We start from the raw sequence: 142,190 nt of genomic DNA, 5'->3' as shown, positions 1-142,190 counted from the left end.
CTGTAGCAGAATCCTGATCAAAAGGGGGCAAATGCAGAAGAGATTTTAAATTCTCATGGACTCTAGACTTTCTGGAGCCATGGAGGGTGGATGAAGCCCTGATGATATTGCTGTGAGATAACCTTTAAACCTCAAACTAAAAATATCCCCTGAAGGCATCTTAAAACTGAACAATAGTTTAGCTTAACTAGTAAAAAAGATCTTCTTTGAGCATTATGCTGTTTTAAGAACTACCTGTATGGGATCAAATTGACAACAGCAACTCAAAAGATTGGATAGGAACCTTAGTGGGCAGTGAGTTTATGGTAGTGGGGGAGGAACAACTCACAAAAGGTGGGTGAGAATGGTTGCACAACTCAGAGAATATAATCAATGCCACTAAATTGTACATGTAGAAACTTAAACTGGTATATGTTTTGCTGTGTTTATTCTCAACAAAAACAACAAAATAAAATTTAGGAAAAAAACATGAACTGAGGAAAAAAAGTCTCAGTTGATATGAGTGTGAAAGACTAATAACAGCTTAAGATGCATTACAATTGCGCTTACTCTGCCTACAGAAAGTTTTTCTTTTCATTTTTTTTTCCTGTTGATGCATTTCAGACAGCTTTCCCTGAGCAAACAAAATGCACAATTTTATGTGACTTATTTTCGAGAGTCTGGGTCCCTTTCAGTAGTGACTGCTTGCCTTCCATGCAGGAGACCTGGGTTCCGCTCCCAGCCAGTGACCCTCACGTGCAGCCCCTACTCATCTACCAGTGGAGGCTTTTGTGTTGCTATGATGCTGAAAACATGTTTCAGTGGAGCTTCCAGACTAAGATGAACGAGGAGGAAAGCCTGACAGTCGACTTCGAACAGTGAAAGTCCTGTGTGGATCACACTGTGATCTGCGGTCAGTCATGGCGGTGGCGCAGGCCCGTGCCCCGTTTTGTTCCATTGTGCAGAAGGTCGCTGTGAGACGGGAGCTGACTGGGTGGCACCTAACGACAGCAACGTACTTGGATGCCAGGACTGCACATGAATTTTGGGCAAAGTTGCTGCCATTATGATTGGGTCTCTTAGAAACCACTGGAAAAAAAATTCCTTTTTAGAACATGATTTCACATTGATTACTAGCTCCTATTTAGCATACTAATTTGCTGTACTCAAAGACTTCCTGCTTTTTCTGCAAAGCTCAGGACAGGGAGATCTAATTGATTAGATGGTGAAGAAAAGTAAATTTCTTGAAGCCACGAGGGGAGAGAACCTTCAGGGACAGGTGAATGAATCAGCTCCCTGGTCAGCTTTCTTAGAGGCATTTTCACCGTTATTCCTCGCATGTCCTTCCAGAAAAGGCAGTGGGAGTATCTGCTGTTCTGTGGGACTAGCGGAGGCTTTGGAGTTAGACCTGGGTGGATATCAGCTTAGAGAAGCTTGAACAAGCGACTGTACCTCCTTCAGCCTCAGTTTATTCAGCTGTAAATGGAATAATAACAACCTTTCAGGCTTTTGTGAGGGTTTCTTGAGAGAATGTAATATACGTAAACAGTTCACATGGCAGTTGTTATTAATGATGAAATCAAACACAGAAAGTGGAATTGCATGTCTGAGAGCCAGCTACTCATGGGAGACAGAATTGTAAATTCAACGCGTGTCCTGTCTCCCAGCACATGGATGTTTCAAATAGCAGTGTGGTCTCTTTCTGATCCTGGAGGGGGCTCTGCATCTCCTGAGTCTCAGCTCTCCCACTGTTGGAATGTTTGAGGCTGTCGAGACTCTGCCTTCTATTGAGATAGAGGCCAGAAAGAAAAAGAAAGATATGGCTCTTTTTTTGTTGTTTTGTTTTGTACCTCAGGTGCAGGGATTGAGCCAATCCTAATCCTCAATTCACATTAGCAACATAGTTCAATGCGACACTCATTTCGTTTGTTCTTTCCGCCTTCATTTCTAGTTCCTATTCCTCTCCCCATAGTTATGGATAGGTATGTTTGTATGCATCCTTACATGTGTGTGTATCCTTTATCAACTAGACCATATATTGTGTGTTTATAATTTACACCAATGGCATTAATGCTATGAGTTCATTTTCTCTGCTCAGCACAGTTTTTTAGATGTATCCATATTCCTCTGTGCACAATGCTGTAATACTATTCTTTGCTTCTAACTTTTGCATAGTGATTCATAGTATATATTTGCTACTTTTTACTTATTCATTCAACGTTTTTCCTACAGTGATGGATACAACTCCTGGCTGCCACAAACCACGTCCTAGTATATATATATAAAAAAAGGCACCCTTATTAATCTCAGCTAGATTATCTCTGTAATATGATGCACCCTGGAATGGGGCTATAGGGACAAGGGTTTATGCACTTGATTTTACTACGTATAACCAGATTGCTTTCTAGAATGGCTGTCTGTTTACATTCTCACTAGCAGGGCCTCTTTCTACATCCCGGAAAACACCTTTATTCTTACGTTGTTGTTGTTAGGTGCCGTCAAGTCAATTCTGACTCATAGCGACCCTATGTACCATAGAATGAAACACTGCCCGGTCCTGCACCATGCTCACAACCATGGTTATGCTTCAGCCCATTGTTGCAGCCACTGTGTCAGTCCATCTCATTGAGGGTCTTCCTCTTTTCCACTGACCCTGTACTTTACCAGTTCTTACGTTATCCATGTTTTAATTTGCATTTCTTTGATTGACTACTGGTGAGTTGGAGCATTTGGATTCTCTTATGAAGACCCCCCAGAAACCCTGGTGGCATAGTGGTTAACTAAGTTTTTTGGTTTTGTATGAAGACCCCCCACGCCTCTGCCAGTTTGTCATACTGTGGGGGCTTGTGTGTTGCTGTGATCCTGGAAGACATGCCACTGGTATTCAAATACCAGCAGGGTCAACCATAGTGAACAGGTTTCAGCTGAGCTTCCAGACTAAGACAAACTAGGAGGAAGGACCTGGTGGTCTACTTCTGAGAAGAATTAGCCGCTGAAAACCTTACGAATAGCAGTGGGAACACTGTCTGATATGGTGCTGGAAGACGAGCCCCTCAGGTCAGAAGGCACTCAGAAGAGGAAGAGCTGCCTCCTCGAAATAGAGTTGACCTTAATGACATGGATGGAGTCAAGCTTTCGGGACCTTCATTTGCTGATGTGGCACAACTCAAAATGAGAAGAAATAGCTACAAACATCCATTAATAATCGGAACTTGGAATGTACGAAGTATGAATCTAGAAAATTGGAAATCGTCAAAAATGAAATGGAATGCACAAACATTGATATCCTAGGCATTAGTGAGCTGAAATGGACTGGTATCGGTCATTTTGAATCAGACAATCATATGGTCTACTATGTTGGGAGTGACACCTTGAAGAGGAATGCTGTTGCATTCATCATCAAAAGAACATTTCAAGATCTATCCTGAAGTACAACACCGTCAGTGATAGGATAATATCCTTACGCCTACAAGGAAGACCAGTTAATACGACTGTTATTCAAATTTATGCACCAACCACTGAGGACAAAGATGAAGAAATTGAAGATTTTTACAAACTTCTGCAGTCAGAAATTGATCAAACATCCAGTCAGGATGCATTGATAATTACTGGTGATCTGAATGTGAAAATTGGAGACAAAGAAGGATTGGTAGTTGGAAAATATGACCTTGGTGATACAAACAATGCCGGAGATCACATGATAGAATTTTGGAAGACCAACAGCTTCTTCACTGCAGATACCTTTTTTAACCAATATAAATGGCAACTCTACACATGGAACTCGCCAGATGGAATACACAGGAATCAAATTGACTACATCTGTGGAAAGAGACGATGGAAAAGCTCAATATCATCGGTCAGAACAAGGCCAGGGGCCAACTGTGGATCAGACCATCAATTACTCATATGCAAGTTCAAGTTGAAGCTGAAGAAAATTAGAACAAGTCCATGAGAGCCAAAGTACGACCTTGAGTATGTCCCACCTGAATTCAGAGACCATCTGAAGAATAGATTTGATGCGTTGAACACTAATGACCAAAGACCAGACGAGTTGTGGAATGACATCAAGGACATCATACATGAAGAAAGCAAGAGGAGTTCTGCAACCCAGAAGGCTTAGCTAACCTTTTGTTATGTTTCTAATGCTATGTATTACAGTCAGACGCTTATATTGATTCTCTGGAATTAAATAAAGCTTCTTTCATAGCCTTACATGTGATCAATTTTTATGAGTGATACATAGATTTTCAAAAAGTATATGTATTCTGAGCCCTGTAGGTATAAATTTCTCATTTATTAGGTCAAGTCATCAAACTACTGAATGTTTTGAATCTTTTTCTATCTTATAGGTGGAAAATATTCCGGCATAGTTTAATTTGCTTTTTTCTTATTATGAATGAGTTAGAGCATCTTTTCTGTGAACTCTCTCTATATCTTACTCAATTTTCAATTGGCATGTAGCATTTTTATTATATAGTAGGTCAGTTACCACTTTATGGTGTGATTTGCAAGTATTTTCTCCTGTTTTACTGTATGTCTTTTGATTTTATCGTGGTCCTTTTTTTGCCATGCAGAACTGATTTTTATGTTAACCAATTTACCAGTATCTTCTTTAGGGTTTCTGAGTTTTGATTCATAGTTAAAAGGCTCTCTCCACCCTGAGATAATTTTTAAAATTTCCCACAGTTTCTTCTGCTACTTTATTGGTTTCATTTTTTACATTAAAAATTTTTTTTTCATAAAAATCTAATTTTACCTCCATATGACCACCCTGACTCTAAGCACTATTTATCAACTATTCCATCTTTTCCCTCTTATTGGAAACATCACCTTTAACATATACCAAATTACCAAATGCATTTGGTACATTTATGGATTTTCTGTTCTGTTGCATTAATTTTTTTTGTCTATGTGCCAGTAGCATGCAGTGAAAGTTGTTGAAGCGCCGTAATGTATTTTAATATCTGATGGAGCCAGTAATCCCTCGTTACTGGTTTTTGCCCCCCCCTCAGAATTTTTTCTGGCTTTTATATGAAATTAGATCCATATGTTTATTTCCAAAATTTTTCCTGTTTGCATTTTTGTTGGAATTGTGTTAAATTTATAGGTTATCACAAAGAAAATTAAAATTTTTAGGATGTTGAGTTTTCCTAACAACAGGTGTAATATGTACTTTCATTTGAGTCTTTTTTAAATCCCCTAGGAGGATATTAAAATGTTATTCATCTAGATATTGAACATTTCTTGTTACGTTCATTCCTGGGTATTTTGCCTTTTATGTTGGTATTGTATATCTGCGTTGTTGGTTTTTTGTTTTGTTTTTTGGTTATACCTTCTGTTGGTAGACAGTTCTCCATCATTTTCCTACATTCTTCCACATCTTGTGAGCAGAGGCACTGACCGCCTTTGTTCCACACTCTTTTTAAGGATGTTTGTATAGGAAATACTGTTGGAAGACAAGAGATAGTATTTCCCTCTGGATCAAAGGGCGTGTAGGCTTACATTCTGTTATAAGAGACTCAGGTCTCCTAAGCTCAGGGTTCCTCTCCTGCAATGTAACCTGCTACATGTGTAGGTTCACCAGGTCCTCTTCGTGTCACACTGTTTGAGAATAAGGGCTCCGGGAACCAGTGCAAGAAAAATGATGATACCCTGGCTACTGCTACTGCTGTGCTTCTCTCTGACCTAGGAGCCTCGTGTCTTCTGCCAACATCTGTGAAACCGGGGCGGGTTAACCTTCTAGCTTGCATCTGGTGCAAAATCTCAGACCCTTCACATTTCTTGACATTAATTTGTATGTATGAAGACTACTTATTTCTGAAATTCACCGTTTTTAATCCATGCAGAACTGGGTTATCTTCTTTCTTTCTTTTTAAAACAGTTTCTCAACTTATTTCTTAAGATTTCTAAGTATATAATCATTTCCTGCAAATAATGAATATTTTATCTCCTCATATCAGATTTGTATGCCTCTAATTTTTGCAGAGCCCTGGTGGCACAGTGGTTAAGAGCTCAGCAGCTAACCAAAACGTTGGCAGTTCGAGTCCACCAGCCACCCCTTGGAAATCCCATGGGGCAGTTCTACTCTATTCTATAGGGTCACTATGAGTCGGAATGGACTCGATGACAATGGTTTTTTTTTTTTTTTTTGACTAATTGCATTAGCGGGCACAACAAGAAAACAGTTAAATAATATAGCAGAGAGACCACAGCACCACAGTCTGGACCCATTCACTTCTGTCCTCTCAGTAGGTGACTTACACCTGAGGGATCCTCTCTTCGTATCCTCTCTGGGCACAGCTCTCTTCTGAGAACTTTTCTCCATTAATTTAAATTGCCTCTTTATTGGGATATGAAGGAGGAAGAAGGCACACCTGGGCAAGGCAGACAGTTGCTACCTACTGTTATCCTCAACCCAGCAGAGATCCAGCCTCTCCCTGAGGCCCAGACATGGTGGCAGTGAACTAAGCCATAAAACATCCAGGGCAAAATGGTAGAGTGGAAGGGACAACTCAAAAGCTGCTCCCAACTCAGTCCCCTGTGGTGCCCTCCAGGTTGTTGCTTCTTCTATACAACCATGCACTGTGTCTCCAAGAGGTATTTGTGGTCTTTACAGTAGGTCTTCAGGTGTATATGCTTCCCTAACACATGTCATCTCACAGGAGTTGGCAGACCTTTTCTGGATAGAGCCAGGTAGTAAATATTTTAGGCTTTGCAGGCCATATGGTTTCTGTCACAACTACTCAGCCATGCCATTATAGCTCAAAAGAAGCTGTCAATACACAAATGAACGGGTGTAGCTGTATTCCGGGAAAACTTTATGTATAAAAATATGTCGTGGTAAGATTTGCCCCATGGGCCATAGGTTGCCGACCCCTGATCTATGGGGTTGCACTGTGTTGTGAGACAACAGTCTGCACTGGTTTGCCACGTTGATTTTTCTGATCATCATATCCCAAGCTGTTTTCTCTTTCTGTCCTAAGATATTATAGTTTAAAAAAAAATTTGAAACATTACTTTCTTTACCCTGAAACTTTCTGCCTGATACAGTTCCCTCTGGGGTCATGTTCCATAGTTACTTGTGGGTGATAGAGGTTAGAGGGAGGGTACCAGACAACCCCGTGCCTGACCTTGGTGCCTCACCCCTCATTATCCAACATTCACATATTCAGGCAACAGATCAACTGATTAGTGAGCGACCAAGCCTGATCTAGGAAGACAGAAGTACATTTTAGGAGAAGGAAGCATAGGTGGCTTGATAACAGAGAGGATGGTACAGTTTTAGAATGAAGACCAAAACACAATTGAAGAAGAATTTAGGCCAATGTCTCATTTTCTCCCACTCTGGTGGGAGAGGTTTAAAAAAAAAGTGAGACTTCCACAAATGAGGGCAGCCATAGGTGTGATGTGTGAGTTGAGCAGTATCTAGCTTTTCTATAAGATGGACTAGTAAGAATAAGGAAATGACTAAATGAAAGCTGCCCAAAGAGGATTCGTTCATTCAACAAAACCTGTATTAAGCTCTTCATGTGCCAGATATTATGCTGTTCCCTAAGGATTAAAATAAAGATTAATACACAAGGCTGGCGGTCAAGAAACTCACAAATAGGTAAGTAAACAGAAAATAATATGGTAAACTCTAAAACAAGATTTGTTATATTTCTCTTCATATTTGAATCTTCTTTTCTGTCCCTCTGTATAGCTTTATGGAAACCCTGGTGGCATAGTGGTTAAGAGCTACGGCAGCTAACCAAAAGGCTGGCAGTTCAGATCCACCAGGCACTCCTTAGAAGCTGTATGGGGCAGTTCTACTCTGTCATATAGGGTCTCTATGAGTTGGAATTGACTCAATGGCAATTTTTTTTTTTTTTTTTGGTATAGCTTTACAGTTTCCTTCCATAAATGTATAAGTGAACAAAGCTACCCTTACCCCCAATAGGTTAGACTGTTAAAACACTTTTAATTTCTGACAGCTGATTCTCAAATATGGAAATCATACCTGGTTTTGTACAGTCATGTCATAAGAAGGGGCTGAGCTTTAAGTAGGAAAAAGGAAAATAAACAGTAAGTTTAATTTAGGTTCAGATATGTACAAATTAACAAGTGAGTTCTAAACAATTATCATGTCTTATACTAGCTGTTTTAAGATTCTGAAAGTTTACATGTATAAAAACAGGACCTGTGAGATTAAACACATTTTTTGATAACAGACATGTGCTTATCTCCTGTCACTGGATGGCAGGAAGACTCTAAAGAGAAACCTTTCACTTTTAATAGAAGATAAATTCCTGTTAAATTTACTCTTGAGAGATCCCGTCTCATTAGTTAACAAATACATTGTTTGTTTGGTTCCTTGAGTTGTAATCTGTATCCTCTAACTTCTCTTATAAGCAGAGAAGGTATTTATAACCTAGTTTTTGGATAAAATACTTCTAGGTCCAGATAACTCGTTTTATAATTTCTTTATAATTAAAAGCTGATTCCCTTCTTAAAGTACATAGGTACTAGAATTTGTTTATCCATTCACTTGTTGATGGACATTTGGATAGTTTCTAATTTTGGACTATTATGAATAAAGCTGCCGTGAACATTTGTGTACAAGTCTTTTTGTGGAAAAGTGTTTTCATTTCTCTTACGTAAATATCTAGGAGTGTGATACATGCTACAACATGGTGAACCTTGAAAACATGCTAAGTGAGAGAAGCCAGACACAAAAGTCACGTATTGTTCCACCCCATTTATACAAAACGTCTAGAATAGATCCATCCATATAGAGATAGAAAGTAGATAAATGGTTGCCAGGACTAGGGGCGGGGAGGAAGCAGAACAGGAAGCAGGATGTTCAGGGTGAAGAAAAATTTCTGGGATTAGATAATGGTGATGATCGCACAACTTTACAAACACACTAAAAATCGAATCAACCTTTGAAAGGGTGAACTTTGTAGTACGTGAATTATATCACAATTAAAAAATTCTACAAGTGGGATTGCTACATCATTTGCTGAGCTATTTTCCAATGTGATACACCATTTTTTTAGTTTCACCAACGTATGAGTGTTCCATTTCTCCACATCCTTGACAAACTTGGTATTGGGTTTAATATTAACCATCACGGTAGTTTTTAAATTTGTATTTCCTTGATGACTAATGATGTTGAGCATCCTTTCATGTGCTTATTGGCCATCCATATATCTTCTTTTGTGAAGTCATTGTCCAAATCTTTTGCTCATTTTTTGTCTTGTTTTTGAGTTGTAATAGCTCTTTATATAGATTAGAGACATGTCCTTTATCATATATAGATGCTGCACATATTATCTCCTAGTTTATGGCTTCTACTTTCATTTTCTTAGTTGTGTTTTTTGAAGAGGAAAAGTTTCTAAATTTTGAGATGAAATCCACTTTTATCATTTTATTGTGCTGTTTCCTATCAAAGAAATCTTTGCCTACTCTAAATTCCAAAGGTTTTTTCCCCAGAAGTTTCATGATTTGGGGTTTTATATTGAGGTCCACGATCCATGTAGGCTTAGCGTGTGTGTGTGGTGTGTGTGTGTGTGAGTGTGAGGTAAAGGTCATGGTTCATTTTTGTCCACGTGCCTATCCTGTTGTTCAGCACCATTGTTGCTGAATTAAAGTCAGTTGGCTATATGTGAGTGGATCCACCCTTGGACTCACAATTAGGTCCACTGATGTACATGGCTGTCTGTATGCAATAACATACTATCTTGATTAATGTCTATAGTTAATATTATAGACAGCCTTGAAAGCAAGTAATATGAGTTCTCTGGTTCTTCTTTTTCAAAATTGTTTTGGCTAATCTGGCTCCTTTGCATTTCCACATAAGTTTTAGAAACAGCCTGTTGATTTCTAAAAAAAAGAAAAAAGAATTCTCTGGAATTTTTATAGTGATTGCCTGGAATCTATAGATATCAACTTGGTAGAACTATCATCATAACAATATTGAGATATTGAGTTTTATAATCCATGAATATGGAATAATTTCTTCATTTATTTCGGTCTTCTTTAATTTTTCTTGGTATCATTTTGTAGTTTTCATTATACAGGTCTTGTGTAAATTTCGTTAAATCTATCCATAAGTATTTCACTTTTAAATTTTATTGCTTTTAAATGCAACTTGTTAGTTTCTTCTAGATTGAAATACAGTTGATTTTTGTATATTTACCTTGTATCCTGCAATCTTTTTATTTCTGGTTGCTTTGTATGTTCTTTAGGATGATTAGCTTACATGATAATGCCACCAGCAAATAAAGATGACTTCTTCTGTTGTTCCCCAATCTGGGTGCATTTTTTCTCTTTTTTATGCTGTATTGTTCTGGCTAAGATTCTCAGTACAATGATGATTGAGAGTGGTAAGAACTAATATCATTGTATTCAGTCTCTAACCATTAAGTATGGTAGCCGAAGATTTTCTATGAATACCTTCCATAGGGTTGAGCATGTTGTCTTCTATTCCTAGTTTCTATTTCAAGCTTACGAATTATTTTCATGAACGGGTGTTGAATTTTGTCATATGCTTTTCCTGCATCCATTGAGATGACCATATAATTTTTCTGTTGCAGTTTTTTTTTTTTGATACGGTGAATTAGTTGATTGTCTTTATAATGTTAAACCAACCTTGCTTTCTAGGATATACAATTTTTAGATACTGTTGGGTTTAATTTCTTGATTTTTTGTTAAAAATATTTTTGTGGTTGTAGTTTTTCTTGTAAAGCCTTTAACAGGTTTTGGTGTCAGAGTAATATGGGAGTGATAAATTATTTGGGAAGCGTTCCCTCCTCCTCTGTGTTCTGAAAGAATTTGCACATCTTGCAAGCAGAGACACCGACTGCCTTTTGTTCCAGACCATCTCTTCGAAGACGTTTATGTAGTGAACAGCATTCTAAGATAGAGTTGGTGTCTGCATCTGCAGCATAGGGCAGCATAGTAAGCTGTATACTCCCCGTCCCACCAACCATGGATTTTGAAATGAGATTATTCTGGATTATCCATATATGGGTCCAATATAATCACAAAGATCCTTACAGGAAGAAAGCAGAAGGATCAGATTCAGAGAGAGAGTATGTAAGGTCAGAAGTAGATATCAGAGAGAAGATGCTACGCTGCTGGCTTTGAAGGTGGAGGAAGGGGCCGTGAGCAAAGGGCTGTGAGCAGCCTCTAGAAGCTAGAAAATACAAGGAAATGAATTCTTCCCTAGAGCCTCCAGAAGGTACGTGTGCCTACTGACACCTTGATTTTAGCCCAGTGAAACTGATTTTGCACTTCTGACCTCCAGAATTGTAACATAATAAATTCATGTTGTTTTAAGCCATGAAGTTTGTGGTAACTTGCTACAGCAGGAATACGAAACATATAGGCAGTTTTGCTTATACCCTTGGAAGAGAGACTTAGTGTTGCTTTCTAGAGCAAAGGGCCGCATGCTTACTGCCCACTATAATAAATATAGTGTCTCTTTGGAGAAAAGGGCAAGCATGCTCACAGCCCATCATAAAAGATTCCAGTTCTCTAAGCTCAGGGCTCCTCTCCTATAACACAACCCATTTTATGTTCAAGTATCACCTGTCCCTGTTAATGTGGCCTTGTGGGAATTAAGATTTGGGAAACTGGAACAAAAACTGCTGATAGTCTAGAAGTGTAATTGCTTTGAGTAACAAACAATAGTTTGTCTCTGACTCAGAAGTTTTGTATTTTTTACGCATATCCATGAAACTGTAGCAGGCTAACTTTTTAGCTTACATTTAGAGTAAAATCTCAGATCCTTCATAGTTCTTGAGTTTTTGTTAAGGATGATGGGATGCTGAAAGAGACATGGCTTTCTGGAAGAAGAAGGATGGGGCCTCATGGGCGTATCTGAGAGAAGACCATGAAATTAGTCATAAACATGATCACATTTTATCAACTAGGCAATACATGGTTCTGTTAATGAGGATAACTTAGGTTGTTGTAGGCTAAGATCCAGGAAGTAGGTTTGGAGACATCTGTCCAGACAGTGCCCTGGTTATTGTTAACTGTCCTCCAGGTGGGGGACATCCTGATCAATCTGGTGATCATTTTCAGGCCTGCCACATTGTAAGAACTAAGATTCACCCTTCGTGAGCACAGAGTTCTGCCCCTTTTCAGACAGTTACAGAGTTGCATACATACACTGGGCCCAAAAGGAGGAAAATTCATGACCACTGTGGGAATCTCTGGGTGGTGCAAATGGTTAATCTGGTCTGCTCCTAACTGAAAGGTTGGAGGTTCTAATCTACCCACACGTGCCTCAGAAGAAAGACCCGGTGTTCTACCCACTCCAAAAACCCACTGCTGTCGAGTCAATTCTGACTCTGGTGTTCTACTTCTGAAAAATCAGCCATTTAAGCCCTACAGTGCATGGTTCTATTCTGACGCACATGGGGTCATCATGAGTTGGAGTCAACTCAGTGGCAATTGGTGGGCAGAAACCAGGTAAATCACTGGAAATTTGGCTGGTTCGATTGGGAGATGAGGAGGTGCAGAACATAGCTTTTGTTAAGGAAGAATATCTCCTGCCGGGCCATCTTACAGCTCAACCCCTCTTGCAGTCTGTCATGCCAACATTATGAAGACAACAGTAAAAAGTCCCAGAGCTTTTTGCATTGGTTTCTGGCTGCTCTAAGGAAATTTTGCTCCTCTCAGGAAAATTTCCCTGACATAGACAAACTCCTAAGGGAAACTAAAGATGAGACTTTGACTAGTATTTGAGCTATTACAATGGTGATGAAAGTAACTCAGTAGAGAATGAAAAACTAACTCAATAGACAAATTCTTGTGGTCAGTCTTGCCACCTTAGCCCTAGCCCTTATGTTACAACTAAGCCTGTAGTATGCAAGCACTAGAGATGCTGTCGTGACAGTGGGCAGCAAATGCCCAGGATTAAGTTGGACTCCTTATAAAAATCACTACTGTGCAACTCAAGCCCAAGTAGGGTAAAAGGTGCAAGGCTTGCAGCCCCATGCAGAAGCGTGGTTGTACCTGCTGAGTCTAAGAGTTCCTAAAACTGAAATAGATGGTGTCAGTGATGACGACCTTGTCTCCCAACACAGGGCTTTGGGTGGATCAGAAATCCTGAGGATTTGTTTGGTTGAGTCATGAGATGTTTCTATGCCACTCAGAATCAAAAGTAAATACAGGACTTGTTTATTGGCATGGACCCACTCTCGCCCTCCAAATTACCTGATACTTCTCTTTCACCCTACCCCACCTCAGCTACTTCGAGAAAGACAATTTCCCTGTCCCCAAAGTAGATTGGTGGCCACTCACACTCACCCAAGTAGCGTGCTGTTGAAGAACAAAACTCTTCCTCTGTTAGGATAAAACGGAAATGAGTTTTACTGAGGAACAGAGCAATTGCAGTTGGGGAGCACGAAGCAAAAGTACAAAATTCTCCAAACTACAGAAAATGAGAAGGGCTTTTATATAGGCGTAATTTAGGGAAACAGTAACCATTGTTGTTGTCAGGTGCCGACGAGTAGATTCCAACTCATAACGACCCTATGCACAACAGAATGAAACTTTGTTCGGTCCTGTGACATCCTGACAATTGTTGCTATGCTTGAGCCCATCGCTGCAGACACTGTGTAAATCCATCTCGTTAAGGGTCTTCTTTTTTGCTAATCCTCTACCAAGCGTGATGTCCTTCTCCAGTTACTGATCCCTCTTTATAACATAGCCAAAGTATGTGAGACGTAGTTTTGCCATCCTTGCTTCTAAGGAGCATTCTGGTTGTACTTCCAAGACATATTTGTTCGTTCTTTTGGCAGTCCATGGTACATTTAATATTCTTCTCCAATACCACAGTTCAAAGGCGTCAATTCTTCCGTCTTCTTTATTCACTGTCGAACTTTCGCATGCATATGAGGTGATTCAAAACACCACGGCTTGAGTCAGGCGCACCGCAGTCCTCAAGGTGACATCTCTGCTTTTCAACACTTTAAAGACGTCTTTTGCAGCTGATTTGCCCAATGCAATGCATCTTTTGATTTCTTGACTGCTGCTACCCTGGGTGTTGATTGTGGATCCAAGTAAAATGAAATCCTTGACAACCTCTCTTTTCTCCGTTCATCATGATGTTGCTTATTGGTCCAGTTGTGAAGATTTTTGTTTTCTTTATGTTGAGGTGTAACCCATACTGAAGGCTGTGGTCTTTGATCTTCATCAGTAAGTGCTTCAAGTCCTGCTCACTTTCAGCAAGCAAGGTTGTGTCATCTGCATAACGCAGGTTGTTACGGAGTCTTCCTCCAATCCTGATGCCCCGTTCTTCTTCATATAGTCCAGCTTCTCGGATTATTTGCTCAGCATACAGAGTAATAGGTATGGTGAAAGGATACAACCCTGACACACACCTTTCCTGACTTTAAACCATGCAGTATCCCCTTGTTCTGTTTGCACGACTGCCTCTTGATCCATGTACAGATTCCTCATGAGCACAATTAATTGTTCTGGAATTTCCATTCTTCACAATGTTATCTATAATTTGTTATGATCCACACAGTCAAATGCCTTAGCATAGTCTAAATAAAACACAGGTAAACATCTTTCTGGTATTCTTTGTCTTCAGCCAGGATCCATCTGACATCAGCAATGATATCCCTCGTTCCACGTCCTCTTCTAAAGGTGGCTTGACTTTCTGGCAGTTCCCTGTCAATATACTGCTGCTGCCGCTTTTGGATGACCTTCAGCAAAATTTTGCTTGCATCTGATATTAATGATATTGTTTGATAATTTCCACATTCGGTTGATCACCTTTCTTGGGAATATGCATAAATATTGGATCTCTTTCAATCGGCTGGCCAGGTAGCTGTTTTCCAAACTTCTTGGCGTAGACAGGTGAGCACTTCCGGTGCTGCATCCGTTTGTTGAAACATCTCATTGGTATTCTGTCAATTCCCGGCTCTTTCTTTTTCACCAGTGCCTTCAGTGCAGCTTGGACTACTTCCTTCAGTACCATCGGTTTCTGATCATATAGTACCTCCTGAAATGGCAGAACGTCAGCCAATTCTTTTTGGTTTAGTGACTTTGTGTATTCCTTCCATCACCATTTGATGCTTTCTGTGTCGTTAAATATTTTCCCCATAGAACCCTTCAGTATTGCGACTCGAAACTTGAATTTTTTCTTTGGCTCTTTCAGCTTGAAAAATGCTAAGTGCATTCTTCCCTTTTGGTTTTCTATCTCCAGCTCTTTGAGCATGTCATCATAATACTTTATCTTCTTGAATGGCCCTTTGAAGTCTTCTGTTCAGCTCTTTTACTTCATTTTTTCCTTTTGCTTTAGCTACTTGATGTTCAAGAGCAAGTTTCAGAGTCTCTTCTGACATCCACTTAGGTCTTTTCTTTCTCCCTGCCTTTTTAAGGGCCTCATGCTTTCTTCATGTATGATGTCCTTGATGTCATTCCACAACTCGTCTGGTCTTCTGTCATTAGCATTCAATACATTAAATCTATTCTTGAGATGGTCTCTAAATTAGGTGGGATATACTCAAGTTTGTACTTTGACTCTCATGGACTTGTTCTAATTTTCTTCAACTTGGATATGAGTAACTGATAATCTGTTCTGTAGTAAGCCCTTGGCCTTGTTCTGACTGATGATATTGAGCTTTTCCATTGTCTCCACAGATGTAGTCTATTTGATTCCTGTCTATTCCATCTGGCAAGTTCCATGTTTATAGTCACTGTTTTATGTTGTTGAAAAAAGGTATTTGGAAGGAAGACGTCATTGGTCTTGCAAAATTCTGTCATGTGATCTCTGGGATCATTTCTATCACCAAGGCCATATTTTCCAACTACAAGTCCTCTGTCTTTGTTTCCAACTTTCGCATTCCAATCACCAGTAATTTATTAGTGCATCCTGATTGCAGGTTTGATCAATTTCAGACTGCAGATGTTGGTAAAAATCTTCAATTTCTTCATCTTTGGACTTAGTGTTTGGTGGGTAACTTTGAATAACAGTTGTATCGACTGGTCTTCCTTATATGCATATGGGTATTATCCTATCACTGACCATGTTGTACTTCAGGATAGATCTTGAAATGTTCTTTTGGATGATGAATGCAACGCATGCCTCTTCAAGTGGTCATTCCCAGCATAGTAGACCACGATTGTCCGATTCAAAATGGCCAATACCAGTCCATTTCAGCTCACTAATGCCTAGGATATAGATGTTCATGCATTCCATTTCATTTTTGACAATTTCCAATTTTCCTAGATACATACTTTGTACATTCCATGTTCTGATTATTAATAGATGTTTTACAGCTGTTTCTTCTCATTTTGAGTTGTGCCACATCAGGAAATGAAGGCCCCGGAAGCTTGACTCCATCCACGTCATTAAGGTTGACTCTATTTTGAGGAGGCAGCTCTTCCTCAGTTGTCTTTTGCGTGCCTTCCAACCTGAGGGGCTCATCTTCTGTATCAGTGTTCTGCTGCTATTCATAAGGTTTTCACTGGCTAATTCTTTTCAGAAGTAGACCACCGGGTCCTTCTTCCTAGTCTGTCTTAGTCTGGAAGCTCAGCTGAAACCTGTCCTCCATGGGTGACCCTGCTGGTATTTTAATACCGTGACATAGCTTCCAGCATCACAGCAACACACAAGCCCCCACAGTATCATATCGTTTAGTCTACAGGTATCCTGTAACCAGCCTGCGCAAGCATCTTGTGAAAATGTTTCCACTTATCTTTCAAGGGTAGCTTGCGCAAAAGCATTCATTTTTAGAACAGCCAGTTTTGCCCCCTCTCCTCCTTCCTTCAGAGACAGATCAGATTAACTTGTTACTATGAGTTCAGCCTGAATGTCTCTCAATCTACAGGTCTGCTAACACTGCAAAGTGTCAGGAAGAGACCCAAAATATCATGGCTCTGATGGATACAGTCACTGAAGTAACCATCTTACCTGGTGCCAGGGGAATAGTGAACTCCTGGATTCAGCTAGTAGGTTTTGGAAAGGGAAGAGAAGCAAACAAGACCTTGTAAGGGGGGCCCTGTGGGCCAGTTCGGTGTACTATTGTTGCTTCTACACCTGAATTTGTAGTAGGAATTGATGTGTTCTATGCTGTGCTTCCCTGTCAGAAAGAATTCTCCAAACTGGGAAGAGTTACATGTAGAAAAAAACTAGTTCCTTTGGGTCCCCACAATTCTAATGACTCCTTTGAGCTATACAGTTCCTTTATTGATTTGCTAAGTGTAGCCTATGGCGACAGTAATCCAAGAAGCTGGACTATATGAAGAACACTGCACTAGGATTGGAGGATTGACTCACTAACATCCTGTGATATGCAGATGACACAACCTTGCTTGCTGAAAGAGAAGAGGACTTGAAGCACTTACTAATGAAGATGAAAGACCACAGCCTTCAGTATGGATTACACTTCAACATAAACAAAAATCCTCACAACTAGACCAATAAGCAACATCATGATAAACAGAGTAAAATATTGAAGTTGTCGAGGATTTCATTTTACTTGGATCCATAATCAACACCCATGAAAGCAGCAGTCAAGAAATCAAAGGATGGATTGCATTGGGCAAATCTACTACAAAAGGCCTTTTTAAAGGGATAAAAAGCAAAGCTGTCACTTTAAGGACTAAGGTGTGCTTGAACCAAGCCATGGTGTTTTCAATTGCCTCATATGCATGTGAAAACTGGACAATAAGGGAGACCGAAAAAGAATTGATGCCTTTAAAATTATGGTGTTGGTGGAGAATATTGAATATACCGTGGACTGCCAGAAGAATGAACAAGTCTGTCTTGGAAGAAGTACAGACAGAGTGGTCCTTGGTAGCGAGGGTGGTGAGACTTTTGTCTGACATACTTTGGACATGTTATCAGGAGGGACCAATTCCTGGAGAATGGCGTCATGCTTGTTAAGGTAGAGAGTCAGTGAGAAAGAAGAAGACTGTCGATGAAATGGATTGACACAGTGGCTGCAACAATGGGCTCAAACATAGCAATGACTGTGAAGATGGTGCAGGACTGGGCATTGTTTCATTCTGTTGTACACAGGGTTCCTATGAGTCAGAACTGACACAACACCTAAAAACAACATGATTTTCTACATAGAAAATCCCAAGGTCTCTACAAAGAATACCACTTCGTCCACTCCCAAATGAAATAGGTTTAAAATCAAACAATACATGTACAGAATCTGTATGCTGAAAAGAACACTGTTGAAATAAAGCATGAAGACCTAAATAAATGGATAGATATACCATGTTCATGGATTGGAACACTCAACATCATAAACATTTTAATTCTCTCCAAAGTGATATAAATAACTGCCACTGAGTTGACTCTGACTCGTGATGACCTTATATACAACAGAACAAAACACCACCTGGTCCTGTGTCATCTTCACAAAGGCAGGCATATTCAAATCCATCATTTTGGCTGTTGTGTCAGTCTAGCTCACTGAAAGTCTCCCACACTCTCACTGGCCCTCCATTTCACCATACATGATGTTCTCCTTCAGCAATTCATCCATCTGGATGATCTGAGGTGGACAAGGTTCTGTTGTGATCCATAAAGTTTTCCTTGGTTAATTTTCAGAAGTAGGTTGTCAGGCCTTTCTTCGTAGGCTGCTTACTCTGGAAGCTCCACTGAAACCTGTCCAGCATTGGTGACTCTGCTGATTTTTGAAGTACTGGTGCCATAGCTTCCAGCATCACAGCAACACAGAAGTCACCACAGAGTGACAAATTGATGGCTGGTGGCCTCCAAATGATACAAAGGTTTAATATAATTCCTCTCAAAATCTAAGCAGGACTTTGGAAAAATATAGACAATCTGATCCAAAATTTATATGGAAAAGTGAAGGAACTAGAGTAGTTAAAACAATTTTGAAAAAGAAGAATAAAGTGGGAGGATTCACCACATAGCTATAGTAATGAAAACTGTGTAGCAATGGTGCAGGGACAGACACACACATCAATGGAACACAATAGAAAGCTCAGAAATACACCCACACAAGAAGGCCAAGTGATTTTTTAAAAAGGTGCAAAGTTAATGGAGAAATTTTTTCAACAAATAGTGCTAAAACAATTAGACATCCACAGGCAAAAAAACAAAAACTTCAAACTAATCCTTATGTAAGAAAAAATAATTCAAAATTACCATAGACTACGTAACTTTCACATTAAACTTAAAAACTGTGTGCATCCAAACACAAAAATAAAGCAAAAAATTTAAACTCGGCATAAAGAGCAATATTTTGGAATGCACATAACTGATACAGGATTTGTGTCCAAAATGTATTATAAACCATCAGTAAGAAAAAATTTATCCAATAGGGCCACACTCAGTGTCAGTGAGGCAAAGTGAGTCAGCTTTCTGTTTCCTCCTCCAGGGTGGTGTCAGTTGGGTTGAACTTCCACCCCTACTTAGCAGCAATGAGGTGGAACTAGGTAGTTTGAGGCAGTGCTTCCTCCCAATCAGCTCCCTGTCCTCTCCTGTCTTAGCAGGGACCAGTGGGGAACTGAACTTCCACCCCAACCCAGCAGAAACAAAGTGGCATTAGCCATCTGCTTTTTCTCCTCATCACCCATTCCCATGTCAACAGGGCTGAATAGAGTTGAACTTCCTCTCCCACCAACTGGAAACAAGGGGGGGGGGGTGTCAGTGCTCTGCTCCTGTGTGAGTGAAGTGAGTGAGGCCCAGCAGGAAGTTGAAAATCCACTCCACGTGGATCTTTGTGTTACATCTAAACAGGGTGAATGCTTGCAAAAAGGAAAGTAAAATAGGATCTAAACTTAAGAAAAACCAAACCCGCTGCCATCGAGTTGATTCCAACTCATAGCAACCATATAGGACAGGGCAGAATTGGCCCATAGAGTTTCCAAGGAGTGCTGGTGGATTCAAACTGCTGACCTTTTGGTTATCTGCCTTAGCACTTAACCACTACATCACCAGGGTTTCCAAAATAGGATCTAGAGCCTCATAAAATAACACCCAAAGTATCCAGGATAGAATAAAAAAAAATCACTCATCATTATCAAGAACCAGGAAAATCTCAAACTGGATGAGAAAAGACAATGAAGAGACACAAACCCAAAGATGACACAGATGCTGGAATTATCTGACAAGAATTTTAAAACAACCATCATAAATATGTTTCAGTGAACAATCATTAACACACTTGAAAAAAAATGAAAAAAGTCTCGGCAAGGAAACAGAAGATATAAAATGGAATTTTTAAAACTGAAAAATAACCAAAATACAAGACAATGGATGTGCCCAAGGGCAAAATGGACAGAGGGAAAAATTAGGGAACTGAAGACAGAACAAGAGAAATTGCCCAATATGAACAACAGAGAGAAAATGGACCAAAATAGATCCTCAGAAATCTAACACTGATATCACTGAAGTCCCACAAGGAAAGGAAAGGAGTATCTGAAAAAGTATTCAGAGAAATAATGGCTGAAAACTGCTCAAACTTGGCAAGACATAAATCTACAGATTCAAGAAGATGAACAAATCCCCAAAAAGATAAACCCAAATTCACGCCAAGACACATCATATTTGAACTTCAGAAAACAAAAGAAAAAATCTTAAGCTAGAGAGAAACAATGCGTTACCAATAGAACAACAACTCAAGTAATTTTGAATTCAAAACCTTCTCACCAGAAACCACGGAGGGCAGAAGGAAGGGATACATTTCTCAAGTACGGAAAGAACTGCCAACCCAGAATTCTACACCAAGCAGTGTGTGTGTGTGTGTAACTTGTTGCAATGACATCTATCCTCAAAGAATGCCTAAAGGAAGTCCTTCCAACAGAAAAGAAACAGTAAATGAAACTTGGAACATTAGGAATAAGGAGAGAACAACACAAAGAGTAAAAATATGGGTACATTTTAGACTATCATTCTCTTGTTCAGTTTCTTAAATTATGTTAGACAGCTGAAGCAAAAAATTCAGCACTATCTTGTGGTTCTTAATGCATTAAGACAATCACACTGTAAATGGACCTAAACAGAGGTAAAGTTTCAACTTAAACGTTGAAAAAAGTAAACTGCGTAAGTATTTATAATACCAAGAGCAACTACTGAAAAATCTATACAAAGAGATATATTTAAAAACTTTATAGATAAATCACCCCCACGTGTCTGTCAGTTTGTCATACTGTGGGGCTTGTGTGTCGCTGTAATGCTGGAAGCTGTGCCACCGGTATTCAGATACCAGAGGGTCACCCATGGAGGACAGGTTTCAGCTGAGCTTCTAGACTGAGACAGGCCAGGAAGAAGGAGCCGGAGGTCTACTTCTGAAAAAAAATTAGCCAGTGAAAATCTTACGAATAGCAGAATACCGTCTGCTGGATGATTAGCATCTCAGGTTGGAAGACACACAGAAGACTGGGGAAGAGCTGCCTCCTCAAAGTAGAGTCGACCATAATGACATGGATGAAGACTTTTGGGACCTCAATCTGCTGATGTAGCACGACTCGAAATGAGATGAAACAGCTGCAAACATCCATTAATAATCAGAACGTGGAATGTATGAAGTATGAGTCTAGAAAAACTGCAAATCATCAAACATGAAATGGAACACACTAACATCGATAGCCTAGGCATTGGTGAGCTGAAACGGACTGTTAGTGGTCATTTTGAATCAGACAATCATATGATCTGTTATGCTGGGAATGACAGATTGAAGCAGAATGACGTTGCATTCATTGTTCAAAAGAACATTTCAAGATCTATTCTGAAGTACAACACTGTCAGTGATAGGATAATATCCACACGTCTACAAGGAAGACCAGGTAATATGACAGTTATTCAAATTTATGCACCAAGCACTAAGGCCAAAGATGAAGAAATTGAAGACTTTTACCAACTTCTGCAGTCTGAAATTGATTAAACATGCAATCAGGATGCATTAATAATTACTGGTGATTGAAATGTGAAAGTCGGAAACAAAAAAGAAGGATCGGTAGTTGGAAAATATGGCCTTGGTGAAACGATGCCAGAGATCAAATGAAAGAATTTTGCAAGACCAACCACTTCTTCATTACAAATACCTTTTTTCAACAACATACATGGAGACTATACACGTGCACTTTGCCAGATGGAATACACACGAATCAGATAGACTAGATCTGTGGGAAGAGATGATGGGAAAGCTCTATCAGCAGTCAGAAGAAGCCCAAGGGCTGACTGCAGAACAGACCATCAGTTACTCATATGCAAGTTCAAGCTGTAACTGAAGAAAATTAGATCAAGTCCGTGAGTGCCAAAGTAAGACCTTGAGTATATCTCACCTGAATTTAGGGACAATCTCAAGAACAGATTTGACACATTGAACTTAATGACAGAAGACCAGACGAGTTGTGGAATGACATCAAGGACATCATACTTGAAGAAAGCAAGAGGTCCTTAAAGATAGGAAAGAAAAGACCAAAATGGATGTCAGAAGACACTCTGAAAGTTGCTCTTGAACAAATAGTAGCTGAAGTGAAAAGAAGAATTGAAGTAAAGGAACTGAAGATTTCAAAGGCTGCTCAAGAAGACAAAATAAAGTATAATGAAATGTGCAAAGACCTGGGGTTAGAAAACAAAAAGGGAAGTACACGCTCGGAATTTCTCAAGCTGAAAGAACTGAAGAAAAATTCAAGCCTCTAGTTGCAATATTGAAGGGTTCTAGTGGGATTCTAGCCCCTGAGGTTGGAAGACACTCAAAATACATCGTGGCTGCAACAATGGGCTCAAGCACAGCAACACTGTGAGGATGGCGAAGGACCAGGCATTGTTTCGTTCTGTTGTGCATAAGGTCGCTATGAGTCAGAACCGACTCGACGGCACCGACCAACAACAGGGGGAAAATACTAAACGACACGAAGCATCAAAAGAAGATGGAAGGAACACACACAGTCACTGTACCAAAAAGAACTAGTTGACAGCCGTTTCAAGAGACAGTATATGATCAAGAACCGATGGTACTGAAGAAAGAGGTCCAAGCTGCACCAAAGCTTTGGTGAAAAATAAGGCTCCAGGAGTTGACACAATGCCAATTGAGATGCTTCAGCAAATGGATACAGCACTGCAAGTGCTATGATGCTAAGAAATTTGGAAGACAGCTACCTGGCCAACTGACTGGAAGAGATCCATATCTGTACCCATTCCGAAGAAAGGTGATTCAACAGAATGCAGAATTATCAAACAATATCATTAATATTACACAAGTAAAATGTTGCTGAAGATCATTCAAAAGTGGTTACAGCAGTACATGAACAGGGAACTGCCAGAAATTCAAGCCAGATTCAGAAGAGGATGTGGAACAAGGGATATCATTGCTGATGTCAGTTGGATCTTGGCTGCAATCAGAGAGTACCAGAAAGATGTTTACTGTGTTTTATTGATTATGCAAAGGCATTTGACTGTGTGGATCCTAACAAATTATGGATAACATTGTGAAGAATGGGAATTCCCGAACACTTAATTGTGCTCATGAGGAACCTGTAGCTAGACCAAGAGGCAGTCGTTCTAACAGACGAAGGGGATACTGTGTGGTTAAAGTTAAGAAAGGTGCCCGTCAGGGTTTTAATCCTTTCACTGTACTTATTCAATCTTTATGCTGAGCTAATAATCTGAGAAGCTGGAATATATGAGGAATGGGGCATCAGGATTGGAGGAAGACTCGTTAACAACCTGCATTACACAGATGACACAGCCTTGCTTGCTGAAAGTGAAGAAGACTTGAAGTACTTACTGATGATGAACAGACTATAGCCTTCAATATGGATTACACCTCAACATAAAGCAAAAATCCTCACAACTGGACAAATAAGCAATGTCATGATAAAATGGAGAAAAAAACTGAAGTTGTCAAGGATTTCATTTTATTTGGACCCACAGTCAATACCCATGGAAGCACCACTCAAGAAATCAAATGACGCACTGCATTGGGCAAATCTGCTGCAAAAGTGTTAAAATGCAAATATGCCACTTTAAGGACTATGGTATGCCTGACCCAAGCCATGGTGTTTTCAATCGCCTCATGTGGATTTGAAAGCTGGACAATGAATAAGGAAAACCAAAGAAGAATCAATGCCTTTGAATTATAGCGTTGGCAAAGAATATTGAATGTACAATGGGCTGCCAGAAGATCGAACAAGTACAGCCAGAATGCTCGTTAGAAGCAAGCATGGCAAGACTTTAACTCACATTCTTTGGACATGTTATCAGGAGGGATCAGTCCCTGGAGAAAGACATCATGCTTGGTAGATGGTCAGTGAAAAAGAGCAAGACCCTCAACCAGATGGATTGACAAAGTGGCTGCAACTTTGGGCTCCAGCCTAACAGTGATTGTGAGAATGGTGCAGGACTGGGCAGTGTTTTGTTCTGCTGCACATACGGTTGCTATGAGTCAGAAGCGACCCAACACCACCTAACAACGAAAACATAGAAAAATCAAAATTCTAAAAAATGCTCATGTAACCCACAGGAAGGCATGAGAAGTGAAAAAAACGGGAACAAAAAAAACAGAGGCAACATAGAAAACAAATGACAAAATGGCAGAGGAATGCTCACAGAAGCTTTATTTGGAACATGCAAAAATCAGAAACAACCCAAATGTCTTTCAGTGGGTGAATGGTTAAAGCAACTGTGGTACATCTGTAACACGTAAAACTGCTCATAAATAAAAATAATAAATTACTGATACATGCAATAAGTATGATGGGTCCCAAGGGGATTACAGTGAATGAAAAAAGCCAGTTTCAAAAGGTTACATGCTGTATTAATTCCATTTATATGGCATTTTTGATATGACAAAATTATAGAGATGAAGACCAGATCAGTGGCTGTGAGGGGAGGAAAGGAGGATGGGAGCCACTATAAAGGGATAGCACAAGGGAACTTTGTGGTGATCAAACAGTTCTGTATCTTGATTGTGGTGATAGTTACACAAATCTACACAAGATAAAATTGTACAGAACTGTACACACACACAAGTGCATGTAAAATTGGTGAAATCTAAAGTCTGGGGATTGTGCAAATGTCACATTTGATACTGTACTATAGTTATGTACCACTGGAGGAAATTGGGTGTATTTCCATACTATTTCTGAAGCTTCCAATGAGTCTGTATTTCTAAATAAATATTTTTTAAGTCCCAATAGGAAAAAAAAAAGACAAAATATATGAATGGGCTATTCACAGAAAAGAAAATCTGAGTCACCATAAACATTTGGAAGCCCTGAATGTAAGATCTGTCGTACAAGAAGTGAGCGTTTCACACGTATCTGGCACAAATAAAATCACCAGCATCTAAATCCCCATTTAAGGAGCAAAAGAATCAAAGAAAGCTGTACTGAGAGTTATTGAAAGTGCTCTTGCTCTGATGCTGGGAACTATTCTTGGCTTGATAAATGAAAATGTTAATCAAATTTTATAGTATGTAAGAGCCTTTTTTCCCCTCAATCTGAAACAAACACAAAATGCTGGAGGTAGATTGTTCTTTCCAAATGGACAGTCGATTATTTCAACAATTTAATAATTTTGTTGTTTCTTCACTGCTTTCAGTGGAAAAGAACTTGTGTTTAAGACAAAATTATTTAAATATACAAAAATTGGCCTTAAACAAATGCTACATATTGTTGATTTCATTATCCCAACTAACGATGAGGAGAGGGTAACCAAACTATTCCCTTAAATCAGGCTTGGTTTGTGTATTAAAGAGAATTTTCTATAAACGTTAATATCTGATCAAGAATAAGAATCCATTATAAAGTTATTCTCATTGGCCCAGGTTTCCTCCACCAAAATTTTAGGGAAATTAGGAAAATACAGAAAGGCAAGAAAGAATACCCCAAACCCCCCCATAATTTTGGCAATCATAGGTGTGATTACTGTACTATTTGCTTTCTTTCTTTTATAAAGAAATATTACAGGTAAATATATCAACTCCCTCCAAATCTTTCCCACTTCCCAAAAGGCAACCAATGTCATACACACAGTCATGACCCATACACAGTCCTGTTCTGTGCACTTATACCATGTTTTATTGTGAATTTTGCTTTTTTTAATCTGAGTATTATATACTGTGATCCATCCATTCATGAATGTGAATTTTGAACCTTATATCTAAATACTGTCCAGTATTCTATCATAGGAATAATCACATAATATTGATCTATTCCTCTATTAAGAGAAATTTACATTATATCCAATTCAGGGCAAATACAAACCACACTCCAGTAAACACAGTGATATGTAGCTCTTTGTGCATATGCCTCCATGGCCCACACACAAAAATAGAATTTTTCCATGTTTATGTGTTTTTAAAGAAATCCTCTTACTTTATGGTAACAGGTGCATTCTATTTTCACCATAGTATTAGAATTTTGCTTTTTATATTCTGGTCTTCCATCTGTTTGTGTTTTATTTTTATATATAAGGTAGAGAGCTCATATGAATTTTCCATTTATTGGATAGACCATCCTCTCCCCTAATGGTTTTGATGTTATACACAAAATTCCTGTATCTCCTTGGATTTGTGTATGAATCCCTAATTTGCTTCCACTGATCAGTATTTAATTCATCAGAAACACACTGATGAAATGATCCAGCTTTAAGGTCTGTGATAATACCTGCTAGGGCATCTCTTCTCTGTTTGCTTTTTCCAGTTGGTTGCAGCTGTTTTTGATCCCCCATCTCCCCCTAATCAGCTTGTGAGGTTCCTTAAAATAAATTTTTTTTTTACAATGTCTTTTCAGACATAAAGTAATTTTTCTCTTTTCCAGTGGGGTGTTTTTGTGTGTGTGTGTGTGTGTGCCCTTCAACATGTTTTATAACTTTATATATAATTGTAATTCATTGTTGTATTTACTCTTACATCTTTCATATCAACACATTCTCTAACTCTTCCTCATATAAAGGCTACTTTCACAGTTCTTTTTTCCAATCTTCCTTTTCTTGCTTAATACACTGACTAGGAGCTCAAGTATTATGTTGACAAGTAGTCCCAACAGCAGATATTTTGTCTGATATTTAAATGAGAATGCTGATTAAATATTATCAATATGTAACATGTCTACTGCAGGTTTTTGATGACCAGCTTTTTCATTATAGTAACAATTTGTCTGCATGGTATGAATTGTTTTATAAATTTGTGACTTTTTCATAAGGCTTTCCTACATTCATAGTTTTATATTGTAGAACCAATTATGCAATGTACAATGAGGTGTTAATTCATTCTGAAAGCTTTTCCACATTTACAATATTCATAGGGTTGCTAAACAAACAAACTCAAACCCATTGCCACTGAGTTGATTCCAATTCATAGCAACCCTACAGGATAGGTCAGAATTGCCCCACAGGGCTTCCAAGGCATGGCTCCTGGATTCGAACTGCCAACCTTTTGGCTAGGAGCTGAGCTCTTAACCACTGCTCCACCAGGGCTCCATAGGGTTGCTAATGAATATGAATTCTCTGGTGTCTAACAAGGTGTGACTTTTGGCTGAAAGCCTTGCCACATTCATTACAATGATAAGGCTTCTCACCTGTATGTTTTCTCATATGTAGAGTCAGAGATGAGATTTGAGAGAAGGCTTTTCCACATTTACTACAGTCAAAGGGTTTCTCACCTGTATGACCTCGTATATGTATAGTAAGGGATGAGCTTTGGGAGAAGGCTTTTCCACATTTGTTACATTCATAGGGTTTCTCACCTGTATGACCTCTCATGTGCACAATAAGAGAAGTTCTTTGAGAGAAGGCTTTTCCACATTCATTACATACATAGGGCTTCTCACCTGTATGACTTCTCATATGTAAGTTAAGCAGTGAGCACTGGGAGAAGGCTTTCCCACATTTATCACATTCATAAGGCTTTTCCCCTGTGTGACTTCTCAGATGAAGAGTAAGGGATGCAATCTGAGAGAAGGCTTTCCCACATTTATTACAATCATAAGGTTTCTCTCCGGTGTGAACTTTCTGATGTGTAATAAAGTTTTGCTTTTGGCTGAAAGCTTTGCCACATTCATTACATCCATAGGGTTTTTCTCCAGAATGGATTTTCTCATGAGCAATGAGATTTGATTTCTGGCTAAAGGCTTTGCCACATTCCTTACATATATAGGGTTTTTCTCCAGTATGAATTCTGTGGTGTCTAACAAGATTTGACATTTGAATGAAAGCTTTCCCACATTCATTACATTCATAAGGTTTCTCTCTAGTATGAATTTTCTGGTGTGTAATAAAGTTTTTCTTGTGGCTGAAGGCTTTTCTACATTCCTTACATTCGTAGGGTTTCTCACCAGTATGACTTCTCATATGTACAGTAAGGGCGGAGCTTTGAGAGAAGGCTTTTCCACACTCATTACATTCATAGGGCTTCTCACCTGTGTGAATTCTCACATGTATAATAAGCATAGAAAACTGAGAGAAGGCTTTTCCACATTTATCACATTTATAAGGTTTTTCTCCTGTATGACTTCTCATATGAAGAGCAAGGGATGCAATTCGAGGGAAAGCTTTACCACATTCATTACAAGCATAAGGTTTCTCTCCTGTATGAACTTTCTGGTGTGCAAAGAGGCTTTGCTTCTGGCTGAATGATTTTCCACACTCATTACATTCATAAGGTTTCTCTCCAGTATGAATTTTTTCATGATCAATAAGATTTGATTTCTGGCTGAAGGATTTCCCACATTGCTTACATACATAAGGTTTTTCTCCAGTATGAATTCTCTGATGTCTAATGAGGTTTGACATTTTAATAAAAGCTTTCCTGCACTCACTACATTCATAACACTGCTCCCTACTGTGAATTTTATCATGTTTAATGAGTTTTTCCTTGTTGCTGAAGGCTTTTCTACATTTATTACATTCATAGGGTTTATCTCCAGTATGAATTCTCAGGTGTCTGATGAGGTCCAACGTCTGACTGAAGCCTTTTCCACAATGATTACACTTAAAAGGGGTTACTACGAGGTGGGATGAGCTATTGCAAAATGATTTTACAGGATCATTATATTCAGAATGTGCTTTTGTTATATAGTTTCTCTCATTATTATGACAGTTTAAATTATGTTCTGGATACTTTCCAAATAAGTCATATTCATAGAGGCTGTGTCTGGAGGGAACAAAGTCTGAATTCAGAGGAAATGTAATTGAAAATTTCTTATGGCATTCATGGACTTTTTTCTCTGTCACTGCTTTCTTGTCACTGTTATCTTCAACTTGCCTCAAAATTATGTCCTGGTTTTTCTGATGCTCATCAATTCCCCATACTTCTCCTAAAATAGATTGCAAATAAATATCACTTGTGAATTGTTCCAATATAATATCAAGAAAATTTAAAAAATAACACTGCTACTGGGATTTATATTTGGTTTTAGGCTTGCTGTTGTTATAAGGCACCCTGGTGGCGCAGTGGTTAAGCGCTTGGCTCCTAACCAAAAGGTCAGTGTCTCGAGCCCACCAGCCCCTCCGCAGAAGATGTGGCAATGAGTTTTGGGTTTCAGTTGTTGCTGTGTGCCATCGCGTCGATTCCACATCATAACGACCCTATAGTAGAACTGCCCCGTAGAGTTTCCTAGGCTTTAATCTTTATTGGAGCAGATCACCAGGTCTTTTCAACCACAGAGCCACTGGTGGGGTCTAACCACAAACTTCAGTTATCAGCCGAGTGCTTAAGCTTTGCACTACCAGGGCTCTTTACATCTGAGGCCTACTCTCTCATTATTAAACAAATGAGATATGAGCAGAAGCAGATGTTTATGAATGTTTTGTTTTTAAACAGAATCCAAAAGAAGACATAAACTGGTAGGTAAGTAACAAGGAGAATACAAAATGCACAAATAAAATAAGAAGAAATAATGATAGAGAAAAAAAAACAGGAAATTAAAAGAATCATAAGAGACCATTTTGCAAGACTGTACTGAAATACATTTTTATAAACTGCTTAACATGAATAATTTTCTGGAAAATGTAAATTACCAAAATTGACTCTAGAAGATATTAAAAAAAAACTATGTAGATCAATTTCCATGAAAGAAATAAATCTGAAAAAAAAAAGAAGCCCTAAACAAAATAAAAAGAATAGCACCAGGCCCACAGAGATTCACATGGGGATTCTAAAAACGCTTTAAGGGACAACTACAATGCCGTGGAAAATGCTCCAAAAGAAAAAAGGAGGATTATCCTTGATTTTCTTCATGTAAAACATGCACAATATTAATACCGAAACCTGACAAAGACACACCAAAAAAGTAAACAAATTTCATTTATAAATACCACTGCAAAATTTTTTGTATAAAATATAAAAATGATCTAGAAGCACATCAAATATAAAATATAACTTAGATTTTTTTCAAGACTATAAATATGGCTCAGTATTAGAAAATCTGTAAGGTTTCTGACGCTCATCAATTACCATACTTCTCCTAAAACAGACTGCAAATAAATATCACATGAATTTTTCCGATAAAATATCAAGAAAATTTCAAAAATACTACTACAATAAATATAAAAAAAAATAGTGAAAACTCAAGTGATCATTTCCATAGGTCTTGAAAAGGTATTTGATAAAACTCAGTATCTATTTTACATAAAACCATTCATAAAATAGGAATAGACAGACATTGATTTAACTGGAGAAAAAGTATAGTACAACTCAATTATCTGCATCGTGCTTAATGGGGAAAACACAAAATCATTCACATAAAAGTCAGGAATATGAAAAAAGATGAAGCATGTCAACAATATTGCTGTACTGAATAGTGCAATTAAATAAGAGGAAGAAATCAGAGGTATAAAAATTTGTCAAGTAAAGGTAAAATTAACACTGTTAACAATAAAATTATTTACCTGTAAAATTGTCACCTGAAAAATTATTGTAAAGGGCAATAAATTCAGTAAATTCATTACATACAAGTTAATATACAGCTTTGATAGTGTTCATATATATACAAACAAAAACAATTTAGGAACTATAATGGAAGACTGCATTTACAATGGTAACAAAAATATGAATCTAGGAATAAATTTAATTAAAAAAGTCCAAAAGCTATAAGAAAACTTTAAAATGCTCAGACACACACAGATCTGAACAAATGGAAAAGTGTATCACATTCTTAGAAAAGAAGATTTAACAACATAAAGGTGACAATTATCCACAAGTTAACCTATTAAAGTGGCTTCAATAAAACTGTTTAAAATGTCCCAAAGAAAAATTCTAACAGGGGTTGCCATGCAAGAGGAGAAACATGAAACTGTGTCATTATTAAGAAATATGTAAACATAATTCGCCCATACACATAAAACAGAAAAAATCATATGACAATCATAGGTAAGAAGAGATTGCTACTTTAACTACATGAACATTAAAAAAAGGCAAGGTGACAAAAAATACTTCCAAGAGGAATAATCAATTGAAAAAAAAAAAAAAAACTGGAAAAACATGTGATGGGTAAGCGCTTTATCTGGCACCTTAGTATATTAAGACTGTGAATAAATAAAGAATTCAACATAAAAAGGATACAAACTGTTTGTAAAAAATATAGATTTTAAACACATGAAAAGATGCTCACTTTTACTCATAATAAAGGAAATAAAAGCTCAAACTGCAGTAAGTCAGCATTTTTCCCCTACCAGATTAGCAAAGATTTTTTAAAAATGCTAATAGAATATATTGGTAGAAATTTTTGTTAGAAATATAAATTGTTGAAATCTCCTTGGAGGGCAAAAAAGACTTCACAATATCTATCAAGCTGAAAATACACATATCCTTTGGCCTAGCAATTCCAATTCTAAATCTACTAAATACATGTATGTATATGTGTGTATGTATGCATAAATATATGTGTGTCTACACATACATTATATTCACATCACACACACATATGTACACACACATATGTATATATACACATGTGCTGACTTTCAAACTTTCCTTGAAGTAAAAGGAGGGCGGCCATTACTGAAGTATGAGAGCAAACACTAAAAATGCAGTGAGACACGTGGCTGTGGGTATAAAGTACAATGCTAAGACATTTGAAATGGGAGAAGAGGAAGTACAAAGCAAAGGACTACAAACATCAATGGGTTTATCTGAACAACTACAAATTCGTGAATGTATGACGGCACAATCAAAGGATCCTACGTAAAATGGTGGACAGAGACTAAAGATGCTAATAATTGTAAGAATGATTATCAAAGTAGGTCTAGAAATGAATAAGGAAAAGCTTGTACCTAGCATACAGGTAAGATGGCCAACCAGTCCTCTAAGTTCTGAGGAAAGAAGTTAAGAATGGTTATCTAGAAATGACATCTTAGGTTTCTAAAAAATGCACAACTGTCACTACAAAAACATATGGTCTTTAGAAAAATATCTTTGAAGGACATTTCAGAGGATCAGTCACTCACTGATTAACCATTAAAGGGCCCTGGCCCCTCCTCACCTGTCTGGTTCTCTCTCACTGACCTGGACAGTGTCTCCTTAACACTTCTTTCTCCACTACCCACGGTTCTTCTTCCTGCTCCAACTTGAAAATCACATCGGGTTTGGTGAATGGACACCCTGTCAAAGGGAAGCGACATAAGATTTGGGCATAAATACTGGAAACAAAGAATTGAGGCTGGCCCAAGGGAAATCAGGCTTTCTGAAGGATGAGAAAAGTGTGGCTGCTGAGGATGCTGTCCCCTAAAACATAACCAAGGATGACCTTTCTCTTTGAAGGCCGTAGCATGCACATTCATGAGAGCAGACATTCCAAGGCCAAACCCAAGTTAACATGTATGTGTCCCACACATTTCAGAAATATTGGGAAAGAAAAGGTACTTTATTTCCAGAATTTGAGTTCTGCAGGAAACTACCCTTACCCACTGTGATTAAGTTGTTATAGTTTTCTAGCATCACATTTCGGTACAGGTTCCTCTGAGCAGGATCCAGTTGCTGCCACTCCTCCTGGGTGAAGTCAATAGCCACATCTCTGAAGGTCACTGTTCCCTGTAACAACACACTCCCACTCAATCTGAAGTCATTCAGCTTAGGTGATACAGACAAAACATACTGAACCTTGTACTGACAGTACTAAGAGATAAGAAGTTATTAAAAACAAAAACTTTAACTAGTTATGTTATTTTGTAAGAGAAAAAACATCACGTTAGCAACATCCTGTCAGTTTATGTTCATTCGCTGATTAATAAGCATATTGATTTCGCACCATGGGTTAAAGGTGGTCTTGGGCACCAGTTTATACTGAGTGTGAAAGAAATGGAAAAGGAAAACTTTAGTCAAGTTAAGTGGTTTGGGACCTCACTAGATGCCTGTAATTCACTGAGGCTGGAAAAAAATGAAAGTGGGATTTGGATGGAAACAGAAACAGAGAAAGAATGATATAGAAAATTTGAGGTATGGCAGAGCATCCAAATGGAGCTATGCATTGATCTGGAAACTGGACACACGTTCACGAGATCAGGAGAGCTCTAGAATGGAAATGGGGATTTATTGGTCATCGGCCTCATACAGTATCTGCAGCCAGGAAAACAGGATCTGATTGTTCAAAGAGCTCACATAGACTCAAAAGAGGGCCACTGACAAAATCTTAGACACCAACAAACAAAGAAAAAAGACTTTCTGATAATTTTTTTTTATGAACAAAACTAGAATTAGAACCAGAACTATGAGAAAGCAGTATCAAGAAAGCTACGAGTAAGTTTCAGAAATAAAATGCTGGTGAAAGATTTCTTGAAAGCAATGTGATGTGAATATAGAAATCTAATTCACCCTTCCCAGTTAAGAACTGAAATGCCCCTAAAAATATGAACATAAGAAAAAAATCTTCAACAGCACTAAAAATAAATGGACTGTCCATATTCCCTACCCTTTGAGGAATTTCTATGAGAGATGGAGTGCGATAGATGGAAATCACCAGGAGCCAATTCACAATGTTTCTAAGAATTTATTTCTAGGCCTTAAAAGGACATTATTGATATGAACATCTTCCAACACTAAGGGTTGAGAGTAGACCGTGGGACTGATAAGAAATCCTCACTTAGAACCTTTTCCTGCTGAAGATGAAGGCCTTTGAAATAAACAGGCTCAAATAACCAAAGGGAAATTGTCAGGGCAAGGAACTGCTGAAATCAAGGGGATTGTTGGAACTTCCCCTTAAATGAAAGACCAAAATAAACTTGGACAAAGCACTTGGTAAGGAAGTAGGGCTGAAGATAAAACATGAGTGGAAAGATGGCCTTAGTGTAACCGTTTCACTAACCACAGAGAACGACATGAGCACATAAGATGGTGCACATCTTGTTGGTACTGCCTCAGCCCAGGACTTCTCATAAAATTGTATTTTTCTCAGGAAATTGGATCCCTAAACTAGTAAATAACTTCAAACACCAATGGCACAGATTTTGCAAGCAAATCTTAATTGCACCCAGCTCCAGAGTGAGGGAATTCACCCACTCTTGCCACTCTATTCAACATCATTCTAAAGGCCTAGTTAGAGCAATTAGGCTAAAATATAAAGGGAATCTGAATCAGGAAGGAGAAAGTAAAACAGTCCCTTTTCACAGATGCCATGATCCTATACATAGAAAAACCCAAAGAATCCACAAGAAAGTTTTTAGAACAATTCAGCAAGGTGCTAGGGTACAAGGTCAACACACAAAAATCACTCAGGTTTCTATATATCAGCAATGAGCAAGCAGAAAAGGAAATTCATGAAACATTGCCATTTATAAGAGCATCTAAAAGAATAAAGTACCTATATATAAATCTAACTAGGAAGGTGAAAGAGTTGTAAACACAAAACTATAAAACATTGTTGCTGTTGTTGTTGTTAGGTGCCACTGAGTCGGTTCCAACTCATAGTGACCCTAAGCACAACAGAACGAAACACTGCCTGGTCCTGAGCCATCCTTACAATCGTTATTACGCTTGCGCTCCTTGTTGTAGCCACTGTGTCACTCCACCTCGTTGAGGGTCCTCCCCTTTTCCGCTGACCCTGTACTCTGCCAAGCATGATGTCCTTCTCCAGGGACTGACCCCTCCTGACAGCATGTCCAAAGTATGTAAGAAGCAGTCTCACCATCCTTGCTTCTGAAGAGCATTCTGGTTGTACTTCTTTCAAGACAGATTTGTTCATTCTTTTGGCAGTCCATGGTGTATTCAATACTCTTCACCAACACCACAATTCAAAGGCGTCAATTCTTCTTCTGTCTTCCTTATTCACTGTCCAGCTTTCACATGCATCTGATGTGATTGAAAATACCATGGCTTGGGTCAGGAGCACCTTAGTCTCCAAGGTGCCACCTTTGCTCTTCAACACTTTAAAAGGGTCCTTTGCAGCAGATTTACCCGATGCAACGCATCTTTTGATTTCTTGACTGCTGCTTCCATGGGTGTTGATTGTGGATCGAAGTAAAATGAAATCCTTCACAACTTCAGTCTGCTCATTGGTCCAGTTGTGAGGATTTTTGTTTTCTTTATGTTGAGGTGCAATCCATACTGAAGGCTGTGGTCTTTGATCTTCATTGGTAAGTGCTTCAAGTCCTCTGCACTTTCCGCAAGCAAGGTTGTGTCATCTGCATAACTCAGGTTGTTAATGAGTGTTCCTCCAATCCTGATGCCTCATTCTTCATTATATAGTCCAGCTTCTTGGATTATTTACTCAGCATACAGATTAAATACGTACAGTGAAAGAATACAACCCTGATGCATGCCTTTCCTGACTTTAAACCAATCAGTATCCCCTTGTTCTGTCCAAACAACTGCCTCTTGATCTATGTAAAGGTTCCTCATGAGCACAATTAAGTGTTCTGGAATTCCCATTCTTCACAATGTTACCCATAATTTGTTATGATCCACACAGTCGAATTCTTTGCATAGTCAGTAAAACACAGATAAACATCCTTCTGGTATTCTCTGCTTTCAGCCAGGATCCATCTGACATCAGCAATGATATCCCTGGTTCCACGTCCTCTTCTGAAACCTGCCTGAATTTCTGGCCGTTCCGTGTCAATATGCTGCTGCAGCCATTTTTGAATGAACTTCAGCAAAATTTTGCTTGGATGTGATATTAATGATATTGTTCTATAATTTCCACATTTGGTTGGATCACCTTTCTTGGAATAGGCATAAATATGGATCTCTTCCAGTCACCTGGCCAGGAAGCTGTCTTCCATATTTCTTGGCATAGACAAGTGAGCAAGCACCTCCAGCACTGCATCTGTTTGTTGAAACATCTCAATTGATATTCCATCAATTCCTGGAGCCTTGTTTTTCGCCAATGCCTTCAGAGCAGCTTGATCATATGCCACCTCTTGAAATGGCTGAATATCAACTAATTCTCTTTGGTATAGTGACTCTGTGTATTCCTTCCATCTTCTTTTGATGCTTCCTGTGTCATTTAATATTTTCCCCATAGAATCCTTCACTATTGCAACTCGAGGCTTGAATATTTTCTTCAGTTCTTTCAGCCTCAGAAACACCGAGCATGTTCTTCCCTTTTCGTTTTACATCTCCAGCTCTTTGCATACGTCATTATAATACTTTACTTTGTCTTCTCGAGACGCCCTTTGAAATCTTCCATTCAGTTCTTTTACTTCATCAGTTCTTCCTTTTGCTTTAGCTGCTCAACGTTCAAGAGCATGTTTCAGAGTCTCCTCTGACATCCATCTTGCTCTTTTCTTTCTTTCCTGTCTTTTCAATGACCTGTTGCTTTCTTCATGGATGATGTCCTTGATGTCATTCCACAGCTCATCTGGTCTTCGGTCACTAGTGTTCAATGTGTCAAATCTATTCTTCAGATGGTCTCTAAATTCAGGTGGGATGTACCCAAGGTCATATTTTGGCTCTTGTGGACTTGCTCTGATATTCTTCAGTTTCAGCTTGAACTTGCATATGAGCAATCGATGATCTGTTCCACAGTTGGCCCTTGGCCTTGTTCTGGACTGATGATATTGAGCTTTTCCATCATCTCCACAGATGTAGTCAATTTGACTTCTGTGTGTTCCATCTGGTGAGGTCCATGAGTATAGTCACCGTTCATGCTGGTGAAAGAAGGTATTTGCAATGAAGAAGTTGTTCGTCTTGCAAAATTCTATCATTCGATCTCCGGCATTGTTTCTATCACCAAGGCCATATTTTCCAACTACTGATCCTTCTTCTTTGTTTCCAACTTTTGTATTCCAATCGCCAGTAATTATCAATGCATCTTGATTGCATGTTCGATCAATTTCAGACTGCAGCAGCTGATAAAAATCTTCTATTTCTTCATCTTTGGCCCTAGTGGTTGGTGCGTAAATTTGAATAATAGTCGTATTAACTGGTCTTCCTTGTAGGCATATGGATATTATCCTATCACTGAAAGCGCTGTACTTCAGATCTTGAAACTTTTTTTTGACGATGAACGCGACACCATTCCTCTTCAAGATGTTATTCCCAGCACAGTAGACTATATGATTGTCCGATTCAAAATCGCCAATGCCAGTCCATTTTGGCTCACTAATGCCTAGGATATCGATGTTTATGTGTTCCATTTCATTTTTGATGATTTCCAATTTTCCTAGATTCATACATCATACATTCTAGGTTCCGATTATTAATGGATGTTTGCAGCTGTTTCTTTTCATTTTGAGTCCCGCCACATCAGCAAATGAAGGTCCCGAAAGCTTTACTCCATCCACATCATTAAGGTCGACTCTACTTTGAGGAAGCAGGTCTTCCCTAGTCATCTTTTGAGTGCTTTCCAACCTGGGGGGGGCTTATCTTCCAGCACTATGAGACAATGTTCCACTGCTATTCATAAGGTTTTCACTGGCTAATGCTTTTCAGAAGTAGATTGCCAGGTCCTTCTTCCTGGTCTTAGTCTGGAAGCTCAGCTGAAACCTGTCCTCCATGGGTGACCCTGCTGGTATCTGAATACTGGTGGCATAGCTTCCAGCATCATGTAAGCCTGCACAGTATGACAAACTGACAGACATGGGGGATAAAACTTTTTTTTAGTAATCTTTTTAAATAAAACATTACTCTAAGAAATTAAACAAGGCCTAAATAAATGGAAGAACGTTCTGTGTTCATGGACTGGAAGGCTTAATACAGTTAAGATGTCAGTGCTACCCAAAGCAATCTATAAATTCAACACAATCTCTAGCAAATTTCCAACAGCCCTCTTTACAGAAATAGAAAAGCCAATCCTCAAACTTATGTGGAAGGGTGAGGGACCTTAAGTAGCTAAAGAAATCTTGATGAAGAAGAATAACGTGGGAAAACTCACACTTCCTGATTTCAAAACATACCGTAAAGCCACAGTAATGAAAACAGCCTCGTACAGGTTTAATAACAGACATACGGACTAACGGAACAGAACCACAAGTCCAGAAATAAATTTATACATCTCTGTTTGGTGAACTGATTTTGAACAAGGGTGCTAAGTCCATTCAATGGGGGAGAAAGAATCTCTTCAATAACAGTGCTGGAAAGACTGAATATCTACACGCAGAAAAATGCATCAGTATCTATACCTTGTACTATATGCAAAAACCAATGAAAAATGGATCAAGGACCTAAATTTGAAACCTAAAAGCATAAAATTCTTAGAAGAAAATGCAGAGTTGTGGCTGTGGCACCTACTTTTTAAAGATGCATCGTCAGTCAGGACAAAGCCATAAGCAGCAGAAGACAGAATAGATACATGGGACCTCATAAAAATCAAATACTTTTATCAAAGGACTTTATCAACAAAGTCAAGAGGCAACCTACAGTTTGGAAGAAAAAATTTGAGAACCATACATCCAGTAAGGACCTAATCCAATAAGGGCCTGGCGATCTGCCCCTGTAAGTTCACAGCTATGAAAACCCTGTGGTGCAGTTCTACTCTGCACACGTGGGTCGCCAGGAGTCAGAATCGACAGCAACTAACGACAACCATCTCCAAAGCACTTATTACTTTAGGTGTCCCATTTTACAGATAAAGGAAATCAAGGCTCAGCGAGATTAAGATTCATCTAAAGCTATCACTCCTTCCCTGCTAGAGGTCAAAGAAATGGCCACCCCGGAAAGAGTTTTAGAAATAATCCAGTTCTGGAGCCTTTTCCAAAAGGTGATTTGGCAGTCTTTCAAAATTTACACTTGCATGCCCTGTGGCCCAGCAATCTTACTTCTAGAAATCTAAGAAATGCTCACATGTGCGTCCAGGTCACTGCAGGGTGCGGGTGGGGGGCAGGTTAAATTATAGTACGTTCCCATGGGCAGTCTTTTAAGAAGGATGAGACGGATCTATATTCCTAACCAAGATACATATTAAGTGAAAAATATAAGTCATTGCTCAGTATATACAGTGTTATCCCATTTTGGGAGAAAAGAAGATATAGGTGTATATATAAGGAGCCCCGGTGCCATGCTTAAGCACTTAGCTGCCAACAAAAAGTTTGTGGTTCAAATCCACCCAGCAGCTATGAGGGAGAAACACTTGGCGATCTGCTTCCATAAAGATTACAGCCTAGAAAATCCTCGGGGGCAGTTCTGCAACTCAATGAATCCCAACAACACAGGGGTGTATAAAAATACATACAAAAATGGGTATTAAGAGGAGTGGGGGCATAAGAGAGACCTACATATATGAGCATATTCATGGGGAAAGAGGAAACGAAGCTCCCAGCCAACTCCACTGCATGAAGAGTGAGCACAGCACACTCCACAGAGGCGAAGAGACTTGTTCACTGTGCCTCAGCCAGGAAGTGCCGGAACTGGGACTCCAACCCTATTTCCTGAACCCATTTTCTGGCTGGGCCTCTCTTGGGGAATTGGTCACATCCAAGTGGCAAGTAGCAGAAGCTCAGGCCTTTGAGCTTCCAGAGAGTTCTGGGGCCAGGAGACAGGAGTCTGACGCCGGATTCCCTAGGCTGGGCTGAAATGCCTCCTCCTTCAGACAGCACCTTGGTGTGGGCCTTGGCCTCAGGCAGACCTGAGTCAAACTGGGCTTGTGCAAGCATTATTCTGCCAGTCACTTTACCCTCAGTGTCTCTGCTGCCCCTTCTTTTAAAAAGGAGTAATAGTGAAAACCGTTAAGACTTTAACCAGCTCTCACCAAGTCAATTCCAACTTACAGTGACCCCCGTGTGTGTCAGAATAGAACTGTGCTACATGGTTTTTTTTAATCAGAGGTTTTATATAATTCGTTTTGTTGCTGCTGTTATTGAGAATATACACAGCAGAACGTACAACTCAACAGCTTCTACAACTCAGTGACACTGATTACATTCTTTAAGTTGTGCCACCATTCTCCCCCATCTTTTCTGAGTTGTTCCTCCCTCATTAACATAAACTCACTGCCCCCTAAGGTTCCTATCTGATTTTTCAAGCTGCTGTTGTCAAATTGATCTCATGTAGATATATCTTAAAAAAGTATAATACTCAAGGCTGACATTCTTTACTAGTCGAACTAAACTACTATTTGGTTTTAAGAAGACTTCAGGGAATGCTTTTGGTTTAAAGTTGAAAGATAATCTCAGGGCAGTAGTTTTGGGGGTTCATCCAGTGTTCTCAGCTCCAGAAAGTCTGAAGTCCATAAGAACTTGAAATTCTGTTCTACAATTCCCCCCTTTTGATCAGGGTTCTTCTATGGTGAGACAGAGCCCCCACAGTGCTGCATTAAAAATCCTATTTCCTTTGCTGGGCTTCCTCCCCCCAGCTTTGCATTTGAATCCTGCTTTTACTTGGAGGTTATATGTAAACCCCATTGCACCTACGTAGTATGGCTAAGAAAGTTGCTGATATAACTTGTATGACTCCCTATGTGTAAATCCCTTAAAAGTAGCTTGCCTGACCACCCCTGGGGAGTAGTCTTGGCGGCAGCAGCTCCTACTGGTTCCTCTTCCTTGTACAATGAAACAAAGGTGCCTTTCCTGTTTTCCCACCTCGGTCTCTCGTTCATTGGCCGATACGAGTCATGCCGAGCAAGAACTTGCGGTTTCCACTTGGTAACATTTCGATCTTTGATCAAAACGTTTTGTAACAGTAGCCAGGCACCATCTGGTTCTCCTGGCCTCACGGCAAAGGATGCAGCTGTTCATGGAGGGAGTTTCACAGTTTTCAGGGACTGATTTTTCAGAAGCAGATCACCAGGCCTTTCTTCCGAGGTACCTCTGGGTGGACTGGAACCACCAACCCTTCAGTTAGCAGCTAAGTGTGTTAACCATTTGCACCACCCGAGGACTCCAATGGTAAAACCAGGAGGAAGGAAACAGGGAATCCTACTTAATTGGCTTATTATGAGAGTGAATTGAAGCCATGAGTGTCAAGTGCCTGGTATACAGTTGGTGCTTAACTAATGTGAGCCCTGGCTTTGCTCAGCTCTTTTCCCTGCTTGTCTGCCCCTCTGCCAGCAGGCCGAGGACAAAAACCTTGGGAGCAAGAGAGTGATAGTTGGCGAGACTGAAGCTTCAAGAACGCAAACCTGGCTGAACCAACGGTCCACAGTTCCCCCTGCAGGAATCACCAGCCCCTCCTTGTGTCTAACTGTCCTTGCTTTCTGTGCACGCACCATGCATTAAACTGTCTCACCCATCACAGGGACTGGGTGGCCTGATATGGCCTCTAATTACATACTCCTTCAATAAAAGGATGGGCTCTCTGAGGGCAAATTTTCCTCCTCCTTCAAAAGCCACCTCGCATTCCATCTTTCATAGGAAGTCTTCCCTGACCACATGCCTGCCTCCACCGCTGGCCAGGAGAACCACTTCTCCCCTCTGAATCCTGCCATCCTGTATCTGCCTTCCATTATGCCCATCAACTCTTCTTCCCCTCTGTGACTGTCTGCTGGGTTTTCTCCCTTTCTGTAATCTTCTACAGAGTAGAGACTGCACCTGGGTCCTTTATTCCTGTATCCTGAATGCTCTGCGCAAATCCTAACACACAGCAGATACACAAGCAGCATTTACTGAGTGTATAAGAGTATTACTTGTGGTAAAATACACGTGACCTAAAACGTACCGTTTTGACCATGTTAAAGTGTGCAGTTCAGTGGCATTCGGTACGTTCACAGTGTTGTGCAACCATCACCTCTACCCAGTTCCAAAACTTGGTCCTCACCACAAAGGAAATCTTACACCCACTGGCCATCAGTCACCATTTCCGTGTGCCCCCCACCCCGGAACCATCAAGCTGCCTTCTTTTCTATGTATCTAACGATTCTGGATACTTCATAAATGGAATCATGCAACACGTGACATTTTGTGTCTGGCTTCTTTCCCTTAGCGTATTTCCAAGGTTGTTGGATGCTGCAGCACGGGCTAGTATTTCATTCTGTCGTCTGGACAGACCACATTTTGTTTATCCATTCATCCTCTGATGAACATTTGGGTTGTTTCTATTTGGGGGCTATTGTGAATAGTGCTGCTATGATCGGTCATGTACAAGTTTTTGTTTGAATACCTGTTTTCATTTTTTTAGGGTACACACTGAGGAGTGGAACTGCTGGGTCATATGGTGATTCTATGTTTAACTTACTGAGGAACTGCTGTTTGCCACAATGGTTGCACCATTTTATATTCCTTCACACGGCAACGTACAAGGGTTTCAATTCCTTCACATCTTTTCCAATATTTGTTACATTTTATAAATATGCCCATTCTAGTGAGTGTGAAAACCCAGGTGGCATAGTGGTTAAGTGCTACGGCTGCTAACCAACAGGTTTGTAGTTCGAATTTGCCAGGCGCTCCTTGGAAACTCTACGGGGCAGTTCTGCTCTGTCCTATAGGGTCACTATGAGTTGGGATCGACTCCACGGCAGTGGGTTTTTTTGGTGAGTGTGAGAGAAGTCCTGGTGGCCATGGCTAAGCAGTCAGCTACTAACCCAAAGGTCATCAGTTTGAACCCAGCAGCAGCTCCTCAGGAGAAAAGATCTGGTGATCTGCTCCCATAAAGATTACAGCCTAGGAAATCCTACAGGGCAGTTCTACTTTGTCATATAGGATCAACAGGAGTTAGAATAGGCTTGAGGGCAAACAACAGCAGTGACTGTGAAGTATCTCATTTGGCGTTAATATGCATTTCCCTAATGATTAATGATTTGAGCATTTTTTCATGTGCTTACTGGCCAAATTTGTATTTCTTAAGAGGACTGTCTATTTAAGTCCTTTGCCCATTTTTAATTGGGTTGTTTGTCTTTTTGTTGTTGAGTTGTAGGAACTCTTTATACATGTAAACACACTTTTATGTGGCCATGTACTTATTCATTTAAACCTTTGTTCAGCTCCTGTGGGTCAGGCCCTGTCTGTGACCTTGGGATATCAGGGTCATTGCAATACCGTTCATACCCACAGATCTAGAGCACCATAGACAATTTGGGCAGGGTAATTTGTTGTTGTTGTGGGGGGGGTGCTGAGGGTTGTCCTGGGCATTGTAAGATGTTTAGCAGAATCCCTGGCCTCTAACCACTAGATTAGCACACATCTGTCTCCCTCCATAGTGACAACAAAAATGTCTCTTGCCAAATGCCCTCTGGGGGGCAAAATTGCCCCTAGTTGAGAATCACTGGTCCAGAGGCTAAGGCAGGGGTGTATACCCACAATTTCAGTCAGATCTCTTATGTCCAATACAGTACATAATAGGCATTCAGGAGATATGTGTTGGACATTGGATGGATAGATGGGTAAGTGGGTGGGTGGATGGACAGACGGGTGAGTAGGTGAGTGGGTGGGTAGATGGATGGATGGATGGGTGCATGGATGGACAGACAAGTGGATGGGTGGATGGATACATGAATGCAATCTACAGGGTGCAGACATGAGCCTGAAACTCTACTATGGGAAAGCAAAACACTATTCTTCCAACTGCAACATTCTACCCCTTTCTCTCTGCCTAGCACAGTGGTTCTCAAACTTTAGCATCAGAATCTCATGGAGGGCTTCTTAAAACACAGATTGCCACACCCCATCAGAGTGTATGATTCACTGGAATACTGGCCTGGCAAAACGTTGCCACTTGCTGTGTCCTTTGGGAACCCTGAACCCTGACAGTGTCCATTCTCAGAGGTCCTACAGACAGAACTGTCAATATCTCCCACTTAAACCCACTGCTGTTGAGTCAATTCTGACTCACAGTGACCACAGAGGACATAGCAGAATTGCCCCATGGGGTCTCCAAGATTTTAATCTTTACGGCAGCAGACTGCCACATCTTTCTCCTGTAAGTGGCTGGTGGGTTCAAATTGTCAATCTTTTTGCTAACGTTTACTGCCTTGGCCACATGCTGGAATCCTGCTGCTGCATTGTGATTTCCTTCAAAGTTGGGACCCACTGTGTCCTAGCACCTTGCTACTCAAAGTATGGTCCAAGGCACAGAAGTGCTGTATTATCTAGGAGCTGGTTAGACATACAGAATCTCCTCCCAAACCTAACCATTTTAGTAATATCTGGGGGTGATTCATGTGCACATTAATGTTTCAGGACAAAGACTAGACTGGACTATAAAACACAAAATAATACTCGTGAAGAGTGTGCTTCTTAGTTCAAGCAGATACACAACACCAGATGGGCAGTCTGGAGGCAGGATGAGGAGGCAGGAAGGGACAGGAGCTGGCTGGATGGACACGGGGAACCTGGAGTGGAAAGGGGGAGTGTGCTGTCATATTGTAGGGATTGCAACTAGTGTCACATGACAGTATGTGTATAAATTTTTATATGAGAAGTTAACTTGAGCTATAAACTTACACCTAAAGCACAACAAAAGAAAGAAAAAAAATTTCGAGTAGTGCTGTCCTAGGAAATCCGAGAGCTCGGTCCTGGGTGGCTGTGCTGATTGAATACACTGAGGGCATCTGTTACAATGTAAATGGAGTCTGGCTGGAGCATCTTTAAGGCTGTGTGCTCTATGTCTTGGAATGTCTGAGCTGACCTTGCTTTACACGTGGGAAAAGAGAGGCCCAAGGGGCAGTGCCTTGCTCAGGTAACACGATGACCAAGGAGCAGTGTGGAGACTGCCTCCACTCCCTAAAGGGGAGTAGGATACAGAAGGGTTGGAACCCCACAGTGGCTAGAGCTGCTGAGTGACTTGACAGGGATGCGGATGGGAAGAGACTGGGACAGAGGTCGGCTCCATCTGCTTCTAGGTTTGCTCCTCCAAACTGGAGATTTGTGAGACAGTCTGAAAACTTGGCCAGAAACAGGAACCTGAGTTGTATTCTTTCATCCATTCAACAAGTATTTATTGGATGCTTACTAGACTTCAGACAGTGCCATCTAGTACGTGGGGGTGGGGGCGCTGAGGTTCAGTGGTGCACTTATCCTTCCGTGCAGGAGACCCGGCTTCAAGTCCCAGCCAATGCACCTTGTGTGCAGCCACCACCCACCCATCAGTAAAGGCTTGCGTGCTGCCAGGATGTCGAACAGATTTCAGCAGATCTTCCAGACTAAGACAGACTATGAAGAAAGGCCTGGCGATCCACTTACGAACGTCAGCCAGTGAAAACCCTATGGATCACAACAGTCCAATGTGCAACCAACCATGGGAATGGTGCAGGATCGGGCAGTGTTTGGTTTTGTTGTGCATGGGGTCACCGTGAGTTGAGGCCAACTTGAAGGCAGCTAACAACAACAACCAACATGGCGGTGAACAAAGAAAACAAGGAAGAGCTCTCAGTGGCTTACTTTTGGTGGTAGTGGTGGTGGTGTTTGGTGCCGTCGAGTGGGTTCTGACTCATAACGACCCTACGTACAATGCACGGAAACACCGCCCGGTCCTGCGCCATCCCCGCAATCATTATTATGCTTAAGCCATTGTTGCAGCCACTGTGTCAATCCATCTCATTGAGGGTCTTCCTCTTTTTTGCTGACCTTCTACTTTAACAAGAATGATGTCCTTCTCCAGGGACTGATCCCTCCTGACAACATGTCCAAAGTACACGAGACAAAGTTTCATCATCCTTGCTTCTAAGCAGCATTCTGGCTGTACTTCTTCTAAGACAGATTTGTTTGTTCTTCTGGCAGTCCATGGTATATTCAATATTCTTGGCCAATACCATAATTCAAAGGGGTCAATTCTTCGGTCTTCCTTATTCATTGTCCAGCTTTCACATGCATATGAGATGACTGAAAACACCATGGCTTGGGTCAGGCACACCTTAGTCCTCAAAGTGACATCTTTGCTTTTCAACACTACAGAGGTCTTTTGCAGCAGATTTGCCCAATGCAATGTGTCATCTGATTTCTTGACTGCTGCTTCCATGGACATTGACCGTGGATCCAAGTAAAATGAAATCCCTGACAACTTTAATCTTTGCTCCGTTTATTATGATTTTGCTTATTGGTCTAGTTGTGAGGATTTTTGTTTTCTTTATGTTGAGGTGTAATCCATACTGAAGGCTGTGGTCTTTGATCTTCATCAGTAAGTGCTTCAAGTCCTCCTCACTTTCAGCAAGCAAGGCTGTGTCATCTGCATAACACAGGCTGTTAATGAGTCTTCCTTTAATCCTGATGCCACGTTCTTCTTCATATAGTCCAGCTTCTCAGATTAGTTGTTCAGCATACAGATTGAATAAATATGCTAAAAGGATACAACCCTGACGCACACCTTTCTTGACTTTAAACCACGCAGTATCATTTTGTTCTGTCTGAATGACTGCCTCTTTGGTCTATGTACAGTTTCCTCATGAGCACAATCAGGTGTTCTGGAATTCCCATTCTTTGCAATGTTATCAATGATTTGTTATGATCCACACAGCTGAATGTCTTTGCAGTAAAACAAAGGTAAACATCTTTCTAGTATTCTATTTTCAGCCAAAATTCATCTGACATCAGCTACTTTTGGTGAGCATACTAGATATCATTTGTTCATTCATGCATGTGTTTATTTATTGTATGATTTCCACGCGCAGCGTTCAGAACTAGGTGTGTGTGTGCGCGTGTGCCTGCGGCCCGGAGGGTTTTATAGGCTAGCTGTGGGCCCAAAAAGAACTACTGGTCAGTGAGATGAGTGCTGGGAGAACAGTAGGGAGAGTTTAGACGCTCAAGTTCAGAGAAGGAAGAGGTTACCTACTGCTGTCCCCAAGAATGCTGGGGCAGACATCTCAGGAGAAAAATGCAGAACAATGCTCTAGACAGAGAGAACATCATGAACAGAGGCTCAGAGACTTCACGGAAAACTTATAAAAGAAGATTTTCAGGGAAAAAAAGGTACAGTCATGACTCTCACCAAATATAAACACTTGTTGACTATTTTATAAAGGAGCCCTGGTGGTGCAATGGATAAGCTCTGAGCTTAACATATTCAAAGAGAAAACTACCAAGCAAGGATCTCATATCTAGCAAACTTATCTTTCAAAAACAAAGGCGATCACGCTAAGTGAAAGACACCAGAAGTAAAAGGTCACATAATATGTGATTCCATTTATGTGCAATATGCAGAACAGGTAAAGCCAAAGAGACAGAACAGAGATGTGTGGTTGCCAGGGTCAGAGAAGAGAGGAGCTGGATGGCTGTTTAGTAAGTATGGGGCTTATTTTGGGGTGATGGGAATGTTTTGCAACTAGACAGGAGTGGTGGTTGCACAGCACTGTGAATGTACTGAATGCCCCGGAACTGTTTACTTTAAAATTGTTAGTTTTATATTACATGCTTCACCTCAAAAAAAAAAAAAAAGATGAAATATATATTTCCAGATAAACAAAATATATTTCCAGATGAACAAACACAGAGAATTCATTTCTATCAGACCGGCCTCAAGAAATATTAAAAGTAGCTCTTTAGGTTGAAAAGAAGTGACACGTTAATTCAAATCCACATGAACAAATGAAGAGCTCAGTAAAACCCTGGGCAGAATTCAAAGCCCACAGTAGGCTCCCTCAGTACTTGTCAGTTGGGTTAATTTGATTTTCTCAGGCGCTCTGCCCCGTGTTTCTGGAGAAGTGAGGCTTTTATTGGCAGATGATACCTTAATATGGCAACAAAAGGACAAAGAGATGTCATATTCTTCTTCCAGGGACTAATTTTCTTACTTCTGGATGGATGTACTTTGTGTATCTCAAGAGTTTCCGTGGCCTTGTTTCACACTACCCTGGGCCTCTCATTGGTACTAACAGATTCCAAACATGTGTAATCAGTAAATTACTTTCGAAATACTTTCCAAGGTATGTTTCCTTATGCCTCATAACTTTTACCCATTTTTGCTTTATTAAAATAAGGAAAGACAGGGAAGATGGTGGGAGAAAATCTCCTTTCCCGTAGAAGCCTGGGAGAGAGAAAAAGCCACGGAGTTAGGGAGGTTGGCAGTTAAATGCTGGCTTAGAACTCCCCAGGCTCCAGGGCATCAGTGTGGAGTAGGGACAGGCAGTGAGTTAAGAGGGTAACTGTCGTGGTCAAGTTGGAAGAAGTACTCTTAAGTAGCCATCAGTTCCCATACAGCACAGACCCTGAGTAGGGAGCAGGATACAAGGTAGTCCAACTGGCTGTGGAAAGTATGGAACCCAAGAGCCCTTTCGGGGACATGAGAGAGACTCAGAGAGTTCCCAGAGGCAGCATGAGCCAAAAAGAGGCCAGTAGACAGGGAGATGCCTTTGGACCATGACTGAGCTATAAAATATGCCACAAATTCATCAGCCACAGAATGCCCAGAAAAAGGAGTCAGCTAAACCAGACGCAGTGGACAACAGTCCGCATGCGCCCAAGGAGAACTACAGTGGAGCCACTTCCTCCTGAAACTATGATTTCCTCCATGTATCAGACATCGCCTCAAGAGAGGACAGGGGTATAGGGAAGAATCCGAACGAATGAATACTTACCAAAGGAACAACTCACTGACTGGATTAAGTTCTGAACCAGAATGCATTAAAACAGGCTCATGAGTTCTGTTTTTTTAATTATTTTTCTATCAATCAGATGAAACCCACGAGGGATGTCAGAACAAATTTAGAAAATAAAGGAACTATGTATTTTTTGCATTTTTTATTGTAACACACACCACACAAAAAACATTTCATCAGTTTCAACATGTACACTTCAGTGATACTGATTACGTTTTCAAGTTGTGTAACCATTTTTGCTCTCTTTTTTTCAAACTATTCCACCACTCACACCTACAATGCACTCCAAGCAAAAACCCCCTCTTTCCTCCTCCCTCCTGCCCCTGGCAAATCCTAATTACTTTTGGTATCTATATATTTTCTAATTTCATAGAAGTGATATCATACAGTATTTGTCCTTTTGTGTTTGACTGATTTTGCTCAGCACAATGTCATCAAGGTTCACCAACGTTGTGGTATGCATCAGGACTTTATTCCTCTTCACGGCTGCATAATATCCCACTGCAAGTATGTATCAAATTTTGCTTATCCATTCATCAGCCGAGGGACATTTTGTTGTTTCCACATTGTGGCTATTGTGAATAGTGCTGCAATGAACACTAGTGTACATGTACCTGTTCATGTCACTGCTGTCGGGTCTTTTGGGTATATACCTCGGAGTGGAATTGCTGGATTATATGGTAGTTCCTATGTTCAACTTTTAAAGAAACCACCAAACTGTTTTCCACACTGGCTAGACCATTTTACATTCACACCAGAAATCGATGAGGGCTCTGTTTCTCCAGAGCCTTGCCAACACCTAGTGTTTTTCATTTTTATGATCACTGACATCTTTATGTGGGGTCAGATGATCTCTCATTGTGGTTTTGATGTGCATTTCTGTAATGGCTAGTGACTTTGAGCATTTTTTCATGTGCTTATTGGACACTGGAATATCTTCTTTGGTGAAATGTCTGTTCATGTCCTTTGCCCATTTTTTGAATGGGTGGTCTTTTTTGTTGTTCTTAAGTTGTAGAAATACTTTATAAATTTTGGATATTAGACCTTTATCTGATACTTGGTTCTCAAAAATTGTCTCCCACCATCTTTGTACTTTTCTAACATAGTCATTTGATGAACAAAAATATTTAATTTTTATGATATCCTATTTGTCTATTTTGTCTTTTGCTGTTCTTGATTTTTTTGTTGTATCTGATAGCCCAACACAAAATCCCAGGTCCCACAGCTTCATCCCTACATTTCTTCTATGGGCTTTATGATTTTACTTTTCAAATTAAGGTCCTTGATCCATTTGGAATTGGTTTTTGTGTATGGTGTAAGGGTTGGGTCCTTGTTTATTCTTCGGCATGTGGCTAGCCAATTTTCCAAGTACCATTTACTGAAGAGACTCTTCTTTCCCCATTGGATGAACTGAGCACCCTTGCCTAAATTCAGCTGATCATACTGATATGGATTTATTCATGGGCTCTCAATTCTGTCCATTGGTCTATATGTCTATTATTATACTAGTCGTTGTTGTTAGGTGCTGCCAAGTTGGTTCCGACTCATAACGACCCTAGGTACAACAGAATGAAACACTGCCCGGTCCTGTGCCATCCTCACAATAGTTATAATATTTGAGCCCACTATTGCAGCCACTGTGTCAATCCATCTTGTTGAGGGTATTCCTCTTTTTTGCTGATCTTCTACTCTACCAAGCATGATGGCCTTCTCCAGGGACTGGTCCCTTTTTGATAATATGTCCAAAGTATGTATAACATGTCCAAAGTATGGAAGCCATCCTCCCTTCTAAGGAGCTGTACTTCTTCTAAGACAGATTTGTTCATTCTTCTAGCAGCCTATGGTATATTCGATATTCTTTGCCAACACCATAATTCAAAGGCATCGATTCTTCTTTGGTCTTCCTTATTCATTGTCCAGCTTTCGCATGAATACGAGGCGACTGAAAACACCACGGCTTGGGTCAGGTGCACCTTAGTCTTCAAAGTGACATCTTTGCTTTTCAGTACTTTAAAGAGGTCTTTTGCAGCAGATTTGCTCAATGCAATACATCATTTGATTTCCTGACTGCTGCTTCCATGGATGTTGATTGTGGATCCAAGTAAAATGAAATCCTTGACAACTGCAATCTTTTCTCTGTTTATCATGCTGTTGCCTATTGGTCCAGTTGTGAGGATTTTTGTTTTAGTCTGTCTTAGTCTATAAGCTCAGCTGAAACCTGTCCGCCATGGGTGACCCTGCTGGTATTTGAATACCGGTGGTACAGCTTCCAGCATCACAGCAACATGTAAGCCCTCACAGTACAACAAACTGACAGACAGGTGGGGACATGTGTATCTTAATATGAATTAATGTATTAACTATCCAGGAATTAAAAAAAAGTATCAAATGGGTTCTTCCACACCAGGTTTACAAGCTCAATTTAACGTTGAAAAATGGATCACTGCAGAAGAGGGAGAGGTAAGATGGTGGGGTAAGCAGGCACTCCTCTACACCCCCTACAACTAGGCCAGTGAATGACAAATAAAAATCAGCACAGAGATCCTGGAGCTCTAAACAAGTGAAGTGTTGGAGAACCAAGGTGAGTCCCAAATCAGGAGAGAAAGACTGGCAATGGCGGGAAGGCTAAGATTTGCTGACTATTGCCATCCTACCTGCCAGCTCAGCTCACTCTGGCCACTTTGGGACATGGACAGGCAACACCCCTGAACAAAGAACCCAGGACTGCATATACACTGAGGACACGGACCAGCTCAGAGATACGAGGTAAACAGCCTTGGAAACGTTTAACAAAAGGGCTAGGGTGCCTTCTCCCTCAGGTAGAACTGAGAGACGGTGGCGTATCAGTACAACATGAATTTGAAATTTGGAAAATTAAGGAAATTGCAGTCTGATTAAAGTGGTCAGATTGGCTGTGGGAAGTCACAAGCAGGGAGCAGGGAAGTCCAAGCGAACATCTGGGGAAGCGCACAGGGAAGCTGAAATACTGCAGGTGAGTGGTACTGAGTCTAGCTGGGACCAGAAGCTGGAGGGCACTAGGACATGGACCACAGAAGAGCCACAGCACCCATCCATCGGCCAGAATGAGAAAAGTATACAGACAACCTAGCAGGAAACCAGCTATCTCCCTACCAAACAAGGAGGCACACAGGAGAGCCTGCTCAGGACTGCTCCTGCAGAAAGAACACAAAGCACTACCCTGCCCCCTCAGGAAGGTCACACCCCACCCTTTCCACCCACAGTCAGCAGAAGTCCCACACCTGGCACCTGCATAATCAGCCAAAGAGGGAAAGCCACACACCACCCCAACAGACAGACAGGAGGGAATCCTGCCCGAGTTTACAGTCATTTTGGGAAAGACACACCCCACCTATAGACCTCAGAGGAAACCTGTCATGATTAATGTTATGTGTCAACTTGGCTAGGCTATGATTCCCACTGGTTTGGCAGATACTATGTAATCACCTCCCATTTTGCGATCTGATGTGAGCAGCCAATGAGGTGGAAGAGGAGTTTCCTTGGGAAGGTGGCTTACATCCACTATATAAAGGGAACTTTGGGCAAAGCTCTCAATCTCTCGACCCTGCATTCTTCTCCGTATCTGATCTCTGATTCTTGGGGCATAAGGCATTAGAGGCCTCTAGCCTGTCAACTGGCCTGTAGATTTTGGATTTGTCAGCCCCTGCAAACTCGTGAGCCAGCAGAGGTCTTCAGCCTGTCATCTGATCCACAGATTTGGGACTTGTCAGAACCCAAAACGGTGGAAACCATTGCCTTGAAGTAAATTTCTCTCTCTATATATCTATATGCACTTCACTGGTTTTGCTCTAAAGAACCCAGACGAAGACATTTGGTACCAAGAGTGGAGACCTGCTCTAACAAATACCTACCATGTGGAAATGGCTTTAGAATTGGGTAATGGGTGGAGACTAGAAGAAATTCAAGGTGCCTAATTTTTTTTTTTTAATAGTAAAAGTAACATGTTTTTTTAAATATTAAAAACAGCAACCATTAATGCCAAAGATGAAGAAACTGAACATTTTTACCAACTTCTGCAGTTTGAAAATGACCAAACATGCAATCAAGACGCATTGATAAATACTGGTGATTGGAACGCGCAAGTTAGAAATAAAGGTTTGGAAGTTGGAAAATATGGCCTTGGTGAAACAAATAACACCGGAGATCGCATGACAGAATTTTGCAAGAATAATGACTAATTCACTGCAAATACCTTTTTTCAACAACATAAGCGGTGAATATACACGTGGACTTCGCCAGATGGAATACACAGGAATCAATCGACTACATCTGTGGAAAGAGATGATGAAAAAGTTCAATATCATTAGTTAGAACAAGGCCAGGGGCCAACTGCAGAACAGACCATCAATTGCTCATACGCAAGTTCAAGCTGAAGCTGAAGAAAATTAAAACAAGTCCACGAGAGCCAAAGTATGACCTTGAGTATATCCCACCTGAATTTGGAAAGCATCTCAAGAATCGAGTTGATACACTGAACACTAATCACCAAAGACCAGATGAGTTGTGGGATGACATCAAGGACATCATACTTGAAGAAAGCAAAAGGTCATTAAAAAGACAGCAAAAAAGAAAGTACCAAAATGGATTTCAGAAGAAACTGAAATTTCCTCTTGAATGCAGAGTAGCTAAAGAGAATGGAAGAAATAATGAAGTAAAAGAGCTGAACAGAAGATTTCAAAGGGCAACTCAAGAAGACAAAGTAAAGTACTATAATGAAATGTGCAAATACCTGGAGATAGAAAAACATGCTCAGCATTTCTCAAACTGAAAGAACTGAAGAAAAAATTCAAGCCTCAAGTTGCAATGGGGCAATTCTACTCCGTCCTATAGGGTCGTTATGAGTCGTAATCGACTCCAGCGCACTGGGTTCTGGGCAAGTTGCAATACTGAAGGTTTCTACAGGAAAAATACTGAATGTTGCAGGAAGCATGAAAAGAAGATGGAAGGAATACATACTCACTGTACCAAAAAGAACTGGTTGATGTTCAACCATTTCAGGAGACAGCATATGATCGTGAATCAAAGGTACTGAAGGAAGAAGTCTAAGCTGCACCGAAGGCACCAGCAAAAGACAAGGCTCCAGGAATTGACAGAATACCAGTTGAGATATTTCAAAAAATGCATGCAGCACTGGGGGTACTCAGTTGTCTATGCCAAGAAATTTGGAAGACAGCTACTTGGCCACCTGACTGCAACAGACCCATATTTGTGCCCATTCCAAAGAAAGGTGATCCAACCGAACACGGAAAATATCGAACAATATCATTAACATCACACACAGGTAAAATTTTGCTGAAGACCATTCAAAAGTGGCTGCAGCAGTATATCAACAGGGGACTGCCAGAAATTCAAGGCAGATTCGGAAGAGGATGTGGAACAATGGATATCACTGATGATGCCAGATGGATCTTGGCTGAAAGCAGCAAATACCAGAAAGATGTTTACTTGTGTTTTACTGACTATGCAAAGCCATTCGACTGTGTGGATCATAACAATTATGGATAATACTGCAAAGAATGGGATTTCCAGGACACTTAACCGTGCTCATCAGGAACATATATAGACCAAGAGGCAGTCATTCAAACAAAACAAGGAAATACTGCATGGCTTAAAATCAGGAAAGATGTGCGTCAGGGTTGTATTCTTTCACCATACCTGTTCAACCTGGAGGCTGAGCAAATAATCCAAGAAGCTAGACTATAAGAAGAATGCCATCAGGACTGAAGGAAGACTTATTAACAACCTGCGTTATGCAGATGACACAACCTTGCTTGCTGAAAGTGAAGAGGACTTGAAGTACTTACTGATGAAGATCAGAGACTAAAGCCTTCAGTACAGTTTGCACCTTAACATAAAGAAAACACAAATCCTCACAACTGGACAAATAAGCAACATCATGATGAATGGGGAAAAGATTGAAGTTGTCAAGGATTTCATTTTACTTGGATCCACAAACAACACCCATGGAAGCAGCAGGCAAGAAATCACACTATGTATTGTATTTGGCAAATCTGTTGCAAAGACCTCTTCAAAGTGTTGAAAAGCAAAGATGTCACTTTAAGGACTGAGGTGTGCCTGACCTAAGCCACGGTATTTTCGATCACCTCATATGCAATGTGAAAGCTGGACAATGAATAAGGAAGACTGGAGGAGAATGAATGCTTTTGAATTGTGTCTCGGCGAAGAATCCTGAATATACCATGGACTTCCAGAAGAACAAACGAATCTGTCTTGGAAGAAATACAGTCGGAGTGTTTCTTGGAAGCAAGGATGGTGGGACCTTTCTCTTACCTACTTTGGCGATGTTATCAGGAGGTACCAGTCCCTGGAGAAGGACATCATGCGTGGTAAGGTAGATGGTCTGTATGAAAAAGAGGAAGACCCTCATCGTGATGGACTGACACAGTGCCTGCGATGATGGGCTCAAACACAGCAACTATTGTAAGGATGGTGCAGGACCAGGCAGTGTTTCATTCTATTGTACATAAGGTCTCTATGAATCAGAACTGACTAGATGGCACCTAACAAAATTAAACACGTAGATAGCCTTGAAGAGACTGTTGGTAGAATTATGGACATCAAAGGCAATTCTGGTGAGGGGTCAGAAGGAAGTGAGGAGAGCCAAAAAGAAAGTTGTTCTCCAAGAAAAAAAAAAGGACTATTCTTGGAACAGCTTGGAGAACATAAAACTGCTAAAAGAAGCATGGGGAAGCAGGACTTCCTCCATTTCAAAGGGTGGAACCAGGCCTCCTAGGTTCAAAGAGTCGGGTCGTCATCAACTTGATTCTAGAGCATGAGGCTGCTATTCAGGTGGGCCAAGAGAAGGAGGCCACTGCGCAACGCTGAGTAGGTGGGGCTGCCATGCCCAAAGGGCAGGAGAATACAGCCTGCTGAGGCCAAGGTGGTGGGGTCACCATTCAGATTGACTAAATGAATGGGGCTGCCTAAAGCTGAGGGAGCAGAGCTGCCGTCCCAGTGGGTCCAGAAGGTGGGGCTAAAGTCCAGGGCCAAGGGGCTTCCACTAGAATTCAGAGAGCATGGCCAACAACCAGAGTCTGGAGGACAGGGCTGTTGCCCAGATACTCTGAGTTCTGAGGATTATTTTCATGCCTTGAGAGCTAATGAAATTTGTTCTACTGGGTTTTAGACTTGCTTGGTGCCTCTTATCCCTTCTTTCCCTCCAATTTCTCCCATTTGTAATGAAAATGTATATCTTCTGCCTGTTCCACCACTGTACTTTGGAAGCAAATAACAATATTCTAGATTTCACAGGTTCATAGAAAGGGAATTTTGTCCCAGGATGGAATATGCCTAAAGTCTCACCATATTTGAATTAGATAATTCAGAAGATGACATTTTAAACTTTGGGGCTGATTAAAGACTTGATTTACGATTTTTGGGATGGTGTAATGGGGTGAATGATTTTGCATGTTTTGCGTGTGGGAAGGACATGAATTTTGGGGAGCCAAAGTGTGGAATGTTATGAATTGAATTGTGTCCCCAAAAAACATGTGTTGTAAATCCTAACCCCTATACCTGTGGTTATAATCCCAATTGGGAATGGGTTTTGTTATGTTAATGAGGCACTATTAGTGTAGGGTGAGCCTTACCTCAATCTGTTGAGATATAAAAAGAGCAGATAAAGCAAGAAACTAAGGAAGCAAGCAAAGTTAGAGGAAGACAGATGCCATGACACATGAAGTTCACATGATCAGTAAGGAATAGATGCTGAGAAGAGACAAGAACCTTCCCTTGGAGCCAAGAGAGAAAGAAAGCCTTTCCCTAGAGCCAGCACCCTGAATTCAGACTTCTAGTCTCCTAAACTGTGAGAGTTTGAATCCGCCAGCTGCTCCTCACAAACCTTGTGGGGCAGTTCTACTCTGTCCTATGGGGTCACTATGAGTTGGAATCCACTTGGCAGCAATCTTTTTTTAAACTGTGAGAAAATTAATTTGTTTGTTAAAGCCATCCACATGTGGTATTTCTGTTGTAGCAGCACTATATGAGACAGAACTGCACAATCCAGTAACATCAGCGACCTTAGGGAAAACCACCCAAAGACGACACCCAGAACTTAAAACTTTACAGAACGCCTAAAATCTTTGGAGCCAGAGTAGAACCCTATATTAAAAACAACAACAAAAACACCTCACTCAGACCCCACCACAGAATGGCTGAGCCAGCGCTGGAAGAACCAAAGGCTTGAGTGCTCCCTAGAGGAAGTTAGGGGAAGAAGGTGGAATTAAAGTACAAAAAATAATTTCTGGAAATATAGAAAATTCTGAATTTCAGATTGTCACAATAAGATACTAAAATGCCACACATTCAACAAAATAACTGTAAAACATACAAGATCACAGGAAAAGATGGCCCAATTAAAAGAAAACTATGAAGAAGTGGAAATGTCTCTGATGGAGACTAGGTTAATGGAAAACATAAAAGACCCCCATACAACAATGTTAAATATGCTCAAGGAAAGCAGAGAACACAAAGAAAACAAACTAATGGAGATCAGGGAACAAAATGAAAACCAAATGAGAAACTCAATAAGGAGATTAAAAATAATAAAAAAGGAAAAAAAAAAAGAAACGGTGGAATTGAAGAATAAATTAATTCAATTAGAAAATGCAAGAGAAACAACAATAGATTCAACCCGACAGAAGACAGGATAAGTGAACTAGAGGACAGAGTAACTAAAAACAAAAAAAAGAGAGAAAAGTGAACAAAGCCTAATGGAAAATGGGGGATTCAATTAAGAAACCCAACACTAAGATTTTTGGAATTCAAGAACACAAGATAGTACAAAAAGACATAGAAATTTTTTTCCAAGAGATAATCATAGAGGATTTCCAAGACCTGAATAAGGAATCGAGCCTGTAAATCCAAGAAGCAAGAGAAATTCCAAGCAGAAGGAACATGAAGAGGTCTATATCATGACACACTGTAACAAAATTCTTGAAGATCAAAGACAAGGAGAGACTTCTGAAGGCAGCAAGAGAAAACCATAATATAACATATCAAAGGTCCTTCAAAAGAATTAGTGCAAATTTCTCCTCAGAAACCCTGGAGGCCAGAAAACAATGGGACAATATATGTTAAGTACTGAAGGAAAACAATTGTTAACCAAGAATTCTTTACCAGCAAAGTTATCATTCAAAAATGGGGAAGGGGAGATCAACACATTCCCAAATAAACAGAAGCTCTTGGCATTTGTTACTACCAGACCCACACTGCAAGTATTACCTAAGGGAGTTCCTCATATGGAAAGGAAAAAACACTAGACAAATACTCAAATCTGCACATGAGGAAGGAAAAAAAAAACAAAACAGATCTTCAGTAAAGGCAATAACATGTGCAAATATAAAGACCAATTACATGGTATTTTCAGGGAGTAAACAATATCATCTCTTAGGTTGTAAATGGAGTTGTTTTCTTAGTTTCCTTTTCAGATTTCTCATTGCTGGTATATAGAAACCCAACTGACTTTTACGTATTGACTTTGTATCCTGCAACTGTGCTAAATTCCTCAATTAGTTCTAGAAGCTTTTTTAGTAGATTCTTTGGGATTTTCTATATGTATCATCATGTCATCAGCACATAAACATAGTTTTACCTCTTCCTTTCCAATTTTTTCTGACTTTTTCTTTCTTTCTTTTGCCTTATTGCTCTGTCTAGGACTTCTAGTACAGTATTGAATAGGCTTAGTGAAGAGTGGGCATCCTTGTCTTGTTCCTGTTTTCAAGGGGGAAGTTCTCAATCTTTCTCCATTGAGTATAATGCTGGCTGTTGGTTTTCATAAATGCCATTAATAATGTCGAGGAACCTACCTTTTATTCCTATCTTAAGAGTTTTTTAATCAAGAAACAGTACTGGATTTTATCAAATGCCCTTTCTGCGCTGATTGAAATGATCATGTTGTTTTTTTCTTTTGTTCTATCCATGTAGTGTGTTACACTGACTGATTTTCTAATGTTGAACCAACTCTGCGTTCCTGGAACAAATTCCCCTTGATCATGATGTATGACTCTTTTAATACTGCTGTTGGATTCTCTTTGCTAGTATTCTGTTGAGAATTTTTGTATCTATATTCATAAGGGATACTGATCTGTAATTTTCTTATGGTGTCTTAGTCTGGCTTTGTAACCAGGGTAATGCTGGTTTCATGGAAAGAATTAGGGAGTATTCCTTCTTCTTCTACATTTTGAAAGAGTTTGAACAGGATTGGCTTCAGTTCTCTAAATGTTTGATAGAATACCCCGGTGAAGCTATCCTCTGAATCTTCTTTGTTGGGAGGCTTTTTATTACTGATTCAATCTCTTTGCTTGTTATGGGTCTGTTGAGGTTTTCCACTTCCTTTTCAGTTTAGGTAGGTTATGTGCTTCTAGAAATTTGCCCATTTCATCAAAGCCAGCAATTTAGTTGAGTACAGTTGTTCATAGCATTCTGTTATGATCCTACTGGTTTAATGACAGACACATAGACCAGTGGAATAGAACTGAAAACCCAATAATAAATCCAAATGTCTACGGTCAATTGATTTTCGACAAGCAAGCCAAATCCATTCAATGGGGAAGGAACAGTCTATTCAACAAATGGGGCTGGAAAAACTGGATTTCCACATGCATAAAAATGAAACAAGATCCACACCTCACGCATACACAAAGACTAATCCAAAGCGGATTAAGGGCCTAAATGTTAAATCTAAAACCATAAAGTTCTAGGAAGAAAATACAGAAGCAAAGCTTTGGGACTTCATTTTTTTCAATGATAGATTATCAAACACAAAAATGAATATACAAGCAACAGAAAACAAAATAGACAATTGGAACCTCATAAAAGTTAAATACTTATGTTCATCAAAAGACTTTTATCAAAAGAGTAAAGAGACAACCTACAAACTGGGAAATATCTTCGGGAATGATGTAACTGATAAGGGTCTAATATCAAAAATACAGAGAAAAATTCTACAACTTAACAACAAAAAGACAAATAGCCCAATCAAAAACTGGGCAAAGGACATGTACAGACACTTCACCAAAGAGGAGGATATTCAAATGGCCAACAGACACATGAAAAGGTGCTCAGCATCATTAGTGCCAGATAAATGCAAATCAAAGCCACAATAAGACATCATTTCACTCCCACTAGGATGGCTAAGATAAAAAAAAATACATGACAAGTGTTGGGGGTGATGCAGAGAAATCAGAACCCTTATCTATTGCTGAAAGGAATGCAAAATGGTACAGTCATTGTGGAAAACAGTCTGGTGGTCCCTCAGAAAACTAGAGTAGAGCTGCCATATGACCCAGTGACTCCACTCCTAGGTGTGTACCCTAGGGATCTAACAGAAGTGAAATGAACAGACATATGCACACCTACGTTCATCGCAGCACTATCCACAACAGCAAAAAGATGGAAACAACCTAAATGCCCATCAATGGATGAAGGGATAAGTAAATGACTTCCTAAAACATCTCACAACCTGGAATAACCTGGGGGACATCAGGTTGAACAAAATAAATCGATCACAAAAAATAAATATTGTATTTTCTCACTTTTATGAAATGACACGAATAGGTAAATATACAGAAACCACTGTTCATGAGCAGTTACCGGGCAGGGGCGAAGAAGTACTCCTTAGGTAGTAGTCACCCTTTGTTTATAAAAATGGGAAAGGTGGCACTGAGTATGGGTGAAGTTTGCATAGCATGACCAGTGTAGCTGATGTTAATAAGCTATACATAGGAAAAAGGGATGAATGGGCAAATGCTAGGTTGTGTACAGTTGTGAATTGATAACAACCAAAAAATGGGAGGTTACAGATGCTGATACTAATTAGACATACCAGTCACCTCCTAAGATTAGTTCTCTGGTTTTGCGGTATGATGGTTAAGGTTATGTTTCAAACTGGCTAGGCTGTGATTCTCAGTGGATTGGCAGATATTATGTAATAATCCTCCATTTTGTGATCTGATGTAAGCAGCCAATCAGTTGAAAGGCCAATCAGTTTCCTTGGGATTATAGTCTGCGTCCAATATATATGGATGTTGTGGCAAAGTTCTCTCTGGATCCTGCATTGAATGCATCATCCTCTGACCTCTAGTTCTTGGGATATGAGCCAGCAGCCTGCCGCCTGACCTGCAGATCTTGGGATTCGCCAGTTCCCACAACCCTGTGAGCCAGCAGCCTTCTGCTTGACCTCCCAATTTTGGGTTGGCCAGCTCCTGCAACCACTTGAGTCTGGAGACACCTGACATCTGACCTATGGATTTGGGACTTGCCAGCCTCTACAACTGTGTGAGCCATTTCCTTGAGATAAATCTCTCTCTCTCTAGAGAACCCAGCCTAGGACAGGGCGCTCAGGGCTATTGTTTCCTGGGATAATCCAGTCGGTTGGTATAATGTTCTTAAAATTTATGTTCAACCTCCCAGTATGGTGAGTAGCTTCTTGGGTCTAAAGAGCTTGCGAATGGCCATCTAAAATACAAATATTGGTATTTATTCATTTGGCACAAAAGAGAAATAAGGAAATCCAAGAACCAGAGAAGGAATTGGAATATAGAACTGGCTACATGAACCACTGCTTCCTCCACCTTGAGACCAGAATAACTAGATGGTGCCCAGCTACCTCTACTGAATGTTCTGACCAGGAACAGAATAGCTGAATCCTGATAAAAAGGAAGAAAAATGTGGACCAGAACTTCAAATTCTTTAAGAATCCATTTACTAAACTACTAAGTGTGGAGAAGTTCCCAAGACTATGGCCCTGAGTTGCTCTTCAAAACCTGAACTGAAACGATCCCCTCAAGTCACCTTTAAACCAAGTAACAGTTCAACCCAAAGCATAAAGATCATCACCCTTGAGTATTGCATTATTTTAAAAAAGACTATCTATGTAAGACCAAAGGGTCAACAGCTATTTTAAAGCACAGATGGAAAGGCTGGGGGCGGGGGGGGGGGGGGCAGGGGGATTAAGTAAACGGAAGGGAAATAACTAGAGCAGAAATAACAAGAATGTTGACACAATGTGAAGAAATTAACCAACGTCACCAATCATTATGTCTGGCAACTGTAGAATGGGAGCAGATTTTGCTTGGTATATTTTCACCAAAAGTAAAACTAAAAACAAAACAAACTGATCACTATTAATTCACCATATTAATAGAAAAAAATGAGAAAATCATTTGATCAGATCATAGATATCTGATCAAATGATTTTCTCATTTTTTTCTAAAATTTAACACCAACTCATGTCAAACACTCTCAGCAGGCAGGGAATAAAAGGGAATTCCCTTCATCTGAAGAGTATTCACAAAAAAAGTTACAGCCCCCATCACCAAAAAAAAAAAAAAAAAAACCCCACTGCCGTCGAGTTTAATGGTAAATCACTGAAAGTGTAATCCCTAAGGCCGAGAATGAGACAAAGGTGACTTCCAGCACCACATCTACTCAACCTTATACCGCACGCTTGACGACTGAAATGCCAACAATAAAACAGAGGGGCGTAAAGGATTCACAGTGGAGAAAGAAAACTGTCTTTATTGCAGATGACATGTTTACATATATGGAAATCCCAAAAGAATCTATACGCAAACTACTAGAATTCATAAATTGAGTTTAGCAAGGCCTTTGAATTCGAAGTCAATATGAAAAAGATTAAGAGTTCCACTTGTTCCGATGAAAACATACCATTTACAACGGCGTGAGAAAAGTATCAAATATCTAGGAGTAAATCTAACAAAAGATGTGTGACTAAGACTTGACATTGTAAACAAAAAAATTACAGGTTCGATGCAATCCAAATCAAAACCTCAGCAGTTTTAACTGTGGAAATGGACTAACTCTAAAATTTTTAAGAAAATACAAAGAGCCCCAAAGATCTAAGGCAATGCTGAAGAACAAAGATGGGGGATCTGCACTATCAAGATAACAAGATTTATCATAAAGATACAGTAGTTAAGGTAGAGTGATACTGACACATGAAGAGAAAAATGAGAAAAATCCCTAGATTTATATATTAACATGAATAGGTCTGGGAAGCACAATGTGGAGTGAAAAAGTGAGCTGCAGGGAACTCTAAGTGTATTATGTTTCCAGTTATATAAAAATCTATGACAGAGTAACACCATGTAACGCTTAAGTATACAAATTTGTGATAAAATTATTAAAAACATACTCTACTGATACAGTCATGACAGTGACTGCCTCTGAGAATAGGGGATAATATTCTAATTATTTTATTGAAAAAATTCTGAAGCAAAAAATTACACAACATTAAAATATGTGAGTCCCGGGTATCCGGTATGTAGCTCCCTTTCTCACCTTAGCTTTTAAGGTAAGGACGGAAGGACCTGAGGGAAGGGGGAGCGAGAGAGTCACAGAGAGAGAAGAGGAAGCAGCAGCTCTTTATCACCTTTACCACGTCCTGTATTCTAACTCACTCACTCACAATTTGGTTCTCACCAATTCCTTCCTTCTGCTCTCCTCAGGTTTATTCTCTCATTTTCTTTCTAATTTCTGGAGCTGGATGTTTGTTCTTTTACTTTGTCTTTTAATGTTTAATATTTGTCTACGGGCTTTGTTCTGTGCACTGCTCTGCGTCCCTTAGTTTCTGATAATATAATATTCACTTAATAATATTTTTAGATATTCTGTAATATGAATTTTTATTTCCTTTTCAATCCAAATTCTTATAATAGTTTAAAAATTTCCATGTGGAAGAGATTGTCTTTTTTAATCATTTAGTATTAACTTCTTTTTTAACTGTGTTGTGAAAACATCACATGTATAGTCTCCAGCTTTTGAAATTTATTGAACTTTGTCACGGTCAGCTTTTTTAGCTTATTCCATCCTAAATAAGGGTGTACGCTATGTCCACCAATTAACGGTGGCCATCAAATCAATTCCAACTCTGAGGACCCCGTGAGTGTCAGGGCAGAACTGTCACAGGGTTTCCAGTGGCGGATTTTTTGGAAGGAGATTACCAGGCCCTTCTTTTGAGGCATCTCTGGGTAGACTTGAACCTCCAACCTGCACTTCAACTGTCTGCACCACCCAGGGACTCCTGCTAATCAGTTAGCGCTAGAACATTATTACGGGCAGGTCTGTTCATTTTTGTCCACTTGATCTGTCACGGGCTAACAGATGAACTCTCTTACTAACACGTTTCTTCGTATTTTTCTCAGTGTTACTTACAGTGAATGTCATTGCAGTTTATTTGGTACAAATATTCCTAACCATTTATCTTTATTATCTACAGTGCCCTTCACCACTTTAAAGCACTGTTGTTTTCGTTTGCTTGCTTTTCAAAGTTTACTGTCTTGAATTCTACCTTATCCAGTATTAAGACATAGATCCTTCATTTTTTTTCTATTTTTTATAAATGTTTCATATGGCCCTGCCTAGACAGTATTTTAAAAGCTCTCTGGGTTTCCTTCCTTCCTTATTTTAAAACTAGGGTGAGAGAGGGAAAAGTATAATAAGCAGTACATACCCAATACCCAGTACGAACGACATACTTCACAGGTTTGTCATTTTTTGCTTCCCATCTAAATGAGTATGTGGGAATAGATAGTCTCCGCAATTGCCTGGTAACACTTAACATTCTCAACAGAAAAGGGAACAGCCAGGAAAATGAGGAGATTTTTTAAAGGAGATTCTTGGATAAAGTGAAAAATTTAAATATAGTTTTCTCTAACAGAAATTTTTGATTTTCCAACTATCATACATTTATTTACTGACTAAAATCCAGCTTGTAGTTTGTCTGCTGTAACCGACTAGTTCCAGGAAATATCACCCGTTCCATATTAGTCTGTGACAATTAATATGATATCTAGCAATTTCTGCTGTGTGGGTTAAAGGCAAAACCAACCGTCTTTTTTCCAGAAATGGAACTGTAGCAAGTTTTGATTCCTACCTCTTCTGCAACACCGAGGTACAGTAAGTAAGAGTTTTTTATTCTGTCTTAGCAACACCTCCTAAATCTCAACTCTTCTATTTCTACTACATGTTAAAATAGTGAAACATTAAGGATTAAATTAAGTAATTTTTTTTTTGATAGCTCAGAGGCTATTTTAGGGTTTTGTGGTACTTAAAGTTTTTCATTATGAATATTAATTGCCACTGAAAATTGTGAGAAAATAATTCTTAATCTGAGACCTTAAGTTATGGGCTTTTTTTTTTTTTTAATTATTCAACAAGAAGTTACTAAGTAACTAGAATGTTCCCAGCACTGGTTTAGACCCTATGAATGCAGCAGTAAGTAAGACAAAGTTCTGGTCCTCTTGGAGGTCACATTCTGCTTGGGTGGGGGAAACAGAAATGAAAACATAAAGAACTGAATAAGCAAGATAAGACAGTGATAAATGCTACTAAGAAAACACAATAAGGTAAGGGGTAAGAGAGAAACTGAGAAGCTCTACTTTGAATCAAAGAAGACTCAGAGGAGTGTCATGGATTGAACTGTGTCCCCCAAATATATGTGTTAACTTGGTTAGGCCATGATTCCAGTATTGTGTAGTTGTCCTCCATTTTGTGATTGTAATTTTATGTTATAGAGAATTAGGGTGGGATGTAACACCCGTGCTCAGGTCACGTCCCTGATCTAATGTAAAGTGAGTTCCCATGGGGTGTGGCCTGCACCACCTTTTATCTTAAAAGAGATAAAAGGAAAAGGAAGCCAGCAGAGAAGGGGGACCTCATACCACCAAGAAGGCAGCGCCGGGAGCACAGCGCATCCTCTGAACCCAGCGTTCCTAGTGAAGAAGCTCCTAGTCCAGGGGGAGACTGACGACAAGGACCTTCCTCCAGAGCCGACAGAGATAAGCCTTCCCCCAGAGCTGAGGCCCTGAATTTGGACTTCTAGCCTAGGAGACTGTGTTAAAGCCATCCACCTGTGGTACGTCTGTTTCCGCAGCACTAGATGACTAAGACAAGGAGGATGGACCTCAGCTGAGACCTGAATGTTGAGAAGAAGCCATCATATAAATATCTAGGGTAGAACATTTAATAGCATATTCAAAATTCCCAAGAAAGAGATAAACTTGGTCTGTTCCAATTCAAGAAAAAAAGCTAGTGTAGCTGAAACACAGTGAATGAAAGAGTGTAGTACAAGATTATGGTGAAGACACAGGCAGAAGGCATATCATGAAGGGTTTTGGAAATGACATGCCAAGTGTAAAAGGAAGCCACTAGATGGTTTTAAGCTTAGAATTTTTTTTAAATATCTTAATGTTTCATTTTTCTTTCCTATCCATAACACATACGTGAAAGCTAATTCTTTCTCTTTCAAAAAAAGTGACATACAGGGCTTGAGTCTAACATTTGTGCATTATTACATCCTTGATGCTGTTTTTGTTTTGCTTGCATTTTAATGAGATAAAATACATGCGATCTTCTAAGTATTCAAAAAACTCCTTCCTTCCTGGGGTTTGAGACTTAGACGGCACCTTTCACTTGCTTCTTTTTCCTCATCTGTAAAACGGGTAATAACATCTACCTGTGATCGTTGTTGTTAGCTGCCACCGAGTCAGCTCCAACTCATGCTGAGCCCACGTACAGCTGAACAAAATGTCACTCAGTCCAGAGGCATCTCTGCGACGGCTGGCGTCAGCAGGGAATTTAATGCGTGTTGTTGCTCTATGGAGAACGGACTACAGACGGCCAAGAATGGATGCAGGGAGACTAACAGGCAGTTACTGAAGTAGTTCCCGCTGAGATGATATGGCCTAGGTTACAAGATCCATGGAAATGCTGACAAGTGATCAGACTTGAGATATGATTCTTTTCCAAAATGGACAGCCTGATGGTAAATATATATATATATATATATATATATATATATATATATATATATATATATAAAATTCATTTTATTTGTATTTCAATTATCATTTAAGTGAGGTTGAGGCTATGTAGGACAGCAGTTAAAACCACAGGCTTCAGAGTCATACTGCCTGGCTGAATCCTGCTTCTGCTACCTCTTTGAGCAAGTTTCTTAATCTTTCTGTGCTTTTTACCCCATTCATTAAAAAAAAAAAAGGAAACAATAAAAATACCTAACTCCCACACTCCTTATGAGGATTATATAAAGTAATCCATATAAAACTTCGATAAAAAACCAAAAAAACCATTGCTGTCGAGCTGATTCCGACTCATAGTGTCCCTACAGGACAGAGTAGAACTGCTGTACAGAGTTTCCAAGGAGCACCTGGTGGACTGGAACTGTCAACTTTTAGATTAGCGGCCAAACTCTTAACCACTATGTCACCAAGGTTTCAATGATCTACGGTGACAGAAATTGAACAGTGCTAACCCCCAGGGTAGGGCTGTAACTCGGGAAGATGCAGACTGAGTCTTCTAGGGTGCTGGGGTAATGTTCTACTTCCTGATCTAGTTCTTTTGCTGCTTACACAGGTGTGTTCACTTTGAGAATTAACTCAGTTTGGGTGATGATAAAACTAAAGATATAGAGAAGCTGCCAGATAAGGAATCATGGCCAAACAAAGCTGAGCAAAGGACAGAGCTGGAGGAAAATGTAGAACAAAATTCTAACTCACAGAAAAAAAAGACCAGACCAGACTTACTGGTCTGACAGAGACTGGAAAACCACCGAGAGTATGGCCCCCGGATACCCCTACAGCTCAGTAGTGAAGTCACTCCTGAGGTTCACCCTTCAGCCAAAGATCAGACAGGCCCATAAAATAAAATGGGACTAAATGGGCGCACCAGTCCAGGGGCAAGGACGAGAAGGCAAGAGAGGACAGGAAGGCTGGTAATGGGGAATCCAAGGTCGAGAAGGGAAAGTGTTGACATGTCATGGGGTTGGCAACCAATGTCACAAAACAATAAGTACGTTGTTTAATGAGAAACTAGTCTGCTCTGTAAGCCTTCATCTAAAGTACAACTGAAAAAAAAAACCTAAACGAAGCTTTGAGCTGAGAGTAAAGAAGCAGTGAAGTGAGAGATATGTTCGATATAGGATAAACAGGGTAAATCTGAAAGACAAAGATACCAAAGGAGTTACAAAGAAAAAGAATTAAGTTCTAAGAAAAGGAATTATCCTGGAAGAGGAGGCAGAAGAAATTAGGAACTATAAATCCAATTCATTAAAAGCACAAAGATTCACAGAACGGCACGTATGGCAGCTGTTCTAGAGACTGCAGATAGAGCAGTCAACAAATAAAACAGACCACTGATTTTTTAGACTGTGGCTCTGTCTATAGCAAATGCCCACTGAAAAAGATAATTTCAAAAGGTCATTTGAAAGACACATATCCCATCTATTTCTTCAGATATTATAGTTTCCTTTTTTTTTTAAGCTTAGGTATGACATGTATAGAACAATGGCGCAAAATGCACTAATATTAAGTGTACAACCTGATAAAATTTTTATACATTTATATATCTCTGTAACCTTAAAAAAAACCAAACCAAACCCATTGCCGTCAAGTCAATTCCGAGTCATAATGACCCTACAGGACAGGGTAGAACTGCCCCATAGTGTTTCCAGGTTGCAGCTGGTAGATTCGAACTGCCGACTTTTTGGTTAGCATCTGAGCTCTTAATCACTGTGCCACCAGGGCTCCCTGTACCCACTACTCAGGTCAAAACAGAACATTTTCAGCACTCCAGAAAATTCCATCATGCCCCTTTCCCAGTAAATTTCCCCTCAGGTAACCACTCCTCCCACTTCTATGATAATAAATTAGTTTTGCCAGTTCTTCAATTTTATATAAATGAACTCAAATGGTATGTGCTGTTCTGTGTCTGGCTTCTCTCACTCCATGTCTACAAAATTTATCTGTGTTGGTGCTTACCACATTAATTTGTATCATTTTGTTTACTGCTGTGTAGCATTCCACTATATAAGTTTATCCCTTTTTGTGTTCATTTGCATTCTTCCCAACGTTGGGCTATTTGACGTATAACCTTCATTTCAGCCATGTTATGAGTTGAATTGTGTCCCCCCACAAAAGATATGAAGTCCTAAGCCCTGGTACCTGTGAAAGTGACCTTGTTTGGAAACAGGGTCTTTGAAGATATGATCAAGTTAAGGTGAGGTCATTAGGATGAGCCTGATCCAACGGGACTGGTGTCCGTGTAGGAGGAGAAGACACACAGACGTGGGGAGTGTGCATGTGACGACACAGCAGAGCCTGGAGCGATGCATCTACATATCAAGGACCACCAAAGCCTGCTGGCAACACCAGGTGCTCAGAGAGAGGTATGAACAGACTCTCCTCTAGAGCCTTCAGAGAGAGCGTGGCTGTGATGGCACCTTGATTTCGGACTTATGGCCTCCAGAACTGTGAGAGAATACATTTCTGTCATTAATTTGAAGCTACCCAGTTTGTGGTAATTTGTTATGGCAGCCACAGGAAATGAATAAAATCCTTGATCAAAACAGACCATCCAAAAATCTGAATTTATCAACTACAGGAAGTCACAGTCCAATATTTTCATTGACCTAGGTGCCAAGGCCACCACCTGTCAGTTTGTCATACTGCGGTGGCTTGTGTGTTGCTGTGATGCTCGAAGCTGTGCCACCCATATTTCAAACACCAGCAAAATTCAAAAACAAACAAATCTGTCTTAGAAGAAGTACAACGAGAATGCTCCTCAGAAGCAAGGGTGGCAGCTACGTCTCACATACTTTGGCCATGGTATCAGGAGGGATCAGTCCCTGGAGAAGGACATCATGCTTGGTAAAGTAGACCGTAGGCAAAAAAGAGGAAGACCCTCAATGAGATGGATTGAACCAGTGGCAGCAACAATGGGCTCAAGCATACCTACTTGTAGGGATGGCACAGGGCCAAGCAACATTTCATTCTGTTATACATAGGGTCGCCATGAGTCAGACCTAACAGCACCTAGCAACAGTGATAAGTGCCAATGAAAGGTTTATTCTGCTAAGAAATATTTATTTTTATCTTTATGGACACTGCAAATTCCATAATATAATGAATTTCTGATTTGCTCTGCTTTATCTATAATAATAAAATTCAAATTTGAAGCTCAACTTTAATCTCTCTGAATGAATGCATTTCTGCATAACCATATTTTAACTCTTCTCTGAAACCCTTTTCCAGAAACTGTTATTTCCACTGAAAATATGTTTTATCTATACAGATTTTCCAATTTACTGCATGAATTACTGCAATCCCCTTAAACTGTACTGTAGAGTAAGACAGGGAGCATAATTAAAATTTACCTGTGGCTCAGTCATTTCCTCTTCTTTCTGGACAGAGGCAGGATCTGAGAAGGCAGGCCTAGGAAAACAATCAAAACTGTTAGGCCAGGCTTGCTCTGTGGTTTCTGAAGTCTCCACCCCAAGGTAGATTAAATGCCGTTCTGCAGTGAAAGCCACCTGGGTTCATCAGAAAGGCCAGAAATATTCACAACCAAAAACCAAACCAAACAAACCCATTGCCATCGAGTCGATTCCGACTCACAGCAACCCTATAGGACAGAGCAGAACTGCGCCATAGGGTTGCCAAGGCTATAAACCTTCACGGAAGCAGACTGCCTCACCTTTCTCCGGCACTCACAACACAGAGGTGCTGAGAGATATAAGAAGGACTGATATGACCATGCAGAGCTTAGATGTCAGGAGGACAGAAATAGGAGTCCGTGACTGAGTGCCCTATCAAGGCGTCCGCAGCTCTGTATCAGAAATGAACAGCTCACAGTGGAGCAGGAAGACCTACAGCTTCAAGAAAGGATACATCCCATCAGGAAACTGACAAAACAGCTGAAGCATTTTAGTGTATTGAGACGTTTAAAGAAAAAATAATTAAGTACCCATTAAACGGGAATTTAACAAAAATGGTGATGTCACTGTATTTCGAGGGAGGAATGAGAAGTTTGTGTACATGAGTGGTATGTGTCAGAATTACTGGTGGCAGAAAAACTTAAGTTCTTATTTTCCGTATTAAAAAAAAAACTACAGCTGAGAAGTATCAAATAAGAACAGGATAAGCACGTGAATTAGAAAAATGAAAATAAGCACAAGCAGTCACAGTTAAGAGTTCAAAGTGGTTCCCTCTGGGAACAGGAAATAGGAATAGGGAGAAATGGATTAGAACACAGTTTTTATTGTTATTATAAACCCCACAGTGACCTGGGAACAAGAATTGCCTTCTAGCCCCCCTCGGCCACTGATAAGCACTGTGACCCTGGGAATCCCACTTTCTTAGAACCATTCTAACCCACCGCTAAAATGACCACAGACTAAGATAGTCTCTAAGCAGCTCCCCTGCACCAGGACTGTGAAATTCTGTAAGGAAACTGAACACCTTGATAAGGATGCAGAACCAGCATATTCCTAGAGGTCTGAAGCCACAGACATTGTTACTGTCTAAATATAGCCATCCTCCCACCTTACTCCTTGAGAATTAAGCCCCAATTATATCGCAGTGGCAATGTGCCTTCTCCCAAGGGAGGAACCATCATTAACCTAGGTCAATGAGGATGATTCTATTCCTCTTTGCCAGTTACTCACTTCCCAGAATTCCTCGCAGCCAAGAGCTACCATGTGACACAGTATTGGCCAATAGGAGTTAAGAAGGTATCTACTGAGGGGAGAGGTTATGAAAACATTTGTTTTCCTTTTTTTTTTTTTTAAAGGATAGGCATTAGAATAAAGCTCAACCCCTTCTTCTTGACATGGACATGCATTTGATGGCTGGATATGTGGCAACCAGCTTTATAGCTCTGAGGTGACAAGCATTAAAACAAAAAGTGATCAGTGAAAGTCGGCCACCAAAAGAGAGAAAGAACCTCAGTTTCATGACAGAAAGGAGCCACTTCAAACAGTCTGGAATCTTCCTCCAGTCCTCTTATTAAGTGATACATGACTGTATTTTAAGCCACTATTAGATTCAGCCAAAAACTAATAATTCGAAGTAAAACACCAAGTTTGGTGGTACATGGTTCAGGACTCAAAATTCAGAATACCCTAGGGGAAGAAGTAAGAAGGTGGGGTGAACTTCGCATGTCTGAGGGGAGATAACTGAGTTTCCTCAGATGTGGTTGTTGATCCCTTAAGCCCTTTACTGCAATGCCTTTTTATTTCCTTCTCCTCATCCCATTCCTTCCTCCACTCACCGTGTCTCCAAGCAAGCTCGTGTTCCTCTGAAATGAAGGCACATCCTCCCAAGTGAAAGCATGGAGCTATATTTTTTAATCTACGTGAGTTCAAACTGTTATCTCCAACTCCAGTCCAGAACCACAGGGTTCATCCTAGTATTTCTTCCTTGCTTTTCTGTAATTTTTTTCTCCAATAGGTATTATATATCTATAACATATTACTTCAATCCTGGTATACAAATAAGTAGTGCCAGAATTCCTAACTCATCCACCTGTGAGAAAAAAATTTACCACCTAGTGTTTAGTATGGTTCTTTTTATCTTTAGCTTTACAATATCTACTTAACACTGTCTGCAAAATTATTCAGGTCAGCTCCTTTCTTCCCCACCACCGTCAGGGAAGTTATGTCATACACTTGTGTAGGGTAATGCCATTCAGCTATATGCAACCCCTCCCTAATGCAATCAGCTTTGCTCTTCCCTGAAGCACGCTGGGGATGAATTCGGGATGGACTCAGGCTAAGGTACGAGGCCGGGAGTGGCATGGCTGGGCCAGCACTCAAGGCCGAGGAATGCCTTAGCAACAAGAAGGAAAACATCTGGGCCTGGACGTGAAGTCCCTGGGAACACTGACTGCCCAAGGATGTGGGAGAAAAACGGTGAGCCTTGGTCCCAGCTGGAATGGTATATAAGCTGGGGTCCCTTGCTAGGTGGTTGTGGAAAATACTCCAGCCGACTGCCACTGGAGAGCAGCTGCTTGCCTCTGTCAGTAAGTTTCCCCGAACTCATGAATCTGGAAAGGGCTATGTGTCAGTTCTTCAGATTATCTGCCAGGACGCACAGTGAGGGTCTTTCCTTGCTGGGGCTGTCCCGACAACTTGTAATACGGTTAGAATCATTTCTCACATTCTTCATTTCATGTTGGGTTCCGCCTCCATCCTGGTTATATTTTTTCGAGTTTGCATACAGTAAAATTCACTCTTTCTTCTGTAGTTTGTGGGTTCTGACAAATGTAACGTCATGTATCAATCACCACAACACCATACAGAACAGTTCCATCACCCCAAACTTTTCAGGGTACCGCTCCTTTGTAGTCAATGCCTCCCTCACACCCAATCCCTGGCAACCACTCATCTGTTTTCTGTCCCTACAAGCTCACCTTTTCTAGGATGTCATTAAATGGAATCACATAATATGTAGGCTTTTGGGTCTGGCTTTTTTCACTTAGGAAAATATATTTAGGATTTATCTTTGTGGTTGAAATGACTCAGCAGTTCACAGGTTTTTACTGCTGAGTGGTATCCACTATATGGATGCACCACAGTTTATCCACCAATCTGTTGAAAGGTATTTGGGTTGTCCTTCTAAAATAAAGCTATAACATTCACATACAGGTCTGTGCATAAACATAAGTCTTCAATTCACTTGGGTAAATACTTTGAATTGGTATTGCTGAGTCATACGGTTAGTGTATACTGGACTTTACAGGAAACTACCAAACTCTTTTCCAAGGTGGCTGTACCGTTTCATAGTCTCACCAGGAATGTGAAAAAGAATGTATGAGCGGTATGGTCGCTCTGCATCCTCGCCAACGTTTGATATTGTCAGTGTATTAAACAGAGCTCTAAAGACATCTCCCCAAGAATCTTGTCTCCCAGTCAACCAAATCAAATGCTAATGTGTGTGCTGCTGTGAAGGGACTTTGCAGGTATAATTAATGTTCAGAAACTTAAAACAGGGAGCTCAGCCTGGATTACACAGACGGGACCAATTTAATCACATGAGCCCTTAAAAGCATGCTCAAGTCAGGAGAGCCAGGAGAGGTGTGACAGAAGGGGAAATCAAAGAGTTTCAAAGTGTGAGAGGGACTCAATCCGCCATTGCTGGATTTGAAGATGAAGAGGGCCACGAGCCAGGGAACGCAGGCAATTTCCAGATGCTGAGAATGACCCCTGACAGCCAGCAAGGAAAAGGGGGCCTCGGTCCTACAGACAAATGGAGAAGAAATCTGCCAACAACCTAAAAGAGCCTAGAACTTCCAGACACCTTGATTTCAGCTCTGTGAGAATCCACGCAGAGGACCAGCAAAACCACGCTGTGTCCTGAGCTTCTGACTTACAAAGATAACAAATGCGTGTTGTTTAAAGCGACTAAGTTTATGAAAAAAACTTTTTACGGCAGCAATACTAAACTAATAGTTTTGTATGTCTGTTTTTTTTTTTTTTTTGAGGGGGTTAGCCATTGTAATAAGCGTCTGCTAGTATCTCACTCTGGTTTTAATTTGCATTTCCTTTATGACTAATGATGGCAAGCATCTTTTCAATATACTTATTTGATGAAGTGTCCAGATCTTTTATCATTTTTAAAATTACGTTGTCTTCACTCAATATACGGAAGGTCAGCTCAATTGGACTGGACCAAAAGCAAAGAAGTTTCCGGGATAAACTGAACGCTTCAAAGGTCAGCGGAGCAAGGGCAGGGGTTTGGGGACCATGGTTTAAGGGGACTTCTAAGTCAATTGGCAAAATAATTCTATTATGAAAACATCCTGCATCCCACTTTGAAATGTGGCGTCTGGGGTCTTAAATGCTAACAAGCGGCCATCTAAGATGCATCAATTGGTCTCAACCCACCTGGAGCAAAGGAGAATGAAGAACACCAAGGTCACACGACAACTAAGAGCCCAAGAGACAGAAAGGGCCACATGAACCAGAGACTTACATCATCCTGAGACCAGAAGAACTAGTTGGTGCCCGGCCACAATTGATGACTGCCCTGACAGGGAGCACAACAGAGAATCCCTGAGGGAGCAGGAGATCAGTGGGATGCAGACCCCAAATTCTCATAAAAAGACCATACTTAATGGTCTGACTGAGACTAGAGGAATCCCGGCAGCCATGGTCCCCAGACCTTCTGTTGGCACAGGACAGGAACCATCCCCGAAGACAACTCATCAGACATGAAAGGGACTGGACAGTGGGTGGAAGAGAGATGCTGATGAAGAGTGAGCTAATTATATCAGGTGGACACTTGAGAGTGTGTTGGCATCTCCTGTCTGGAGAGGGGATGGGAGGATAGAGAGAGAGGGAAGCTGGCAAAATTGTCACGAAAAGAGAGACTGGAAGGGCTGACTCATTAGGGGGAGAGCAAGTGGGAGTACGGAGTAAGATGTACGTAAACTTGTATGTGACAGACTGACTTGATTTGTAAACGTTCACTTGAAGCTCAATGAAAGTTAATAAAAAAAAAATTACGTTGTCTTAGCTCCACAATAATAGTAGACTTCAACACACCACTTTAGGTGAAGGACAGGACATCTAGAAAGAAGCTCAATAAAGACACGGAAGATCTAAATGCCACAATCAACCAACTTCACCTCGTAGACATATACAGAACACTCCATCCAACAGCAACCAACTATACTTTCTTTTCTAGTGCACATGGAACATTCTCTCGAACAGACCACAGGTTAGGTCATAAAGCAAGCCTTAGCAGAATCCAAAACACTGAAATATTACAAAGCATCTTCTCTGATCATAAGGCCATAAAAGTGGAAATCAATAACAGAAAAAGCAGGGGAAAAAAATCAAACACTTGGAAACTGAATAATACCCTACTCAAAAAAGGCTGGATTATAGAAGACATTAAGGATGGAATAAAGAAATCCATAGAATCCAATGAGAATGAAAACACTTTCTATGAGAACCTTTGGGACACAGCAAAAGTGGTGCTCAGAAGTCAATTTATATCAATAAATGCACACATCCAAAAAGAAGAAAGGGCCAAAATCAAAGAATTATCCCTACAACTTGAACAAATAGAAAGAGAGCAACAAAAGAAACCCACAGGCACCAGAAGAAAACAAATAATAAAAATTAGAGCTGAACTAAATGGAATAGAAAACAGAAAAACTGAAAGAATTAAGACCAAAAGCTGGTTTTTTGAAAAAGTTAAAAAATTGATAAACCACTGGCCAAACTGACAAAAGAAAAACAGGAGAGGAAGCAAATAACCCGAATAGGAAATGAGATGGGCAATATTACAACAGACACAACTGAAATTAAAAGAATTATATCAGATTACTATGAAAAATTATACTCCAACGAATTTGAAAACCTAGAAGAAATGGATGTGTTCCTAGAAACACACTACCTACCTAAACTAACACAAACACAGGTAGAACAACTTAATAGACCCATAACAAAAGAAGAGACTGAAAAGGTAATCAAAAAACTCCCAACAAAAAAAAGCCCTGGTCCAGACGGCTTCACTGCAGAGTTCTTACCAAATTTTCAGAATAGAGTTAACGCCACTACTACTAAAGGTATTTGAGAGCATAGAAAAGGACGGAATACTACCAAACACATTCTATGAAGCCACCATATCCCTGATACCAAAACCAGGTAAAGACACCACAAGAAAAGAAAATTACAGACCTATATCCCTCATCAATGTAGATGCAAAAATCCTCAACAAAATTCTAGCCGATAAAATTCAACAACATATCAAAAAAATAATTCACCACGACCAAGTGGGATTCATACCAGGTATGCAGGGATGGTTCAACATTAGAAAAACAATTAATGTAATCCACCACATAAATAAAACAAAAGACAGGAATCACATGATTTTATCAATTGATGCAGAAAACGCATTTGACAAAGTTCAACACCCATTCATGATAAAAACTCTCAGCAAAATAGGAATAGAAGGAAAATTCCTCAACATAATAAAGGGCATTTATACATAGCCAACAGCCAACATCACCCTAAATGGAGAGAGCCTGAAAACATTCCCACTGAGATCGGGAACCAGACAAGGATGCCCTTTATCACTGCTCTTATTCAACATCGTGTTGATGGTCCTAGCCAGAGCAATTAGGCTAGATAAAGAAATAAAGGGCATCCAGATTGGCAAGGAGGAAGTAAAAGTACCTCTATTTGCAGAGGACTTGATCTTATACACGGAAAACCCTAAGGAATCCTCAAGAAAACTACTGAAACCAATTGAACAGTTCAGCAGAGTATCGGGATACAAGATAAACATACAAAAATCAGTTGGATTCCTCTATACAAAAAAAAGAACATTGAAGAGGAAATCACCACATCAATGCCATTTACAGTAGCTCCCAAGAAGATAGAATACTTAGGAATAAATCTTACCAGGGACGTAAAAGACTTATACAAAGAAAACTACAGTACACTTCTGCAAGAAACCAAAAGAGACTTACGTAAGTGGAAGAACATACCTTGTTCATGGATAGGAAGACTTAACGTTATAAAAATGTCTATTCTACCAAAAGCGACCTATACATTTAATGCAATTCTGCTCCAAATCCCAACAACATTCTTTAAGGAGATGGAGAAACAAATTACCAACGTCATATGGAAGGGAAAGAGGCCCTGGATAAATAAGGCATTACTGAAAAAGAAGAACAAAGTGGGAGGCCTTACTTTACCTGATTTTAGAACCAATTATACCACCACAGTAGTCAAAATAGCCTGGTACTGGTACAACAACAGATACATGGACCAATGGAACAGAATTGAGAATCCAGACATACATCCATCCACATATGAGCAGCTGATATTTGACAAAGGCCCCAAAACAGTTAAATGGGCAAAAGACAGTGTTTCTAACAAACGGTCCTGGCATAACTGGATATCCATTTGCAAAAAAATGAAACAATACCCATACCTCACTCCATGCACAAACACTAACTCAAAATGGATCAAAGACCTAAATACAAAATCTAAAACGATAAAGATCTTGGAAGAAAAAATAGGGACAACGTTAGGAGCCCTAATACATGGCATAAACAGTATACAAAACATTATGAAGAATGCAGAAGAAAAACTAGATAACTGGGAGCTCCTAAAAATCAAACACCTACGCTCCTCCAAAGACTTGACCAAAAGAGTAAAAAGACTACCTACAGACTGGGAAAAAAGTTTTAGCTATGACATTTCTGATCAGCGCCTGATCTCTAAAATCTACATGCTACTGCAAAAACTCAACTACAAAAAGACAAATAGCCCAATTAAAAAACGGGCAGAAGATATGAATAGACACTTCAGTAAAGAAGACATTCAGGTAGCTAACAGATACAAGAGGAAATGTTCACGATCATTAGCCATTAGAGAAATGTAGATCAAAACTGCAGTGAGATTTCAGCTCACTCCAACAAGGCTGGCATTAATCCAAAAAACACAAAATAATAAATGCTGGAGAGATCGTGGAGAGACTGGAACACTTATACACTGCTGGTGGGAATGTAAAATGGTACAGCCACTTTGGAAATCGATTTGGTGCTTTCTTAAAAAGCTAGAAATAGTACTGTATTTTTTTTATGATCCAGCAATCCCACTCCTCAGAATATATCCTAGAGAAATAAAAGCCTTCACACGAACAGATATATGCACCCCCGTTTACTGCAGCACTGTTTACAATAGCAAAAAGATGGAAGCAACCAAGGTGCCCATCAACGGATGAATGGGTAAATTATGGTATATTCACACAATGGAATACTACGCATTGATAAAGAACAGTGAGGAATCTGTGAAATATTTCATAACATGGAGGAACCTGGAAGGCATTATGCTGAGTGACATTAGTTGGAAAAGGACAAATATCGTACAGGACCACTGTTACAAGAACTTGAGAAACAGTTTAAACTGAGAACAAAACATTCTTTTGGGGTTACGAGATGGGGGAGGGAGTGGGGTTGGAGAGGGGTATTCGCTAATTAGATAATAGATAAGAACTACTTTAAGTGAAGGGAAAAACAACACATAATATAGGGAAGGGCAGCACAAGTGGACTTAACCAAAAGCAAAAAAGTTTCCTGAATAAACTGAATGCTTTGAAGGCCAGTGTACCAGGGACAGGGGTTTGGGGACCATGGTTTTAGGGGACATCTAAGTCAACTGGCATAATAAAATCTATTAAGAAAACATTCTGCATCCCACTTTGAAGAGTGGCATCTGGGGTCTTAAACGCTAGCAAGCTGCCATCTAAGATGCATCAATTGGTCTGAACCCACCTGGATCAAAGGAGAATGAAGAACACCAAGGACACGAGGTGATTAGGAGCCCAAGAGACAGAAAGGTCCACACGAACCAGCGACTACATCATCCTGAGACCAGAAGAACTAGATGGTGCCTGGCTATAGCCAATGACTGCCCTGACAGGGAACACAACAGAGAACCCCTGAGGGAGCAGGAAAGCAGTGGGATGCAGACCCCAAATTCTCATAAAAAGACCAGACTTAATGGTCTGACTGAGACTAGAAGGACCCCAGTGGTTATGGCCCCTAGTCCCTCTGTTGGCCTAGGACAGGAAGCATTCCCAAAGCCAACTCTTCAGACATGGATTGGACTGGACAATGGGTTGGAGAGGGATGCTGGTGAGGACTGAGCTTCTTCCATCAGGTGGACACTTGAGACTATTTTGGCAGCGAGGGTAGAGGGGGTTAGAAGCTGGCAAAATGGACACGAAAAGAGAGAGTCGAGGGAGAGAGCGGACTGTCTCATTCAGAGTAATTGGGAGTATGTAGCAAGGTATATATAAGTTTTGTGTGAGAGACTGACTTGATTTGTAAACTTTCACTTAAAGCACAATAAAAATCATTTAAAAAATTACACTTTTTGTTGAATTTTGAGCCTTCTTAATATATTCTTAATTGAAGTCATTTCTCAGATATGTACATTACAGATATTTTCTCCCAGTGTGGGGCTTGTTTTCTCGTTCTCTTAACAGTGTCTTTTATGGAGCATAAGTTCCTACTTTGATAAAACCAAATTTATTAGTTTTTTCTTTTATGGATTATGCTCTTTCTCATATAAGGTCATGCAGATTTCCTTCTGTGTTTTGTTCTGGAAGTTTTATAGCTTTAAGTTTTATATTTATGTCTATGCTCCACTTTGAGTTAATTTTCATGAAGGTATGAGGTGTGTGTTAAGCTTTGTATTTTTTGCATATGAACATCAAATTGTTCAGCGCCATTTGTATTTTAAAAGACTATCCTTTCTTCATTGAACTGGTTTTCACTTTTGCAAAAAAAAAAAAAAAGCTGACTACATTTGTGTGGATCTATTTCTGGGCTCTCTATTGTGTTCCATCGTTCCGTGTGTGTATCCTTTGACCAATAAATATTACACTGTCTTGACTAGTGAGCTTTAAAGTAAATCCTGAAGCTGGGTAGTATGAGTTCTCTAGCTCTTCTATTTTAGAACTCTTTTGTCCGTTCTAATTCTTTGCGTTTCCATAATAAGTTTTAGAGTCAGATTTTGAGATGTACAAAAAAAGACTGATAGGGATTTGATTGAGATTGCATCGAATATGCAGATGAAATCAGGGAGAAACAACATGAGTCCTCCAATCTGTGAAAATATATATTTCTCCATTTACTTCTTTCATCAGGAGTTTTTAGTTTTCAGCATGTGGGGCCTGCAAATACTGTTAGACTTATACCTACGTATTTTAATTTTGGGGTGCTAAAAATGGTATTTAAATTTTTATTCCAATTCTAATTGTTCATTGCTGGAATACAAATATAATGACTTCGTATATTAAACTTAAAAACCCTGGTGGTGTAGTGGTTAAGTGCTACAGTTGCTAACCGAAGGGTCAGCAGTTCATATCCGCCAGGCACTCCTTGGAAACTCTATGGGGCAGTTCTACTCTGTCCTATAGGGTCGCTGTGAGTCGGAATGAACTCAAAGGCACCGGGTTTGGTTTTTTTGGTCTTATATTAATCTTCTATCCTGAAACCATGCTAGACTTACTAGTTCCAGGAGCTTTTTGACAGATTTTTGGGGGACCTTTCCAATTTTTATGCCTTTCTCTTGCCTTACTGCACTGGCTAGGACTTTCAGTACGATGTCAACTATTAGGGTTAAGAAAGGACATCCTTGTCTTGTTGCCAGCCTTAAGGGTAAAGCCTTCACTAGCTCATCATTACATGCAACGTTAGTTCTAGTTTTTTCTACATGCGCTTTAGTAAAGAGTGTTTCCTTTTATCCTAATTTGCTGACAGTATTTTCATGAATGAATGTTAAATTTTGCCAGATATTTTTTCTGCATCTATTCAGATGACGACCATATATTCTTTAGTCTTTTAAAGATATGGTCAATTACAGTGACTGATTTTCAAACTTGGCTATGATATGTTATCCTTTTTATATATTGCTAGATTCAATACGCCCATATACTGTTGAGGATGTTTGTTTCTAGGTTCCTAGGAAATATTGGCCTGTGTTTTCTTTTCTTGTAATGTCTTCGGTTTGGGTATCAGGGTAAGGCAGGCCTCAGGAAACGAGTTGGGAAGTGTTCCTGCTCTTCTACTTTCTGGAAGCGTCTGTGTAAAATTGACATAATTTCTTCCTCGAGCCTTTTGAAATTTTGGCTTGTGAAATTATCCTGGGACTGGAGTTTCCTTTTTTAGAATGTCCTTAACCAAAAATTCAATTTTATTAATAAACATATAACTATTCAGGTTAATTATTTGTTACTGGATTTTAATAGATTGAGTCTTTCAAACAAATTCGACCATTTTGTCTAGATTGTGAAATTTATGGTAATAGAACTGTTTGCAGTGTTCTCTTATTATCCTTTTAAGATTTGTAGGGTGAGTGAGATGCCCCATCTTTCATTCCTGATACTAGCGATTTTTGTCTTCTCTTTTTTTCCACGTTCAATCTATCTAGAGCTTTAGTAATTTTATTGATCTTTTACAAAGAACCAGCTTTTGGTTTCACTGGTTTTCTCTATTGTTTCCTGTTTTATTGAATTCTGCTCTACTCTTCTACTGGCTTTGGGTTTAATCTGCTCCATTTCCTCCAGCGTCTCAAGACAAAGATATAGAACTGATTTGAGCTCTAATTATTCATGGTACTGAATGATACAGATTTTGTTCTAAGCACTGATTTAGTTGTACCTCACTCATTTTGATATGTTGTGTTTTCATTTTCACCCTTTTTTAATTTCTCATGAGATTTCTTCCTTGACTCATGGGTTATTGAGAAGTGTGTTGTTCAATTTCCAAATATTTGGAGGCTTTCCAGGTATCTTGCTGTTCTGATTTCTAGTTTTAGTCTGCTATGGTCTGAGAACATACTTTGTACAACATCAACTGCTTCAAAATTGCTGCGGTTTTATTTATGGCTCAGAATATGAGCTATCTTGCTGAAGATGCTTGAGGAAGACATGATTCTGCTGCTGTTGGGTGGAGTGGTCTGTAAGTGACAATTGGTTCAAGTTGATTGATAATGTTTTCCAGGTCTTCTATAACCTTCCTGATTTTCTGGTTTATTGTTCTTTTAATTACTAATTGTGCATTTGTCTGTTTCTCCTTTCAGTTTAATCAGCTTTTGCCTCAAGTATTTTGAACCTCTACTGTTAGCTCCATACATATCTAGGATTGTTATGTCTTCTTAGAGAATTGACCCCTTTATCGTTATGAAATGTCTCTATTCCTGTATAATACCCCTTGTTCTGAACTCTATCTAGTACTAAAACTGCTATTCCATCTTTCTTTTGGCTAATGTTTCCTTGGTGTATTTTTTTTATCCTTTATTTTTAATGTTTCATCTATTATTTAAAATGGGTTCCTTGTAGACAGCGTTTAGTTGAATTGTACTCTTTGACCCATTGTGATAAGCTCTATCTTTCAACTTGTATACTCAGACCAATGATATTTCAGGTGATCACTGATACAGCTGGATTAAGATCTACCATTTTGCTGTTTTCTGTTTGTCCCATTTCTCCCCTCTCCCTTTCCTTCTGCCTTGTCTTAACACTGAATTTATTATCATTTCATTTTATCTCCTCTATTGGCTTTACCGGAGCTTTGGTGGTACATTAGTTAAGCATCTGGCTCCTAACCAAAAGGTCAGCAGTTCAAATCCACCAGCCTTTCCTTGAAACCCTGTGGGGCAGTTCTGCTCTGTCCTACAGGCTCACTATGAGTTGGAATCAACTCAAGGGCAACAGGTTTAGTTTGGTTTATTGGCGTACTGGGGACAGTGGTGGTTCAGTGGTAGAAGCCTCGCCTTCCACGCAGGAGACCCAGGTTCAATCCCTGGTCGACGCATCTCACGCACAGCCACCAGCTGTCTGTCCGCAGAGGCTTGTGTGTTGCTACGATGCTGAGCAGGTTTGAGTGGCGCCTCCAGACTAAGACGGAGTAGGAGGAAAGGCCTGGCAATTTAATTCCAAAAATCATTCAAAGAAAACCCTATGGATCACAACGATCCAGTCTGACACAGATCACGGGATGGCACAGGACGAAGCAGCACTTCATTCTGTTGTGCATGAGGTCGCCATGAGTCAGGGGCCCATTCGACAGCAGCGAAAAATAACGACAACATTGACTTACTAGTTATACCTCTTTTGAAAAAAAAAAATTAGTGGTTGCCCTAGGGTCTAAAACATACAATTTTTACCAATCCGAGTCTACTTTCAAATAATACTGCACTGCTTCACTTGTAGTTTAAGAATCTTGCAACAGTACATTCCAAATCCCTCCCTCCCATACTGTGTGCTACGGTTGACTTTCACCTATACTATACACAAACCATACAATCTTGGCTTTAGATAGTCACTTATCTTTTAAAGCAATTAGGAATAAGAGAATAATTTTATCTTACACTCATCTAGTCCACTTCCAGCGCTCTCCTCTGCTCCGTGCAGATCTAAGTTTCTGGCTGATATCATATTCCTTCTGCCTGAAGAGCTTCCTTTGCCGTTTCTTGCAGGGAACATCTATTGGGAGTGAGTTCTCTTAGTGCAGGTCTGTCTGAGAACGTCTTTATTTCTCCATTTTTGAAGGACATTTTCACTTGGTATAGAAGCCTGTATTGACAGCTTTTTCTTTCAGAACTTTAAAAATGCTTCCCCACTGTCTTCCTTTCTGCATGATGTGTGTAGGAAGTCTGCTGTCATTCTTACCCTTTTTCCTCAGTAGGTAATGTTTCTTTTTTTCTTTTGTTGCTTTAAAAAATTTTCTCCTTATCTTTGGTTTTCAGCATTTTAAATATATGTGTAGATGTGGGGTTTTATGGTAATTTTACTTGTTTGTATTTATCCTGCTTGGTGTTTTCTGAGCTTCTTGGACATGTGGTTTGACGTCATTAATTTTGAAAATTCTCAGCCATTATTTCTGAAATATGTTTCCTTCCTCATTCTCTCTCTTCTTTTGGGATTCCAATTACATGTAGGTTAGACTGTTTGATATTGTCCCATAGCTCTTGATGCTCTATTCTGTGTGTATGTATCTGTTTGTTTCACTCTTTTTCTAATTGTGTTTCAGTTCGGGTAATTTCTAATTGACCTGTGTTCTGGTTCACTGATTCTTTCCCCAGCTGTGCCCAATCTACTGATGAGCTTGTCACAGGCATTCTTCATCTCTGTTACTCTGTTTATTCCTAGCATTTCTATTTCTTTCTTATAGTTTCCATCTCTCTGCTGAATTTACCCATTCGATCCATTATTTTAAATTCCTGTTGGATTATTCCAACATCTAGGTCATATCTAAGTCTGGTTCTGATGATTGCCTTATTTCTTTGAAATGTGTTTTGTTTTTTTCTTGCTTTTTTCATATATCTCACAATTTTTGTTGAAAACTGGGTATCTGAGATATAACAGATGCTAAGGTATTTTGTATGCTAGAAATGGGCATGCCTTTCCTTCTGCTAGATCTTTAGTGTGGGGTTTTGTGCTATCTAGTCAGAAGTTGGTTAAAGTTTGAGGTTTGGTATTGATATGGTTAGCGTTAGTGCACCCCAGGCTTCAAATTCCTCTAATAATACCTGTGTTTAAACTATGGGTTGGTTTGCCAAAGCTATTTTCTCAACTTATGTTTCTCCCTTGACTTTCGGATATTCTATTTGACTGCTCCCCAGAGAGAATCTTTCCTGTGCAGGTCTCCCAGCTGTAATCCACTATTATTTTCACTTGATGCTTGCTATTGGCCTCTTTGCTGCTAACTGGCCTAACTCGTAGCCAGTGTAGCAGCTGCTCAGTTCTTTCAGCTGCTGCTCTCCTAGCGACAGCTCTCCACTATCAGGCTGCTATGCCGTCAGGCCTCTATCCTGTCAGGTATTCTGCCATTAAGCTACCCACTGTCAGCCTCCCTGCCATCAGCCTGTTTCCTACTAACTGACCCAGCCCATAGCCAGTGCAGCAGCTTACTCTGTGCTCTCAGCTGCTGCTCTGCCATCAGGCCTCTCTACCACTGGGCACTCAGCCACTGGGCATTCTGCTGTCAGGCTATCCACCATCCACCTCTCTGCAGCTAACGGGCCCAGCTCGTATCAGTGTAGCCTGCTCTCTCAGCTGCTGCTCTCCAGTGTTGGCCTCTCTGCTGTTGGGTGTTCTGCCATCAGGCTATCCAGGGTCGGCCTCTCTACAACTAACTGGGCCAGCTCACAGCCCATGTAGCAGCTTGCTCAGCTCTCTTAGCTGCTCCCTGCTCTCAGGCCTCTCTGCCATCAGGCTTCTCTGTGGTTGGCCTCTCCACCATTAACTGGTCCAGCTCATTGCCAGTGTAGCAGCTTTGGGACCACTAGCCTCTCATATGGCTCTACTCCTCCGCCAGCCTGCTTTCACCCAGCATCTCTCTCTCAACCAGGTGGCCTCCAAAATCTCTGCATTTCAGCCATTTATATATCTCAATCCTCATCAGTTACAGACCAGAGTTCAACCAATCTTCAATTACCCATGAGGCATCAATCAACCCGTCTTGCTAATTACCAGACGAAAGTATCAAACCATCGAGTTGTTTATAGCTTACTCCAAGAAATGTCAATCAACTCAGGGAATCCCCTGAGGGGGAAAAAAAAAGTACACCAAGTTGAGTCTCCAAAGAACTAGGGCAAAGGTTACAATTCAGGGCTTAGGGGAAAAAAATCTACCAAGCTATTTTCCAAAGAACCAAGGCAAAAGGCCATATAAAGGAACTCACTGTGCCACAAAGAATAGTTCAATATATGAAAATCAATGTATTACATCACATCAATAGGACGAAGGGGGAAAAAGCCACATGATCCTCTCAACAGATGAAGAAAAAAGTACCTGATGAAATTCAACAGCCTTTCACGATAAAACAGTTCCTCAACATAACAGGCATAAATGAAAAGCCCACAGCTAACATCATACTCAGTAATGAAAGTCTGAAAGTTTTCCGCTTTGGATCAGGACCTGGGCAAGAATGCCCACTTCTATTCAACACTGTAATAAAGGTTATAGCCAGAACGAACAGGCAAGGAAAAAAAAAAAAAAAAAAGACACCTAAATAGGAAAGGAAGAAGTAAAACTATCCATATATTTGCTGACGATGTGATCTTATATATGGAAAATCCTAAAGAACTCACAAAAAATCTTAGCACTAATGAACAAACTCATCAAAGTTGCAGGATACAAGATCAGTGCTCAAAAATCAGTTGTATTTCTAGACACTGGAGTCCCTGGGGTGCAAACAACTAACGCACTCAGCTACTAACTGAAAAACTGAAGGTTCAAGTCTACCCAGGGGCACATGGGAAGAAAGGCCTGATGATCTACTTCTGAAAAATCAGCCACTGAAAACCTTGCGGAGTTCAGCTCTACTTTGAAACACATGGGGTCACCTTAAGTTGGAGATAACAGCAACTGGGATGATTTCTATATACTAGCTGCAAACAATCCAAAAAGGAAATTAAGAAAATAATTCCACTTATAATAGCATCAAAAAGAAAAAAATCCTTAAGAATAAATTTACCAAGGAAGTGTAAGACTTCTGCACTGAAAACTACTAAACACTGCTGAGAGAAATTAAAGATCTAAGTAAGTGGAAAGACATTTCACGTTCACAGACTGGAAGACTTAATGTTATAAAGACGGCAATATTCTCCCAGGCAATTTACAGATTTAGTGCAATCTTTTTTTTTTTTCTTATCAAAATCCCAGTGGCCTTTTTCAGAGAAATGAAAGAGCTGATCCTAAAATTTATAGGGAATTTCAAGGGACCCAAATAGGCAAGACAATATTAAAAGACAATAAAGTTGGAGGACTCACACTTCTTGACTTCAAAACTTGCTACAAAGCCACATTTATCAAAACAGTGTGGTACATACAGACCAGTGGAATAGAACTGTGAGTCCAGAAACAAACCCATACCTCTATGTCGACTGATTTTCAACAAGGGTGCCAAGATCATACAACAGGGAAAGAACTGTCTCTTTAACAAATTGTGCTGGGATAACTGTACATATACATGCAAAAGAATGAAGTTGGATCCTTACCTCATACCACATATAAGAATTAATTCAAAATGCATCAAATATCTAAATTTAAGAGCTAAAATTATAAAACTCTTAAAAGAAAACACAGGGTAAATCTGAATTTGGCAATGATTTCTTATATTTTAGCAAGTGATGACACCAAAATAATAAGCAACAAAAGAAAAAATAAATTTGACTCCATCGAAATCAAGAACTTTTTACCTTCAAAGGACATCATCAAGAAAGTGAAAAGAGAACCTACAGAATGGGAAAGAATGTCTGCAAATCATATGTCTGATAAGGGTCCAGCATCCAGAATATATTTAAAAAAAAAAAAAAAAAACTCCAACTGAACAGCAAAAAGACAAAAACACAATTTTTAAAATGAGCAAAGAGCTTGAATAAACACTTCTCTAAGAAGATGTAAAAATGGCCGATAAGCACATGAAAAGATGTTCCACGTGATTAGACATTAGGGAACTGTAAATCAAATCACAATAGGACACTAATTCATATCCAGTAGGTTGGCCATAATACAAAACAAAACACAGAAAATAACAAGTATTGGTGAGGCTATAGAAATACCAGAATCTTCATGCTTTGGTGGTAAGAATGTAAAATGATGTAACCTTGTGAGAAAGTTTGGCAGATCCTCAAAAATTAAACACAGAATTAACATATGACCCAACAATTCCATTCCTAGGTATATACTCAAAAAAAATGAAAACAAGTATGCAAACAAAAACTTCTACACAAATGTTCAGAACAGTATATTTCATAGCAGCCAGGAAGTGGAAACAACCCCAGTGTCTGTCAGCAGATGAACGGATAAACAAAATGTGGTACATCCATAAAATGGAACCTTACTCAGCCATCAAAAGGAATGACGTACCAATACAAGCTACAACGTGGATAAGCCTTGAAAACACTATACTAAGTTAATGAAGCTAGACACAAATGGTAGCCTACTGTATAAAACCATTTATATGAAACATCCAGAATAAGTAAGCCCACAGACAGGAAGGAGATGATCATTTGCTAGAGGCTGTAGGAGTTACTCCCCAGAGATATAAAGTTAGCTTTGGGTGTGATGAAAATGTCTTGGGACTAGACAGAGGTCATTGTTGCACAACACTGAGTGCATGAAAAGCCACTGAACTGTATGGTTTAACATGGTTAATGATTACTTTCATGTTATGTGAATTTTAGCCCAAGTAAATAAATTATGAAGAAGGCAAATGACCAAATACATTCAAACACAAAAGCAAAGGGATGAAAAAAGATATACCATGCTAACACTCATCAAAAGGAAGTGGAGAAGCTATAGTGACTTCAGACAAAGCTGACTTCAGGAGGAAGAAGATTATCATGGATAAAGGAAGGCATTACATAACGATAAAAGCACCAATTTTCCAAGGGGTACAACAACGCTACAGGTATGTGTATCTAACAACCAATCATCAAAACACATGAGGCAAAAACTGATAGAACTAAAGTTACATAGACAAATCCATTATTAAGCATATGAAAAGATGCTCAGCATCATTTTACTTAATTAATTGAAACAACAATGAGATACTACCAAACCAAAACCAATCCCATCTCTGTTGAGTCAATTCTGACTCATTGCGACCCTATTGGACAGAGTAGAGCTGCCCCATTAAGTTTCCAAGATGTGACTGGGGGAGTCAAACTGCTGCCCTTTTGGTTAGCAGCCGAAGCTCTTAACCACTGTGCAACCAGGGTTTGCAACAAAATACTACTACATGCCAATTAGAATCCAAATTAGATCCAAAAAACTGACGAACCAACTCCTGGCAAGCATACAGAGCAACTGGAAGTCTCATTCATTGCTAGTGTAAATCGGTGCCGGGGTAAATCACCGCTGGGGTAAATCATTTTTTGTGTATGTCATTGTCGGGGTAAATCACTGCTGGGGTAAATCATTTTTTGTGTACATCATTGTCAGTGTAAATCACTGCCGGGGTAAATCACTGTTCGTGTAAATCACTGCCGGGGTAAATCACTGTTCGTGTAAATCACTGCCGGGGTAAATCACTGTTCGTGTAAATCACTGCCGGGGTAAATCACTGTTCGTGTAAATCACTGCAGGGGTAAATCACTGTTCGTGTACATCACTGCCGGGGTAAGTCACTGTTCGTGTAAATCACTGCCGGGGTAAATCACTGCTGGTGTGAATGCTAAATGGAACAGCCACTCTAGACGACAATCTGGCAGCTTCTTACAAAGCTTAGCACACAATCTAGCAACCTCATTCCTAGGGATTTACCCAACTAATTGGAAAACTAATGTCCACAGAAAACCCTGCACATGTGTGCTTCTAGCAGCTTTATTCATGTTGGCCAAAAAGTCAAAGCAGCAGTGACGGGTTAAACCAACGGCAGTGTGTTCCTAAGATGGAATATTATCCAGTGACAAAACAGAACGAGCTACCAGGCCGTGCAAAAGCACGGACGAATCCTAAACGCACGTTGCTGAGAAGCCAGTCTGAAAAGGCTGCATACTTTATGACTCCATTTACACGACATCTTACAAAAGGCAAAACCGTAGAGATGGTAAACAGATCAGTAGATGCCAGGAGGCTGGGGACAGGGGAAGGTTGAATAAGTGAAGCACAATTTTTAAGGACACTGAAGCCATTCTGTATCATAGTGCAAAGCTGGCTACATAGTATGCATTTCTCAAAAACCATGGAATTTTACTGTTCAAAGAATGGGCCTTAATGCCTGCAAACTTTTTTAAAAAACCATTTAGATCAGGAGATCCCAGAATGAAATGCAGACTGTCACACACACAAAAATCTAACTGTATTACAAATGTATGAAATAATCTCTCTGAACCGCACAGGTGTGGGTGGCGGAAGGCGCTAACCTAAGTAACTTTGGAAATGAGTGGAGACTCAGCCTACAAGTAAAAGGAGCTGTACGTATGTAAACACCACACTCTAGTCAGTGAAACTGTTTCTCACACGGGTACGGGTTAACAATTCGGAACCACTGCACAGGTATGGCAGAACTAAACAATGAGGTAGGTGGATGAAGGGTGGTCGGAGCCAGGTTTCTCATCATTGGAGTAGGACGGTAGAGATAACAAAGGGGGGAGGGAGAATTAACCATGTGGGACTGGATTAGAGTTAGAGACATTAGCATAAACTCATGTTTGGTTTAACATAGAAATGTTGTTAGGTGCTGTCGAGTCAGCTCCAACTCACAGCAACCCTATGGATAACGAAACAAAATGTTGCCCAGTCCTTACGATAGTCGGTATGTTTGAGCCCACTTCTGCAGCCACTGTGTCAATCCATCTCATTGAGAGCGTTCCTTTTTTTTTTGGCTAACCCTCTACCACGCATGATGTCCTTCTCCAGGCATAGGTCCCTCCTGATAACACGTCCAAAGTGGTGGTGGTGTTAGGTGCTGTCAAGTCAGTTCCAACTCATAGCGACCCTCTGTACAACAGACAAAACACTGCCTGGTCCTGTGGCATCCTCACAATGTCCAAAGTAAGTGAGACAAAGCCTCGCCATCCTCACTTCAAGGTGGATACACACAGAAGTATCTACAGGTATGTGAATATACACTGGTTAGTGTATACACATGTATTTCCTTGCTTTGTCAGCCGAGAAGGCCTAAAAATAATGACACCCCCGTAGCAGTGACCACACCCAGAGCCCAGATCTGGTTTCTAATATCATTCTCCAAAGAAACTAACCATGGTTCTTTAGAGAAATGGGTAATTCTAGGACTGGGACAGGAATATACAAGATGAGACTGGAGCATCTGGGAGTGCCAGAAAGTAAAGAAGTGCTCAAAAACAAAACAAAACAAAAAAAACTACAATGATGGGCGTATGTCAAAGGGACACAGGAGCTAACTGAAAGAGCTCCCAATGACCAAAGCCGGAACAATTTAAGGAGCAAAATAATGCAGTATTTAATTATAACCAAAGGTATAAAACAAACATTCTTGACTCCATACTGATAGAGGAGCCCTGGTGGTACAGTAGTTAAGAGCTACAGCCGCTAACCAAAAGGCTGGCATTTCGAATCCACCAGGAACTCCTTGGAAACCCTATAGGGCAGTCTACTCTGTCCTACGGGGTCGCTATGAGTCAGAATTAAGTTGATGGCAACGGGTTTGGCTTTTTTTTTTAATATATATACTGATATAAATGCATAATTAAATAAGTAAAGGAGAAGAGACAAGTCTCCTGTGCAGCAGAATTCCTAATAATTTAGTAGACACTCTGCCCTCAAGGAGGTATGCATAACTCCCTACCCCTTAAGCTTGGACTGTTCACACTGACTTCCTTCCAAAGAGCCCAGTAATGGAAAGAGAGGGGTAAAAGAGTAATTTCACAGAAGAGAAATCTGACAAATGCTCTCTCAGTCAAATGAACACGGTTGACATCGGCAGTGATAAGTCACGTTAACACCATGTGCCTTTGATATGACTGATGAGAATGGCACTCTACCTCTGGGTCTTCCTCCCAAAAACATATCATCTCAGTACAATCATGAGAAAATCATCAGACGAACCCCAATCGAGGGACATTCTACAAAATATCTTACCAGTACTCCTCCAAGCTGTTCAGGTCATCAAAAAACAAGGAAGGTCTGAGAAACTCACAGCCAAGAGGAGCCTAAGGAGGCCTGACAACTAAATGCAAAGTGCTGTCCTGGATGGGGTCCTGAGACAACAGCTGAGAACTGGTTTGTTTCAGTTTGACCCCCTGCTGAGAATTTGCATTTCCATCGAAGATATACAGAATCAGAATCTACATTTTAACAAGATTCCAGGTGATTTTGGAACTTGTTAAAATGTAGATTCTGATTGTATGTATCTGGGGTAAAAAAAGTATCTGGGGTAGAAATGGAAATTTTCAGCGGGGGTTGAGCTGAAACAAAGTGGCTTGAAGCCTTGTCTGAAACAGAAAAAGGATATAAGGTAAAAACTGAGAAAATCTGAATAAACTATGGATTTTAGTTAATAACTACATATCGATATTGGTTCATCAGTTGTGACAAATGTACCATGTAATGTAAAACGTTAACAACAGAAGAAACCACGTGTAGGTACATGAAAACTCCGCTCCATCCTTGCAACTTAAAAACTATTCTAAAATAAAAAGGTTATTTCAAAAATCTATTAATATTATTCATGACATGAAGAAACTAATAAAATACTATAAACTCAATGGACATAGAAAAGTCATTTGGTAAGACGCAATACATTCCGGGGGGAAAAGACCCAGAGTAAAACAGGAATAGAAGGGAACTTCTGTAATCTAAGCCTAAGAGGCAAGTTACACGCCATGTGAACTGGATAAAAACAAAGCCGCTTTTTGTTTTAACTAACAACAATTACTGGGAGAAAACAGAGGGAGAATCTATATTGGAAGAACAAGGAAAAGAAAAAAAGCTGAAGAAACATTTCACGATTTAAGGGAAGAATAAATAGAATATATTTTCCAAGTTAATACAATTCCCACTGCGGAATTCTATCAAGCATAGGGGTGAAAAGTTATACTGCTAATCCTTAAAGATATCCTAAGTAAAACAAGAATAAAGCCTGTATTTCTCTATTCTGATACGGAGGAACTCAGAGGAGGAAGTCTACGTCTTGGGATATAAAGCAGGACAAATAAAATTTAGATTTACTGGAACTAGTTTCATCTTTATTATTTAGCAAATATGGTGAAATGAGTTGCCTTTATATGGCCTTTTGTTTTGGTTCTTTGGAAAAACAGCTCGAGACTTTTTTTTCCCCATAAACTCTGAGGAGATATCTTTGCCCTCCCCACCCCACCCCATTTTCTACCCCAGAGGATCTGTTACTTACTTTAGTCCAGGTTGATTGACATTTCCTGGGCAAGCTGTAAACAACTAGATGCACTGACACTTTTTGTCTAGCCCTGGGCTGCAGTCTGCCCTGTGACTGTTCTATTTTATACACCTTGTGGGGACTGATTAGTTTATTATGAAAGTTGAGGGATTTGCAGTCCACTGAGCAGTTCGTTACTTCACAGTCCCGCTGGGAGGGCCATGCATTAAAATTGACAAGGAGTTTGCTTATATAAGCAGCCAACCTCACAGAGGTTTTAGAGAAGCAAGAAAAGAGAAGAAGCTGAGAAACAGAAGGCAAGGAACCTCCTAGAACAGCTGTAATATGGGTCAAGGGCTAACACTGAAGGTGGCGACCCATGTGGAAGGGGCCCTGTGGCAGAGTTGGTGGGACAGGCCTGGAAGAGGCTCTGCAGCAGGGTCTGAAGTGACAGCACAAAGCTGTTGCTGGGAAAGCAGGTAAGAGAGCTGAGCAAGCTGCTTCACTGGCTATCAGCTGGGCCAGTTAGCAGTGGAGAGGCTGAAAGCAGAGACGCTTGCACCGCTGCGAGGAAGCATGCCCAACAGAGGAGGGCTTGCCTGCCAGCACAGCCTAGAAGGGCCTGAGAGAGCTGTCTGGTTGGAAGCTGTCCTGCACTGAAGGAAGGGATGAGCTCTCCACCTCAAAGAAGCCTTGCGGACCTTGCCTGTGTGCTCCCTGAGCCTGATCCCAAGTTGTAGCCTGTTACCTGCAAGTTGATCCAGATCCTGAGTTGTAACATATTAACCTCCTTAATAAGTCACATAACCATGAGTGTGTCTGCAAGTTCTGTGTGGCCACTGCAATGTATTATCAAACCCAGCAGAGAAGCAGAGTGCTGTGGGGGGCCAGGGGGAAGGGATGGAACGGCTGTGTTAGGATACTGAAAAACTGGAGAGCAAAGGTGTATCAGACCTCTCCCTCCTAAGAACTAGCTTTTTCTGGTCCTGGTTCTAATCGTCCCTTGGGAATTCAGATAATTCCTTATATTAGAACCCAGAAAAACAAAGCTTTTTGGTTGGATTTCCTTTCCTTTTTAGCTTAAAGTAAGGCTTTTCACAACACAAAAATCAAGCCAGATCCAAGGCAACAGCGTCCTCTCTGCTTTCACTTTGATCATACCTGGGAAAAAGGAGACTAGTATAATACGTATGCCACATTTATCTTCAGGAAAGAAAATCTGCCCTTTCAACTTAACACACTTACCAGAAATCCCATAGCAAACATCACGCTAAGTGTTCAGCTATTAAAAACATTCCTTTAATGTCAGCCATAGGACAAAGGTATCAGCTATGACCCCTTCTACTGGCACTTGTGGCTGATGTAATGAGATAATAAAAAGGAAAAAAAAAAACTATATATATCTATATATATATGGATATACAATTAACATTATTCATGGACACTGTGATTGTCTTTTTAAAAAAATCCAAGACAAAGTCTAAAGAATGAAGCCAGTATGAGCTGAACAAGGTTGGTAAATACAAGATTAATGTGGAAAAGCCAAATGCACTATTATTCACTTAATATAACCAAATAGAAAATATAACCTTTAAAACATACTGTTCACAATAATCCAATCAGAAGCTGTGTAACAGCTAAATCAAGAAAATTTATCCAATTTACCGAAGTTCATAGAAGCGGCCCTAAATAGATACCATGCCCAGACAGAAAAAGTCGATAGTGGTAAAGACGGCAATTTCCCCAATGTTATCCTTAATTACAATCAAAACTGACAAAAAGCTTTTAATTCAACTTGTCAAGCTGATCCTCATATTCATTTAAGATGAAAGAGCTGAAAAAAGTGAGATGGAAAAAGAACATAGATATTATGGTACCATTTTTTCAAGAGGGGTGGTGTGAATACACATGGCCGCGCACACACACACCTTTTCCCTATGTTACTGCAATAGCTTCCTAATTGATTTCTCTGTTCTGGCCCTTGCCTGCCCCTCCCCAACCCCTACTCCCATTCCCCTAGTTCATTCTCATTAGGGCAGCCAAGGTGATCCTCTTAAATTTTAAGCAGCTAGTAATATCACTCCCATGCTCAGAACTCCCCAACAGCTTCCCATCTCATTCAGAAAAAAAAAAAAATCAGAGTAAATGCCAAAACCATGATTGTAGCCCGAAAGGCCCAACCTGATCTGGGCTCCCCCCATACCTTACCTGTCTTATCTCCTGACTCTCCCCTTATTAGTGTATCTAGCACCTTTACTTCCTTCATATCTCTATGATTACCATTTCAGGATGCCTTCCCTGGCTCCCTCATCTAAAATTCCAGCTCCCATCCCCAGTTCTACACATGCTTCTGATTTCCTTTTTCTCCCTAGTATTTTCCACTATTTAATGTATATTTTACTTACTTACCTTGTTTATTACATGGCCCACAACACTGTAGGTACCATGGTAACAGGGGGTATGTCTCGTTTGTTCACTGGTATGTCCCAAGCACCTCGAATTGTGTCCATCACACAGACAGCATTCAATAAATCGTAAACGGATGAATATGTCCTTAATACATGAATAACTCTGGAAAATAGAACAGTACTTTAGAAAAGTGGGAAAATTATACCAACAAATAATTCACAAAAGACACATAAAAATGTTGACTTTGGCAGTTACCAGCAAGTCCAAATTAAAATAAAGAAACTATTATTTTACAGCTATGAGGTTAACAAAGACTAATATTTGATATCCAATCTTATCAAGAGTATATGGATACAGGCAGTCTTATACTATGCCAATAAAACTATAGAGCAACGAAAGCTTACAAAATAGTTGGGCAGATTCAGGGAGCTGTTTATCTTAAAGAGCACACATTGTGACCTATCAGTTCTATTTCTAGGAGCCTGCACCCCTCCGAAATCACGAAGTATATTATAACGTGTCAAATTGTCTGTTGACAAATGCATTGTTCACAGTAATGGCAAGGAGTTGAAAAGAACCAAATTAACCAACAACGGAGTAAACTCTTTAAAACGAATTACATGAACAACTTTAAAACGATGCCCAGGACTGTGATTGCTTAAGCGGAAAGACACTAATCCTGAATTGTTAAGTGAGAAAGGCAGGCTGAGAGCTGCAATTTTTAAAGCCAGTATGTGTGTATTCACAGGAGAGGGGAGGCGAGACGGGAAGACAAGAATTGACAGTGGTCCCGTGGCTGTGGCATCGTGAACGACCTTTGTTTTCTCGGAGCTCTTCTGCATTCGCGATCTTGAGCAGAGTGAGGGGCAAGGGAGCATCCACTGCTTTAGCAACGTACACAAAGCAACGGAGCTAATCCCCCCCAAAACCAGATAAAGTTTTAAACAAATGAAGTCTTGGCGCTGCCGACGCCTCACACAAACACGTAGCAGCGATCGTACCCGCAGCCGCAGCACCGGTACAAAGCCTCCCACACGCGCACTCTGCCCGCCGGCCGCGGAGCTTCCAGTGCACGCACGACCCCGCCGTCACGTCCGCACGCGCCCGCGTCCACGCGCAAACGTGACGGCAAAGGCGCGTCCACCGTCCCCCGGGCGCCGCGTCCCCGGCCGGCTCCGTCACACACACACGTTGGCGGCCAGAGCCCCGCTCGCCACCCTCCCGGCTCCCGCCGCCTACGACGCGCCGCAGCCGCAGGCCCCCGCCCGCCGCGCACGGAGCCCCGGCGCCCGAGAACTCACCACCGAGCCCGCGGCCACCGGGCCGACTCGCACCCCAACGCCGCCCGAGAGCGCGGCCGCCGGCTGAGGTGGGGGCGCCACGGCCGCCGGCGCTCGAGGAGAGCGGCGCCTCGGTCCGTTAGACGCGGGACGGCTTCCCAGAGGGCCCCGCGGTCGGCGGGGGGCCTGAGGGTGCGCGCGGGGGCCGCGCTGAGGCGCTGCGGGACGCGGGTCCGCGGGGCAGCCTCGCTCGAGCCGCGCGCTCACTGCCCGGGAGTACAGCTGCGTGCTGAGGGGAGCCTGAACAGGCCGCTGCTCTCCTGCCCGGACTACATTTCCCAGAGGCCTTCCCGGTCCCAGGCTGTCGCCAGCAAACGGGCGCGTCCTCCTCGTGGCCGCCGGGGCTGGGATGCCTGGTCTGTGGAGAAAGCACCGCCTAGTCGGTTTACTTCGTCTGGGCCCGGCCCCGCCCAGGACGGCATAAAGCCGGTGACCAAGCCAAGCCAAACCAAACCAAACCAAACCAAACCAAACCAAACCCGTTGCCCACGAGTTGATTCCGATTCATAGCGACCCTATAGAACGGAGTAGAACTGCCCCATAGGGTTTCCAAAGAGCGGCTGGTGGATTCGAATTGCAGACCTTTTGGTTAGCAGACGAGCTCTTCACCACTACTCCAGCAGGGTGTTGTTACTGTTGTTGTTCTTAGGTGCCATGGAGTTGGTTCCGACTCATAGCGACACTATTCACAACAGAACGAAACACTGTCCGGTCCTGGGCCATCTTCACAATCCTTGTTGTGCTTGAGACCATTGTGGTAGGCACTGTGTCAATCAATCCCCTTGAAGGTCTTCATCTTTTCCATTGACCCTCTACCAAACATGATGTCCTCCAGGGACTGATTGCTCCTGTCCAAAATATGTGATGCTTAGTCTCGCCATGCTTGCTTCTAAGGAGCACTCTGGTCGCGCTTCTACCAAGACAGATTTGTTCGTTGTTTTGGCAGTCCTTGGTATATTCAGAGAAACCCTGGTGGTGTAGTGGTTAAGTGCTACAGCTGCTAACTGAAGGGTCGGCAGTTCAAATCCGCCAGGCGCTCCTTGGAAACTCTATGGGGCAGTTCTACTCTGTCCTATAGGGTCCCTCTGAGTCGGAATCGACGCGACGGCACTGGGTTTGGGTTTTGGTTGATATATTCAGTATTCTACGCCAACACAATTCAAAGGTGTCAGTTCTTTGCTCTTCTTATTCATTGGCCAGCTTTCGCATGCATATAACTGTCAAATCAGCATTTAATCGTATTGGGGATCGTTTGTATGTGACTGTTGGCTTTCCTCTAACTGATTTCATGATTCTCTCCTTATCTTTAATTTTTGAGACTCTAACTATGATCTGTCTTGGTGTAGATGTCTTTGAGTTTATCCTGCTTGGGGTTCTTTGAGTTTCTTGCATTCATAGATTCATGTCATTTGTGAGATGGGGAAAATTTTCTGTCATTATGCCTTAAATAGTCTTTCTGTTCCTTTCTCTCCCTCATCTTCTTCTGGAATTCCCATGATGTTTATATTAGGTCTCCTGCTGATGTTCCTTAATTCCCCTAAACTGTGCTCAGCCTTCTTGAGCCTCTGTTCTTGTTACTAATATTCACAGAGATAATAACCTTTGGCCTTTGCTTACTGTTTCCTCTCTCTCTCTATGATAGCTCCCTTTCCTTTCCTGGCTTAATTAGGATTTGAAAGTTCCAGGTCTTGGTTTTTAACTTTCAATCTCTCCCAAACACACGGGAGAACACAAAGTGGTCAGTCTGTCCACCAGCGGCACCACCCCTTAGGCGAGGTATCATGTACTAGTTAATCTGTCTAGCAGGGGGCACAGTTGCCTCTCTCTGGGTATTACTTAAGTGTCTGTAATTTTAACTATCTTATCCTTTAATTTGCTGTTTCTTTCTTCTGCCTGATTAAATATGCTGGAAAGTCTTCTATGATGTTTCTCATCTCAGTTATTGTTCCTTTCGGTTGTAATATCCCTTTTTTAGATCCTCATTTTGTTCTTGCATTAATTTCCTTACTTCTTTTAGCTCTTTATTTTCCTTAGTTCTTTAACTATGTTTCATGTTGTTGTATTCTATTCTTTTTTTTTTTTTTCACTGTTTGGTTATCCCTAGACACACTTTCTCTCCCTTTGACATGTTCATTTGAGTGGGACATTGTTTCTCTGTTCTTTGCGTGTCTTGTGAATTTTTGTTGGGGCATTGGAAGTTTTGAGGTTGTTTCTCAGTTTTCGCCAGTATTTGATGTTTTTGACCACACTAGTTTCTCCAAGAAACTTAGGCAGGCACAGCCTTCGACCTTTGCATACTGTTTCCTCTCCCTCTCTGTGATAGCGCCTTCTCCCTTCCTAGTTTAATTAGGATTCAAAAGTTCCAGATCTTGGTTTTCAACTTTCAATCACTCCCAAACACACCAGAGAACGTTCTGTAGTCAGTCTATCCACCAATGGGCACCTCCACTCAGGCAAGATATCATCTACTAATGGATCCTCGCAGCAGGGGGTGCAGTTCTCTCTTTCTGGTTATTACTCCCTTCCCTTTTCTGTTTCTGGAATCGTGTTTTTAGTTGGAAAACCCTCACCCAGCTAGCCCCCTTTGGGACTGAGTGTTGCTTTCCAGTTTTGCCTGAGACTTCCTTCCTTGCTTTGTGGTGACTGCTTATATCTGAGCTGACATTCAGAGGAAGCACAGGAAGACTTTTCTCCATTTCAGGAGGAGGAGGGGCTCACGTTTCCCCGAAAGACCTCTAACAGATTTGCCTTTTTGGTTTCATAGCCTCAGTGCCCCTGTGGTGGTTGGGGGAGTAGTCTTCACCTAGGTGACCCAACTTCTGACTTCACTGTAGGGAACCTTCTTTAGGAGTTTGTATCAGCCCAGCAGCCAGCAGTTACCAGTTGGGGAAGGGGGGGTCACACTCCAAACAGACCACCAGGGAGGTCTGCCTTTTTGATATCAGAGCCCACCTCATACTATGTTGACTGTGGACGTAGCCTCCACTCAAGATGCCTGCTTCCTAGCGCACAGCAGACTCAGTCAACAGTCCCCTGACTGTAAGGGGAGTAGATGCAAACCGATCCTGAGAAAGGTCTGTCCTATTGTATTCAGAGGGCTGGGCTATGGGGTGTGCTGCAGGGGCCACCTGAAGCAATTTGGAACAGTCTGGCAACCAACAATTACAGGTGGGGTAGGGGGTATTACGCTCTGTTAAGATCCCCATGGAGGTCTGCCTGGTAGGTTGTTGGCTGTGAGTGCAGGCTCCACCCAAAACTCCTGCTTCCTAACACACAGCAGCCTCAGTCAGCAGTCCTCAGCACCAACTGGAAGTGGGAGCAGACAAACCCTAACTGACCCCTGCGGAGGTTTGTCCTGTTGGTTTCAGAGGTCAGAGCTATGGGGTGTGCAGGGAGGCAGATAGAGTGCTGACTATGGAAGCAAACTCCACTGCACAGGCCTCCTGTAGCAATTCTCAGCAGGCTTGTAGGTGACAGTGTCCTGGTTGGGGGGGATGCTGTCATGCTTCAAACAGACCTCCAGGAATGCCTGCCTTGTTGCTACCACAGCCCTCATTGTAGTATGTTGGCTGTGGGTGTACCCTCCGCTAAAGATATCTACCTCTTAGCACACAGCAGCCTAAGTCAGCAGTCTTCAGCACTGACAGAAAGTGGGAGCAGACAAACCTGAACTGACTCCCTGAAAAGTCTGTCCTGTTGATTTCAGAGGCCTAAGCTATGATGTGCACTGGGAGGCAGGTAGAGTATTGACTGTGAGAGCAGACTCAACTGCATGGGCCTTCTGTAACAATAGTAGGCTCACAACTGACAATGTCCAGGTGGGAGAGGTGCTCACACACTCCAAATGGATCCTCAGGGAGGCCTGCCTGCCTTCATTTTAGGGCAAAGCTTGGGGTCCTGTGTCTTTGTGCATGCATGGGCTGGGGTGGTTAGGGAAGCAGGCTTTTTCTGGGGCCACTACCCCAGTTTACAGCAGCCAGTGGCCCACTTGGCAAGGGCAGTGGAGAAGCGATTTATCTACCATATGCAACTCACTGATTCTTGCCTGTCTGCAGTTCCCCACTGCTTTTCTCTGCTCCCTGATACAGAGTCCCTCAAAGCCGAGCACTGTTCCCTTGTTTTATTTCTTGTTGTATATGTGGGGGAGGTTCAGAACAATGGCCTATTTGTGCTGCCATCTTTTCAGAATCCAACATCATTCTTTTTTAAGGTTAGTAGTGTTCCTTCTTATGGTATACCATAATTTATGTACCTCAATAGGATTGATGGTTTAGGTTTCCTTTAAATTTTTTTCTATTATAAGTCACGCTTTGAGGAACTTCCCTGTACACTAATGTTTCAGCGTATGCTTCATTATTTCCCTAGCCTAGCTTCTAGAATTGGACCTGCTAAGGCAAACATGAGAAATTTAATAAGATTCTCAGGGCTTTGTGTAGCTATTTTTGATGGTTCTCAATGATAAAGTAGAAACATTTCCTATTCTGAAGTTTTTTGTAACCTAATAAGTAAAAGCATATGTACATATAGATATAGATATGATAGATGTAGGTAGGTAGGTAGATATTACCAAAGTAGAGTGTGATAATGGTATCCTGGGAAATACAAGTGACATACGTCGGAATTCAGAAAACGAAGGCATCATTTTTATTGCAGGAACCACTGACATGTCAAGTCACAACATTTTTTTTTTTTTTCAAAGCAACAGCAACTCAGTGAAGGCGAGTGAATTTTGTGAAGAACCAACAACAGAACTCTTTTCCTCACAGATTTTAGTATAATATTATATCTAAAGTAAGTAGGAACTAACTTGACAGCACCTAACAAAAACAACAAGAACAATGAATACATGTGCCTGCATACGCATAACTATACTTATAGATACTTCTCTCTGTGCAAACGTATGTATAAACCTATACCTGCCCACATATGTATATGTCTACACATATGCATATATGACCATACACTTGTTTTTTGGTCATTGTTGGTGTTGCTAAATTAAATATGTCAAATTCTTTAGTGTTGTGTTGTTAATGTTAGGTGCCGTCGAGTCGGTTCTGACTCATAGTGACCCTATGCAAAACAGAACAAAACACTGCCCGGTCCTGTGTCATCCTTACGATTCATTGTTATGCTTGAGCTCACTGTTGCAGCCACTGTTTCAGTCCACCTCGTTGAGAGTCTTCCTCTTTTCCGCTGACCCTGTACTTTGCCAAGCATGATGTCCTTCTCCAGGGACTGATCCCTCCTGACAACATGACCAAAGTATGTGAGACATAGTCTCACCTGCCGTCCTTGCTTCTAAGGAGCATTCTGGTTGTACTTCTTCCAAGACAGATTTGTGTGTTCTTTCGACAGTCCATGGTATATTCAGTGTTTCTCGCCAACACCATAATTCAAAGGCATCAATTCTTATTCAGTCTTCCTTATTCATTGTCCAGCTTTCACATATATATGATGCGATTGAAAATAGCTTGGCTTGGGTCAGGTGCACTCTAGTCCTCAAGGTGACATCTTTGCTTTTCAACACTTTAAAGAGGTCCTTTGCAGCAGATTTACCCAATGCAATGCATCATTTGATTTCTTGACTGCTGCTGCTTCCATGGGTGCTGATTATGGATCCAAGTAAAATGAAATCCTGGACAACTTCAGTCTTTTCTCCATTTATCATGATGTTGCTCATTGGTCCAGTTGTGAGGATTTTTGTTTTCTTTATGCTGAGGCGCAATCCTTATTGAAGGCTGTGGTCTTTGATCTTCATTAGTAAGTGCTTGAAGTCCTTTTCATTTTCAGCAAGCAAGGTTGTGTCATCTGCATAACACAAATGACATCCTTAACTTTTGTTAAGCTGTGTTCACTACACCCACATTTGGTGCTACTTTTCCCTTCACCAAAAATGACAAGTATCTGTGATATAGTGATTTCTCTCTCCTCCCAACCCTCCCTGGTAACCATCAATGAACATTGGTCTCTATATATCCATTTTTGTCTTCTTATAAAAGTGAATTATACAATATTTGTCCTTATGTGATTGACTTATTCCACTTAGCATTACATCCTCCAAGTCCATCCATATTATAATATGTCCTGTGGACTCATCATTGTTCTTTACGGTTGCGTAGTAGTCTACTGTATGTATGTACCACATTTTGCTTTTCAGTACTTTAAAGAGGTCTTTTGCAGCAGATTTGTCGAATGCAATGTGTTTTTTGATTCCTTGACTGCTGCTTCCATGGGTGTTGATTGTGGATCAAGTAAAATGAAATCCTTGACAACTTCAATCTTTTCTCCATTGATCATGATGTTGCTTATTGGTCCAGTTGTGAGGAATTTTGTATTCTTTATGTTGAAGTGTAATCAATATTGAAGGCTGTAGTATTTTATCTTCATCAGCAAGTGCTTCAAGTCTTCTTCACTTTCAGCAAGCAAGGTTATGTCATCTGTATATCTCAGGTTGTTGATGAGTTTTCCTCCAATCCTGATGCCCTGTTCTTCTTCATATACTCCAGCTTCTTGGATTATTTGTTCAGCATACAGATTCAATAAGTATGGTGAAAGGATACAACCCTGACACACCTTTCCTGATTTTAAACCACACAATATCCGCTTGTACTGTTTGAATGATCACTTCTTGGTCTATGTACAGGTTCCACAGGAGCACAAATAAATGTTCTGGAATCCCATTCTTTGCAATGTTATCCATAATTTGTTATGATCCACATAGTCAAATGCCTTTGCATAGTCAATGAAATACAGGTAAACATCTTTCTGGTATTCTCTGCTTTCATCCAGGATCCATCTGACATCAGCAGATGGAATCCAGCCTGAATTTCTGGCAGTTCCCTGTCGATATACTGCTGTAGCCACTTTTGGATGGTCTTCAGCAAAATTTTGCTTGTGTGTGATACTAATGATATTGTTCAATTACTTCTGCATTTGGTTGGATCACCTTTCTTGGAAATAGGCATAAATATGGGTCTCTTCCAGTCAGTTGGCTAGGAAACCATCTTCAATATTTCTTGGCATAGATGAGTGAGCACTTCTAGCGCTGCAGCCATTTGTTGAAACATCTCAGTTGATAGTCTGTCAATTTCTGGAGGCTTGTTTTTCGCCAATGCCTTCAGTGCAGCTTGGACTTCTTCCTTAGTACCATCGGTTCCTGATCATATGCTACCTCTTGAAACAGTTGAACTTCGACTAATTCTTTTTGGTATAATGACTCTGTGTATTCCTTCCATCTTCTTTTGTGCTTCCTGTGTCATTTAGTGTTTTCCCCATAGAACCCTTCCCTATTGCAAGTCGAGGCTTGAATTTTTTCTTCAGTTCTTTCACCTTGAGAAAAAGCAAGCGTGTTCTTCTCTTTTGGTTTCTATCTGCAGGTCTTTGCACATGTAGTTATAATACTTTACTTTGTCTTTTCGAGACGCCCTTTGAAATCTTCTGTTCAACTCTTTTACTTCATCATTTCTTCATTTTGTTTTAGCTGCTCGACGTTCAAGAGCAAGTTTCAGATTCTGTTCTGACACCATCTTGGTCTTTTCTTTCTTTCCTGTCTTTTCGATGACCTCTTGCCTTCTTCATGTACGATGTCCTTGATGTCATACCACAACTCATCTGGTCTTCGGTCACTAGTGTTCAATGTGTCAAATCTATTCTTGAGAGGGTCTCTAAATTCAGGTGGGATATACTCAAGGTCGTATTTTGGCTCTCGTGGACTTGCTTTGATTTTCTTCAGTTTTAGCTTGAACTTGCATATGAGCAATCGATGGTCTGTTCCACAGTCAGCCCCTGGCCTTGTTCTGACTGATGATATTGAGTTTTTCCATCATCTCTGTCCACGGATGTAGTCGATGTGATTCTTGTGTGTTCTCTCTGGCAAGGTCCATGTGTATAGTTACCGTTTATGTTGGTAAAAAAGGGTATTTGCAATGAAGAACTTGTTGATCTTGAAAAATTCTATCATTCGATCTCTGGCATTGTTTTTATAACCAAGGACATATTTTCCCACTACCAGCCCCTTTTCTTTGTTTCCAACTTTCGCATTTCAATCACCAATAATTATCAGTGCATTCTGATTGCGTGTTTGATCAGCTTCAGGCTGCAGAAGCTGACAAAAATCTTCAATTTCTTCATCTTTGGCCTTCGTGGTTGGTGTGTAAATTTGAATAATAGTCGTGTTAACTGGTCTTCCTTGTAGGCATGTGGATATTATCCTATCACTGACAGCATTGTATTTTAGGATAGATCTTGAAATGTTCTTTTTGACGATGAATGCAACACCATTCCTCTTCAAGTTGTCATTCCCAGCATAGTAGACTATATGATTGTCTGATTCAAAATGGCCAATACCAGTCCATTTCATTTCAGCTCACTAATGCCTAGGATATAGATGTTTTTGCGTTCCATTTCATTTTTGATAATTTCCAATTTTCCTAGATTCATACTTCATACATTCCAGGTTCTGATGATTAATGGATGTTTGCAGCTGTTTATTCCTATTTTGAGTCTTGCCATATCAGCAAATGAAGGTCTGGAAAGCTTTACTCCATGCATGTCATCAAGGCCAACGCTACTTTGAGGAGGCAGCTCTTCCCTAGTCAACTTTTGAGTGCCTTCCAACCTGGGGGAGAGTCATTTTCCTGCACTATATCAGACAATGTTCCGCTGCTATTCATAAGGTTTTCACTGGTTAATGCTTTTCAGAAGTAGACTGCTGGTTCCTTCTTCCTAATCTGTCTTAGTCTGGAAGCTCAGCTGAAACCTGTCCTCCATGGGTGACCCTGTGGGTATCTGAATACCGGTGGTATAGCTTCCAGCATCACAGCTATGTGCAAGCCCCCACAGTACGACAAACTGACAGACACGTGGGGGATTTTTCCATAGAATCCTTCAATATTGCAACTTGAGCTTGAATGTTTTCTTCAGTTTTTTTCAGCTTGAGAAATGCCTAGAGTGTTCTTCCCTTTTGGTTCCACAGTCAGCCCCTGGCCTTGTTCTGACTGAGGATATTGAACTTTTCCATCATCTCTTTCCACAGATGCAGTCAATTTGATTCTTATGTATTCCATCTGGCGAGGTACATGTGTCTGGTTGCCATTTATGTTGTTGAAAAAGGTACTTACGATGAAGAAGTCATTGGTCTTGCAAAATTCTATCATGCGGTCTCTGGCATCATTTCTATCACCAGGGCTATATTTTCCAACTACTGATCCTTCTTTGTTTCCAGCTTTCACATTCCAATCACCAGTATTTATCAATGAATTCTGATTGCATGTTTGATCAATTTCAGACTGCAGAAGCTGGTAAAAATCTTCAATTTCTTCATCTTTGGCCTTCGTGGTTGGTGTGTAAATTTGAATAATAGTCGTATTAACTGGCTTTCCTTGTAGGTGTGTGGATATTATCCTATCACCGACAGCATTGTACTTCAGGATAGATCTTGAAATGTTCTTTTTGAGGATGAATGCAACACCATTCCTCTTCAAGTTTTCATTCCAGGCATAGTATACCATGTTTTCTGATTCAAAATGGCTAATACCAGTCCATTTCAGCTCACGAATGCTTAGGATATTGATGTTTATGTGTTCCATTTCAGTTCTGACGATTTCCAGTTTTCCTAGGTTCATACTTCATACATTCCGTGTTCTGTTTATTAATGGCTGTTTGTAACTGTTTCTTCTCATTTTGAGTCGTGCCACATTAGGAAGTGAAGGTCCCAAAAGCTTGACTCCATCCACGTCATCAAGGTTTACTCTACTTTGAGGAGGTATCTCTTCCCCAGTCATATTTTGAGTGCCTTCCAACCTGAGGGGCTCATCTCCTGGCACTATATCAGACAGTGTTCCACTGCTATTCATAAGGTTTTCACTTGCTAGTTTTTTTCAGATGTAGACCGCCAGGTCCTTCTTCATAGTCTGTCTTAGTCTGAAAGCTCAGCTGAAATCTGTCCGCCATGAGTAACCCTGCTGATATTTCAATACTGGTGGCATAGCGTCCAGCATCAAAGCAACAAACTGACAGTACAACAAACTGAGATGTGTGGGGGAAGTTTGTGATAAGCAACAGAAAATTAATATACCATATAAGTACCATTTGCTTCTGGACTGTCTGTCCTGTTTCAGTGGCTAGTTAATCTGTATTTTCACCAGTACTGCACAATCTTAATTATTATTTGTTTATAATCAGTCTTATCTGGTAGTGTAAGTCCTCTGGCTTTGTTATTTATTCTTCAGAATTACCTTGATCATTCCTGGCCCTATACAATTGTGTCGTTACATTGAATCTATAGTTTATTTGAGAATACTTGATCTTTTTACAATAATGAGTCTTCCAATTCATGAACACAATATAGTCCTCCACTTATTATTACTGATTTCTCTTAATACTACTCTGTGGTTTTTAATGTGTAGGTATTGCATATGTTTTATCAGATATACCCTAGATATTTGACATTTTTTCTATTTTTTAGTAGTATAATTTACAAGTTTTATGTGAATTTTTTTCTAATAATCATAAAAGAATGTTGGATTTTGTCAAATGCTTTCTCTTCATCTGTCAAAATGATTGTCGTATTTCCATATTTTTTTTTCTGTTTGTGAAATGAGTTAAGTTGATTGATTTTCAAATATTATATCACACTTCCATACCTCGAACCAATCATACTTGATCATGATGTATTACTGATACAAGTCTGTGGTCCTGAGGTAAAATTAACCCTTTTGTGAACAGAGGCTCTAAAAAAATTCCAAAGGAAACAAGATAAAGCATAGGCCAGACATGAGGAAACCAGTATCTCAACCTGAGGCTTAATTTTAAAAGATAAGCAACCAGATTTCCCTTAATGCTTTCTCTTAAGACTGTTTTTTAGGCAAACCAACTAAAAGCAGAATCCTGCACAGGCTCAGAAACGATTTGGTTGGCCACTGGATGTCCCCATCCCATAATGAGTCCTGCCTAAACCCAAATGAGTCCTGCCTAGGAACCAAGAAACTAGTGTCAGGGAACTAAAAATCACAAGATTTATGTCCTCTATAGTACTCTGACCTATTTCAGGAGTGAGAGGTCCACTAGCCAGTTCCTGCCAAAAGCTGGATCCACCCCCTTTTATGAATATGCATGCTATTTCCCAGAAATCCAAAGAATATGTATGACCTCCCCTTTTCCACATAATAAAACCTACAGCAGTCCCTTTGTTCAGGGAGACAGTGCTTTGAGAGTAATCTCCCTGTGTCCTATTCCCTGCAAGTATTAAACTATGCCTGCTTTAAATCCACTTGAATCTTAGTTATTCTTAATGAGAGTACAAGCAACGGACTCATTGTGCTCAGTAACGTTACCCTTTGTATCTATCACTGGGTTCATCTTGCTAATATTTTTTTTAAGGATCTTTGTGTTCACGAGTCAGGATGGTCCCATATATATCTGTTTGTACCATCCTTCCCAGGTTTTGAATTCAAGATTATGGTGGTCTTATAAAATGGGTTCATAATGTCAAAGAGAAAAATTAATAACAGACATCTTACTTTGATTTTAAGATTTTTTTACCCACGAAAACAAATATTCACTGTAAAGAAATTCCTGACCAAAATTAATTCTGCCAGTGACTTTTTTTTTACCCAAAGTGGCTAATCTTTTATTTACTGTTCAAAGCCAGACTTACTAAATTTGAATTTCAAAAAGTGTGGCTGAGGCAGTGGAAGGCCAGAGACTACCTTGTTATCAGTTGATCTCAAAAAAGGGGGAGGGCAGTGTTCAATCAATTGTGTTATGACTGATGACCTTTTTATGGTTGATCTTCTATTCCTCTCCCTCCTCCTCCCTTTCTTAGTTTCATTGTAACTAACAATCTTTAAATCATTTGGTTTTCCTGGAATCAAAATGGTCTCCCTATATGCATATATAATAACTGCCCGGAGTAAACCTTATGTTTCAATATCTTTGTGTTTTATTTTAACAGTGTTTTCTATTCTTTGAAAGAATTTATACACATTGCCTTATTGCTTCCTCACTGGTTTGTTGTAGTTTACATTTAAACCCTGCTGATCGTCAGCATTTCTTTGTCAAGAGTTTTTTTTTTTTTAATAACAGATTCAATTACTCCATTCTATATCAGATTTTTCAGATATTATATTCTTCTATAGGTTTTGTAAGTTGTATTTTTCCAGGAATTTGTACATTTTATTCAATTTGTCAAATTTATTAATGTAAACTTCATAATTTCCTCTTAGCATCTTTAAAAACTTTTTTTATTGTGCTTTAAGTGACAGTTTACAAATCGAGTCAGTCTCTCATACAAAAATTTATATACACCTTCCTATGTACTCCTGATTGCTCTCCCCGCAATGAGACAGCACACTCCCTCTCTCCACCCCATATTCCCAATGTCCATTCAGCCAGCTTCTGACCCCCTCTGCCTTCTCATCTCCCCTCCAGACAGGAGCTGCCCACATAGTCTCATGTGTCTACTTGTTCCAAGAAGCTCGCTCCTCACCAGTATCATTTTTTTTTTCTATGACCTGTATTGTTTTAGATTTTATATTTAGTTCTTTGATCCATTTTGAGTTAGTTTTTGTGCATGGTGTGAGGTAACGGGTCTTGTTTCATTTTTTTTGCAGATGGATATCCAGTTATGCCAGACCTTTTGTTAAAGAGACCGTCCCATTTAACAGACTTTGGGCCTTTGTCAAATGTCAGCTGTTCATATGTGGATGGATTTATCTCCAGGTTCTCAATTCTGTTCCATTGGTTTATGTATCTGTTGTTGTACCAGTACCAGGCTGCTTAAACTACTGTGACAGTATAATATGTGGGAAAATCAAGCATTGTGAGGCCTCCCATTTTGTTTTTTTTCAGTAATGCTTTACTTATCCGGGGCCTCTTTCCCTTCCATATGAAGTTGGTGATTTGTTTCTCCATCTCATTAAAGAATGTCATTGGAATTTGGATCAGCATCGCATCATATCTACAGATTTTCCAGAGATAAATCCATGTGCACTGGTTAAAAGCTCGGCTGCTAAGTAAAAGCCACTCCTTAGAAACCCTATGGGGCAGTTCTACTCTGTCCTGTAAGGTTGCTATGAGTCCGAATCGACTTGACTGCAATGGGTTTGGTTTTCGGTTATGTTATAAACCCTATACTACGTTATCAGTATTCTTATGTAACAGTAATTTTTTAAATAATAAAAACAATTTTGTATGTTTACCTTGTAGTTACCATTTCTGGTGCTCTTCATCCTTTGTGCAGATTCAGATTCCCATCTGTTATCCAGTTCCAAATATATTAAGCTTCTTGAACTTGCCTTTCAGCTTACTAATATTCTAGTCAGCATTTTTTAAGTCTTTTTCTCTGTGTCTACCCCAGCACCTGAAACAACATGTGGTTCACAGCAGGTGCTGACTAATTGGATCCCACACCGGGCAGAATGTCACAAACTCACATCCATTAGTCTAGTCTTTACAGTCACATTTATGGTGAAGCACTCCGAGTCCACTCTCCACCAGTCAGTTTCTTTTTTTTTTTCCCTAGCATAGTCTCTCAGGTAACGTCACCAAATGTACTCATTTTGTACCACATTCACACGTGGTCACAGACAGGAGGCACTCTTACCACCAACACACAAGGGTTTACACTTTGACACTCAGAGAAACACACACAACGACAGAATCAAAGGGTTACGCACGCAGTCGCAACATCGCACTCAAGTGACAGAATCTTCTTGTGGGGAGAGATACAATAAACAAAATAGAAAATGAAATATAAGCAGTATGTACCCTAAGGCGGTAAAAGCCATGAAGAAATCAGGCCAGTTAAGGAGGCATGGGGTGCCAGGTGACAGGTGCGATCAGGGAAGGCCTCTTTGAAGATGTGCCGTTTGTATCTGAACGTAGCGCCGAAGGGAATCTTGAAGATTCCTGGCAGAAAAGCCATTTTAAAAAGAGGGGACGCATTCACAGCCAGCATTACGAATCGTGAACACTCCAACGAGAAGCTCCCTCCGTCCTACTCGCCCCCCCCATCTCCAAGGTAACCGTCCCGGGGCGGGACTGGCCGACGCGTCCTGCGCCTGCGCACCCTCCTGCGGCTTCTGGGGTACCCCGCGGCTCCCGGCGCTCGCCCCTCACCCCGGCGTCGCCGACGCGCGGGCGACCATGTTTAAGCCCCGCCTTCCGCGCTGACCCCGCGGCCCGACATCACGGGCGGGGTGGCTGGGGGCGGCTGGAGCGCCGGTGCCTGCGCACTTGAGTCGCAGGCCGTTTGAGGGGCGCCTGGCCCGGCTCCGCGGCCCGCTCGGGCTCGGCTGTGGAAGGCCGGGGCGGCGGGCGGCGTGACGACCCCGGGCAGAGCCGCGCAGCGCCGCGGACCGCACCTCCCGGGGCCCCGCTGGCAGCCGGCCGGCGGCCTTTGTGTCCCCTGGAGCCCGAGGCCGCCGAGGCGGCGCTCCCGGGCCGCTGGGACCCGGCTCCGTCGGCGGAGGGCGAGGAGGCCACCCCCGTGCAGGCTCCCGGGGCCCTCGGGGCGGGGACCGGATTGCCCCGGAGCTGAGTCCTGCAGGTGGGGAGCGCGCTGCGGAGCCTGAGTCACCGGGCGCCGCCCTTCGGCCTCTGAGTGACCCCGGTGGGACTTTCACCGCTTGTGCCTGCGCGCGACGCGCCTGTGTGACTGTGGGCGGAATGAGTGGGTACCACAGAGCGGGACTGTGCGTGTGTGTGTGTAGGGGTGTATAGAGTTGTGTGTGTGTGCGCGCGTGCGTGCAGGGGGGTACTTTCACCCGTGTGCCTGCGCCCGACGCGTCTGTGTGACTGTGAGTGGAATGTGTGGGTACCACAGAGCCGGACTGTGCGTGTGTGTGTAGGGGTGTATGTGTGTGTAGGGGTGTATGTGTGTATAGAGTTATGTGTGTGTGTGTGTGTGTGTGTGCGTGCAGGGGGGTACTTTCACCTGTGTGCCTGCGCCCGGCGCGTCTGTGTGACTGTGAGTGGAATGTGTGGGTACCACAGAGCTGGACAGTGTGTGTAGGGTACTGTGCCCCCCTGGTGCGCCCATGCCGGCGGCCTGTGTGTGACTGGAACATGTGAGTGAGATGGTCGGTTATGACACCCTAGTGTTTGGGGCTTGTAGGTAGGTCTGGGAGAGGGTGATGGTGTGACTGTGTCCCTCTCCACTGCCTCTGATTATCCCATGTGTGAGACAGTGGTTAGCGCTGTAGTTTTTAAGACTTTGTGGGCGTGTGGGAGGAATGGTTGAGAAGGTGTGTCACACAGTATCTTACAACTAGCCAGGTGATTCCATTGTGCGGCCAACTTTCAAAATCACTTATCTAGTGCAGTGGAGAAGGGCTGTGGAGTCGGGCGGAATTTTAGTTGCTCTTGGTGCTGTTATTGAATAGGTGTGTGCCTTTATGTAGATGACTACATTTCTTAGGTTCTTTATCTTTAAAATCTAGAAAAACTGTGTTGTTAAAATAATAAAATAGGAAGTGATTTGGGCAAGTAAACAAATTCCTAGGTCTTCTTTTGCTCTCTGAGGGAAGACTAGAACGGGGGAAAGAGAAGTCAAGAAATCCTAGGCTGGTAATTCTGGATGCTGCCAGGAAAGTCTGATCTCTCATGTTCTCTTCCCCACCTCAGTTGTCTAAGGACGCTGCCGTTTCACAAGAGAAGAGCCAGAAGAGGAAAGAATGGCCGTTGGATTTCTTAAAGCCATGTACCAGGTGTGTTTCTATTTTCTCTCTTGCCTGAAATACCTTCCTGCTTTTGGAAACAAGCAGATGTGAACTTTCCTTTTGCCAAAACTTCTCTGGGTTATCAGTCATGTCACTTCACAGTGGCATCTCGCCTCATTCAGGATCAATACTGAAGTCCTTAACTTGGCCTGTCTAATCTAGTTCCTGGCCCTCCCTCTGACTTTAATTTTTCTCACCCTGTCTGTAACCACACTGGCCTCCTTGTAGTGAGTTGAGTACCTTCTTAAGTACCTTGCACTTGCTCTTCCCTCTGCCTAGAATGCTCTTCCTCAGATACAGACCAACTGCTTCTTTCTAGTCTCTGCCCAGACAGCATTCATTCATTCAACACCTTTTTATTAAGCAGCTGTTAACAGTGGATGCCACAGGACTTAGTCCTTGGTTCTCTTCTTTTAAGTTCTGTCTGCATTCTCTCCTTTAATGATCTCATCCCGTTTCATGGCTTTACATACCAGCTGTGTGGCAGCAACTACCAAATGTATTTATACAGCCCAGATTTCTTTTCTGAACCCGAGATTTGTATATCTAAATGCCTCCTTATTGTGTCCATTTGGTTGCATAATAGAAACTTCAAACTCAAACATCTTGCATCTGAGTGAAAGGTACCATTGAAGGTTTGGGGGCTGTGTGGGACAGAGAACTTGGTTTGGCCTTTGACTCTCGTTTCTGAAAATAGCTCTTGGAATAGCCCAAGCAATTAAGGTGCTCTTTGTTTTTCAGGGGAACCCTGGTGGCGCAGTGGTTAAGAGCTATGACTGCTAACCAAAAGGTCGGCAGTTCAAGTCTACCAGGTGCTCCTTGGAAACCCTATGGGGCAGTTCTACTCTGTCCTGTAGGCTTGCTGTGAGTCAGAATCGACTCAGTGGCAATGGATTTGGTTTGTTTGTTTGTTTTTTCCAAAATAGCCAGGCAACACTTAAAACTGTGTAAGTAAGTAGGGGGCTATGCAAACCCCATCCTGACAACAGGGCTCAGGAAGGGAGGGGGCATGATGCAGTCAGCCATGCGTATTCATTGATTGGCTTGTTCATAACAATGTGTTAATGCTTATTCCTTGAAGTCCCAGTGACTAAGGGATCCTGAACTTTGGGTCTTCTCTTTTGGAGGCTTCCTGGGTTGGTGAGAACATCCAAGTATCTAGAGGATGTGGCTTGTCCCGGGAACAAAGAAAGCCTTATGCAGCCAAGTCTCTCCCAGACCACGCTGGATGAGTCTCTTCCGCTTTTATTCTTTCCTTTCTGCTTGTGATAAATGGGTAATTGTCAGTACAGATAATAACCCTTTGCTGTCGAATCAGTTCTGACTCGTATCAACCCTATAGGTTAGAGTAGAACTGCCCCTTAGCGTTTCCAAGGCTGTAAATTTTTATGGAAGCAGACTGTCAAATCTTTCTCCCACGAAACAGCTGGTGGGTTTGAACTGCAGACCTTTGGGTTAGCAGCCGAGCACTTTAACCACGGTGCCACCAAGGCTCCATATAGTTAATAGACTACATAAATTTTGTGAGCCGTTATACCAAAATCAAACTCATTGTTGTCAAGTTAATTCCATCGCATAGCGACCCCGTAGAACAGAGTAGAACTGCCTCATAGGGTTTCCAAAACTGTCTGTCTTTATGGAAGCAGACTGCCACATCTTTCTCCTGCAGAGCAGGTGGTGGGTTCAAACCCGTGACCTTTTTGTTAGCAACTGAGCACTTGACCACTGCGCCACGAGTGCTCCTTGAGCCATTATAGAGAATTAACAAACGAGGGGCAATGGGATTCTGACCTAGCTCAGGGGAGCTAATCCAGAGGAGGGCTGCACAGGCAGTAGGAAGGACAGAGTGCTAACTCGTGAGGAGCCAGCTTTGGGTGGCTGGGTGACAGAAAAGCTGCACAGGCAGTAGATGAGGAAGGACAGAACTTTTCTAACCTGTGACCTATCCCCAGGGCGGTAGAGAGAGAGAGAGGGCCTGGCTGGTCTGAAGTGCAGGGAGTTGTGCAGACTCTAGCCTACAGCTGGTAGCCGATGACCTAGCCTCGGGTGGCCTGGGATGTTTTGACCTAACTGAGTGGTTGAGGTGAGAGAAGTGCCACAGAAGTGCCTGGCAATGAGGAGTGGAGACGTGGGAGGCTGAGGCCTGGATCCATTTCCAGATGAGAATTGGATCCATGCTGATTCTTACCATGCAGTTAGTGAGAAAGGGTTTGCCCACCTTGCCCCTTTAATACTGCAGTTATCAACAGTGTGTAGGGGTATAGGAGTGATGCCATCCATCTGATTATTATTTTAATAGGGTCACTCTGGCTGCTACTGAGAATCAGCCAAGGACAGAAACAGGGGAACCACTTAGGAACCTTACATACTTCCCTTACTCAATTGCTGTAGCTAAAACTTGTCATCTGGGAGTTCTGCTTGTTCTACTTGCAGAACACATCCAAAGTCTGGTCACTTTTACCACCCCTTCCCTTCTGCTCCAAGCCAGGCCCTCTCCCCTGATAGCTGCACACTCTCCTAACGAGTCTCTCTGCTGCCACCCTTGCCCTCCTTTACTCTCTCCTCAGCAGAGCGGCCAGAGCGGCCCTGTTACCATGTAAACTATGTCGTTCCTCTTCCACAGTGCGGGGTGGGGAGGGACAGATAGTGGAGAGTATCCATGTCTCTTTCACGTTGCTCAGCTGTAAGGAGGGAAGGAAAGAATGGGTGGTAACTGGAGGGAAGGTGTGGTCAACAGGGTTTTATAAAGATGATAGTAAGTCTTTATGTTGAAGATTCAGTGGAGGAACTTTGAAAGTGAAGAGGATAGAGGAGGGAATTGCTGTTACAGCATGCTTGAGGAGGTGAGAAGAGCGGAGGTCTAGTGTACAAGTGGAGGGGCTGGCCTTGGCTAGGAAAGTGAGCCTTTCCTTCACAGGAATGGGGCAAGTCAGAGTATGTGGACAGATATGCAGGTAGGTGTTGTGGTGGGCGCTTGTGGAATTCTCTTCAAATGCTTTGGTTTTCACAGTGAAATAGAAAGCAAGACCATCAGCTGAGAGTGAGGATGGGGAGGAGGGATTGGAGGTTGGAGGAGAGGCGAAAAGAACCAGAAGTTCTTCAGGAGAGCAGGGGCATGAGTGGGACAGGCAGCTGGTGTGTAGGCAGCACCTCAGCACCCTTGAGGTTAGTGATCTTGAATTTAGCATGAGACCAGTCAGCGTGCTGCTGTGACTTTCTCCAGGAATGCTCAGCTGTGAGGGTACAGACATAGTGTAGACTGAGAGGAGGCTGTGGTCTGATCAGGTGAGTACAGCGAAGTGAGAGGACAAGGGCGTTGAGACTGCATGCGGTGATTGTAACATATGGTTGACCTAGAAAGCCAAGGCATGCAAGGGTGAGGATCAGTGAAAACGTGGTAAGGTCAAGAGCTTGTAGGTTCTGTTGGGATGGAAGAATGGTTGTAATTTGGGTACCAGAGGGCAAGAATTGGAATATGAAGAGGTGGAGATCAGAGTGGGAGACTTGAGACTGAGATTAAGGATGGTTTGGCGCTTGTTGGTTGCAGGGACTGCAGCATGACAATGAAACTGAATGGCTGTAGAAGCGTGGAGGGCAAGATTACTGGGGGTGGGGTGGGTGGGTCAGAGACCTGAGAGGCTAGGCTGTTGGGAGGATTATTTATGTGGGTATTGAAATGACCAAGGATTATGATAAGAATAGCGTTGGAAAGGAGAGGCACAGTGAGGCAGCTGCTAAGTGTTCAGTGACAGAATTGGTATCTATTGGGGCTGGGTAGATAGCTAGAACAAAATGGGATACTAATTGATAGACCCTGATTTCGTGAAATTTAAAACTAGGTATCCTGTAAGGGGCGAAAGGAGAATGATCTGGAAACAAGTGTGAGGAGCAAAGAGGGCTCCTGCCCACTTTCAGGTGCTGTGGTACAAGTGATGTGGGAAATAAGAACGTCACCACATGTCAGGGCTTCAGGGGAAGTAGTCCTGGCAGCTGGGAGCCACATACCTGTAGGGAGAAATGGTGAAGGGAGTTGTGACTGTGCTTCAGACAGGTTGGATTAAAATCGTGGATAGATTTTGAAGCGGAACATTATTGTCATTTGTTATGAGTCAAATATTTTCAGATTAGAATTTAATCTTTTTATATGGATGCTGGAGCCCCTGGGTGGTGCACGGCTGCTAACCAAAAGGCTGGAGATTGGGATCTTCCCAAAGGCACCTTGGAAGAATGGCCTGGCAGTCTACTTCCAAAAAATCAGCCTTTGAAAACCCCATAGAGCACGATTCCACCCTGACACACTTGGGGTTGCCATGAGTTGGAGTCAGCTCAATAGCAGCTGGTGAACTGGCATATGGACATTGTAATTACATTTGTTAATTATATAAATTAACTCAAATTACAGAGTCAGTGAAAAAACGCAAGTCACATGTATATAAAAAATACTTATTATATGTATTTATACAAACCCAGGAGAACAGTTTTGGAAGCACGTTTATCATACAAATCAAACTCTTACCAGAAGCATTTCTGCAGCATTTGAGGGATGTTATTGCTGGGAGAGAGGGAGACACTGACATTTACCTACTTCATATAATTAAATAAGAAAAGAGATTATTGAGTGTTGAAGAACACTTGAAGAATTTCGGTTCTGTAGAGACAGTTTCCTTGATTATGACAAAATTGTGTCAAATGCAAAAAAAAACCAAAACTCTTCTCTTGTCTTGACAGGTTCACCTGTTTTAATTTTGTTAAAACACACACACAGCCCTACACAACGTACGCTATTTCATCGGCAGGCGGTTACATTACGGAAACTAGAATCCAGCCGAATCACAGGGCAGCTCCGGGTTCCCTAAGAACTTTACCCAGCCCTGTAGGCAGAAGCAGCGTTGAGTGGAATCCCCCGTTTCTTTACACAAAATTGTCAGTTTGAGTTTTGATTGAATTGATGATTTGCTCTGCCTGGTCTCGCATGATTTTTAGAGATCTGTCAAGCATGTTCTGGTGTCAGCTTTGATCCCCTTACAGCTCCTCGGACTTTTCAAACGATTCATTCATTCATTTAACATCTCCAGTCAGTATTTGAATGCGTCATGTGCCAGATACTGTCCTGGTGACTGGGGATATAGCAGTGACCAAAACAAACAAAAATACTTGGCCTTCATGGAGCTTATATTGTAGCGGAGGTGGGGCCAAACAATAAGTAACAAAATAAATATAAAAATCCATGAAAATACAAAAGGTACCTGTGTGGCGCAAATGGTTTGTGCTTGTCTGCTAAGTTAAAAGGTTGGTGGTTCAAACCTTCCCAGTGGCATCACAGAAGAAAGACCTGGCGGTCTGCTTCCCTGAAGATTACAGCCAAGACCACCCTATGGAGCAGTTCCAGTCTGTAACACAGAGGGTTGCTGTGAGTCGGAATAGGCTCCAAGGCAGGGTTTTTTTGTTTTGTTCTATTTCATTTTAACAGATAAAAATAAAGGAGGGTTAGGGAAATAGGGAAGTGGGGTGAGGGGCATTGCTGTTTTATGTAGAATGTCTGAGGGAGAACATGCTTGACTTACCTAAGGATGTACTATCAGGGAGAGACCAGGGTACCTGGGGCAGAGTGAGTGAGGTCAGTATGGTAAGAAGTGAGGTTGTTTCGTTCATGTGTTTTATTTCAGGAGTTAGTGACCTTCAGAGATGTGGCTGTAGACTTCTCCCAAGAGGAGTGGGATTGCCTGGACTCTTCTCAAAGGCACCTATATAGTAATGTGATGTTGGAGAACTACAGGATCTTGGTATCACTGGGTAAGGATGTCTTCCCCCTTAACAAAGTTCAGCATCTACCCGTGAGGGGCCCTTTGGTACCACCATTGTGGACTTTTGTTTATTTATTTATTTTCGTGGAATGTCTGCTTCCTATGCCAAAGAAATGGCTTAATATTTGTGGAGGTGGCAGTGGGCGGGTCTGTTATCAACCCATGCCTGAACTTCATTTTCCCTATTCTTCTAATACATGTCCTTTATACATTTTTCTCTGGCTTGCTGTAAGCTTCCTCTTCCCTAATGATCAAGGAATTGGATGTCAGTTCTGTTTCTCTTCATGTTTGCAGGACTTTGCTTTTCTAAGCCAAGTGTGATATTCTTGTTGGAGCAAGGGAAGGAGCCCTGGCTGGTGAAGAGAGAGCTGACAGAAGGTCTGCGCTCAGGTGAGTAAAGAAAACAGCAGGCACGGGTTATTTCAGGTGACGGCTCAGCTCGACTCAGGGGTAGCACCTTTTTACTATACTTTGTTGACCTATTCTTCTCCAGTGTTCTAGGTCTTAGTATAGACTTGGGGCCTTTCAGAATGTTTTCCCGAATTTGCTGTTTTTTAACTCTCTCTTCTCTCACGCTTTGCCCCTTCCTTTCTAATATTTATTTATTCTCCAAGTCCTGTTCCTTCTGTTTCAAAAACCTCTTCCAGTCTTTGAAAAGTCTTTTCCTCATCTGATACTTTTGAGATCTATGGACGGTGGAAATTGAAGGACCAGGTTCAAATCCTGACACTCATATACAGTGAAATTTGGGGCAAATGATTTAACCTTTCTGAGATTTTGTTTTATTATCTGTAAAATAAGATAATACTTCTAAAGTGCTTGAACAGTTCCTCTCACATAGTGAGAAGACCTCGTTAGCTGTTAGCTGCTGCTATTATTATTATACCTCTAAATGCCTCGTTTTTCTCTGAATGGTCAGTTCGTTCATTCTTTCGTTCCTTTAACCAGTGTTTATTGAATTTGTACTTTGAACAAGGTATATTCAAGGTGCTAGTGTGTTATACAGAGGCCTGGTAGCACAGTGGTTAAGAGCTTGGCAGCTAACCAGAAGGTCAGCAATTTGCATCCACCAGCCACTCCTTGGAAACACTGTAGGGCAGTTCTACCCTGTCCTACGGGGTCGCTATGAGTCGGAATCAATGGCAACGGGTTGGTTGGTTTAGTGTGTATACGTGTGTGTGTATGTATATATATATATAAGTAATCAAAGAATTGAAAAGTCTAGTAGCAGAGATATGATATAGCTATAAATGGCGTTATGGACTGAATTATATCCCCCCAAAAATATGTGTTGTAAATCCTAACCTCTATGCCTGTGGTTATAGTTCTGTTTGGGAATGGGTTGTCTTTGTTATGTTAATGAGGCAGAATTAGTGTAGGATATATCTTGAGTCAGTTACTTTTGATAAAGAGATTAAACAAGTGAGCAGAGAGACGGGGTAAGATAGATCCCAAGACACACGGAGATCTCCCAGGAACTAGAATGCAGATGCTGAAGACACAAGGACCTTCCTCCAGAGACAACAGAGAGAGAAAGCCTTCATCTTGAGCTGGCGCTCTGAATTTGGACTTCTAGCCTCCTAAACTGTGAGAAAATAAATTTATGTTTGTTAAAACCACCCACTTGTGGTATTTCTGTTACAGAAACACTAAATAACCAAGACAGAATTTGGCACTAGGAGAGTGGGATGCTACTTTAACAGGTATCTAAAATATGGAAGCGATTTTGGAATTGAGTAATGATAGAGGCTGAAAGAGTTTTAAGGTGCCTAACAGTAAAAGCCTAGATTGCCTTGAAGAGACTGTTGGTAGAATTACGGACGTCAGAGGCGGTTCTGGTGAGGGCTCAGAAGGAGGTGAGGAGAACTATAGAGAGAGTCTTTGTTGTCTTAGACACCAGTAACAGAACGTTGCTAGAAATGTGGATGTTAAATGTGCTTCTGGTGAGGCTTTAAAAGAAAATGATAAACATGTGATTAGACAATGGAGGAAGGGCAGTGCTTTTTAGGCAGTGACAAAGAACTTGTCTGAATTATGTTCAGATGTTTGGTGGAAGGTAGAACTTGTAAGTGATAAACTTGTAATCTGGCTGATGAGATTTCTAAGAAAGATCTTAAAGGGGCCACATTGCACTTACAGTTTCTCCTTGCCACTTACAGTAAAATGCAAGAGGAAAGAGATGGACTTAAAAATAAACTGCATAATGAAAACGGAAGTTAAAGATTTGGAAAATTCTGTTGTACAAACTAAGGTCACATGTCCTAGAATGTTCACCAAGGATGTGGCTACACAATTGTTAAAGAGATTAAGCCTGTGACTGATGGATGTAATCAACTACCAAAGCAGAAAACCTATTGGCCCAGACTGAAGGGGACAGAGAAAGAAGGAAAGGAGAGAACATTGTCTGTCTCTTGGAATTCTACAGGCAGAAAACAGACGAAAGAAGCTACATCTTTTGTCCTTCAAGAAAAAAAAAGGACCATCCCTGGAGCAGCTCAGATATCAGAAGAACTGTTAGAAGGAAGGAGCATGGGAAGCAGGGCCTTCTTGGTTTCAAAGGGTGGGGCCATAGTCTCCTGGATCTTAAAGGGTGGGGCCGCAGCCTCCTAGATTTTGAAGAGTCAGATTTTTGCCACCTCGGTTCCAGAGTGTGGGGCAGTGGCTAAGGTGTGCCAGGGGATGGGGCCACTGACCAAAGCTGAGGGGGCAGGGGTGCCATGCTCAAGGGGCAGAAGAACAGGACCTGCCAGGGTCGAGGGGGTAGGGTTGCCACGAAGATGGACTAGGAGAATGGGGCTGCCCAAAGTCGAGGGAGCAGAGTTGCAGCCCCAGTGGGCCTGGAAGGTGGAGCTGAAGCCCAGGGCCAAGAGACCTCTACCCAGAATCCTGAGAGCATGGCCAACACCCAGAGTCTGGAGGGCAGGGCCATTGCCCAGATGGTCTCAGAGAAGAGAGAATTATTTTCAAGCTTTGAGAGCTACTGTAAATTGTTCTCCTGGGGGTTGGACTTGCTTGGTGCCTGTTATTCCTTCTTCCCCTCCAATTTCTCCCATTTGCAATGGAAATGTCTATCTTGTGCCTGTTCCACCATTGTACTTTGGAAACAGATAACTTACATTCTAGATTTCACAGGTTCACAGATGAAGAGGAATTTTGCCACAGGATGGAATATGCCTAAAGTGTCACCTGTAGTTGATTTAGATGATTCAGAACACAAGATTTTGGACTTGGAGTTGATTTAAGACTTTTGGGATGATGTGAGAGGGTGAACGTGTTTTGCATGAGGCAAGGATGTGAATTTTTGGGAGTGAAAGGGTGGAATGTTATGGATTGAATTATGTCCCCCAAAATCTGTTGTAAATCCTAACGTCTATGCTTGTGGTTATAATCCCATTTGGGATTGGATTATCTTTGTTACGTTAATGAGGCAGGATTAGTGTAGGGTGTACATTGAGTCTGTCTCTTTTGAGATATAAAAAGAGATTAAACGAGTGAGCAGAGAGAGAGAGCTGGGGTAAAATAGATGTCAAGTCACATGGAGATCCCCAAGGAACCAGGAAGCCGAAGCTGAAGAGACAAGGACCTTCCTCAGAGCCGACAGAGAGAGAGACTTCATCTCAAGCCGGTGCTCTGAATTTGGACTTCTGAACTGTGAGAAAATAAATTTCTGTCTGTTAAGTCCATCACTTGTGGTATTTCTGTTACAGTAGCACTAGGTAACTAAGACAGGCATATAAGAAGAAAAAGCTGACATCGAAGAGGTCAGAAGCAGAAAAACATTTGAAGGTGTTATGGATTGAATTGTGTGCCCCCAGAGAATATTTGTTGGAGTCCTGACCCCTATACCTGTGGACGTAATCTTATTTGGAAATAAAGTTTTCTTTGTTATGTTAATGAGGCCATTTCAGTGTAGGGTGTGTCCTAAATCTAATCACTTCGAGTGATACAAAGAGCAGCACAGATACAGAGACCGAAAGCCAAAACCTAACCTGTTGCCATCTAGTTGATTTATACTCGTGGTGACCCAGTGTGTTACAGACCACTTTATAGGGTGTTCTTGGCTGTAATCTTAATGGAAGCACATTATCAGGCCTTTCTTCCGTGGTACTGCTGGGTGAGCTCGAATTGCCAACCTTTAGGCTAACAGTTGAGCACAAACCATTTGCGCCACCTCGGAGCCCTGGTGGCGCAGTGGTTAAGAGCTTGGCTGTTAACCAAAAGGTCGGCAGTTCAAATCCACCAGCCACTCCTTGGAAAACCTATGGGGCAGTTCTACCCTGTCCTATAGGGTTGCTATGAGTCAGAATCAACTCTTCAGCAACGGGTTTGGGTTTTTTTTTTTTAGTGGGGGACCTTAAACACAGAGGCCAGGAAGCACAAACGGGAAGATAGCTGCCACATGAGGATCAAGGGACCAAGGAATGCCAGGGCCACAGAAGCTGAGTGTGTCCTAGTATCAGAGCCAAAACAGCTATCAGCTGTTTCTCGGCTGTACCAGCTGGTGGCCCTCCTCTCAGACAGGCCAGCCAGTGGCCTTTCCTTCTGTGGTGCCAGCCAACGGCCTCTGCTGCCAGGCACCTCTTGGCCTCTGCCCTGCTCTGGCAAGTTTCACAGCTCTTTAACTATACGAGCAAGCCTCCTGCAAGAAGGCGTTCAGCTCCCTTTCTCCCTCTGGGCCAGCAAACCCACTGCAGTTGTCTCTTTCCCACTACGGGCTGGCAAAGCCAACGTCCCATCTCACACCGGTCTCCTGGTTCCTGCTGCTGGTATTGCTGCCACCGTTTTTCTGCTGCTGAACTTTGCTGTGCTTGCCACCACTTCCTGCTGACTTCAGTGTTACAGCTCTCTCTTCTGGGCCTAGGAGGTTCTCAGTGTAGGAACCCTGGGTCCAAAGGACGTGCTCCACTCCAGACTCTTCTTGATGATAGTGAGGCCCCTCTTAACCTCTGTGGGATTGGCCCTTATATTCAGTTTCGAAGCATGGCCCTCCCAGCTGACCAATCCCCATAAGGTCACGTAATACTGATTGGTGGTTTTATTCACCCTGTTTGCGTAGTAAACTGACCAATCCCTGAAAGGTGTGTAAAATAGACCAATCACAAGGCAGGCTATGGCCCAATCAATTATTTTTGACAGAATTGTAAAACCCAAGGCCAGAAAGGCCATATATAAAAGAAACCCATTGCACAGCACTGAGACAAGAGAACCTTCCCCTATAACCAGTGCCCTGAACTCGAACTTCTAGCCTCCTAAACTGTGAGAAAATAAATTGTTTTTTAACGCCATCCACTTGTGGTATTTCTGTTACAGCAGCACTAGGTAACTAAGACAGAGGGAGAAGAGATTAAGAGTTTAACTCTGGTGTGGGAAAGAATTAGCAGATGCACATAGGCAGCATGAAAGTAAAGCGGCAGACTAACGTTCAGAAGAAAATCGGGGGTGGAAGCATCTCTGTGCACACTGCTCCCTAGCTCGCCATCCCGCTCCCGCCAGCTGCCTCTCCCTGTCTTTTATGTCCTTGTTCAGTTTCCTAAAAAATATTTTTGAAGTAGAACTGTAGTGCCAAAGGGTATATGCATAAATTTTATTTATTATTATTAAATCAAGTGCATAGTATATATTTGTATATATATGCAGTTTAAATAGTAATAGAACGAAAAACTCATGTACCTATTTGCTAGCTTGAATAGAATGCCATTTTAGGCCCTTGGGGGTCCCTTCCTAATGATACACCACCACCTAACTGTGGCTCACCCCCACCCCTCATGGAGGTTACCGTTACCCTACAATTTTGTGTATCATTACCTGGCTTTTCCTTATAGTTGAACCACCTATGTATGTATACCTAAATGAAATGTTTATATTTGCATATTTTTAACTTCATATGGTTAGAAATACATTGTGTGTGTAATTCTGTGATTTTTTTCCACTCAGAGTTACGTTTCTGAGATTCCTCCTGCTGATTTCTGTATCTATGGTTCATTGTTATTTTTTTCTCACTGCTGTAATGTAACGTGTTCCGTTGCGTAAACCACAGTTGTTTCTGTTTTTTGCTATTAGAAGCATTCCTGCTGTGACCCTTCCTGTGTGTGACTGGAGCTCATGCACAGCATGTAACTAGGGAGTTACTAGATGACGCAATTTCATTTTCCAGAGTGCTCCTACCAGGTTCCCTTTCCACTAGCGGTGTATGACAGTACCCATTGCCCCACACTAGGAATTGGCAGATTTTTTTCAATGTTTGCCAGCCTGGTGGGTGTAAAATATTGTTCTTCAGTTGTAATCTGTATTTCCTTGATTACTAATGAAATCTAGCATCTTTTCCTGTTTATATTAGCCATTTGTGTTTCCTCTTCCGTGAAGTGCCTATCCAAATCTTTTGCTCATTTGGGGGAGATTGTCTTTTTCTTTTTAAATACATACATTGATAGATAGGTAAATAAAACCAAAACCAAACCCGTTGCTGTCGTGTCGATTCTGACTCACAGCCACCCTGTAAGGCAGAGTAGAACTGCCCCATAGGGTTTCCAAGGAGCGGCTGGTGAATTTGAACTGCCGACCTTTCAGTTAACAGCCAAGCTGTTGTTAACCACTGCACCACCAGGGCTCCAGTAGATGGGTAGACAGAAATTGAATTCTTTGAATAAGCCTCAAAAATGTACTCCAGTTGGATTATGGATGTAAATATAAAAGAAAAACCTTTAACATCTTTAAAAGACAATTTGGAAATACCTATATGACTTCAAGTATGGAAAGATTTGTTAAAACAAAATATCAAATATATAAATTACAAAGAAAAAAAGTGAAAAATTCCACTCCATTAAAAGCTGTAAAAGAATTTTCCTGTTCTGTACACACATATACCCATAGGATATACATACATGTCTGGATAGATACATACATATCTCCTGTGGGTATATGTGTGTGTATAAATACATGTATCTTTTAATGGAGTTGAATTTTCCATTTTTTTCCTTTGTATTTTTTATGTTTGATATTTTGTTTTAACAAATCTTCGTACTCTGAGGTCATATAGATATTTCCAAATTGTCTTTTAAAGATGGTAAAGATTTTTCTTTTGTATTTATGTCCATAATCCAACCGGAGTACATTTTTGAGGCTTATGTGAAGAATTCAACTTCTTTTGCTTTCTGGAAAACCAAATATTCCAGGCATCTGTTGATTTAGTATTCTTTTTGCCCGTTTTTTCTGAGTCTTACCTCTTAATATATCAAGTTTTGATATATGCATGGCTCTGATTTTGAGCTCTGTTCCCTCCCACTGGCCTGTGTGTCACTGTACCAGCACCACACTGTCTTGATAAAATACCTTATCATCAGCCTGAATACCTGTTTGGGCAGTTTCTCATTTGCGCTTCGGCTGTCTAAATACATTTTAGGGTCAACTTGTCAATTTCCACCAGAAAACAACAAAATGCTTAGGCTTTTGATTCAGCCTTATTTTGTATATAAATTTTCAGAATTTTTCTGTTCATAACATGGCATATCTATCCATTTATTTAGATTTTTAATTTTTTTCAATAACACTTTATTTTTTTTTCCGTAAAAGCAGTGTACATGTTTTGTTAGATTAATCCTTAGACATCTTAAGTTTTGTTGCTATGTTAAATGCTCTTCTGTTTGTTGCTCATATATAGAAAAGAAGTTAACTTTTTTTTTTTAATCTAGCAACATCACCACGCTCTCTTGCTAATTTTAATAATTTGTAGATTTCTTTGTATTTTCTGTGTGGGCAGACATATCGGTAAATAATGGCAGTTCCTTCATTTAAAATTCTTATACCCTTTATTTCTTTTTCATGTTGTCTGGTCTTGACTAGTACGCTATGAACCAAAGCGGTGATAGCAGGCATTCTCGACCACTTCCGATCTCAAAGAGAGTGCTTTTAATAATAATAATAATAAATAAATAAATAAATTTGTTATTAATAATTCTGGTGGCTACCTTTTACTCTTATTTGTTAGAGTTTTGATTGTGAATAGCTTTTGAGTTTCAAGAAATGTTTTCCTGTATCTGTAGATTATTAAATGGTTTTTAATTTTTTTGTCTTTAGATGTGGTAAATTACACATAGTACCTTTTCTAATGTTTATCCAACCTTGCATTCCTGAGATAAACGCATCTTTGTATCTTTTTAATTCATTGCTGGCTGCTATTTGCCAGTATTTTGTTTTCTTGTATCTGTATTTATCAGTGAGTTTAGCCTCCAGTTTTTCCTTCATGCACTCTTGTCAGATTTTTTAATCAAGGTTGTACTAGTCCCGTAAAATCCGTTAGTGAGTACTCCTCTTTGTAGTCTTTAGAATTGTAACCTGTTACTTCCCTAATAAACCCCATACTCGTGAGTACGGTCTGAGTTCCGTGTGTCCATCACAATGAATTATTGAACCCAGCAGAGGAGTTGAGGGTGCCATAGGAGGGACCCCTGTTACCAGAATTGGTAAAAAGTTGGACAGAGGAGGTGTATCTGACCTCTGCTTCATGGGAATCAGCCTTGGTCTGATGCTGATAATGACTCTTTCTGCTTCGCCTCATGAAGTTGGACGAGGAGGTCCGATCCCCCTGCCTGGTAATTTTTACACTTGGTGTATGTGGCTGCTTGAAAAGAATGTGTATTCTTCTCTCCTTGGTGGAGTGTTCTATAATTGTAAATTAGATTTTCTTGGTTGATGGCATTGTTGAGTTCTATATCCTTACTGATGTCCTGTCTCCTGGTTCTGTAAACAGCCCATGGGTGGATAAGGCATGGCTGTTTGGTGGGTATTGATATAACGTGGACTTGGAAGCTGGAGTGTCCACATGCTCACACACGAAGCCCCTTCATGTGGTGGAATGTTGCTTGGGGGAGGAACAGTAGGAGAGTGGCAAAAGATTCTAAAGTCGAATGTGGCCTTCCGCTAGACCGTTATGAAGGTATATTTTTCAAAGTAGAGTAGAATGTAATACACCTAAGTTTTCTAGCATGATTTATAACTTCTCGTTTTTAGATATGTGGTATGTTGTCCTCCATTTGTATTCTTTCTTGTGGCCCCAAGGAACAGGCCTGCTTATATATTCATAGATCAGTCTCTAAATTTTCTGTTTTCTACAGTTGATGCTACAGTGCCCCAGCCGTGCTTTTTCATTTCTCCTGCTTCATAGTTTATACTCCTCCCTCATATTTGGGAGAAAACTTCCAGACAATTCATTCATACTTACTTTTTTATGAACTTCAGGATTTAAAAAAAAAAAAAAACTACCAAAAACCGCGGTGGGGCTTTGATTGGAATTGAATGGAAATAATAGATGTATTTAGTGAGAATTGATGTCATTACATTGTTGAGTCTTCATATACAGAAATAAAGTGTTCATCTCCGTTTATTCAAACCCCTCTTTTTTTTTTTTGTCCCTCATTTGAATTTTAAAGGCTTTGCTCATTTCTTGTAAGATTCATTTCTAGGGTTTTTTTTCTTTCCAGGTTGTTGTTGCTCTTGTTAATGGCATCTTTCTAGTCTATCACTGTTGACGGCTATTCCGTTCTTCCATTGCTCAGACTGTGAACTTTCAGGCCATGCTTGTCTCTTCTCTTTCTATCCCATTCCACGTCCAATGGCTCTTGGTTCTTCTATAAAATATATTTTAGAATCTGACCACCTCACTATACTCCTTTGATATCTCACTGGTCTGAATCACCATCATTTCTCCTCTGGATTAATATAATAAAGGGTTTCCTTGCTTCCTCCCAGTATATTCGTAAAACAGCAACCAGATATCACTCCTTTACTCAAAAGCATTTTAGTAAAACATTTCAGTGGCTTTCCATGTCACTCAGAGTAAAAGCTGGATTCTGTAGAAGGCATGCAAGGCGTAAATGACCTGGTTACCATTTACCTTCCTGAATTCATCTATTGCTCACTCCCCACTGGCCACTCTGTCCTCCTTGCTGTTCCTCAGACACACCAGACATGCATCTACTTCGTGGTCTTTAAACCAGCTCTTCTGTTTTCCCAGATATCTAAGTGACTGACTTCTTTACGTCCTTCAAATCTTTGCTTAAATGTTAACTTATTAATGATTTCTATCTTTGGCTTCCCTCACACTTCTGATCTCCTTTACCCTGGTTTTCTTTTCTTTTTGTAGCACTTAGTACCTTCTAACATGTAATAAAATTTACTTATCTATCATTTATTTTCTGTCTCCCCAAGAATGTAAGGTCCATAAAGGTAAGAATCTTTGTTTTGTTTACTGGGATATTAAAAGCTAGAACAGTTCCTGGCACAATGTAAGTATTTATTCAGTGAGTGTTCTTGAATGAAGCAGCTGTAAGAATAGAGATTACTTCAGTGCTTGTATTATTAATATAGGCATAAAATTTTAACCAAGTCCAGACCACCTCCGTAATTCCTTCTTGTCCTGAGATTTACCTTACAGTCTTATAATTCTATTAGTTTCTTCTCAAATTACTTTGTTTTCTTGTACATTTAAGAACTATGAAAGCAATGTTCTTGTGGATTTTATTTGCTACTAAATTCATATACTTCATTTTATGAGTGTACTTTCTTCTGGTACATAATAGAGGAGACTTTTCTTATGATTTTTCAGGATGGGAATCTATGTGTGAGACTGAAGAAATAACCCCAAAGCAGGCCATATATGAAGAAGAATCATCCCAGAAGATAATAGCAAAACTCACAAGCTATGGCCTTGAATTCTCCAGTTTGAGAGAAGAGTGGAAACGTGAGAGCCATTTTGAGAGGCCAGCAGGAAGTCCAAAGGCGTGTTTCAAGGAAGAGACAATCACTCATGAAAAAACCCTTGTCGATAAAAGAGGACAAGAATATAACAAATCTTGGGGAAGCTTCTATAAGAACACACAGTTTCATACACAACAGATAGTCCCCAAAGAGGAGAAAGTACATAAACCTGACACATATAAGAAAAGCTTCAAAAAAAATTTAATGGACATTAAGCCCAAGAGTGTCTATGTAGAGAAGAAACTTTTGAAATGTAATGACTGTGAAAAAGTCTTCACCCAGAGCTCATCCCTTACTCTTCATCAAAGAATTCATACTGGAGAGAAACCGTATAAATGTGTAGAATGTGGGAAAGCCTTCAGCCAGAGATCAAATCTTGTTCAACATCAGAGGATTCATACTGGAGAGAAACCCTATGAATGTAAGGAATGTAGGAAAGCCTTCAGTCAAAATGCACATCTAATTCAACATCTTAGAGTTCATACTGGAGAAAAACCTTATGAATGTAAGGTATGTAGGAAAGCCTTTAGCCAGTTTGCCTACCTTACTCAGCATCAGAGAGTTCACACTGGAGAGAAACCCTATGAATGTATTGAGTGTGGGAAGGCTTTTAGCAATAGATCATCCATTGCTCAACACCAAAGAGTTCATACTGGAGAGAAACCTTATAAGTGTAACGTCTGTGGGAAAGCATTTAGTCTCCGTGCCTACCTTACTGTACATCAGAGAATCCATACTGGAGAGAGACCCTATGCGTGTAGGGTATGTGGGAAGGCCTTCAGCCAGAATTCACACCTTGCTCAACATCAGAGAATTCATACAGGAGAAAAACCTTATAAATGCCAGGAATGTAGGAAAGCATTCAGCCAGATTGCATACCTTGCTCAGCATCAAAGAGTTCATACGGGAGAGAAACCCTATGAATGTATTAAATGTGGGAAGGCTTTTAGCAATGACTCATCCCTCACTCAACATCAGAGGGTGCATACCGGAGAGAAACCTTATGAATGTAATGTTTGCGGGAAGGCCTTCAGTTACTGTGGCTCTCTTGCCCAACATCAGAGAATTCATACTGGAGAAAGACCCTATGAGTGCAGGGAATGCAAAAAAACCTTCAGACAGCATGCACACCTTGCCCATCATCAAAAGGTTCATACAGGGGAGTCCCTCTCACTACCCAGTCCAGTTGGTCACCAAGTCCTATAGCTTCTATCTTCTAAATCTGGAATATATCCTGTTTTCTCTAACTCTGATGTCATCTCTCTCGTCTGAGATTCGTTTCATCTGGGCAACTGCTATAGCTTTCTAATAGGACTTCCTATATCTACTTTTGCTTCCCTTAAATCCATTTCCACAAGGCACCAAAACTGATGTTTTTAAAGTATAAGAGTATACACATCACTGGTGTTGCAGTGGTTGTAAGTGCTCAGCTCATAGCCAAAAGGTCGGTGGTTCAAACCCACTAGCCACTCTATGGGAGAAAGAGGTGGCAGCCTCCTTTCGTAAAGATTACAGCCTTGGGAACCCTACGGGGCAGTTCTGCTCTGTCCTATAGAGTCACTATGAGTTGAAATGGACTCAGCGACAGGTTTTTGTTCTTAGGCCAAATTCCATGTTAAGTTGTGTATGAGGCTGTCCATTGTCTGGTTGTTCCATAGATTTCAACCTTATTTGATTTCATTCTCCCTGTCTGGGCACTGGGTACTTCCCAGGACTAAGAACTTAGATTCTGAAAAATCACAGAGCTCTGCCACTACTGTGGCACTGTATGACTTTGAGCAATTTGCTTGGTTTAATAAAGCTCAGGGTTTTCTTTAATTCTTCAAATAGAGGTAATAAATGATGCTGTATTGTAGCAATGTGAGTATTAAATGAAATAAGCAGTTCTACTCTGTCCTATAGGATTGCTATGAGTCAGGATTGACTCGATGGCAACAGGTTTTTTTTTGTTTGTTTGTTTTGTTGTAGATTGATGCATATTAAATAAGTTTGCATGTCAAGTACTTCACAAAATGTTTCACATACAGCATATGCTCAATAAATAATAACTAACATGTATTGAGTGCCTACCACGCACCAGGCACCGTTTAAAGTACTCAGCATGTATTAGCTCATTTACTCCTCACAGCTACAACAAGATATCTTGGTAGACAAAGTAGAGCATCCCTGGGAAGCAGCAGGTCAGAACTGGGAAAACGTTAAGATTTTAGAACATAAGCGGGAGTCTTTGTGTTTTAGGTGGGTAACGAGTATAGGCACAGGTAGTAGAGCTGTAATGCTTACAACCAGCTTTAGGGAGCTTCTAATGAGAATAGATTGGATACATCAGTTGAAATAAGGAAAATTAGGATTCACTAAGAAGAAATGCAGAATTTACATTTAGGTCAGAGTATGTCACGATTAAAAACCCAATAAACATGGGAATTCATTCTGTCCCATAAAAAGCACCAGGCCCAGGTAATTGTATACTCATAAAGTCATTTAGGGGATTTCTAAACCATGTAAACTGTTCCAGAGCACAGAAAAAGTGAAAACTTTTTCCACTTGTTGCAAAACTGAAATCAAACGGGAGCCGAGGGAGGAAAACTACCAAAACCAAACCCGGTGCCGTCGAGTCGATTCCGACTCATAGCAACCGTATAGGACAGAGTAGAACTGCCCCATAGAGTTTCCAAGGAGCACCTGATGGATTCGAACTGCCAACCTTTTGGTTAGCAGCTGTAGCACTTAACCACTACGCCGCTAGGGTTTCCAGGAAAACTACAGATATATATAAATACAGGCTTTCATTCATTCAGTGAGTGTTGAGTGGCTACTGTTTGCCAAAGGTGTCCTGGTGGTGCAATGGTTAAGGGCCCAGCTGCTAACTTGGAAGGTCAGCGGTTTGAACCCATGAGCTGCTCAGCTGGCAGTCTGCTCCTGTAAAGACGACAGCCTAAGAAAGCCTGTAGGGCAGCTCTGCTATGTCATAGAGGGTCGCTGTGAATTGGAGTCAGCTCAGCGGCACACAGTAACCACACTTTCCCAGACACTGTTCTGGACATGAAGAGGCAATGAGCATGCAAAGACTATACGCTGAAGGGGTTAAATTGCAGAGGCTGAGACAGTATTAATACTTATTACTATTTAGAAATTAATATTTAGTATTAATACTTAGATATAATAAAATTCCTAACCCCAGAAAATAGAAATATAAATGTAGATCTAGGCAGAAGAAACTCAACATACAAAGTTGGCAACTCTTCCTAAATCACAGATTCACGCAGTTCCAGCCAAAATTCCTCAACGGGCATTTTTTTCCCTTAAATTTCACACGTTGGTTCTGAAATTAATCTGTGAAGTGTAAATTCTTAAGAATATCATTGAATATGATCTATTTGTAGAAATCTTGTATATGGTAAGGAGGCCATTTCATGGCAGCTGAGGAGGGATGGATTTGACGGTGTTAGTGTCACTAGTAGTAAGGGAAGTGCAAAATAAAACACTGAGCTGTTCAGAGGCATCACACTGGCGAAAATTAAAGCCATGCCAGTTACTGAGAGGATGTGGAACGGTGGGTACTTCACATAGTGCTGTTGAAAGTCATCGTATTTAGAACACTCTGGTAATATTTACTAAAGGTGAAGATGTCTTGTTTGACCCCCACCCCCCAGTTCCTCACTTAAAATCACCCCCTAGAGAGTCCTGTGTGTAGGGAGACAGGCACAAGGTCCACTGCAGCGTTGCGAGAATGAAGATTAGAAACCAATGTGAGTGACCGCTAAGGCTAGGTGTAAGTTAGAATACAAGGTAGAAGAATGAACTAGAGAGCATTGCGTCAACATGGATAAACCTCAAAAACAATTAATGAAATTGAGTGTTTTGCGTGATGTGGTATCACTCATTTTTATAAAGTTGGAAAACTTGCAAATGAATGCTTTCTGTATTCCATGGCTAAATACTGCATAGAAATAGCATTCACGAAAATAACAAATTTGAGACAGTGGTAACCCCTGGGGAGGGAGAAAAAAACGAAATTAGGGAAAGGATGCAAAGGAAGATATCTTTAACAGTTCCTTTAAAAAGAATAAGCAAATATGACCAATTCTTGTGGGAATATCATTTATAGGTGCTTCTCTGTTCCTTTCTGTATATTTAAACTTTCATAATAAAAACATTTAAAGGATTTTTACATTTGTCAGTCATTTCCTTACTGTACACCAGGCATGCCACCATTTTCTTCAGAAAGAAGCTGCAGTGCAATAGATTTATGTAGGGCCTTTCCCACCCTGGGTTTGTAATTCTGCCAAAAAGGATTGGGTGGGCCGCAGCCTGCCTTGTAACTGGTCTTTTATATGCACCTTGCAGGGATTGTTCAATTTGCTATTCAGGTAGTGCCTTGAAAATCCACTCAGTAGGATTGAGTGACTTGCAGTCCACAGAGGGGATTGGTTGGTTTGTGGTCCTGCTGGGAGGGACTTGTCTTGAAATTGACAAGGACTTGGCTTATGTAAGCTGCCAACCCCACAGAGGCGAGGGGAGGGAAGCTCCTAGAAGAGCTGTAGTACAGGTCAAGGGCTATAACACTGAAGATGGCAAGAGGCCCAGAAGGGGCCCAGTGGCAGAGAACGGCAGGAACCTCTAGACCAGCAGATGGCTGCCATGTGCAAGGCCTCCCATGTAGCAGAGCTGGGCACCTCCAGACAAGAGGTCGCCAGTGGAGCTGGTCACCCCATAAAGGGGAAGAGGCTGCAGCCTGGGCACGTGCAGGTGATGCCCAAATAGAGCAGGCAGCTCTGTGTGGCTGGGCTGGCATGCCTTTGGCAGTGGCAGATGCCCTGCCTGTGCTGAGAGCTGTAAACCTAAGGCCCAACGGAGGCCAGGCTTGAGGGCCAAGAGGAGGCCTGTCCTGAGGGGGGTGTGCATGGCCAGCTCGTATGGCCAAGAAGGGCCAACTTGCTTGCGCGGCTGAGAGCAGATGAGATCTGTCCTGGTTGGAAGCTCTCCTGCACTGAAGAAGGGTGGGATGTGCTCTCTATTTTGGGGGAGCCTTCCAAACTTGCCTATGTGCTTCCTGATACTGATCCCAAGTTGTTCCTGTTACTACCCCAATAAACCACATAATATGTGATTATGGTTTGTGAGTTTTGTGTGGTCATTGCAACGAATCACTGAACCCAGCAGAGAAATACAGTGTTGTCGGGGGAACAGCTGGAGTCAGAAATGGTGAAGAAGTTGGAGACGAGGTATGTCTGACCTCCACCTTATAGGAACCAGCTTTATGCTGATCCTGATTTTTATCCCTCAGGGATTTAGGCAATTTTGGATGCTAGATGCCAGAAGATCACTTATATTCAACTTCCAGAGTCAGCCACTGTTAATTTGATCACTATCATTCCATGTTTGAGTGTTTGAAAATGTATGTTTGTGCTGGGAGTTTTATAACCTGTTTGTGAAAAAAATAGGTTTTCCCATCATTATTATTTTTTTTTCTGCAAATGACCATATTCATAAATATTTATGAAAAATACCATCCCTTGAAATGTTTCCCATTTATCCTGGGAATGTGGATAGAAGCTTCTTTTTTCTGTAATCTCTTTTTTTTTTTTTAAACTTTTATTGTGCTTTAAATGAAAGTTTACAAATCAAGTCAGTCTCTCATACAAAAATTTATACACACCTTGCTATATACTCCTAGTTGCCCTCCCCCTAATGAGACAGCACAGTCCTTCCCTCCACTCTCTCTTTTCATGTCCATTAAGCCAGCTTTTGACCCCCTCCGCCCTCCCATCTCCCCTCCAGACAGGAGATGACCACATAGTCTCGTGTGTCTACTTGATCCAAAAGCTCACTCTTCACCAGTATCATTTTCTATCACATTGTCCAGTCCAATCCCTGTCTTAAGAGTTTGGGAATGGTTCCTGTCCTGGGCTCACAGAAGGTCTGGGGACCATGACCACTGGGGTCCTTCTAGGCTCAGACCATTAAGTCTGGTCTTTTTACAAGAATTTGGGGTCTGCATCCCACTGCTCTCCTGCTCCCTCAAGGGTTCTCTGCTGTGTTCGCTATCAGGGCAGTCATTGGCTGTAGCTGGGCACCATCTAGCTCTTCTGGTCTCATGCTGATGTAGTCTTTGGCTTATGTGGCCCTTTCTGTCTCTTGGGCTCATAATTACCTTGTGTCTTTGGTGTTCTTCATTCTCCTTTGATCCAGGTGGGTTGAGACCAATTGATGCATCTTAGATGGCCCCTTGCTAGCGTATAAGACCCCAGATGCCACTCTCCAAAGTGGGATGCAGAATGTTTTCTTAATACATTTTATTATGCCGATTGATCTACATGTTCCCTGAAACCATGATCCCCAAACGCCCGCCCCTGCTATGCTGGCCTTCAAAGCGTTCAGTTTATTCAGGAAACTTCTCTGCTTTTGGTTTAGTCCAGTTGTGCTGACCTCTCCTGTATTGTGTGTTGTCTTTCTCTTTGACTAAAATAGTTCTTATCTACTATCTAATTAGTGAAAACTCCTCTTCCTCCCTCCCTCCCCGCTCTCGTAACCATCAAAGAATATTTTCTTCTCTGTTTAAACTATTCCCATCATTATTCTTAATGTTTGCAGGACCCCATCCTGTATGCTCCATGACTTATTAATCAGTTCCCTTTTGTTTCCAAGAATTGACACAGTGGCTGCAACAATGGGCTCAAGAATAGCAAAAATCGTGAGGATGGCTCAGGACCAAGCAGTGTTTCATTCTGTTGTGCCTGGGGTTGCTATGAGTCGGAACCAACTTGACAGCACCTAACAACAGCAACTGTTTCCAAACTAAATGTCTTAAATTTTCATGGGCCAACTACTTTCTGAACTCAGTTTTCTCAGATGTTAAAGGGAGATCATTCTATCTTTGTCATAGAACTGTTACATGAATTTATAACAATACATACTAGCAGTACTTCACGGTAGCCATTAATATTATTTTATCAAATACACTGGGAGAAAAAAAGGAGATAGGAAAGGAAGTAGTGTGAGGTCGTTACAGTAAAAGCAGTGGAAGGAGACTGAAATTTACTTCAGATAGGTAGGTAGCATACAGGATGCACAGCAATTGGATTAAAAGATGCATGCCTAAATTAAGTCACCACAGCTATAATCAATATTCAGCAGAATTTTTTATTTTTGATAACTTAAATTTTTTAAAAGATACTTTCTTATTTACAAGTCACATAAAAAAACCCATTAAGAAATCAAAGAAATTGTCCACCACTCTCAGAACTTAAGAGAGCCCTCAGAAATATATACTCGAATGACTGAGGATATCAAAGGAGAACAGGATGGAAGAATGAAGAACACTTGTCTGCCACACTCCATGACACAAAAAGTTAATTAAAACAGTGAAAGCTAATGCCCTCTCGCCTTTTCTGTCAACCTCGTTCTCATCCTTCAGACTGAGATGTGTGCGCTGTCTGAGCTATACAGTTGATGCCTTAAGGTAGTTGAGGAAGTAAATGCTGAGCTTACGCCCTTGTGTTGTAGGCCCTGTGTCCTGAAGTACCTTTGTACTGCCGAAATCCTGTGCTCGGAAACAGCCCTGAGGTGGGCTTTGTTCATCAGGCTGCTGGTCATTGAACAGTAACGTGCTCCATGGATTTCAGACTTCCAAATGGGTGAAAAGGAGAGACTTTCCAAATTTAAGTTTCTCAGCACCTAAGGCAATTTCTCTATTCATCTACCTCTATTCCTACTCAAAAAAAAAAAAAAAAAAAAATCTTAGATCACTGAGTTGTCAGAGAATGTTTGAAATAACTCTAAGCTCATGTCTTTTTTGGTCTAGAGGCTTTCTCATCTCTGAATGGGTCCTTCTCAGCTATAATGAGCTAACCAGTGCCGCTCAGTAGAAATATAATACAAACCATATATGTAACTAAGTTTTCTAGTTGCCACATTAAAAAAGTAAAAAGAAACAGGTGAAATTAATTTAAAATATGTTATTTAACCAAATATAGCTAAAGTGTTATCATTTTAACATGTAATCGATATAAAATACACAGAGACATTTTACGTTCTGATTTCAGACTAACCACCTTTCAGGTGCTCAGTAACCGCACCTGGCCAGTAGCTACTGTATTGGACAACATAGAGCTAGACCTTTATGAAAAGTAAGGTAGACAGAGGAATATTGCTAGGCATATGAAAGCACTTCAGGAGTACAAGAGGAGACAAATCAGAACAAGTGACAACAAATGAAAACGATTATTGAAAGAAAAAAAAATTTAAAAGCTCTAAAATGTATTCTCAGTGCATGAGAAAAGGACACCTCTGCAAAAAAGAAAAAAATGAAGATATGACTCAAAGGAGAAAAAAATAAATAGAATGATGATCAGAGTGAACGATGCAGACATTTTAATATAGATTTGGAAAATTACCTAAAAATCAAAGGCTTGGGGTGTCAGTAGCCTCATCTTAAAAAGTAGAGTGTCAGAGACTGCAGGGAAGCGGAAAGGGAGGGGCCCTCACTATCTTACTACTAACGGACTTAATCCTGGGATCCTGCTGGTGGTCTCTGTCATGCTCTTGTTCTCACTCTCTCTCTGTCTCACTGTGCTTCTCCGGGTGTCTTGCAGTTGTGCAGGAAACCACTGAAAGAACTAAAACCAGGAACAAGAACAGGTGAAAGAGGCTGTCTTGTTGGTGGGACTGTAAATAGAACCTCTTTGGAGAGCAGTTTGGCAATATCTACAGAAAAATAGGAAATGGAAATGCTGCAATCCATGTGTATATGTTGTATATATAAGTAAACACCAGAAAAAAATTCACCCTTAGTGCTGAAAAAATGTAATATAAATTGATACAGAAGGCATGTGAAGAAAGAAAGTTGTGTAGAAAATCAAGTACAATATAATTAAACTAACATTTTTAAAATAAGGTTTCTTTTCCATTCTTCACTTCTCAAAGAGGAATCCAGTTATCCCTCTGCACTCTTCTGTTCTCGTCACTCTACTTTTGATATTATCTTTTTTTTAAAAAGCTACAACCATATATTCTCTTAGTTTCATTTTCCTAGGCATCTCTCACACTTTTCTCTCAGCATTCTCTCCGTAACTGATCTTATTACCTCCCAAGACAACAACCACTTTTATGCCGTTGATGCCACAATCATATCTCTAGTCCTGAGAATCAGAAATCCAGCCCCATTTATCTATTTCGATTTTCACTCATATCTCAAATCTTAAATGTTCCAAACCTTGGTATTTATCAAACCAGCTCTTTCTCCTGATTCCTCGTATATGTAAATACTACAGTTTCTCTCCAACTCAATCAAGCGTAACTGGACCAGTAAGCAAAATCATGAAAAACGGAGAAAAGATTGAAGTTGTCAGGGATTTCAATTTACATGGGTCTGCAGTCAGCACCCATGGAAGCAGCAGTTGAGAAATCAAACGACATATTGCATTCGGCAACTCTGCTGCAAAAGACCTCTTTGAAGTGTTAAAAAGCAAAGATATCATTTTGATGACTACGGTGTGCCTTACCCAAGCTATGGTATTTTCAATTGCCTCATATGCATGCGAAAGCTTGACGATAGATAAGGAAGACCAAAGAAGAATTGATGCCTTGAATTATGGTGTTGGTGAACAATATTGAATATGCCACCCACTGCTAGTAGAACGAACAAATATGTCTTGGAAAAAGTACAGCCAGAATTCTCAGCAGAAGCAAGGATGACGAGATTTCATCTCACGTACGTTGGACATGTTATCAGGAGGGACTAGTCCCTGGAGAAGGACATCATGCTGGGTAGAGGGTCCACGGAAAAGAGGAAGATCCTCAAAGAGAGGGATTGACACAGTGGCTGCAACAACGGGCTCAGACATAATGGTTGTGAGGATGGCGCCGGGCAGTGTTTAGTCCTCTTGTATATAGGGTCCCTGTGTGTCTGAACTGACTGGAGGGCAGCTAACAACAACAATCAAGCTTGAAACTAAAATTTCAGACATTCTCTAGCCCCTCACCCATATTATCCTCTTGAAAATTTATCTTGGAGCTTTACCTGTTGGCATGATATTTATTCTTCATTACATTGGGCCCTCTCTGATGTCTTCGATCAAGTTTAATGTTCTCCGTAACGGTCAAGCACGTTTTATTGGATTTATCCCTAGGCACCTTATATTATTTTGTTGTTGAGACTGTAAATGGCGTTTTTTTAAGTATATTTTCTTTTAAAATGCAATGGATTTTTGTTATTAATGCTATATCCTACAAGTCTCTTATTCTAATAATTTTTCTAGAGATTTAGATCCTCTTGGGTTTTCTATATCCTCTGTGAATAAAGACAAGCTTTGTCTTAGTGATCTTTATAACCTGCCTATTTTCCTCCCTTTCTACGTTCTTCTTTTTCTTCCTTCCCTGTATTCCTTCCATACATCTATCTTGTTGGTCTTGTTAGAACCTCAGTATAATGGTGAATAGAAGTAGTAATGCATCCTTGTCTAATTCCTGGTTTTTAAGGAAAAATAATTCTAATGTGTTGCCTTGAAGTGTGGTACTTTATGTTTTTTAAGTAGATACCCGTTATCAGATTAAGGAATTTACCTTCACTTTCTGGTTTGCTGAGTTCTGTTCATTCAAACCAAGAACTCTTTTGAATTGTAATGATAACTTTTTCTGAAACTCTTGAGACCATATGGCTTTCCTTCTTTAAGCTATTAATGTGGTGAATTTGTTAACAGATTTTCTAATGTTAAGCCATTCTTGCACTCTTGGGGTGAACCCAGCTTGGGCATGATGTGCGTGTTTGTGTATATAAAAGCTGTATTTATTTTCTAATCTTGGTTCATGGTCTTTGCATTTATATTGATACACAACAGCAATACCTAATTTTCCTTTCTCTTTCTATTCCTCTGTTGTTGCCACCTTGATGTTATCGGTTTTATATAATGAGGTGGTGGGCATTTGCTCTTTTTTATTCTCTGGAAGAATTTGTGCACAAATCTAATTATTTGTTTTTTGAATATTTGGATGAACTCATTGGTAAAACAGTTTGGCCTGATATTTCTTTTGGGAGTAAATTTTTTTTAAAGTAGTGACTCAAATTATTATTTATTTGGATTTTCTATTTTGTAGATTTGGTATTTTTCTAGAAAATTTTCCATAAAAAGCATGGTTCTAAATTTATTAGCATGGAGTTTTTCATAATTGTTATGGATTGAATTGTGTCCCCCCCGCCCCCCAAATTTGTGAATCCTGACCACTATACCTTTGCCTCATAATCCTGTTTGGGAGTGGACTTTCTTTGTTGTGTTAATGGGGGGGCAGTATTAGTGTAGAGTGTGTCTGAAGTCAGTCTCTTTAAAGATATAAAAAGAGCAGATGGAGCAAACCAGCAGAGATGGCACAAGAGAGATGCCATGCCACGTGAAGATTACCACGAGCACAAGAAATAGAAGCTGAAAGGACACAAGGACCTTCCCCCAGAGCTGGCAAAGAGAGACATTCTTCCCCTAGAGCTGGCTCCCTGAATTCAGACTTCTAGCCTCCTAAACTGTGAGAAAGTAACTTTTTGTTTGTTAAAGCTACCCATTTGTGGTATCTCTGTTATAGCAGCACTAGATAACTAAGACAATAATGTTTGTGCCTTCTTTCTCCTTCTTAAAATCAATAGTCAGTGGGTTTTGTATTTCATTAGTCTTTTTTTTTATAGTGCTTTAGCTAAAAATTTACAGCAGAAGTTAATTTCTCATACAAAAATGTATACACATATTGTTTTGTGACATTAGTTGCAATCCCCACAATATGACAACACACTCCTCCCCGCCCCCGCTCCCCCCCGCTGGGTTCCCTGTGTCCCTTCCGGCCCTCTGATTGTGCTTTCGGACAGGACCTGCCCATTTGGTCTTGTATATCTGATTGATCTAAGAAGCATATTCCTCACGTGTATTATTTTTTGTTTTATAGTCCTGCCTAACCTTTGTCTGAAGAGTGGGCTTCGAGAATGACTTCAGTTCTGGGTTAACGGTGTGTCTGGCGGCCATAGTTTTGGGGGTGCATTAGTCTTTTAAAGAAACAGCTTTTGCCTGTGTTGATCCATTTTTGTAGCTATGTTTTGTATGTCTTCAATTTCTACGCTTATCTTTTATTATTTCTGTTCTCCTATTTTGATTTTTGTTTTGCTCTTTGGGAATAGATACCTCTGTCAATTATGAATGGGCTGCTATGTGTAAGTGTGTTTGTGCTTACACACACACACACACACACACACACACTGAAGTCAGCAGGCATGGCTACTCCTGCTGTAATATCCGAACTGTCCTTCTCTTGATTCTGGTTTGAGCCATCTCCTGCCTAAGCTTCCTTCCACTCCTAGTTTTGGAACACTCTTGAGGTCTTGCCTTTTGTGGTAGTATTATACTGTTGTGATGGTGGACATTCTGAGCTGCCATTTCCCTTTTTCATATAACTTGAGATCTTTAAACCTCGCAAGGGTTCCTCAGCTTTATGGTTGGTGAGATTTGTGTCTTCTTGTCTTTGAGAATGGCTATATGTATTTCAGACACAGTTGCTTTCTAAAGCACATCAGTTTTTTTTTCTCACCAGTGATTTTCTGAACTAGTTGTTTTTCCTCTGTTAATTATGTATCACATCATCATATTTGTTTCCTTCACAGCACTTCAAAAGTTATAATTAAAAAAATTATTTATGCGTTTACTTGGAACTAAAGAAGAGGACCTGGCTTTCTCTGATAATGGAATTGAAGTAATTGGAGGTGAAACTCAAGGGTTCTTGGCAGCCATGTTTCATGTCATGAAAAGGAAGCTAGTCTGAATTGTAGTATCTGACTGTCTACCTACCTGTCTGTCTGTCTATCTACCTATCCTTCTCCACATCTTCATTGCCAGATTTGGCCAGATACTTGCCGTTGTATTTCAGACAATTCTTATAGTAAAGATTTGGCTCAGGCACTGATCCTTAGTCCAATAACTTAGGGTTAGGTTTATTCAGTGGATATACTTACTACCAACTGGGCTAATATTCTCAGAAAGGATCGATGTAACTGGTAGGTATCTGTGAGACATTTTATGGTTCCTCAAGGTAAAAGTAAACCCTTGTGGCATAGTGGTTAAGAGCTACGGCTGCTAACAAAAAGGCCAGGAGTTCAAATCCACCAGGTGCTCCTTAGAAAACCTATGGGGCAATTCTACTCTGTCCTGTAGGGTTGCTAT

General features: G+C 40.8%; 3 protein-coding genes across 4 annotated transcripts; 1 reads left to right on the top strand and 2 right to left on the bottom strand.

Moving 5' to 3' along the window:
* Positions 1-23,894: 23,894 nt before the first annotated feature.
* Positions 23,895-96,769, bottom strand: ZNF569 (zinc finger protein 569). The gene is made up of 6 exons (XM_010601588.3): positions 96,687-96,769; positions 95,386-95,547; positions 69,998-70,055; positions 32,822-32,948; positions 32,424-32,519; positions 23,895-29,235 (listed from the first exon to the last, which is right to left on the bottom strand). Exons 3-6 carry the CDS (start codon positions 70,010-70,012, stop codon positions 27,410-27,412), a joined length of 2,064 nt encoding a protein of 687 aa, XP_010599890.1. The 5' UTR covers positions 70,013-70,055; positions 95,386-95,547; positions 96,687-96,769; the 3' UTR covers positions 23,895-27,409.
* Positions 96,770-110,839: 14,070 nt separating this feature from the next.
* On the bottom strand, positions 110,840-111,765 carry LOC135232734 (cuticle collagen 1-like). Its single transcript, XM_064293472.1, has 2 exons — positions 111,744-111,765; positions 110,840-111,381 (listed from the first exon to the last, which is right to left on the bottom strand). The coding sequence occupies exons 1-2, from the start codon at positions 111,763-111,765 to the stop codon at positions 110,840-110,842; spliced, it is 564 nt and encodes a 187-aa protein (XP_064149542.1).
* Positions 111,173-130,314, top strand: ZNF570 (zinc finger protein 570). Of its 2 annotated transcripts, XM_003422296.4 has the most exons (5): positions 111,173-111,273; positions 112,350-112,432; positions 118,111-118,237; positions 118,543-118,638; positions 128,849-130,314. In XM_003422296.4, exons 2-5 carry the CDS (start codon positions 112,400-112,402, stop codon positions 130,204-130,206), a joined length of 1,614 nt encoding a protein of 537 aa, XP_003422344.1. In that variant the 5' UTR covers positions 111,173-111,273; positions 112,350-112,399; the 3' UTR covers positions 130,207-130,314. The 2 variants fall into 2 exon arrangements, with proteins under 2 accessions (XP_003422344.1, XP_023397248.1); XM_023541480.2 differs by lacking the exon at positions 111,173-111,273 and having other exon boundaries at positions 111,583-112,432.
* The last annotated feature ends 11,876 nt before the right edge of the window (positions 130,315-142,190 follow it).

The sequence above is a fragment of the Loxodonta africana genome, chromosome 11, assembly GCF_030014295.1.
Source record: "Loxodonta africana isolate mLoxAfr1 chromosome 11, mLoxAfr1.hap2, whole genome shotgun sequence".
NCBI classification, from domain to species: domain Eukaryota; kingdom Metazoa; phylum Chordata; class Mammalia; order Proboscidea; family Elephantidae; genus Loxodonta; species Loxodonta africana.
Note: the sequence above shows the minus strand (reverse complement) of the source record. Positions and strands in the feature narration are given on the sequence as shown.

Coding starts and splice junctions, on each gene's coding strand:
- ZNF569 (XM_010601588.3), bottom strand. Junction 32,520..32,821: donor TAACAACTTAATCACAGTGG/GTAAGGGTAGTT, acceptor TCCCTTTGACAG/GGTGTCCATTCACCAAACCC. Junction 29,236..32,423: donor GTTAAGGAGACACTGTCCAG/GTCAGTGAGAGA, acceptor AATCTATTTTAG/GAGAAGTATGGGGAATTGAT.
- LOC135232734 (XM_064293472.1), bottom strand. CDS start 111,765: ATGGGCGCACCAGGGGGGCACA. Junction 111,382..111,743: donor GGGCGCACCAGGGGGGCACA/GTACCCTACACA, acceptor TTCCGCCCACAG/TCACACAGGCGCGTCGCGCG.
- ZNF570 (XM_003422296.4), top strand. CDS start 112,400: ATGGCCGTTGGATTTCTTAAAGCCATGTACCAG. Junction 112,433..118,110: donor TTCTTAAAGCCATGTACCAG/GTGTGTTTCTAT, acceptor GTTTTATTTCAG/GAGTTAGTGACCTTCAGAGA. Junction 118,639..128,848: donor GACAGAAGGTCTGCGCTCAG/GTGAGTAAAGAA, acceptor ATGATTTTTCAG/GATGGGAATCTATGTGTGAG.